Here is a 121,896-nt window from a genome sequence, read left to right as displayed (position 1 = left end):
GCCAGCTCCAGGACTGACCCCACGGCCCCTTCTATGTCAACCTCGGGTCTTTGTCTCAACAGGAAAACCTTTTTTGGTGGCTTCTATGGCTGCTCATTCACGTGTTCCAGCTCAGGCACTCGCCCCGGCTGTGCGTTACCTCGTTGGATTAAATTTGCTCGTATCCTTTTTTTTTTTCCTGTGTATTAAAATATTCTATAAAATCAAGTGACCAAAAATCTATAGCTCTAAGAATACCTGGTTATCTTCTTTTTTTTTTTTTTTTTTTTCCTTGCTGTTTTTCACTTTGTTTCTAAGCACGGTTAAACCTAAACAAAAAGAAATGGAGGAAAATAAAAAGAAAAAAGCAGGAGCGGCGCTGGGGGTGGGGTGGGGGGGAAAGAAAGGAAAAAATCTCTCGGTGAACTCGTCAGGAACCGAAGCTCAGAGCTGGCAGGAGCAGCTCCTGCAGGAGTCCTCACAAATTGGAGGGCAGTTTGGACCTGACGGGCTCCAGATCCCCCGTGAGCACGAGGGACTCTTTCCGCCCGCCCGCAGCCAGGGCGGCCCCGAAGAGCAGCGGGTGAGGCAGAGAACCTGAGGACATCTGGCGCGGCAGCGTCACCCGCCCGGGGATGGAGCTGCAAGGCTTCCCCAGGAGTCCGCTCCCGCCGCCAGGGAAAGGGGAGAAGCTGGAAACAGATTCTCTAGAGGAATGAGGAGAGCTGTGGTGGCCCAGCGTCTGAGCCAGCTCTTGGGGCAGAGAGGGTTGGGACGCAGAAATCAGCTTGATGTCCTGGTTGAGGCGTCCCGGTGGCGCCGTGCCGCGCCCGGGCAGCGGCTGGGCCGGAGGGCTGGCGGGCTGCGGCAGCAGCAGCGAGCCGTGAGAGCCCGAGGCGCCCGCCGGGCCGCTCTGGAAAGTTCTGCTGGCCACCGGGCTCTGACTGGGAGGGCTAAGGCCAGAAGGGGTGTAACAGGGAGAGGCGACGCCGGGCTGCTGCAGCGAGGACGCGGAGGCGAAGGGAGGCCGCTCTTGGTGGAGCTGGGCTATCGTTCCAGTCAGAGATCCTAAAGCACTTGGATGTGTTTGGCACAGCCCCGCGGACGGCCCGCCCGAGGCCTGCGCCAGCTGGCTTAGGCTGGAGGATGGAGAGTTGGAAGAAGGAGGGTGTTGGAAGTGGTTCATTCCCCCCAGGGTCCCGCTGCCCGAGAGCTGCTGGGACTGTCCCCCCTGCAGTGGTCTCGTGGTGGGCTGGAACTGGTTCAGGAGACTGGGGGGGGAGTTTGATGAGAGCTGGGTGAGGGATGTCGATGGGGAGCTGGCTGTGGCTTGCTGGAAGTGCCCAAATCCACCGCTGGAGAGGGCTGGCTGTTGCTGTTGCTGTTGCTGTTGCTGTTGCTGCTGCTGCTGCTGCTGCTGTTGCTGCTGTTGCTGCTGCTGCTGCAGGGGCTGAGCTGCACCTAAGGGTGACCCCGAGGGCGCATTCTGCAGCTGGCTCAGCCCCACCGAGGAGGTGCTGCTCAGCCCCGGCTGGCCAGAGCCCCCCAGAGGGGATCCCACCTGGAACTGGCCCAGGCCGGCGGCGGCCGAGAAGCCGGCGAGCTGCTGGATGTGGAAGGACGAGGACGAGGGGGTCTCTGCGCCCGGCGTGTGCAGCTGGGAGGGGGTGCTGGACGGGGAGCCCACGGCGGAGGGGCCGGCGGACGGGATGAGCGACTGGAATCTCTTCAGCTGCCTGGGGGTCTGGTTGGGCTGCTGGCCCAGGGAGCCCAGCACGGACACGGGGGGCCGGAATATGGCCGTGGGCAGGCGCGGGTGGTGGGTCAGGGCGATGGCCACCGAGGTGGTGGCGGCGGCGGCCTGCAGCGGCGCCTGGATCAGCGGTGTCCAGATGACCGGCGTGGGAGTGGAGGCGGCGGCGGCGGCGGCCTGCACGTTGTGGGCACAGTGAGCCATCTCCCGGTCGTGCTGCACGATCTGCTGGATGATCTCGTTCTCCTGGTAGTTGAACACCCCCGAGTTGAGGTCGTGCTGCACTTTATGCAGTAGGATGGAGTTCTTCTTGCCTGTGGAGAAGGGAGGGAGGGAGGGAGGAGAGAAAGGGTCACTGTGGGGTGGCAGAGCACGGGGGCTTCCAAGGAGCTTCCTGCCCCACTTCCCTTTTCCAACCTGAATGGTTCTGTGGTTCTGTTCTGTGACTTGGTGAGCTCAGCTGGGCCAGGTAAGACCCTCAGGCATTCCTGCAGCTCCTATCCAAACCCGGCTGTGCCCTTGGAGCACCAGCTGGATTCCCAGCCTGCATCCAGGCCTTAACTCAGCTCTTTGCCCTTGCAATGGGCTGGAAAAAGCGGTGGAATGATTTGTCCAGCCTGGGAATGCACCTGGCCCCAGAGGGATGCACTCCTGGGCTGAGGGGACAGAGCCAGCCAGGGCAGGGCAGGGCCTGGCACCAGAGCAATTTCCTTTTGATCCCACCCAGCCAACTCTCAGATCTTTATGATCTGAGGCACATCTAGATGACATCCAGATGGCTATTCGTTTTTTTAGTGCATGATGTAGCTTTTAAATGTGCAGCAGATAAAAGAGCAAGAGTTTAAGGACATGCTTCTTACTCCAGCCAAATGGAAAATCAAACATCTGGCAGGAGAGAGCTGGAATAACACTGGAGAGCAAAGGTGGCACCCCGGTCTCCTAAAAAGCCACTCTGAAACAGCAGAGTCTTGGATAGAACTCGCTGAGCTCCAAATCCACCACCAGAACAAGGTGAAACAGTTCTTGCACACCAATAGAGAGGAAACTGTAAAATAGGAGGGAGATCCCCGTCACTCCCACCATGAGGCTGGGAAGGTAAAACATGTTTAGTTCTTGCTGCAAGGCATGGAAAGCACAGAAAACACCCCCATGAGGAACATCGGTAAGGACAGCACATTCCGAATAGAGGTGATTTCACAGCAGCTCAGGAGGCAGCTCAGGGACAAAGGAAGCTGTTCCCAAGTGTTCCCTTCCCTCACAGGAGGAACAGCAGACAGGGATTTGAGCCGAGCCCGTAAAAGAGGAAGGCACAATCTGACTGTAACTGCAAGAACGTGCTGAAGGTTTTTCCTTCCCTTCCCTGTCTCAAATGAAGGCTTTGTCACCCCACAAAGGACAGAGGGTGGCTCTGAGGGCTCTGGAAATGTTGCCAGAGTTCTGACCCTGGATGTGCAGCCAGGACATGGCTGCTGTGGGGAATAGGATGGGATGCTCAATGCTTTGCTGTTTGATTTGCTAGTACAAATCACTCCCTGCAAAAAAGAAAAAGGCAGAAAGGCTTTTTTTCCCCACTCAGAGCAAGATCCTAGCCTGGAAGGATGCGATCCTGAAGGCAGGGTTTGCAGGCAGGAAAGGCAAGGAAGGCAGGGAAGCAGAGTTTGGAGCTGCTGAAGCCATTCAAGGGGCTGGAAGCGCACGTGTAGGAATTCTCCAATGGTGGTTTGTTGTATGCTGGACTGGAATAGCTCTGGATTCCCCTAAAGGGACAGATCCCAGTCCTTCCCACAGCCAGCCCCAGGGTCACCTTCCAACAGGGTCTGGCAGTGGCTGGCACAGGAGGTCACTGAACATCCTCACAGAGTCATTCCCACCCAGATGTGCTAAAACCACGGGGAATGAGCTCCCACAGAGCTCAGAGACACACAGAGTGAGCAGAGAGGAGAGGAGAGGCTCCAGCCGGCAGGTGAGGGCTCCGGAATTCCGCAGGGATTCAGCTGCAGCGTTCCCAGAGGGACTCGTTCTGCTGCCCTTGTGCAGCTGAAGGGACAAATCCCAGCATGGGCCATGTGCAGCTCCTGCAGCACTGCAAGGTCAGGCTGTGCCTGGGGACACACGCTGGCCTCACAGCAGCGGGCAGAGGTGAAGGGCTGGAGCAGGCAGCGAGGAACAGCTTCCCAGAGCTCCAGAGCAGCCTCACCACACCTCATCCCACTCCTCCAGTGGCCTGGCTGTGCCTCTGGGGTGATCCCTGGGCTGATTCCCAGGAGAAACCAGCCCGGATGGCTCCCAGCCCCAGCTTCCCTGGCACAGACCGTGCTGAGGCTTTCCAAACGTGCCCAACATTTACTGGAAATGGTTTGATCAAAGCTCCTTGGGCTCGTGTTGAGCTGATGAAGTAATACCAGTAAAAAACCTTGAAATGATCCTTTTTGTTGTTTTTTAAACCAGAACACTCCGTTTTCCCTTTGAAATCACACTACACTTCACTGTTTTCCTGAGCCCAGCTTGCCTCTATTAACTGTTTCATTAGGTCACATTTTTCTCTTCTGCTTTGCCAAGAAAATATCAAATTTCTCCTCCAGAACACTGCAGAAGATTACTGAAAATGTTCTTCCAGCCATGGAAGGGGAGAGGAATTTTTCAAAACCATTTTTCAAAATCATAACTGGTTGGCAAACTGAAAAATTAATTGACTTCCCCATTTGAATGATCTGCCTCATTTACATGGTGTTTCCACACGCCAACAGAAACCCTGTGGGTTGCTTCTGGAGAAAACCCTGCTTCCCACCAGCCCCAGACAGGAACAGGCCCTGAATCTTGCTGGGACAAACATTCCCTGGCAGGGCTGCCCGAGACAGACACCGGCATGAGGAGTGGGCCAAGATTGGTGCTGAGATTATTCCTCCTCCTCATGGGATTGAGGAACCAGCTCCCAAGCCCTTTTCCTGCTCTGGATTCCCAGTCCCAGCCCCTGGCCAGGAGGAGGGGGATGCAGCTGATGGGTTTGGCTCATCTGGAAGCTGAGGTGAGGTTCCTGAGCCTTGAAGGTGTTCAGAGCAAAGCTCCTGGTGCTTTGGAGTGGGGTATGTAAAATTATGGAAACGAAGCAAACAGATGTTGCTCCCCTAATTAAGAACTGCAAAGTCAGATTTTCCTCAATTCTAGATAGCACACAAAAGAACAGGGAGAAATGCTCATGTGATTTCATAAAAGGAGCCAGCACTCAACAATAATTCTTCTATCAAACAATCAAAATTAGCTTTCTGTTGTTAAAATTCTGCCCGGACACAGGGGAAATTAGCTGTGACTTTCTGTTCCTTTCTCCTTTCAGTTCTCTCTGAGCCCACTGGCTGCACTTTAAGAATTCAGGTCATTAAACTGCTTTCCGAATTTGCATGCATTTGAAATAATCTCATTTTATTAGGCTGCCTTCTGCCCTGCTGTCAGCATGGCTGCTCCCACCACACGGGCGCTTTTCTCAGGTCTCCACCGATTATTCCCGGCAGCCAGGGCTGGTTTTGGGTCCTGGCTGCACATCCCAGCCCTGCCCTGGGGCTGTGCCTCCCTCGCCAGTGGTTCCTGAGCTGTCTCCTGCAGGAATTCAGCCCCCAGGGGAGGAGCTGCTCCAGCTCCTGCAGTGGTCTCAGGGTCAGTGTGCCCATGGAAATGAGCTGGAACAGGGAATTCAAAATGATTCTTAAGCTCCCGAGTATGGGCTTCTCCCTCTTGGGAAGATGCAGGTGGAGCCCGCTGAGCTGCGTTCCCTGCTGTAGGAAGGTTTCTGCTCAGAATTAAGGAGCCCTTGGCAAAGAGCTCAGCAAAGCCAGCTGGATCAGCTCGAAGAGCATCCTCAGAACACTTCCAAGCCTGCTCTGGAAACTCGGAGTGACATCCCTGAGAGGTTGGCTGTGAAAATCCATGGATGTGTGAGCTTTGACACCTGCCAGGGCAGCTCTCCCTGCATCCCGTCCTTCCCTTTCTCCCTTGCTGGATCCTCTTCACTCTGGGGCTACCTTTGAAATGCACAATTCCTCTCTTCCCTAGGGGAAGTTTTCCCTCCCTGTACAGCTCAGGCCTCTCTCTGACTGCTCCCCCTCTTCCATAACCTGAATTATCCCCCAGAAGGGTGGGATCCCTGTGCACAGCCAGAGCACAGCCCCGCTGCTGCAGGTCCAGCACACACGGAATAATGATAGCTGATCAGTCTCAGCACAGCTACACTCCAGATAAATGAAGCTCTTCCCTCCCACTCCTCACACAGAGCTTTGCAGAATGAAAATTTTTAAAAAAATAATTTTAAAAAATGGAATATCTAGAGCTGGGGAAGCTGTGACTCTCCATGGAGGGGTGAGTGGCATTCCCAAGGCTGGGACACCCTCGGGGCTCCTGGCTCTCACTCATCACTGCAGACTGAAGCCAGAGGTGCCCTCTCCTCGAGTGGGACCAGTGCCAAGGTCCCTGCAGGCCCCCAAAGCCCTGCTGGAGCTGACAGCTGTGACAGGACCTGCTCTGGGACACTCTGAACACGTTGGCACTGTCAGCTCTGAAGTCTGCAGACAGCTCCTGGAGTGCCTTCAAGGCAGGGAGAAGCCCCCAAGAGGAGAGGTGTCACTGGTGAGCAGCTCCTTCTTCATATGATTAAAAAGAGGGCTGAAAATGATTTCTAAAGGTGCTGGAAGGGTAAAATGTTACTTGAGCAGGTGTTTTATCTGGATGCAGACAGCAAAGAGCTTTGGGGACAGCAAAGAGCAAGGTCATGGTCAGAGATGGGGCTCCTGAGAGCTCCTCAGCACCCCACACTGCTCCTCCTGGGGGGGCTGGGCTGTCCCCCTCTGGAGTGACAGGAGAAATGGCACTTTGTGCAGGTGAGCAGGGCTGCCAGGGCCCCTGCACTAAGCTGAACTGACATTCCCCCATGGCTGCTGAGTTACTGACCCCTTTCCTCAGGCTAAACACAAGATGCCCTGAGTCTGGGCCTTGGCCAGAAGGAAAATTCAGATACTCAGTTCCTGCTCAAGTCCAAGCTGCCACCCTGGGCTAGGTGTGACTCACCTGAGCCATCTCAGGAGAAACAAACCACACAAAAAGGAGAGACAAACCACACAAAAAGGAGAGCCTTTTTCTCTCTGCTGAGCAAACCCAGATCCCCATGCTGTGCTGCTGAAGGGAGAGGGTTTCCAGCCACAGAAATGCACAAGTGGCACTTGAACTTTGATTCCTCATGGACTGTGGGAAATGGAGAAATAGAAACTTCCACAAATGCTGAAGGGTTCAAGCTGCAGCCTTGGAAAGAGCTTGGGTTAATGTAATTATAAAGGTACACGGACACTAAGTACAAAAATTATAAACTTACATTCCTATAGTTGTAAGAATATGCCTTAAGTAAGTAAGAAATTAAAATAGTGAGAAGTTTAAACTCTAATAATGTGACTTATAGGGTAGGTTAAGGATCCAGAAGCCATAATAGAAGTGTGTGTGGGTACATGAGCTGTCAGTTTATTAGCTAAGAGACAGAGGCAGTATGGCAGAATTAGTCAAAGGTGAGAGGTTATGAAGTAGAAACAAGTTTTGTGTCAATTGTCTGTTGGAACAAAATGTTATATATTGGTGTGTGAGGAAGAAACCCGTGACTACCTTGAGCTATGGCTGACTTGTTGCTCCTCTCCAAATCTCACACCTTCAGACTGATCTTATTATCTTATCTGGCTACTTGAGCAATAAATCAATGACAAGAGCAAGCTGGTCCCATCCCTCGTGTTTCATCTTGACAACAGGCAGCTCCATTTGTGGTTATTCATGTGATGACAGTGGACACCACACAAGGAGCACCTGTGTTTCCTCTCAGGATTTGGGTGAGAAACCCCACCTGTGCCAAGGGCTGGGAATTTGAAGGGAAGCTGTGTCCCAAATCCCACACGCTCTGCACGCCTGGGCCACAGGCACTTGTCTCCTGGCACCACTGGGTCAGCAGCCTCCAATAAGAACTGCTTCTGTATCTCTGTATTTACCTCCTGATGGCCAGCCCATCCTGCTCCTCTCAGCTGTGCAGATCTGTGGGGTTACTCTGTCCATTGAACAAACCTGGCCCTCCATTTGGTTCAAGTGTAAAGCTGAGCATGCCTTGCTGGAGTTATTTGTTCAGTGTCATCTATTCCCAAGGGAGCAGCCCCAGAACATCCACGCTCCCCCTTTGTGAGTGTCACTGTCCCTGTGGAAGGGATGAGGATCTGAGGCTGGGAGCAAAGGCAGCACAAGGACGAGCAGGGGATCCATGGCAGAGCTTGGCACCGCTCCCAGCCGCTCTCCTCCCTGCCTCACCTGGCCCAGCACAGCCCAGCCCAAGGGATCACTCAGGACTACACAAGCAGGGCTGCAAACCCAGCAGCTTCTCAGCAGCACAAGGGTGGTCACGAGAAGTTTGGGAACAGCTATTTTTGTGGCTTGTTTATAGACAAAGCTTTTAAAATGTCCACTGCTGTAGTATGTTGAACAGACACTCTCATACTGCAATAATATCATAAATTACATTTAGAGGCTGGAATTGTGTTGTTTTGGCTTTTCTTTGTTTTTTTTAGCATCTGCAGTGCCTGGAGGAAACTCAAGGCATCTTTAATCCTCTACTTTACTGGGATCCCTGTATCAAAACATGTGCAAGTGGCATTCAAAGGAAACGCATTTCAAACCATGCGGCAAAAAATTCCTGAAGAAAATGAAAACAAGAAAAAAGAAAAGAAGAAACAAGAAAAAAACTCTGGCTCCTAGGAGGCTTTCAGCTCTCAGCAGTGACCTTGCTGTGGGTGGGGAGGACCTGGTGGCAGGCATTTCTGGGATGTATCAGAGCACATGGAGCAGTGGAACAGCATCATCCCCGCTGCTCCTGGGCCCTGGTCTGACAGCATTCACCACCTGTGCTGGGCTGACTTTCAATGAGCATTTAAGTGGTGGTGTTTTACAAGTGAAAATACTTGTGGAAATCTAATTTTAAGCTCCAGTGGTCACTGAAAGAAGCCAGTTTCAAAGGCAGGCAGGAAGAGAATGGTGTGACTTATGTAACGGGGCACGGCAAACTGGGGCGCTTCCAGACAGAGAATTACTCACTGCAGAAAGCACAGCACCACTGCAACTCACAAACACCACACACAGCTTCACAGCCTGGGCAGGAGCAAGCAAGAGGGCTGATTTCATCAGGGTGAAAATGATCATTAATCTGTGATCAGCCCAGTTTCTTTGAGTGGCAACCTTCCAACGAGCCTGCGGAGTGTCACGTGTGTGATATTCTGCAGGTTAAGGAGTTCTCAGAGCCAGGCAGGGCCACAGATCTTTGTAGCATCCCAGCCTCTGTCAAGTGATGGAGATGAACCCTTTCCTGCCTAATCCAGGCAGGACACCAGCATCAATTCCCAGGAAGAGAAGTTCAAGGATAGCCTTCAGCTCTTTGCCTGACAGCTCTGTGCACAGCCCACGTTTCTGCAGGAAGCCACGGGAGCACAGGCTGGGGGGCTCTGGCTCCTCTCCTCCCCTCCCCTGTGCCCACCCACTGCTTCCAAACTGCTCAGCTCTGCCGTGGGAGTGCCCATCAAGCCTCCATCAACCAATCCTGCTCCTGTCATTGCATGGGCTGAGCCCCTTCCTGCTTGTTTTGTTACCCACAACTCTTAGACCACGCTTTCCAAGTGCCCCAGTGGCCAGAAATCCCATAAACATCTCTCTCCATGGGGCTGGATGGGCTGAGAGTCTCCTCCCTGCTCCCTCAATGAACAGGGGGAATACTGGATGGATCTTATCCTGGTCCCAGAAGAGTGGCAGGGCCCTCTGAACCATCTCCTGTCCTTGCTGTGGCAGCGAGCGGCACAAGGACAGAAGTGAGTGGCACCTGGGCAGAAGGGAGCCAGTGAATGCACCAGTGACTTGGAAAGAGGCTTCCATTTCCTTCCTCCTTGTGCACAGATCCAGAACTGGATGGGACAGGAGCAAAAATGGTCCAGCTTCTGTTCATCCCTGTTTTTCAAGAACTGCTGCTGCTCAACTTCAGTCCTCCAGATCTGATTCCTGCACTTCCAGAGAGTCTCAGCAGAATGTAGGAACCTTGAATTCCTTCAGAAGTCACAGGCTGGTACACAACTACTGCACTGCTCCTTCTGTGTTGTGCACATTCCAGAGGAAGGGAAGAAATGCCTTATTTACAAACAGGGAATTCCATGGGATCTGCCAGCTCCAGCAGGGGCTCTGTGGGGCAGTTCCAGCCGAGGAGAGCTGGGCACCACAAAGGGCTGTGGAGGAGCCATTTCCCGACAGCTGAGGTGCAGGGTTAAGGGAACAGGCAGCTCTCGAGGGGCATTGCCAGGGCAAGCAGGGCACAGCAGATGGGAGCCGGGGCTGTGGCAGAGCCCTGCAGCAAAGGGCCTGTTGTTCCACTTGCTCTGTGTCACCTTGTGACCTTATGCTGACATTTGCAGCTGTCTGTGGAAGGCGAGTTCTCCCTGGGGAAGAAGCACGTGAGGTTCTCTGTGCTGGCTCAGAATTTTCCATGGATTTCAGTTCTGTGTGCAGGGGCACGGAGCACAGGACAGGAAGCACAGGATGCTCTGCCCACCTGATCCCACAGTCCCAGAGAGCACCAGGCTGGAAAGCTGAGTAGCACTGAGCACCCAGACCTGCAGAACTTTAGATAAAGCCAAGCTGGCCCATCCCTGCACTGATTTTACATTTTCTCTGTGGTTTCTACAGCCTCATTGAAATAACCCAAGTGTTGGGCCTACTGCCACTTCCACCAGGGCCTCACTAGCCTGGGCTTTGCTAAACTGTGTCCTCAGCCCAGAGCCTTTTTCTCAGGGGTTGCACTCCTGATTTTCAGCAGGTAATGAGATGACAGAATCAAATGCTCCTGGCAGAAGAAGCCCCAGAGGCACTGCACCTCTTGCTGGGATGCCAGCTTAGTCCCTACCCCCCTCACCTCATCATCCTCCTGGCCCTCTGCACTGTGCTCAGAGCTCCACTGAGCTTTCCATGTGGAAAGCAGTGGGAATGCAAGCACTGTGAAGGGATGGATAAGGAGCTAAAGGAGTTAGACTGGGACCCCAAAATGCTCCTCAGCTCTGCAGCCTTCTTGGATGACCTTGCACAAGTCACTTCATCCCTCTCTGTTCAACACCTCTGGCTGTGACCAAGGAATGTTATGCTGGTCTTTAGCTGGGGAGGAGACTCCTGGACAAGGATCTTTGCAGCACAGGTTGTGTCTCTCACAGGACTGGGATGGGTCGACATGAGCTGTTACAATCACAGGATCCCAGAACAGTTTGGGTCGGAATGGAGCCCAAAGCTGATCTAGTCCAGGCCCCTTGCCATGGTCAAGGACACTTTCCAATATCCCAGGGTGCTCCAAGCCCCAATGTCCAACCTGGCCTTGGGCACTGCCAGGGATCCAGGGGCAGCAACAGCTGCTCTGGGCACCTGTGCCAGGGCCTCACCTCCCTCACAGGGAAGGATTTCTCCCTAATATTCAACCTCAACTTACTTACCTCCAGTAGGTTTAGATTGGGGTCCTTGAGGGAGCTGAAGCTGGAAAGGAGGGCCAGGCTGGGATCTCCTTCACTTCCCAACTCCAGCACAGAACTGAGCACCAAGCCTGGGCAAGAGCTGCCAAGGCAGCGGCCAAGGAAGGAAACTCCCCCCTGTACTCACCAATCCTGTCCAGCCTGTCCAGAGCCACGGTCTCAAAGGCTCTCCTCATCATGGGGTACTCCTCCAGAACCTCGTTGAAGTTGTCCACGGACAGGGAGTAGAGGCGGCAGTAGGTGTCGGCGCGCACGCTGGCCGTGCGCCGGCCGCGCGTCAGCAGGCAGATCTCTGCAAACAGAGAGAGGCTGAGACAGCCCATGGACACCACCAGCACCCTGCAGCCCTCCCTGCACTGCCCTCCCACAGAAACCCAGCCACAGTCAATGTTCCAACATTTCAAAGTACCAGGGGCTCGCTTGGGGCAGCTGCCACTCACGGCTGCCCTCGGAGCTCTGCGGGTCCAGCCAGGCAGCCAAGGCTTGTTCTGGGGGTTATCAAAGGCAGCACTGTGTGCTCACACTGGAGGAGTTGTGTTTCTCCAGCTCCTTGTGGGCACTGTGGAGCAGAAGGTCGAGCCGTGCTCTCATTGAAGCCAATTCTCTCTAGATTTGTAGAGAGGCTCTGTGCTGATGTGTGCCTTTGGTGCCCGGCTGTAATTTTGATCCCTGTACCTGGGACATTTGTCTTTCCACAGTTTGCAAAGGTTTCCATGTCAGTGCCACAAGCACTGTCAGTGGCACCTCCCAGCTCTGGGTGTATTTACAGAGCTGTCATGGAGCTCAGCTGGCTACACAACACAAAGCCCTGCATTCAACCACAGCTCCCTCAACACTCAGCAGAGAGCTCCCAAATCCTGCTTTTGCACTGCTTATGGAGTCTGGGCAGCAGAAACAAGCACTTCAGGACAGATGGTGTGAGCTGCAGAGCGACAGCACTCTGCTCCCTGGGTGTGCTGGGTGCCAATTCTCCTGCACCATTCCCTGGATTCATGCTGAGCCTACCCAAAGCCCTGGTACAGCAGCAGCACAAGGTCACGAGCGCGCTCCTAGGCAGCTTTCCCAAGGAAATGCTGCTTGGGAGACAGTGCTGGTGTGTGAGGAGTTGTGATGGAATGTCATGGGCAAGTTCAATCCCATCTGTCAGTCAGGGTATCCTGACTCCAACCCTCCAACTGCAAACACCAGGCTGCAAAATCCTTGTACCCAGGCGAGGTGCACGTGAACCGGGAGTGACAGGAGTGTGGGAAATGCAGAGGAGGAATTTTTTAGAGGAAAGGGGGGAAGGCAAGGCAGGTTTTGCTCTGTCTCAGCACATCCTCAAAGGTGCTGCAGTCAGAGCTTGTCCTGCAACCTGCCTGTCTGGCAGAGCTCTGCACGGGCTCTGACAGGAGAGGGGGCTTTGTGCTTCTTGTGAGAGCAATGTCCTAAATCCCTCCCAGCCTCCTGCTGGTCCCACTGCTCCAGAGCTCTGCTGCTCATACATTCTGCCTGCTGACCCCCAGGACACTTTGTTGAGCCACAGGCAGGGCAGAGGAGGGACTGATTTTCCCTCTGTGTTTATCCAGCCCCTCATGGGGGAGATGCCAGACAGCAGAGGCAGGAATGTGCCTGCAGAAGTGAGAACAGGCTGTTTTTACCTTTAGGTTCTCAGCTTCACCCATCTGTCAGAAAGAAATGAACCTGCAAGAACCAAGTTCCCCCGCTGTGTTTTGCTGTTATTTATCACCTAGGTTCTGCAGTGCCCACCAGTCACCTCCCAGAGATGGAGGAGGAGGTGCTGGGGGTCAGTCCCACGTGGATCCAGGAATGCCCGAGCGCACGCACCTCCGAAGTAGGAGCCATCAGCCAGCTTGGTCTCCTTGTTGCCCTTGGTGAGCACGCTGACCACGCCGTGCTGGATGAAGTACATCTTCTTGCCGATGGTGCCCTCCCGGATGATGTAGTCCCCGGGCTGGAACACCTCGAACTTGAGCTTGGTCAGCATGGACGTCACAAAGTTGGGGTCTGCGTTGGCAAACAGGGGCATGGAGGCCACCAGCTTGCGGCAGTTGAAGTTGATGATTTCCTGACCACGTGTGGTGTAAAGGAGAGAGAGGCAGAGGAAGAGGAAGGGACAGGGAGCGCAGAGGACACACACAGGGTTAGTCAGCACCTGGGAAGATCCCCCACCTGAGCCGTGCATTTAAACTGTTTGTGCCCTGGGCTGGCTGCCCTGGCGCAGGCTGCAGGGGCTCCGGATTCTCAGAGCACGGAGCAGGGCTGGAGCCAGCACCTTCAGCCCTCTGCCTCCCCTGAGCAGGGACAGCACTCAAACCTCGGAATACACACAGCATTCCTGTTTCTGCAGGAAACCTTGGGCTGTGAGGGAGCACAGCAGCGGTGAAATGCCATCTGACAAAGCCCAGGGCTCCTCTCTGAGCAGGTGTCAGAACTCACCTCGGCAGCCCCTCGTTCTCTGCTGCCCTCGCTTGTCAATGAACTGATAAACAGCACAGATGTGCCCAGGAGGAGAGTGAGGGCAGGAGAGGAGGGAGAGGCACTCAGCAGGCACTGGGCAGAGTTTGGATGGCCAAGCCTGGCTGAAGAAAGCCCAGCTCGGGTGCTCAGCTGCCAGCACAGCCGGGCTGTGCCCCCTCAGGGCTCTGTGTCACTCTGAGGGTGACAGCTCAGGAGCTGCTCTGTGCCCCCTCAGGGCTCTGTGTCACTCTGAGGGTGACAGCTCAGGAGCTGCTCTGTGCCCCCTCAGGGCTCTGTGTCACTCGCAGGGTGACAGCTCAGGAGCTGCTCTGTGCCCCAGCAGCTCCCGCTCAGGAGGTGCTGCTGAGCCCATCACCCCAGCACAGCGCTCCATGGGAACAGGGAGAACTGGAGCGGGAAGAAAGAGAGCTGGGGAAGCATCTGTTTCCCCCTATGGGTGTTTTCAGAGGGGTGCCCTTTGAGACTTCAGTAAAACTAGTTTTAAATTCTGGCTGGCACTTGCTCAGCTCTTCTCTCTCCTGTGGAGAGAGAACATTGCTGGGGGCCAAAGACAGAAGGCAGGCCCCTTCTGCAGCTGGTGGGTGACACACTGGTGACATAGCAGGGACAACCTGCATTGCCAGGCTTCAGCTGGGAAGGAAAGGGGGCTTCTCTGAAAGCTCCTTCTTCCTGTGACTCCCCCACTTAGAGCTGGTGGATGGGGCACAGGTGAAGCCAGCACTCCATGCTGAGTTTTAGCCAAATACACAAGGTGGGAGCTTCCTGAGCTCTTTCCCCAGGAGCTGCACAGCTGCCAGGAACGTGCCCTGCCCGTTCCCTGCCCTCTTACCTCGCGCAGGGGCTCGCTCAGCTCTCCCAGGATGCTCTCCTCATCAAACATCTTGCCCTGGTAGCGGTGCTCGTAGTAGTCGTGGATGCGCTGCCGCATGTCGGCGGGCAGCTTGTGGAAGGACATGTACTGCTCCACCTGTTTGTACTGAGCAGGGAGACACGAGGGGCAGCAGTTATAACCCAGGATGTGCCACAAACGGGGCTGCTGACGGGCAGCAGGTGCTGGCCCTGCTTCCTTCTCCTCAAGCGGGGCCATCTGGAGCAGGAGGGAGGGCCCGTCCGATCCACAGCCCACCCTGCTGTGTTCCCCGTGGTTTAACTTCATCCTCATCCTCATCCTCAGCCCTGTGGAGACAGCTGCTCATTCCCTGGCTGCTGAGCAGCCTGAGCTGCCCTCCACACAGCCCCAGCTGGGAGCAAGGAAGGAGTGCCTGGCTGGGAGGACACTCAGCAGTGCTGGGTGAGGAGTGTGCAGGATGGGAGCAGGAGAATCCACGTGCCCCCAAGGAAGGTTTTCCACAGCACATGGCAGGACAGTGGCCAGCTGGGCTCCAGAGGTGTCCCAGAAGTGCAGCCCCAGGGCCTGTCCCAGGGGAAGCACAGCTCCTGCCCTGGATGTGTGCTCACAGCAGAACAGAGGGGCACACCCAGGATCAGCATCCTGAGTTTGGCTGAAGCTGCAGTACCCAGCCTGCTGCTTCTCCCCTCTGTGCTCCTGCCAGCCTTGCCACGATGGAACCTCTGCTTTCCCATGACTTTCCTCCCCTCTTCTTCGTTCCTGTTCCCCAAGCACTCACCCAAACCCATCCACATTTTTACCTGATGGTAAATTCCCATTTAAATTCCCATTTTCCCGATTCCCATTTCCATGGTGTCAGTTTGAACGCAATACAAGGGCACACTCTGAGTGCTGGCAGAGCAGCTTTGGGGGTGAATGGTGCTTTCTGTGAGCCCCCCAAGGGCTGCACCAGGGTCCTGTTGCCCTGCAGGTGCTGCAGGACAAGGTGTGTGCAGGGAATGGTCACTCTCCTTTTGCTGGTGGCAGTACAGGACACTGCACTAATTGCTGACAAAAGGACTGTGCTGCTCCTTTCTCAGCCCCATTTCCCCTCTTCTCCCTGCTAAATGTGTCCCTGAATGTCCCCTTAGAGCAGCTTGAGCTGGAGAGCTTGATTAGCGATGCTGTGCTGGTTACAGCCCTGCTGCTGCCCCGGGGACAGCCCGTGCTGGCACTGCCAGCTCCACCTGCACCACGCACGAGAGGGCAGCCCCCCAAGGAGCCAAGGTGGCAGAGGGCACACTCGGGGCTTCCTGGCATTCCCAAAGCACGGGAGCTGCCTGGAAATATTTCTGATCCCTCCAGCCTGACCAAAGGCAGGGGAGGCACCGACCCCTGCCCTTCATCACCAGGCTCTGTAGGGCCTGGCTGTGGCAGGACAGGATGTGCTGGGAGCCCAGAGGAAATGAGAGAGGCAAAGGAAGTGGAAAGCTGCAGATCCTTTGTGGGGAGCTCACCCAAAGAGAATTTTGGAGGTTATGGTCTTGCAAGCAGAAATTGAAGGGGTTTTGGCTCATCTAACCATAGATGTCTCTCCACTGGAGAGGCCCTGCAGCCTGAGAGAGCCATGGGACCTGGCAAACCAGGCACAGGGTATGTGGGACTCTGGAATAGGAAATCATCAGCCATGAGCTTCTGCTGACTCAGGTTTATTAAATTAATCTAAAATCCACAAAGAGCTCTGCTTGCTTTAATGCTGCATTTTTCTTGAATAAATGATTTGCCAAAAATATCCCCCTGATGCTCTCAGCTTTAGTGCAGTGATTGAGCTGAAGCAGTGACCAGTTGTCACCAGGTGCCTCCCCTCACCTGCTGCAGCCACCTGGCCCTGTCCTCTCCTCCACTGCCACTTGCTGTCCATCTTCAGCTGCCCTTTTCTCCCTGGGAAAAACATTCCCACGCTCCAAAAATCCATCAGCACGGGCTGGATGGGGTGACTGGGGCTCTGCTTATCCACCACTGAACGTGGATTTATGGCTTTGCAACAAAGAGCAATAAATTACTGCTCTGCAGTGTCCCCAGGCCTTGCCAGAGTCCCCCTGCCACTGCTGTCCCCAGATAAGGCTCCCAGGGAAAACAGGACAAATTTACTTCCCCACGAATAAAGGTGCTGCTTCCGACTGCAAATGAAAATCAGGGTTTTAGAAGTGAACTGTGAAATAAGGAGCCATCATTCTCTGTCATGGTTAAGGACATTCTCTTGTCTCTCCTGCCTCTGCTGCTGCTCCCTCCTCTCACCCATGAGGGTTTTGGGGCCCTCAGCTCTCCCCTGGGCAGAGATGCAGTCGGAAATGAAAGCATCAACTCCTTCTTTCCATGTCTGAGAAACTGAAGATTCACTGGGGTTTTCCCCCTTCCCTTGGAGCTGCTGAAGGCCCCACTCTTGTGGGGTCAGGCAGATGATGCCACGCTCAGCTGGCCCTTTCTAAAGCCACTTGGTGTCCCTTTGCTGCCTTCCAGCCATGGCTAGGCTCCCCTGACAGCCCTTTCCCCTCCTCCCTCCTCCTCCTCGGCTGCTCAGCCTCCCACTTGTCTCCCTGTCCCCAGCCTGACCTGTGCTCAGAGCTCAGTGGCCTCTCTGAGTTCAACTGAAAACACTCATTTAGGAATTATTTAAATCTCTCTGAAGACAATCGAGCCCATTTAAATCCCAGCTCATTTTCTTAAGTCTGTTTTTCCTCAAATAGCCCTTGAAGGAGGTATTAATATATCAAAAGGAAACCATTTAGCTGAGTATTTTTGCTTCTATAGCTGGCCACTTTCCCTCCTCTCTCACCACTTCCCTCCTACCAAAGCTCCAATCACTCACAGTCCAAAGTGAACGAAATATTTTTAACTCCTTCCACACCCTCAGTATCCATCAGGAACCCTCCTCTCCCTGGCAGAGATAAATTGCTGAACAGGCTCAACCCTTTCCTTGCCCCAGTTCTGAAGATGAAAACCACCAGGCACGGGGAGGGGGGGATTGTTGGGGTGTCCCGTGCAGGGCTCCACGATCCCTGAGGCTCCTTCCAACCCAGCACATCCCAGCACATCCCAGCACATCCCAGCACATCCCATGGCTCTGGCACTGCTTGGATCCCTCCAGGATTAGGCTGAGATCACTGTGACACCGGCTTCAAGTCCAGTCACAAATATCTCCGTATCTGGAGCCCATGGAAGTCACCAGAGGCACCTGTGGAAGGAGAAGGAGGCTCCAGGGGAGGATTGTGGTGCTCTGGCAGCGGGATGTCCCTGGAGGCTGGGTAAGAGCCACCCTGTCCAGTGCTGGGGCACTCCAGTGCTCCACAGGGGAAAGATCAGCTCATGGGATTCTCTACCTGGATGCTCCTGACAGCACTCACTGGAATCTTTGTTTTATTTTCTCTGATTAAGAGTCAAAGAGTGCAGCTCCCCAGCATTCAGGAACCTTAAAAAAAAATAATCAAAAAACCCCAAACTGACTTCTGGGGTTTATTTCTCTCTTAAGCCATTCATATTCCCACCCTCAGGATTTATTCTATCCCACCTCTCACTCCACACAGTCACTCTCATGGAGTCATGGGGCTGCAGGAAGGGTTTAAGGGAAGAACAGAAGTTCTGTGACAAAAATCTGGGAGCTGCCTCCATTCTGCAAGAGCTTTATGTGATGTCCTGCTTGTGAGCCTTTCCAAAGGCTGGATTAATTGATTCCATGGCCCTCACTCATTTTGCCAGCAGAAAATGAGTTTGAAGTGTCACCTCCTGGAAAACCTGGAACACTTTTTCCCTTACTGCAGGGTACCTTGGGGAGTTGCCCAGAGTCAGGCTCCTGATCTGTGGTACAGACAATTCCTGGAGCTTTTCTTCTGCTTTCTGTCGCACATTCCTTGCACGGGGGATGGCTGTGCATCAGCTCCTGCTCAGGCAGGGATTTTGGACAATCCCATTGCTGGGCTGGGAGGTGGCATGGGACTGGGGAGATCAGTGATGAGTCTGATGATACCCTTGTCTGCCTCTGACCATCTCTGCTGCTCGGGGCTCTGAGATCCAGGAGCCATGGGACAAATCCTTCTGCATGGAATGGTGTGGGTGCTGAGCCCCAAGGTCTAATCCTGTGCATCCCACGGGGAATGCTCAGCATGGCTATGGGAACAGCCTGTTTTCTCTGGGAATGGCCCCTGAAGGGAATGCCTGCCTGGGCTGGAGGAGCCTTACACATCCTGCTGTAAGGCACCAGGCCAGCACAGGGAGCTTTTGGCCAGGGTCAGTCCATCTTGAGAAATACCACAGGATGTTGTGGAGATGCCAGGTTCACATCTGGAATGGGATGGGGAAAAGTACCAGCAGTGCTCTGCACAGAAGAGCAGGATGGGGGAGATAAGGTGAAATGTGCCCCCAGAGGCTGGAGATGGGGACAGGGGAGCAGGGAGTGTGTGCAGTGAGGGACCAGCACTGCTGGCTCTGGGCGAGGCTCCATGCTGCAGCATCAGCTCTTTGTTTATTTAACTGTTTACTTCTGTACAGCTGGAGTGCCAGCATGAGCTCCCAGACTGATACTGAAGTTTGAAACCCCTCCCTGGCATGGGAAGAGCTGCCCAGGCAGGGACATTCCCTTGCTGGGACAAGGCTGGCAGCTCCAGCTTGCAGCGGGTGTCACCGTGGTGGCCACAGGGCAGAACCCCCTGTTCTTCCCAGCCCAGGATGGAGATGGTGAATCTGAGTGTAACCCCACTGTTTCTGACATGTTTCACAGCTTCAGAGTGGGCCTTCTCTCAAGTTTAAGTCCACCAAGGACATATTCTCTTGCATGAACAGGAGCTACCTGACCCCAGTCTGTTAAGGCAGTTTGCACCGCAAGACATTCCAAGGAGAAAACATCAGGTTTTCATTAAACAAACATTTCTGTTTCATAACCAACCCAGGATTTTTTTGCAGGAAAAGGATTAAATAAGCCTAAAACAACTGACACAATTCCTGAATTTCTGGCTGAGATGAACACCTCATTACCCGTTTCTTACATTCTTCTGACTCTGTAAAGCAGCCAGACCCCCTGATTGCAGAAAAGGCAGTGCTGGGACCCCAGGCCCTGACACAATTCCATATCATTTCTCAGCCTTGTTACCAGCCCTGGGTGTTCTGACTGACAGTAACGTGGGACACAACGGTGCTCAGGCCATCTCTCCACAGAGGGAACAAAACCAGTGCTGGCATGACAGGATAAAGCCAGGCTCTCCAAACTTTTTCCAATTAGGAAATTTGATTACATTTTGCAGCTGATTAAGTGCTGCAAACACCTTTAATTTCTGGAGTGCTGCACTCCCTGCCCTCTCCTTCACACACATTACCCAAGGAGTGAGTGAGCTCTGCAGCTTCCCTGACCTCCACCCTGGGTGCTGGCTCAGGAGGAGAATTCTCCAGAAAGCCTGTGAGCTCCAGGAATGTGGGAATGATCCCTGAGAACCTACTGGTGACCAGTTCTCTCGGGAATGTCACTTCCAGTCCTGCCCAGACTGGTGAAGGATGTGAAGTTTCCCCCAGCAGTGGGAGCTGTGGCTCCCAGAGTGTGGCTGAGCCATCCCCAGAGCTCCAGCACAGGGCTCAGTAGCTCTTTGGGCAGGGGTGATCATCAGCACTGGGCTGGTGGGATTATCCAGGAGCCCAGGTAGGATCTGTGCTCCCAATTACCTGCACAAGCTCACAGGGAGGCAGCTCTGAGCAGCCCAAACCCACAGAGCTCAGTGAGGGCTCCTCTGCCCCTTGCTGGGGCTGCTCCAGGTGCCTGGGGCAGGTGAAGGATTCCAGCTCCTGCCCACTGACAAAGCAGATCTGGGATTCCCACTGCCAGGGGCTGGATCTCCATCTGGGCACTCAGCAACGCCTGAAAGGTTTTCCTCAAGTCAATTTATCTAAATATTCTGAGGTTAATGAGACTCTGCAGCACCCTGGAGGTGTGAATTCCACAGTTTCCTCATGGTTTTCCTCATAAAAAAGCCCAAATCACCCTTTAAACTCTTTGCTAATAAAACTCTGGTCTCCAGGAAGGACCCAGGACAGGCCCCCAGCTCTCAGAGCAGTGGGCAGACCAAGGGCACTGTCTGGATTTCCCTTCAACAACAGACAGAACCTTCCAGTTGTTTTATTTCAGCCTTTCCCCTGACTAAACCTTCCCCAGTTTCTCTTTGCTGAATTCAGGGTGCTGACAGAAGGGCTGAAATGTTAAAGCTGCAGCAAGAAGTGCTTGTCCAGGCAGAGCAGGGGATAAGCAGAAGGGTGAGGAGCTGGGGGGTGATGCCAGTGCTCTGCAGGGTTTCTGGAGTGATTCAGTGCTGCCTGCCTGTCCCCCTGCAATGCTGCTGCTCCAGGATAGCCACATGGGAAAGGGCAAGTCCCTACCCAGAGTCAAGAGGTGTTTTGAGAACAAGAGGCACTGGGTAGACTGCTCAGGGAGGAGGAAGAGGAGCGAGGAAGGAGTGTGGAGAGCAGATCCTGAGGGGATCAGGGCTTCACTGGGCTCTCACAGCAGCAATCCCTGCCCCTCAGCAGCCCCTCCTCTGGGGTACCTGGGCAGCTGAGCCTCCCTGCATCCCTGGGATGGGAGAGGGAGTGTCCCTGCCCTGCTCCAAGGAGCTGCAGCCAGCTGCACCATCACCCTCCCCCAGCCCTCAAGGTTACAGAGAGCTGGGGAGGAGGAGAGGGTGTGCGTGGTGACTTGACAGAAATACTAATCCAGCTGAGCTGCAGGATTAGGGAAAGAAATTAATAGGAGAACCTGGAAAAAGCATGAAAATAACGGGTATATCTGGCTAGTTTATTCCTCTCCTGGGCAGGGAACAGCCTTCCTCTGATGTGAGGCACAGTTACACAGGCTGGGGGGTAATTCTGCAGGCAGTGATCAAGTTAAGGCTTGAGCTGATTCATGAACAGCTGCAGAGGGTCCTGTAGGCCTGCTCCTGTCCTTGCCCCCCTCCACCAGCACCTGCACCAGCTCTGCCACTCACCAGGCTCAAAAGTAATCTCCTTCAAGCCACTGATGTGTCCAAGAATGAATGTGGGAGAAGAAATGAGCTCAGTGAGGGTGTGGGAAGCCAGCAAGGCGTGCCCAGCTGAGACAGCGGCAGGAGCTCCGGGTGAGAAGGGGCGTGCTCTTGGTCAGAGCTGTCACATCCATTCAGGCCCAGCAGCACTCGGGGGAAACGTGGCTGTCAGAATCCCTCAGGAAGGAGCTGTGGTGCTGCTGGCTCATGTGCAGCAAGCAGATGCCAGTCTTGGGTGGCAGGACACTGTGGGGTTAAACTCCAGACTGAGGTTAAGAGAGAAGATCAGCTCCTGACCCTGCCGCTGACTCTCTGTGAGCACGGGAAACTCGGATGGGACAGAGAGGTCCCTTCTCACTTTGCCTCTGGGGCTGGAGGTCCAACAGTCCCCCCAGAGAGCCCCACACATCCAAAGAGCTGTTCCCATCTGAAGGGAGGCCAGGGCTCAGCAATCTCAGCACCTTGGAGGGGGGCATTCCCTCTGAATCCTCCATGGCTCCTGCCACCACATGGATCCCACCCAGCTTCCCTGCCTTGCACAACCCAGCCCAGCACAAAGTGAGGGGCTGCAGGAGGAGATTTTGGCAGGACAGGGATTGAATGTCCCAGTGTTCAGAGAATCCAAGGTGGAGTGAGACAAGCCTGCTCCTGAAGCCAACAGACAGCATAGCTTGGCTTTTACTCCTCTTTTCCAAAGCCCTGCTTGTCCAAGGGAAGAACCAGTGCCTTGGCAGAGGTCTGGACAATCTGAAACCTCCCCAAAAACCCGCTCCTGAACCTTGTCCTGAGAGTCCCACACAGCAGAACCTCCTGGGACAGCTCTGGCTATAACTTCTCTCCTGTTTGTGTTTGTGCTGCTCCTGTCCCTCTCCACTGGGTCCCTTTCCTTGGCCACTCCCAGCACAGCGGCTCCCGAGACCCTGCAGGCTGAGCTGTGCTGAGGGACAGGCAGAGCCCACAGGGTGCTCAGCAGAGCAATTGCTGCTGGCCTCTACCAATCGACCTCCAAACTTGTTGAGATTCTCTCTCTAATCTGCTTCACCAGACATTTTGTCCCAGGAGGATTGAACTAAATTGAGTTGCTGGGCTGCAAATCACACAGCAGCCTCATTTTAATCATGGCTATTCAAGTGCTAAGGAATGCAGAAAGTAAATACATATTTGTTTTTAGGCCATCACTTGTCCCATTTGCAAGGGGAAAATGAACGATCTCAATCCCTGAGGCTTTGATCCTCGGAGGATAACTTGAGAAATGGACCTGCCAGAGGAAATGCTTCAATCCCCTCCCCACTGCCTTTGTCCTGTCCTGGGTCTGTAACCCTCTCACATCCCCACGTTCTAACAAGGCTTTGACACGTCCCACTGTCCCTGCTGCCCCCTGTGCAGTCCCTGGGGGCTGATTTCCCTGAGATGATTTCCCTGATTTCCCTGAGCACTGAGTGGAATCCAAGTGCCAGGGTGAGGCAGTGCCCTTGTGTGGAGCTCAGGCTGGAGCCAGAGCCCGGAGTGCCCAGTGCTGCAGGTGCAGTGTGGCTGTGCCAGGCTGGCCAGGTGGCTGCCTTTGCAGATCGCTTCTTGACTTCTATGCTACTTCAAACACATTTGAATAAATCCTCTGCATCCTGAGATTTGATCAGCCTGCATTCCCAGTGCTGCAGTGTCCTTTTCTCTGGCGTGCCCTGCTCTCCATCGGGATCAGCCTGGCTCAGCTGTGACACAGAGCTGAAACTCTGGATGCTCTGGATGCATCCCAGGCCTCCACGCTCTTCTCCTGGGCATTCCCCCTCCTTTAGCTCTAGCTGTGGTTTGGGATCTTCCCTATGCTCCAAACATGAGTCAGCCTCTGGTCTTTGCTCTCCTCTCTGCCCTGCTCTCCTCCCACTGTAATCCCCGTGTCTCAAACCCCTTCCAAGGTCATTCCACCTCCTCCCTCAACTTAAAATTCACCTGATCAGTGCCTGCTGCTCACAGTTCCCCCACTTGAATCACAGCCCCCTCTCACCTAAACTGTACCTGGCAGGGTCAGAATAGGAGCAGTTCTTCATCTACAGATCAAATGTACCCACAAGACCCTGGCCATAAAACCTCCCCAGCCCCACCAACTGAGGGCAGCTGCTTTTTTTGGATGCCCTGCCTAGCTCACAAATTCAGTGACTGTGGCAGTGGCAACCTGATCAGATGTGACATTTCTGGCAGTGCCCTCCATTCTGCAATCCAACAATGGTGCCATTAATTCCACAGCTACCTGGGGAACCTGCTCCGAGCTCCCAAGCCTTGATCTGGGCTTTGGGGGTTGTTCTGCAGCTTCACTCAGGAGCACTGGAGCGAATAATCTGGATACTTTTAAAGAGAGCACTTGCTAAACAAAAGCTGCACATTCTGGAACGTTCACCTGGGGTTTGAAACAAGATGTGGGAAAGGAAGAAGTGACTTACAATTGTAGGTACCAGTGACATTGATAACGTTGGTGTCCAAAGACAGGCAGGGACAACAATGATCATCTCCCTGCCCTGCTCTTAACTCCTGCTGTTTCTTCCTGAGGGGTGTTGGAGTGGATGGATGGGATTGAATGGCCAAGGAACAGCATCCTTGGTCTCTCACACTGACAGCCCAGGCTCTCTCTGGACAGCAGGGAAACCACCCCAGCTCCCCCTGCACAGCACAGAGACCACCCTGGGCTCCCCTGCACAGCACAGAGACCACCCTGTGCTCCCTTGCACAGCACAGAGACCACCCTGGGCTCCTTCTGCACAGCACAGAGACCACCCTGTGCTCCCCCTGCACAGCACAGAGACCACCCTGTGCTCCCCCTGCACAGCACAGACCGCCCTGTGCTCCCCCTGCACAGCACAGAGACCACCCTGGGCTCCTTCTGCACAGCACAGAGACCACCCTGGGCTCCCCTGCACAGCACAGAGACCACCCTGTGCTCCCCCTGCACAGCACAGAGACCACCCTGGGCTCCCCCTGCACAGCACAGAGACCACCCTGTGCTCCCCCTGCACAGCACAGAGACCACCCTGGGCTCCCCCTGCACAGCACAGAGACCACCCTGTGCTCCTTCTGCACAGCACAGAGACCACCCTGTGCTCCCCCTGCACAGCACAGAGACCACCCTGTGCTCCTTCTGCACAGCACAGACCGCCCTGGGCTCCTTCTGCACAGCACAGACCACCCTGGGCTCCTTCTGCACAGCACAGACCACCCCAGTTCCCCCTGCACAGCACAGAGACCACCCTGGGCTCCTTCTGCACAGCACAGAGACCACCCTGGGCTCCTTCTGCACAGCACAGACCACCCCAGCTCCCCCTGCACAGCACAGAGACCACCCTGTGCTCCCCCTGCACAGCACAGAGACCACCCTGTGCTCCTTTTGCACAGCACAGACCACCCTGGGCTCCCCTGCACAGCACAGAGACCACCCTGGGCTCCCCTGCACAGCACAGACCACCCTGGGCTCCTTTTGCACAGCACAGAGACCACCCTGGGCTCCTTTTGCACAGCACAGAGACCACCCTGGGCTCCCTTGCACAGCACAGAGACCACCCTGGGCTCCCCCTGCACAGCACAGAGACCACCCTGGGCTCCTTCTGCACAGCACAGAGACCACCCTGTGCTCCCCCTGCACAGCACAGACCGCCCTGTGCTCCCCCTGCACAGCACAGAGACCACCCCAGCTCCCTCTGCACAGCACAGAGACCACCCCTGGCTCCCTCTGCACAGCACAGAGACCACCCCTGGCTCCCTTGCACAGCACAGAGACCACCCTGTGCTCCCCCTGCACAGCACAGACCACCCTGTGCTCCCCCTGCACAGCACAGAGCCCAGCCCAGCCCCAGCAGGGCTGTCCTTACCTTCTCCTGGTACTGGCGGCGTGAGGAGTCCAGGGACTGGATGAGGGCGGTGGCGTGGCCGATGAACATGGCGTAGCAGGTGGCCCCCACGATCATGCTGAGCATGGTGAGCCACACGTCCGACATGCCCACGGGTGCCTGCTGCCCGTAGCCGATGCACAGCATGTGGCTCATGGCCTTGAACAGGGCGTACGAGTACTGCTTCCCCCACGAGTCGTTCTGCAGGGACACAGGGAGGGCACGGCCTCAGCACGGGCACATGGCATTCCAGACACGGATATGGGGTGGGAAAGCAGCCCTGGCACTGCAGCCAGAAATCCCTGGTGGAGGCACCTTGACATGGTACACAAGAAATTTCATTCTTTGCTGGCTTGGAGGGATGGGGGGTCTTTGAAAGATAGGAGGGATAAGGAGTCTCAATGCCCCCATAGCCCCATAACTCCTGTATCCCTTATAGGGCCCCTACACCTCAGTGCCCCCATAACTCCTGTATCTCTCATTGGGTCCCTACACCTCAATGCCCCCATAACTCCTGTATCTCTCATTGGGTCCCTACACCTCAATGCCCCCATAACTCCTGTATCCCTCACAGGGCCCCTACACCTCAATGCCCCCATAGCCCCATAACTTCTGTATCCCTCACAGGACCCCTACACCTCAATGCCCCCATAACTCCTGTATCTCTCATTGGGTCCCTACACCTCAATGCCCCCATAGCCCCATAACTCCTGTATCCCTCATTGGGCCCCTACACCTCAATGTGCTCAGAGCCCTCACCACCCCACAAGCCCAGCTCACTCCATTTGGAAAACAAGCCCAGATTCTGTGATCTGAGATCAGCACTTTGGCCCTGGTTTTTAGAGACTCCATGTGCTTTTTCCAGCAGGGAGGGCAGCCAGTCTGCCCCACTGGTAACCTGGGATAAACTGAGATGATGCACTGGGAGATTTTCACAATGACCCACGTGTGGGAGAGGGAACTGAAGCAAATAATTTCCTCCCCTGGGAAATGGACTCCCAGAACTGTAATAGAAAGCCTGAGCAAGGCTGCCAGCAGCAGGATCTGAAAGTGGGGAAAATCACTGCCCAGCAATTTAGGAAATGGCCAGGGTCTCTGGTCATTACGTGGAGAGATGAGAAGGGCAGAAAATGAAGTTGATAATGTCTGGACAGCAAGTTCTTCTCAGTGCAAAACTGGGCTCTTTCCAGAGAGCTGAAGAATTAGAAATGGTCTCATTTGAGAGCAGCAGCCTCCTGCCAGGGGAGGTGTGCTGAGACACCTTGTGCTCTCCACTGCAGCTCACACAGGCAGCACCTCAGCAGTGACATCATGGCACAGGCAGAAAAACCAGCACAAGTTTCCTGATGATTCTGATTAGCCTGAGCTCATGGAACAGCTCAAGGTGCATTTGCCATCCTGTAGGTATTATCTGCCAGCAAGTTCTTGCTGTGAAACCTCCATGAGTGCCTGCTCTGTCACCACACATGGCTCTTGGGAGGATGTGAAAATGCCTCTGCTGGGTGACACTCGTGGCAATGCTGGGCATTCCTCAGCTGCTCCCTGGTCCTGGGACAGGCCAAGGTTATGGATGGAGCTCTGCAGACACATGTGCCACCTTGGGAGGTCACTGCACAGACCTGCTGGCAGCTCATCAATGAACGAAGAATTCTCCTGTGGCCTTTATCCAGAGGACCAGTGGCCAGCAGTGCTGGGAGCTCTGGAGTTCACTGGGCACCTTCTGGAGGTATCTCCTCACGCTCAGGGGGGTGGCTGATGACCTCTCTGCAAGCAGCTTTCAGTGCCACTGATGCCCATGGAAACTCTTCACTGATCTTAGGGGCAGCAAACAGTGACAAAGCTGGCTGGGAGCTGTGGCACAGGGCTGGAACCTCTGCCCATGCTCGGTTAGGAGATAAGGATGTGGACAAAGCCAGCTGATAGCATTACCTGGCCAGATTCAGTTTCATTATGCAAGACAGGCCGGATTCCCATTGCAACAAGAAGAGCAAAGCCACACCAGTGACAGCAGAGCCCACACAGGAGCAGTGGCACAGCCACAGCCCAGCATGGACTGCTCCTCCTCCCTGCAGGCGCCAGCCGGTCTGGGCTCCCCTCCCAGCAGAGCAGGAACCTGGGAAAAACCACCCTGGAGCCAAGAGAGAGGAGCAAGGGACAAAGTGGCCATTGGTGAGTGCTGTGGCCTTGGCTCGTGTGTGAGGAGCTGCAGCCCAAAGGAGCAAAGGACAGGAGGGACAGGGCACAGGGAGTTTGTCCCCTGGTCAGGGCCAGCATGGCTCTGGCCACGGGAGCTGCTGGAGGTGTGAGGCCAGAGGAGTGACCCCTCCTGCTCCTCTGCCTCCATGCCTGTGCTGTGGCTCGGGGGCCTGGCTGGGTGCATTTCTTACCCGCAGCTTTTGTGGTGTTTCACAGAGCCCCTCGTGCTCCGTGCGGGCAGCGAGCCTCACACGAGGCATCCTGCGCTTCCAGGAGCCAGCACAGGGGCACAGTGCAGCTCTCCTGCCCCACTCCTGCTGAATGAATTCCTTCCCCACTCCTGCTGAATGAATTCCTGCCCCACTCCTGCTGAATGAATTCCTTCCCCACTCCTTGCTGAATGAATTCCTGCCCCACTCCTGCTGAATGAATTCCTGCCCCACTCCTGCTGAATGAATTCCTGCCCCACTCCTTGCTGAATGAATTCCTTCCCCACTCCTTGCTGAATGAATTCCTTCCCCACTCCTGCTGAATGAATTCCTTCCCCACTCCTTGCTGAATGAATTCCTTCCCCACTCCTGCTGAATGAATTCCTTCCCCACTCCTTGCTGAATGAATTCCTTTCCCACTCCTCACCGTGTGCTGCAGGAGTGCTGCTGCCCTCCGAGGTCGGAGCACAACTCCACTACAGACAAGGAGCCAAGCTGAAATTCCAGAGGGAATCTGGGCAGGCAGAGCAGTAATAGCTGAGCTAGAAAACTGGCTGCCAGGCTCCTCAGTGCTGTGAACATCTGGGTACCAGGCAGGCTCGAGGTTTAAAAGCCATTCTTCCAGCAACTTGCTGCTCAGGAGTGCTGTTTACAAGGAAGCTTGCCACTGTTTTGTAGGAATTAGTCATCCCAAAGTCTAACATCCAACATGCCGAGCCCCTGCAGCCTGCACAAACACTGCTGGCTCCCTGGGAATTGCACAGCTCAAGTGCCAGCCCAATTTCCAGCACCAGGGCTCTGTGAGGACAGGCTGCAGGTGCCAGACTGAGACTGAGGGTGAGGGATGACAGTCTGGGGGGGCGAGAGAAAAACACAGAGCTTTCCAAACAAACCCTGAGCACCGAGCTCTGCTGGGAGAGCACGTCAAGGACTGCTCAGAGAGAGGCACTTGTGTGAAGGGGAAGCCTTTCAGAGCAATTACCTTTAGGATACCGAGTGTGAAGAGCGCTGGATGCTCTGTGCTTTGGTTTTGTTTGCCACAGGATGAGCAGACAGGTCAAGCCCACAGTAGTTTAGGCCAGCCTGGAAGAGGCTGCACATGCGGTGTGGACGGGGCTTTATCAGCAGCAGGTGCCTCACGCTGCCACAGCTCGTTGTTCCTGTAAGAGCCATACCCAATCTAACACCCAGCCACAGCAGTTCCCAGGGCAGCACCGCTCCACAGATACTGGAGTGGCTGAAATGGCCCAGTAGCCTTAAACTGCGGGGAGAAAATGACTCCTTGTTAAGCAAATCCCCAAGCAAGCAAAAGCAGAGCTACAGATCTGTGCCCGTTCACAGTCGGGGTTATCTCAGAGGCACACAGAGACTTTGCAGAAGGGAGTGAAATGACTTTGAAGCAGTTTCTCAGGTTTGTTTTTAACATCCACACTGGCAGTGCTGGAAGGGCTTCTCTGGCATTAGAGCCTGGCCTGCTCAGATCCACCTTTGAGTACTTGGAGACACTTCCCTGGAACACTTCAAAAGCACTGCTGGGTTCTGTAGTACCTTACAGAAACACCTGGAGGCAAACTGTGGTGTCTGACAGGGTATTTTGGTTCTGATGTACATGGGAGTGTGGCTGTGGATTGTGAGTGTGATTCTGGTTGAATCCTCACTGGACAGGAGGAGTGAGACAAGGAAAGACACGGAAAGTACCGGAAGTTCTTGGGCTAGGGGCATAGTCCTGGGGAACAGTGTTATGCCTGACTTACACCATTAACACTTGGAGAACTCAGGAGCTGTCTCTGCCCATCCCTGGAACTGCTGGGCTGGGAAAACACACCTCCAGATCCAGTTTAAAGGATGGGAATAGTGGGGGAACACATGGAGATGACAGGTCAAACTTCACCTTGGACAGAACCTGCCTGTTCTGGGCTTGTTTCCAAGGGAAGCTCCACACGGCCTGCACTTGGCAGCAGGATCTTCTCAGGGCTGAGTGTCCCTGTCCCAGCTGTCCCAGGCAGCCTTTCCTGGGAGCCTTCCCTGCTGTGCCAGCCTCCCTGGACAGCCCCTGGAGGTGCCTGTCACCTGCCTGCCCTGGAAAGATCAGTGTTACCGGTTATGGGCCGTTCTGCCCTGCCCACCCTGGTTTGGACTGGGTTTGGCCCCAGCTGGGGAAGGCAGTGTCACCCTCAGCTCCATGTTCCCGTGCTGCTGGGGCAGCCTTGCTCCTTGCAGCCTTGCTGGCACACTTCACAGGACATGGAATGCCCTGCTGAGGGAGGGCAGGAGGGGTGTGCTGGCCCAGAGGCTCAGGGGCAGTTGGGAATCACAGATCCATGCAGGGTTGCTGTCAGCACATGCTCCCAGCAGCTCCCAGGGCTCAGCAGAGCTCGGATCTCTGCGAGAGGAGAGGATCTCTCCCGCATCTCTGGGAGAGGAGCTGCCCGGCCGGCTCTGGGGGAGCAGCACACTCTGCAGCTGACTCACCAGAGAGTCCAGGTTTTAATAAAGTGCACTGCAGGAAAGCCAATGCTGAAGCCCCTGGGATCAGGGCTCAGCAATTAATTCTGCAAACACCCTGCCCTGCTGTTTCAGGAGTCAGCCAGACACCCACTGCTTCCACGGCTGCCGAAGATGGAACACGAGGCATGTGGAAAACACCGAGATGAACCAGACTCGGGGATTTATCGAGGCCCTGAGATGATTTTGGCAACACCAGGCCCTTCACAAATCCCCTGGATGAGGATCAAACCTTTAGGAAGCAGATGGGAGGTGATGAATCTTCTTTCCCTGCAGCATGGAAATCAGGGCTGGTTCTATGGAGCGCTAAGTGGTGGGAAACCCCGGAGCAGAGGAAGAGCAGCACCAGCTCGCTCATGGACAAAGCCTCCAAAGCATCTGGACCTCACTCCCAGCTCCCCTTGGCTGTAGCAGCTTCAGAAGACTTCCTTTTTCCCAGATTTCTGCCTCCTGTGTGTAATCAGGGCAGCTGTGCACCAAGGATATTTATTTATCTCTTCAGAGCTCTGACCAGGCTGGTACAGAACGTCCCAAAATCCCGGCTCCCTGGCACCTCTCCCCTCCCAGCCATGTCCATCACACAGAGCCATGCTGGAACCTTCCTTCCACATCCTGCCACCAGAGCCTGAGAAGAGCCTGGAGCTCCAGTTTCTTCTTTCCTGACTCCCTGGCCTCTCTCAATAGTCCCCTCCAAATCAGATGTAAATGATTTCACTGCTAATGCCATCCACATCCACCACTGCTCCCGGTGACACACCGGGAAATGTTCTTGGGAGATCAGGGGACATTTCTGGGAGAAAACAACTATCTGCTTCCTGAAGAACTACTGCACTCTTTGTTAAATATTCTAACCCCAGGCCATTTTGGGGCTGGCATTTTCCTGCACAGCTTCTGGAGTGGAAGCCCCTTGAACTACAGGTGGGGCATCTCTCCAGTTCTCCATCCCACTTTCCTGAGGCTCCATTTTCAGAGATAATCTTTTTTTTTTTCACTTCTTTTAAGTGGAACAAAAAAAAAAAAAAAAAAAAAAAAAAAAAAAAAAAAAAAAAGGTGATTTATCTGAGGGAAGAAGCAGAAAAAAAATCCCCCAAGGCGAGTTTAATTCCCAGCTTCAGAGGCTCTCAAGGCTGGGAAGACAAGGCTGCAGCATGAGGAAAGCTCTGCTCTGGATAGGAGTTCCCTCCCCTGCCCTCCTGGAGCCCTCTGAGCCTTCCTGCCTCTGGAATGCATCCTCCCCCCTCTCCCCAGCCCTGCTGCTAAGATTTGCCTTGGCTAAATCTTTTCTTCCTCTGTCCCGTGTCCTGCCACTTGTGCAGACCTGTCCCCCTGGCTACAGCTGCCAGCTTCACCCCCAGCTTGCACCTCTTCCCCGAGGGATAGATGGGAGAGCCAGGAGCTGCTGCTGCCATCAGCAGCCAGATGTTGGCATGAGGGAATCGTGGGCTGAATGTGCTCTCTGAAGCCATCCTGCAAATCAGCCCTGGGATGGGGACGAGGCCACCTGCACCTCTGAGCTCCCTGGCACGAGGAGCTGAGCATCCTCCTGGCCCTGAGCAGCACAATGGGGCCCCCATCTCTGACTGCTCCTGGCACAGAATGATAAAAAGGCAGCATGGGGAAGCCCAGGCAGCTGCTGCACGGGTTGTTGTTCTGCTGGAGATAAGCAGAGGGTTCCAGGCTCCAGACCTGGCTGTCTGGCACCTTGCAGCAGCAGGAAGCGAACCATTATTGCAGAGAGGAGAAATGAATAAATAAACAGCAAACAGATGACTTTTCCATGGATGCTCACTCCTCCAGGCACGGGCAGCCTGTGCCCACAGCCCTGCATGTGGGAGGCACGGCAGGCTGGCACATCTTTGATACATTTTTCCATTTGTTCTGTTCTGCCCCAGTGCCTGATTATTTCCTTTATTCAAGAAGAAATTGGCTGGGGGAATCTGGAGGTTAAGAACTGCAATAAGAGGCAATTTTTTAAGCTTTGTCAGTTTTTGCTGCTTAATCAACTGGACATTGTCCCTTTGAATAAAAGCTCCTGAATTCTCAGCAAGATATTTGAAAGGTACCATGAATTCACCGTGCCTTTGCCATATGGTGTCAAACTCCCTCCCAGCAAGAGAGGGGCACAGCTTTGGATGGCAGCAGCTGGCTCCTCATCCCCTGACCACGGCTCACTCCGGAGTGGGTGGGTGTCACACCGACCCTCCCGGGGCTATGGGGCAAAGGCACCAGCAATGGCAATCAGGGATCAGCCCCAGCTCTATCTCTGGGATTCCATTTACTCAGATTCCAGCGAGAAGCAGTTTCCATGCCTGCTCCTTGCTGCTCGGTGCCAGGAGAGGGAGCCTGGCTCCTGCCTTCTGCGGCTCTGCCGGGGCGGGATCTGCCTCCCTGTCCCGGGTGTGTGTCCCTGCAGGATCTGTGTCCCTGTCCCAGCTCTGTGTCCCTGCAGGATCTGCCTCCCTGTCCCAGCTCTGTGTCCCTGCAGGATCTGTGTCCCTGTCCCGGGTGTGTGTCCTGCAGGATCTGTGTCCCTGTCTCGGGTGTGTGTCCCTGCAGGATCTGCCTCCCTGTCCCAGCTCTGTGTCCCTGCAGGATCTGCCTCCCTGTCCCAGCTCTGTGTCCCTGCAGGACCTGCCTCCCTGTCCCGGGTGTGTGTCCTGCAGGATCTGTGTCCCTGTCCCAGCTCTGTGTCCCTGCAGGACCTGCCTCCCTGTCCCCGGTGTGTGTCCTGCAGGATCTGTGTCCCTGTCCCGGGTGTGTGTCCCTGCAGGATCTGTGTCCCTGTCCCAGCTCTGTGTCCCTGCAGGATCTGCCTCCCTGTCCCAGCTCTGTGTCCCTGCAGGACCTGCCTCCCTGTCCCAGGCTGGCCCGGGGGATGTAGGGAGGAATGGGAAGCTGGGGGATGGCTGTGGCTGCTGCAGGGGGGTCATCCAGGGGATGAGTTGAGGGCTGAGAGGTGGGATGGGGAGCAGGGCACATGGGATGCTCCAGAGGGGAAACCCCACCCACCATCTCTGAGCTGGTTATTTATAATTATTATTTATTATTATTATTTATTATGAGTGAACAAGGGGATGAAAAATACACCACCTCTGCTCATCAGCCTCACTCTTTGGGAAGAGACAGCGGCAAGAGAGCAGAAACAGGGGGAAAAGACGAAACAGGGAAGTGAGGAGGGAAAGCAAGCAGGTCCAGGTGTGTCGGGGACTCACCACCATGCGGTTGAGGGACACCCAGCAGTCGTCAGGGAAGTCCTGCAGCATGGGCACCAGGAACTGCAGGCAGCCGTCCCAGTGGCACAGCAGCAGCATCATGCCGATGAGGTTGACGATCCTCACCACGGCGCTGGCCAGGTCGTAGGTCATGTGGAAGATCTGCGGGCCCACAGGAGCGGGTTAGATGGCAGCTCCCCCAAACACCCCCCCTGTGTCACCACACACGGTGTCAGCGTCCAGGACCCTGCTGAGGGCACAGAAAAGCTGCACCAGGCACAGTGTGCAACCAGAACCAGCTGAAAAACAGCTGAAAAACCAAAATACAAAATCATCATTTACCCCTCCTGCCCTGCGACTTTGCCTTCTAATTTACCATTAAAAGCTCCATAGCTCCTTCTCTAAAATAAGCTCATTGCAAATATTTCTGGACCATCAGCCACTCCTCAGGAATCAACTCTATCTTTCCATCTTTTAGCTGCAATGCCCCTCTTTGATTTCTGTTCTTGCTGGGTGTGTGTTCCACAGTGACCCATGGCAGCAGCTGCCTTTGTACTGATGTCAGCTGCAGTCTCTGCACGTATCAAATGCAACAAGGAACGGCCTCTAACTCAGCAGAGGCTTCTGCAAGAGGATCTGATGAAGCTCTTTTCTTGTGTTCCTTGTGTTCTGCTGCTACACCCCTGCCCAGGTGGGTAAGGGAAAGAGAACCAAGGCACAGAGGGCTGGTTTTCCTCATCTGTCACTTCTCCAGGTGGAAAATAAAGCTGCAAACACAACTTTCTTACATTGTTTCACGTTGCAGTTACACTTAGAGAAGCGACACAGCCCCAGATCTAGGGGGGGGTTCAAGTGCCTCCCTCACCTGGGCATCACCTTCCAAGGGAGTGAGTGTCAGGGAGATTTGTGACACGGGGGACAGGCTGTGATGTGTGGCCAAATCCAAACACCTCCTGGCGGCTCCAGCAGGGATAATCCTGCTCCTCCCACATCACGGCACAAAGGTGTGCCTGCCACCTTTGCCCACACCACAGACTGGCCTCTCATCCCGCAGGAAGGCAGCCCAAAGGATGCTGCAATCCAGAGGGATGAATGATTTGGAAAGCTGCTGCTAACTCCTTTATTTCCCTGCATCCAGGCTGGAGCCCACACTGCCAGTGTAAGAAAGGCCATTTCAGTGATCTTTCAGGGCTGAAAAGAAGAATATTTCCAAAATCCAGCATGAAAGGCTGTTCTAGGAAATCCAGCTCTCGCTGCTGACTCAATAGGTCAGTAAGAAAGCTGAGCACATAATTCATACAGAATAATTCCTCCTGGTTTCCTCTTTTTTCCTCCCCCTGCAGAAATGATCATTCTCATTTAGATAACCCAGAGCGAATCCATCCTGTTGGAATGAGAGCCCGGGGCTGTGCTTTTTTTAATGAAGCTGGAGCAGCAGTTTGCAGAAGGATCTTTTCGTGCCACCAGGGTTTTTCTGTGCTAATGACTTTTCCTCTCACACCTCCGGGTGTTTTTCAAAGAGCTCCAGCCCTGCTGTAAGGCAGGGAACTCCAGCCAGGGGCAGGGAGAAGCCCTGTCAGGCTGAGGAAGTGCCTGCCTTCCTCTGATAGATGAAAAGCAGGCAGCGAAGAGCCCGAGGGCATGGATGGCTCAGGGAGCAGGTGATGGATATGGAGCTCCTGAGAGCAGGGTTGGGATCTATCCCAGTCAGGGTAGAGCCTTTCTTTGGTGCATGCAAAGACAGAAGGTGGATTCAGCTCCTACTCTGCCCCTTGGGATCTGGGCTGTAACACCGGAGCCAGCGGATGGGAACAGAGCCCCTACCTGGGCTGGGGCACCTGCCAAGGAGCTGCACCACAGCTCAGGGATTCCCAGAGTAATTGTCTTTATGAACTGCAGATGTGTGAGCTGCAGGTGGGACAGCTCCACTTCCAAATGTCTCAGGAGCTCCCAGCTCCTGCCCACTCCTTGGAATACACCTGCATTTCCATGCAGCAGAAAAGCAGGGAGCGCTCCTGGAGCACACAGGAACAACTGTGAGGGCTGGGAACAAACACCTTCCACACTGAGAAGCTCCTGCTTCGAAGAGCTGCTGGTGTCACAGGGAATTCTGATCCAGTGCCCTCCATCACCTCCTTGGCTCACCTGGGAGAGGAGGGCCAGGAACATTCCAGAAGAGCTGGTCCGTGCACGAGCACAGGAGGGTGAATGGTAACTGCAACTTCTCTGCTTTCCACCAGCAACACTCGGGACTTTGTGTCCTGTTGTAACATAACCCAGGCTGGGGCCCAGAGCATCACAGCTCCTTCCACCCCAGCACTGCCTGTGCTTCCTGACTTTCTGCTGCTTGCACTGGGAAAAAAGGGAGCCAGGAGAAGAGCCGAGCATGGATTCACATTTAAAGAATATTCTTGGATAGAGTTAATATCCCTGGCTTCAGAATCCCTGCTGTCCTTCCAACCAAAGGACACCTTGCAATTCTTGTGGAAAGGACAGCTTGGCAAAGTGGGAGGACCAAAACTTCCCTCAAAAAGTCATTTCTGGTTATGTAAGAGCTCCATCTTGGAAACTCCACTTACACAGAACGAGCTATCGGGATCCTATCAGGAGGAATCTGAAATCCTGTCAGCCCCAAATAACTGCAGCTCTGCTCCATCCTGGGCTGCAGCAACATTCCTCCAACCCCAGGACCTGAGCTGGAAGGAATCAAGGACACCTTGGAGAAGTGGGGCCTGGCTCCAGCAGTGTCTCCAATCAAGGCTGTGTGTTTAATTAGGCGTGCTGCTCTGTGCTGGCACAAGGCTCGGGTGCTGTGCTGGGGCCCTGGGGCTGTCCTGCCCATGGGGACATCCTGGGGCAGCGCTGGGCAGGGCAGCAGCTGCTCTGAGCCCACGCTGCCAGGCCCTGCCCTCGGCACAGCCCCTGTCCCCAGCTCTGCCTGCACATCTGGGCTGGGATCTGCCTGCACATCTGGGCTGGGATCTGCCTGCACATCTGGGCTGGGATCTGCCTGCACATCTGGGCTGGGATGTGCTGGCACATCCCTGCTGGCTTTTCATGCTCTGGAGGTGCTGTGCCTGGAACCAGGGGGCTTTCCTGGGCCTTTGGGGCTCTGATGCAGAGGCACCCCGATGGCTCCGGCAGGACTCGCTGCCATCCATGGGGCTCCTGAACACATTCTGCTCCCCAGGAAAGCACTGAAACTGCTTCACTACTGCACTGCCAGCGTGGCAGGAATTCTGGAGCTCCACATCCTGCTGGTCCCCAGCCAGTGCTGGTGTCTGTGCCCACACTGTGGTTAATACACAACTGTGATAAATCCCCTGGGGATAATCAAGGAGCTGTGACACTGCTCCAGCTTAATAGAAAGCAAAGAATTTACTCTTCATTTCTGGCTTAAAAAACCCACAGACCTGAGGAGGAAATACAAATCTCAAAAGAGAATCAAAACAGTCTCATATGCTGTTGTGAGTGCTCCAGGGTCAGAGTTAAGGTTGTTTTGCTGAGAGGAAAAATGTGTTTACTTATATTTAAGAAGAGTATTTGTGGGCTGTGGGGAAGAAAGTTGACATGTCTTTCAGTCTGCCTTTCTCTCCTTGGCTTTTGAAGATAACAGAGGTAAAGATCCATTTTCCTCACAGAAGCATTAGCTGCCTTTTCAAACCTCAGTGTTAATCTCCCGATAGACTGGGGATAGGTGGGTGCTGCAAAGAGCTTTTCTGAGCCTAAAATCCAGTTTAGCCAGATTACTGTGGCTGTGCTGAGTCCCTGCAGCAGCAGCTGCTGTGGCTCTGGATCACCCAAAACCACTCATCCTCTTTAGTCCCAAGACCAGCCTGGACAACGAGCTCATTGCAGCCAATTTGCAGACTGAAGGCAGCTAACTGAGAAAACAGTGGTTGGGGTGATTTGGGGATCTGTGCCAGTTCTCATGGCAAATGTCACCTTCTCCACAGCCAGGGTGAGCCCTGACTGACACAGCCCACAGGAGGGAAGGGTTTGGGAGCCCTGACGTGCAGACCCATCCTGGGAGGCTGCAGTGAGGGAGAGACAAAGAGCACTGAAGTGGCAGGGTGGGCTTCCCCTGGAGGACAAACCTGCCTGGGCACACACAGAGCACTGAGGCACGGGACTACTGAGCATGGCATGGGCACACAGAGCAGCCCTGGGCATGGCCAGGGCACACAGAGCAGCCCTGGGCACACTGAACAGCCCTGAGCACAGCCAGAGCACACAGAGCAGCTCTGGGCACACCAGGGGCACACAGAAACAGCTCTGGGCACAGCCAGGGGCACACAAAACCAGCCCTGGGCACACCAGGGGCACACAGAACCAGCCCTGGGCACAGCCAGGGGCACACAGAACCAGCCCTGGGCACAGCCCTGGGCACACCAGGGGCACACAGAACCAGCCCTGAGCCACTCTGAGCACACACAGCAATCAGGGCTGGCAGGGAAAGCTCTCCCAGGAATTCCACCTGTGGAGTGAACCCAGCCTGCTGGCACACTTGGTGTCTCAGCAAGGCAAAGCAACATCTCAGCTGCTCTGTTCCCTCTCCTGATGCTGCTGCTGCTGTGGGATGTGCATCATTCCCTGCACCTTGCTCCTTCCTCACCCTCCCCAACTTCCTATTTATTCTCCCAGCGATGTCACGCTTAAGCAGCTCAAAATATAATGCAATTTGACTCCAAGAGGTTTCCTGTCCTGAGCAACTTCTCAGGTTTTGGTCTTTACGAAGAATGGACACGTTTACAATTTCTTTTCTTCGGAAGAACGGACAAAACGCTGTTGTAGCCACTGAAATATACAAAATAGAAACTCCAAATTTCCAAGGCACGGACTGGGGCTGCGAGCTCGCCTGCCTTCTGCTGCACCAGCACTGACAGCCAGAGCCACGAGATCAAGTTCTGGATGAAGGCAAGAGTTTGGGGTTGATTCTCTTTTTCTGCTTGCTTTGCAGCGAGTGACAGGAGCAATGTCAGCGGAGCTGCTGCTGACGCTGCCCCGGGGCAGGGCTGTGGCTCAGCCTGCAGCAGCCACGGGGGCAGCGCTGCCAGCCCCAGCTGCTCGCAGAGATAGCCAAGCACATTTTACACTCCAAATACAATAATCCTTTGTGCTGCCGCGGCACTTCTCCTCTGCGGGTCCCGGGGGGCTGTGCTGACATCCATCTGCTGTGTTCCCAATCTCTGCTCCTCCGGAGGGAGGCCAGCCTCCCTCTTGTGCTGGGAGCTGAGAGCAAAGTTTCCAGGCAGAGCCCGGGCTGGCAGAGCTGATCTGCTGCTGTTGGACTGCGGGTGAGACAGCCCCAGGGATGCCTGAGTGCCCAGGGCTGCACAGCTCGGTTCGAGCCTCCAGCTCCTGAGTGATTTAACCCTTCCCACACAGCTCATTCCTGGCCACTGCAAGTTCTTCCCCAGGCAGGAGCTCAGGGAATACAGAGAAAGGGGGAAAAATGGCATTTTCTTGCCTTCTCCCTCTGAGGTTTGTGTCTACTGGAAAATATTTACAGCAGAGAAAGGTGAACTAGCAGGACTAATGAGCACTGAGAAGGCTGGCATAGCTGGCAGATGTTTATGGATATATATAAACCCCAAAGATCCTGCCACCACCGTGTGTTTTGCCTCTTGCACTCTCGGAGTTGAGGTTGTCATGACAGCAGCCCCCCTTCCTCTCCCCATGCCACCATTCCCAGCCTAGACTTTAATCTTCATCATTTTAAGAACTTTTGTCACCACGGCAACGTGACACAGACTTTTAAAAATATTTTCTAGCACAACTCAAACGACTGTCTTTCCTGCACGGTTCCCTTTAAACTTTCTGGAAAAACCACTTGGGGTTGGGCTGTGCCACCACGGCACCGGGGGTGAGACGGCACCTCCAGGAACAGCAACGCAAGGATTGGGGCCAGGCCTTTTCCCAGAAGCTCTGGGACTTTGGAAGAAGCTCTCCTTTGCTTTTCCATGGGGTTTATGTTGCCCCCAGCTCAGGTTTTCCACAGGATGTCTCAGTACAGTGAGGTGCCTTTGGAAAAGGGAAGGAAAACAAGCCCCCAGAGCTGTAAATAGGCTGGGTGTCTCATTCTCAAGGAGAATTAGACATCTTACCTGCTGAGGCTAACTCTAATCTCTCGGGGCCCTTATCTGCATCTTTGGGAATTGTAGTCCTTCTGGGAGCCTTGCAATGAATCACTGCTGGAAATAGGTCACAGGCTTTTTTGGACGTTTAAGAATGACCACAGTCATCAGACAAAAGGTCTGCCTTGCTCAGGAGCTATAGATAGCTGTGCCCAGGGAAAGGAAAATCTGGGATGCTCAGGGGAAAGGAGGCTTAAATCCCTGGCAAAGGGACAAGTGGTTGGGAACTGGGGTCTGGAACTGGCTGCAGCAGGGGCACTGAGAGGGGCACTGAGAGGGGCAGGGTGGTGCCAGGGCCGCTGCAGGATCCTCCTGGAGCAGCAGCAAGGGGAGGGGATGAGGGCCTGGCCCAGGTGGGGTGGGTGAGGCTGCAGCCAGGAGGGCTGGACTGTGCCCTGAGCAAACCCTGCCTGGGCTCAGAGAACACTGGCATGTACTGAGTGCACTGCAGTGCCCACTCAGTGCCAGCCCTGCCCCACTGGGCTGTGCCAGTGCCCAGTCAGTGCCAGCCCTGCCCCACTGCACCCACTCAGTGCCAGCCCTGCCCCACTGTGCCCACTCAGTGCCAGCCCTGCCCCACTGCACCCACTCAGTGCCAGCCCTGCCCCACTGCACCCACTCAGTGCCAGCCCTGCCCCACTGCACCCACTCAGTGCCAGCCCTGCCCCACTGTGCCCACTCAGTGCCAGCCCTGCCCCACTGGGCTGTGCCAGTGCCCAGTCAGTGCCAGTTGCCCCACTGGGCTGTGCCAGTGCCCAGTCAGTGCCAGTTGCCCCACTGGGCTGTGCCAGTGCCCAGTCAGTGCCAGTTGCCCCACTGGGCTGTGTCAGTGCCCACTCAGTGCCAGTTGCCCCACTGGGCTGTGCCAGTGCCCACTCAGTGCCAGTTGCCCCACTGGGCTGTGCCAGTGCCCAGTCAGTGCCAGTTGCCCCACTGGGCTGTGTCAGTGCCCAGTCAGTGCCAGCCCTGCCCCACTGGGCTGTGCCAGAGCCCACTCAGTGCCAGTTGCCCCACTGGGCTGTACCAGAGCCCAGTCAGTGCCAGTTGCCCCCAGAGCTGTTTGCAGCAGGACATTTTGAAGCTGTGCTAAGGAAGGGGATCCCAACCCTTCTCCCAGGGCTCTCTGGAAGCTGCTGGGCTTCCACAGGTGCCACAGTCTGAAGGTCCCTGCTCAGGAGGTGCAAGTTAAACACCAATAAATGAAATCACTTCTTGTTTTAGAGCTGTTGCCCTGGAGCTCATCTGGTGCTCCCTGTGAGGCATTCAGTGAAGGGCTGCTGTGCCACAGGTGCCTCCCTGTCCCCATCCCAGAGCCTGACCTGGCAAGCAGGGGCTGCCAGCCCTGTTTGTATCCATAAACACACCTCCAGGACACGGCACAAACACAGCCACAAACACAGCCACATCACGAGAACAGGCTCCAAAATGAGAATTTTCTCTGCCTGTACAACAGATCTCATTCCCGATTTGAGAAACTAATCAGCAGTGACCTTTGTTTTCTTCTTCCTTTCAGTCCCACCTGAGTTTTTTTGTTTAAAATTCAGAAGAGATTTTTTAAAATCCAAGCTGGATCCCTAGGGATCCATTCAATTAGCAGCTGAGATTGAATATGAACTCATTAGGCCCCGCCCTGGAACTGCAAACTTGCTGAAGAACCCAAGAACTCCTGCAGTTTGCTCTTCATCAATTAACATTATTTTTTTGTGCTACCTGCACTTCAATTGAGACAGCAAAGCACACACTCATCCCTCTGCTAACCCAGTTTGGGTTTCTGCAGGAGCACAGGAGAAGAGAGCCAAAAATGCACTCCCCAAAAGGAGCCTGTGCCCGTCAGTGTGTCACAGGTTGTGCTGGGCACAGGGCACTGAGGCCCTGGCACAGCCCTCGGGTTATTGGGGATTATTTTCGGTGCCAAAGCAGGACCTGTGCCTGCTCCAGCCTGTCCCAGCCTGCCAGGATGCTCCATAGGGACACTCACCTAACTCAATCCTGTGCTCTAATTCCATTCCAACCACGGCAACCGGGCACAGCTTCCAGCTGGGATGCTCTCAGGGGCTGCAACATCCGGGCAGGAAGCTCCTGGCACGCCTGGAGCTGGGAATGTTTCCCATGGCACGGGGCAGAGGGTGGGCACAGCTCACGGGAGCAGAGGATGCTCAGCACCACGGCCTGGCTGTCACAGGGGCTGAGCCCTCGCCTGCAGAGGGATCTTTGGGAATTCTTTGCTTTTTCTGCATTTCAGGGAGGGCAGAAGAAAGGGGCAGTTCCCAGCCCAGGGTCAGAATCCTCGGCTGCAGCCCTGGAGAGATTGGGAAGAGCTGTGCCAGGCCGTGAGCACCGGCAGCACCAGCTCCAATGGCTCTGTCAGTGCTGGCTTCTTCCTAAATTGCTCTGACCCAGCAAGGACTGAACCCTCTTCTGGGGAACCTCAGCAGGAACAATTTCCCTGCCCAGATGGACACAAATGTCCTCCCACTCTGCTGGGGCAACAACAGCAATGTCACCTTTTCCTGCTGCACCTGAGAGGGGACAAATCCCACGGGAACAGCTCTGGGAAAGGGAATCCTGAGAAACTGCACCTCCCATAACCTTGTACACCCAATCCCAGCAGGAGAGCAAAAGGGGAAGTGCTGGGTGAATTCTTTATTTCCTTGAAGAATCTAGGGCAGGGAAAACTGGTTTTTAACTGAGAAGCAGCCTAGATTATATTAATGAGGGATTAATTCCTACTGTGGTTGTATATAGATTTCATAGATTATACAAAAAATGTACTTGGGCAGAACAAAGATGTTGAAAAGCAGTATTTAAACTCTACCTAAAATATCCTAACTCCTCCATTAATATATGCTGGGCAGGAAGAGAGTCCCCAAAGGCTGCCATTTTAATTAGAAATCCAGCAGGAAATGCTGCCTGATGAATCCCAGGAGCCAGAGCCAGGGAAAAGGAGATGGGCAGAGCTCTTTGAGGGGTGTAACACTCCAGGATCCCAGCAATCACAGAAACAGCAACAGGAACACCAAGGCAGGGGGGCTGTAGGGTCAGGCAAAAGTCAGGGGTTAGAAACCACCCCTGTGTTTGCAGCTGTGCCTCAGAGCCAGGACTGGGACAGGACAGAGCCCCCTCCAAATTCGTGAGATTTCTGGCCTTGAGCTCATCCACCAGCTGGGCTACCTTGTCCTAGTAGTAAACCTACAGCTCCATCCCAAACCTACAGCTCCATCCCAAACCTACAGCATCCTCCCAAACCTACAGCATCTTCCCAAACCTACAGCTCCATCCCAAACCTACAGCTCCATCCCAAACCTACAGCTCCATCCCAAACCTACAGCATCTTCCCAAACCTACAGCTCCATCCCAAACCTACAGCTCCATCCCAAACCTACAGCATCCTCCCAAACCTACATCTCCATCCCAAACCTACAGCTCCATCCCAAACCTACAGCTCCATCCCAAACCTACAGCATCCTCCCAAACCTACAGCATCCTCCCAAACCTACAGCATCCTCCCAAACCTACATCTCCATCCCAAACCTACATCTCCATCCCAAACCTACAGCTCCATCCCAAACCTACAGCTCCATCCCAAACCTACAGCTCCATCCCAAACCTACAGCTCCATCCCAAACCTACAGCATCCTCCCAAACCTACAGCTCTATCCCAAACCTACAGCTCCATCCCAAACCTACAGCTCCATCCCAAACCTACAGCTCCATCCCAAACCTACAGCTCCATCCCAAACCTACAGCTCCATGCCAAACCTACAGCTCCATCCCAAACCTACATCTCCATCCCAAACCTACAGCTCCATCCCAAACCTACAGCTCCATCCCAAACCTACAGCTCCATCCCAAACCTACAGCTCCATCCCAAACCTACAGCTCCATCCCAAACCTACAGCTCCATCCCAAACCTACAGCTCCATCCCAAACCTACAGCTCCATCCCAAACCTACAGCTCCATCCCAAACCTACAGCATCCTCCCAAACCTACAGCATCCTCCCAAACCTACAGCTCCATCCCAAACCTAGAGCTTCCCGCTCCCCAGAATCCAAAGCTGCAGGCAGTGCTTTGGGAAGGCCCCACCCTTCCCCAGGGAGGTTTTCTCCATTTTCCCCGAGGAAACAGGAATTCTCTAGCAGGTCTGTGCTCGCTGGAAGCATGGTAAGATGTTCCCACAAACGGTAATGAAATCCTAATCCAGCCTTGTCTTCCGGCTGCACCACGTGAGCAGAAAGCATTTTATCGGTGTTTCTGTCCAGAAAGCACATTGTGGGATAGAATTACTGACACAAAGCTGCTCCCTTCCACACAATCTTTGCTGTTTTCCTTCTGAAATGCCTTTGCTGCTGCATCTCTTGGAATTTTCCTTTTAATCCTGCTGGGAGTGGGATCCTGATTCACTCCTCTCCTGGACTGACCTCCCTCAACCAGTGCAGCCATGGAATAATTTCTTTTGTCTATCTGATAGCCTTGATACCTCCCAGGATCCCCCAAAGTGCCTTTGGAAGGGGTTCCCCACTCCCAGGAACCCCCAGAGTTTCCTTGGAAGGGGTTTCATGGCTGTAGAGTTGCTGTCTCAAGGAGCATTTCCTGGACTGCTTTTGGAATTTGCTGCCTTTTCAATTTCATTGGCTGCCCCTATCTTTGCTGAATATAGCAGGAGAAATTAATACAGAATTCATCTTTTTCTAGCTGACTTATTACTTTGCAGGGTTTGTTGTTTGGTTTTTTTTCTTTTTATCTCTTTGCCTTAAAGCAAAGAATGCCAAGCTTTTCTTTTCTTCCAGGTTGTTCTCATCAGATTTCTCTGAATTCACTTTACTCTCAGGTGTAGAAGTAGCCCAAGTAACTAAAATTGGAATATTTTTAGACTCAGGTAACCTACAATGACAATTTATATTATTTTTAGTGCCTGTCTCCACCCTGTGCTCCCTCAATCCCTGCTCTCTTTTCATCCCCTCCAGCAGAGGAGCAGAAAGGAAGAAGTTACAGAGAAGCAGCTTCTATAGAGAAGCTCCACTACAAAACACAAATGGAGCTGCTTTGTGTACTCGTGTTTACTCTGCTTGGTTCTTGTTTGGTGTAAAGGAAACTCAGTCCTGTGGGAATTCATGCTCACTGCACCCGTCCCGCCCTGCCCTCTGAAGTCTGGATCATTCTCCAACTTCAATCCCATTTAATGACACCTCATTGCTGTGAACCCCCAGGGCAGCAGCAGGAAGATCTGCCCCCATCAGAGAAAGAAAAAATGATGGCAGCAGTAGCGAGAAATGACCAGGGGGAATGAAGTCCCCAAGGATGGCAGCACTGATCATTCCTTCCTTCCACCCCCAGCAGCTGCCACGGCCCAGCCTTGCCCTGGCATTCTGAGGCTCATTCACAGCCCAGCCCCGGCACTCTGGGGCTCATTCACAGACATTCCATGGGGAGAGGCTGCTCCAGCTCTGGGCCTTGCAGAGCCACGCTGGCTGCACCTCCAGGGGCTCCAGGCCAGGCTCACACAGCTGCATCTGCCCTGGAATGCAGCAAAGGGCTCCACTGAGCCCGTCCCAGCCCCAGCACTGCCGGCAGCCCTGGCTCCCAGCAGCAGCAGCAGCAGCACATCTGGGAGGCTCAAAGTCTCACAAATCCCTCCTTGTAGGAGATGCTTTCTGGGGTGGATGGTCTGAGACACAGCAAAGACCTCTATAATCAAGTTAGGTGTTAGAAGTTTATTTCAGGGCATGGGGGAGAGAGAGTCTGTTATGAGCCAGCAGATAGAGCTCAAAGCAGGCTCGGGGAGAACAATACAAAAGGGAGTAAAATATGAATACATGAGCTCAAGACTTAAGATTGCTAAGAAAGAGAGTAACAGAACAGAAGTGAGAGCTGGGGAAAAAGGGAGAGAGAGCGTAGCAAGAGAGTCAAGAGAGCTAAGAGGGCTAAGAGAGCCAAGAGAACCAAGAGAACTAAGAGAGTGTAGCAAGAGAGAGAGTTCTCTTCTACAATTACTTGTATAATCTATACATTTGAATATTCTATTCCTTTACTAACCAATCTTTCTAAGTATACTAATACAGTGACATTCGTGTGCAACCTATAGAAATCGCTGCTTTTGCATATTTTTAGTTATCTCAGGGTCCTTCAGACCTTTCCTTATAACACTGGGGAGAGGGGTCTCAGCTTGGTTTTATTGCAGGAAAGAATGTGTTCTGCCATACCAGCCTGGTTTATTTGAATTATTCAAACTGTGCTATCATTTATATTTCTTCCTTAGCCTTTCTGGCTAAAGAGTCATATTTTTAATTCCTTTCTAATTCTACCTTCCCAACACCTCTGGTTGCAGCAGTGAGAGAGCTCAGGGTCCCAGGGAATCACCTCTGGCTGCAGCAGTGGATTTGGGAGGGCTCAGGGTCTCACAAATCCCTCCTGGCTGCTGGACCTCTCCAGACCTGTGAAGGAGAGCTGTGCCAAGGAAAGCATTCAGCCATTCACCATGGAAGTGCAGGAGGGCTGGAACTGGATGAGCCTTAAGATCCCATCCAACCCAAGCGTTCTGTGATTCCGTAATTCCATGAAGACTGTGGGCTGCTCCACGTCTGGGTTTGCACTGACACAGTGCAGATCCCACACAGGCTGGACTCCAGGAGAGGTTCAGACCCACAGCAGGAATTGAGGAAGGCTGACACTGACTCTTCTCTCCCAGAAAAGTCCTGCTGGCTCTGTGCCCTTGAGAGCAGGCCCTGCTGGAAGAGGGATGGAGAAAGCAGCAGTGCAGTGCTCCAGTGCTTTGCATTTCCCATCATGGGCCTCTTTCCCAAGGGTACTTCCAACCCAAGGTGCCAGAACTTCAGGGTTTCTCAGAGCCTGTGAAGGCTCTGAAGATCAAAATACCAAGGTTAAACTGAGCATGGGATGAGGCAAATGCAGAGCACTAAACCTGAGCTATTCAGATTTCCAGGCCTGGATGGGAGACCCAGATATGAGTCTGCCCTGACAGTTTAGGGCTCAGAACCCTGAGGTCCTGGCTCTGTGTCCCATACCCTTGAAATCTCACAGAATGTAAGAGTTTGCCTCCTCCCACTAAACCTGGATTCACAGCACCATCATATTCCAGAGTTTAGTGTCCATGGTGGGTGAGACCTGGGAATTCTGTGAAGTTTCTCTTCATGACCACTAGGAACTGGCAACTTCCTCCAGGGAATTTGCTCGGAAGCACAGGGATGGGTGTGGGCACTCCCAAGGGTGGTAAACAAAATAATCTGAGGGATGAAATTGCACAGCCCCCAGTGGGAAGAAGGAAAGGAGTCAGGAACAGATGTCTGATATCCCAGGTATTAGTCTGGATCTCCCTAAAGCACCAGGAACCTCAAGCTCTGGAAGGACTGGAGTGGTGTTTAATGAGTGATTGGTGTTTGAAGCTGAGCTTTGTAAGTCCCTAGCACAGAGACAAGAGCTGATCTGAACATCAGGATTTCATCATGGATTTCAGCTGGGCTCCAGATATCGTGGAGGATATCGTGGACTTCTGACAAGAATTTGGTGATTGTCTCTTCTTCAGATCTGCTGGATAGTGAAAGGGAGGTGAGGAGGGAAGTGTTGAGGAACATGAGGGATGAGGTGAAGGGGCTGGAGCAGAATGTATTAGGATGCAATCAGAGAAAACCCTAAACTGAACCTCAAGGGAAAAAACTGGCTGGAAGGGTCTTTGCCCCACCCCTGGCAGTGCCCAAGACCAGGCTGGACAGGGCTTGAAGCCACCTGGTTAGTGGGAGGTGTCCCTGCCCATGGCAGGGGTGGCACTGGATGAGCTCTGGATGAGTTACTTCTGGAACTCCACCATTCTATGACAAGCAGCATCACCTTGCCAAAGGAAAGGCAGGAGCTCACATATTTAGGGCATTGGGAGTCAGGGCTGATGGGGAGCACAGGAGGCTCCTGTGGGCAGCCGTGGCTGCACCTGGACCTGCCCAAGCCAGCACGTCCTGGCTGTGACCCAGTGCAGTCCCCAAGGGAAGGTCAGCAGTGACAGCAGGGCCAGCACACAGCTGAGGGTGGCCAGTCCGTGCTGTGCCCTGCACAGGGCCAGCAGGGCCGTGCTCAGGGCTCAGCCCAAGCTCCCCCATGGCAGGATGTCCTTGCTGTCAGCGGTGACCACAGCTCCAGGAAGCAGCAGGATGTCTCCTGGCCATCCCGGGGAGCGGTGGCCGTGTCCCTGCTGCGGGAGCCAAGCCTGGCACAGCTGGCTGCCAGTGCTGCCAACAGGAAGGGGGAGGGCACAGGAGGCTCCAAGGACTTGGCCACCTCTTGCAGGGTCACCTCGCAGGCACCACCTGGGCTGCCACGTTCCCAGGCTTCCAGCAGGAGCCAGGCACTGGCCACTCTCATGGGCTGTCCCAGGCTCTTCCCCAGCTTGTTCCTGGCCCCGTGTCCTGTCCCTTCTCTGATGCCAGTGCTGGCATCTGAAGCTGGCAGCTGCCTCCCATCCATCAGCACATCCCTGCTCCGTGCCAGCTGTCAATTAAGCTGGCACAGGGGTGCAGCCTTCCCACCTTCCTGGCTCCAGAGAGCACGGAAGCACTGGCCTCAGGCAAGGGGCTGGCTGCTGGCTGGGAGGCACAGCGAGCTCCACAGCAGCTGCAAAGCAGAGATGGCAGCAGGAAGAAACCCGTGTGTGGGGGGGGTGCTGGTGTCCAGCCCTCCTGAGGAGGAAATGCCTTGGTTGGGACAAAATATTCTCCAGCACTCGGAGCTTGAGCTTTCCACTTCAATCCCTGTGGAAATAGCCTCGCCCCAAAGAAAAGCTTCTTCCCAATTCCCAAACAGCAGAGGGAGTTCTGGAGTGGGATCCAACAGCTCACGTCTCCCCCAGGAAGGAAGGAGCACAAGGGAGCACAGACAGGCAAATTTTGTTCTCCAAATGACCAGAAAAATTGCTGGCTAATCAAAACAGGCACTGCTTCGCTGATTGTAGCAGCGGCTCCTCTCCCTCCCCAAAAGCCCATTAACTGATCAGGGTCAACTGCTGGGCTCTGAAGCTCTTCCCCTCTGCCTGGAGAGCCTGCAGAGGTGGGGAGGCTGAAGGAGCAGCACACCCTGGGCTGAACAGCTCCTCAGGAAGGAGGTGGCAGAGCCAGGGTGTGCTGGCACCCAGGAGCAGGAGGATGCAGGAGGCCCTGCAGGGTCTCACCTGCTCAGGTGTTTAAGCTCCGTGCTCTGTGATGTCACTGACACCCAAAGGCACAGAGATCAGTTCTGGGCTGGGAGCAGGGTCCAGTGAGCCCCCACTTGCCAGCAGCTGCAGGTGCCCAGTCAGCACTCTGTGCAGCACGGCCAGGCTGAAGGCTGCAGATAAGGGGAGAGTGCTCTCAGATAAGGCTCCTTCCAAAGGCACAGGCTCCTGGAGGAGTTTGATGCGTGCTGTGGCTCAGGGAGGGGAGGAGGGAGAGGCTAAAGGTCAGAGGAACATGTTCCAGCCTGGCTCCAGACCTCAGCGCCCACATTCCCAGCGCTCACAGGAAGCCAGGATGGAACTGAAGGGTTTTTTCTATCTTCCCAAAGTGGACTGTGCTCTTCCTTCCCTGCCAGCTGCTCAAATGACCTTGAAGAGGAAAAGGACAGGGGCAAAAACTCCATGCATGAGAATCATCATCCTCCTGTGCTTGTACCTCATGTCCAGTAATGTTACTGCCGTGGGACAGGAGAGGAGATCCAGGGAGGATGCCTCAAATTCCCTGGAGTGTAGCTGCACTCTTCCCACCACATTGTGGGGTGAACTGCTGGATGGACAGCCCAGAAAACATGACAAATATTGCTGCTTGGAATATCTGACACCACCTCCTAAAGATCAAACAATCCCATGCCAGGACAGACTGCAGGATGCCACAGGCCTTCCCCAGCTCTCCCTTCTCCTGTCTCCTCTTCTCTTTCCCCTGCTGCCCTCCCCTCCTGCATCTCTTTCCCATTCCAGAGCTGGACTGGCTCTGCCTTACACTCAACACAAAATACCAACGCGTCTTTCAAGTCTGGAGGGAAGAGAGCTAAAGTGGAAGCTCTTATCTGTCCTTCCCATGAGCCTGAGGTGATTTATCAGCTGAAGAGATTCCTGGTGGGATGTGTGTGACCTGGGGAGGGAGCTCAGAGTGCAGAGGGACAAGGTTCACCCCCATTCCTGCAGGGAGGAACGCTGGAGAAGGAACAGCCACCCTGGATTATGGATTTTTCACTTGAATCATGACTTTTTCTCCTCTCTCTGCCTGTATGCAAAGGACAGCCCTTGTCATCCTGCCTGTGCATGCAAGAGTAGATGGAAAGGGAGAGGAAGATGCTGGCTTCGCTTTTCACCTCCCATGGATGCTCCAGCAGAGGACAGGGGCACAGGGAGATCCAGGGAGAGGGAAGTGCTGGGTTCACACACACCCGAAGTTCAGCAGCGCATTCATCTGCTCCAAGCCACCAGAGGAACATCCCCTCCAGCTGGGCAGAGGGCCTGACAGAAGCCTCTGGACTTTGGCTGCCCCAAGTTTGTGTAATTAACTGCACAATTCCAGCCTAATTCCCTGCAGCCTCAGCAAGAGGCACACAGTTGGGATAAAGTGTGATTAGTGGCTGTTTGGGTGATGCACACTGGAGAGGAGGCTAATCAGCCCTATTCCAGGGACGGCCTCTCCAAACTGGGCTGCACTGAGCAAATCAAGAGGAATTAACACCCGGCACTTTGCTGGCTGAAAAAAATATATAAATGAAGAAAAAACAAACACAGCTGCTGTGTCTTAACTGCTTTCTGCCCTCTCCAGGGACTTGAGGAAAAGCAGGCCTGTCAGCTACTTTAAGGGACATTATCCTCACAGTTTCTCTCCAGTTTCTCTTCCTCCTTTACAAGGAAGCACCACTGCTGCTGCTTTGAGTGCATGTCAGCACAGAGATGCTCTCCTGAAGTTCACCCTCTGGAGCTCCTCTATGCTGGAGCAGAGCTCAGGTGATCCTAAGGGAGGGCAGACTCCAGCTGCTCCCTGCTCCCAGGCTCTGCTGTCTTCAGCCAGCTCCTGACTCACCCTGTACCTCAAGATCTCCCCTCAGGCCAGCCTCCTTCTGCTCCAAGTCCATTTACACACACACAGACCCCGATTCTTTCTCGATGGCCCATCCTGGCTGAATCTGAACCTCAGAAACACCCTCCTCAGGGTTCTGCCTCTCTCCAAAGCCGCAGGAATCACTCCCAGTGCGACTGTGATGCCCCCCTCACTGTGCACACTCTGAGGTGTGTGGGTGCCACAGCTCTCTGGGATGGCTCCTCAGGGGCTGAATGAACTGCAGCTGGTACCTGTGAGGGGCTTCTTGCCCTCATTCCACGGCAGGGAACACTCCAGACCTGCGGCTCAGCCCCAGCCCAGAAGGGAACCACGAGGATTATGGTGTTTCTGTTTCCAGATCACATCTCTCACTTTCTCTTTCCAGCTGTCACCAAGGGCAGAATGTGCTCCCTGACGAGGCCTTCCCTGACTCCTGGCTTCTCCCTCATAAATGCAGGATGAGCAAATGGCAGAGATGCCATCAGCAGCAGCTCGGGGGCCAGGGCTTTGTGTGTGTCACCGACACACTCGGTGCACGCTGCCACCCACGCCGGGCGGTGCCAGGCCTTGGACAGGGGACATCTTCATGAAAAACAGGGCAACCACCCTGATTCTCTTCAATTTTATGGCACAGCCTTGTTGGGGAGCTTCTGGACAGGTATTACCCAGATCAGCTGCTGTTCTGCAGGACTTCTGGCTTGGGAAGGGAAGGAGACACAAGGGAGGAGCAGGAACCAAAATATCATGAGGGAGAAGAGAGGGTGAGAGGCATTGGCATAACAGAGAGCAGGGGCCATGCTCTGCTTGAAATGAAAAGCTGGGAGGAAGATCAGCACCATTAGAATCCTTCCTGGATGAAGTGGTGCTTGGATGAAATTAATGAAAAAGTGCTTTTATTGAAGTTCTAAATGCGCTTCCAAGTTCTTTTCCAAGAAGGAAAAATTTCCCATGCATTGCAAAGAGATTTCAGAAACATTTTCCATTCTAATGTGACTCTGGGAATCTGGAAATTGCCTCACTCTTTCCTCTAACCCTTAGAGTATTCCTGCTTAAGCAAAAGTGGGAGAGGGAGGAGTTACAGCAGAAAATGAAGCTTAAAAATATGCCTCCTTATGAGAGAAGCAAGAATAAAATGTCATCTCTTAGCCCTGAAAAAGTTACCACATTGATTTCTGCTTCATAAAAATGAGGTTAAGTTGAATGCATTAAGCTGGCAAACTGGATAATTACATGTCCTGAAACTGTCTTCCAAACAGCTCTTTTCACAGCAGGGCTCAGAAAATAACTTCATCAATGAGGCTGCTGCCCATTAAACCTTCACACACCTCCCTGGGTCGGGCTCTTGTCCTTCCCAAGAAAGATTTCTCCTTCCTTCACCTCAGCCTGGTGAGGAAAGCAAGGCTGTTTTCTTCCATTGCCATATTTCTGGCAAGGAGAAAAGTGGGTCAAAGCCAGCCCTGTGCTCAGGGCTGCAGGTTTCCAGCTCCCCACATGCACACAGAGGCAGACTGGAGCAGATTGGAGAGCTGCTGCAAGGCAGGGGTGAGGCTCAGAGGGGATTTGGTGCCCTTCCCTTTCTGGGTGAGGAACCCAGACCTTTCTGCAGGGCTGGCCCTGCCCCGTGCCCTGCCCCATGCTCGGAGGGGAGAGGAAGGAACTGATTTCAAGCTCTCCCCACTGCCACACTTCTCAAAATCCCTTTCTCCTCCACCAGCCAACTTGATTTTTGTCCACGGTGCTATTTGGGCCAAGCTCCTGCCTCATTCCCACAACTTACAGATCTGGCACGATCCTCTCCAGCCCTGCCTTGCTGAACACAACAAGTGAGGCAGGGAAATGCTGTTCTCTCTGACTGGATCATTAAAGTTTCCCACCTGATATGGATGCAATCAATAGTGCCTTCCTGGAAGAGGCTTTGAAGAGGAGCCATTAATTTGCACTCCCTTGCCAGGGCTAATGTGCCTTAGACTAACTGGCCTCCAAGTCTGGCCTGAGGCTGGCAGAACACGACTCTGTGGGACAGAAGCAGACCTGGCATTGGATCGGGAGCCCAAGTGGGAACAGGAATCTCCCCGTGGAAGGTTCAAAAGCTGCCTCAGCACCAGCGCTGTCTGTGCGGTTTGGGGGGCACAGGCACACCCTGGGGTGCTCACTTCCAGCTCCAGGGAGGGAGCAGCACTTCCAGAGGCCTTCACAGTGCTCTTTGTATGGAGCACAGCCCATCTGAGGCCTTCACAGTGCTCTTTGTAAGGAGCACGACCCTTCTGAGGGGTTAACCTGTGCTCCCACATATTTCAGGGAATGGGCACTGCCCTTGTTGCTTCCTGAGCTCACAGCACTTGGATGTGATTTAGAAGTCCTCTTGAACTCTGCCTTTGGAACACAGGGACCCCTGTCCCTGTTAAAAACACAGCTGCTGCCCCTCTGCTCAGCTGTGTCCAGCTCTGGGCTCCTCAGGACAAGAGGGACACAGAGCTCCAGGGGCTTTGGAGATAAGGAAGGGTCTGGAAAACTTCCCTGCTGAGGAGAGGCTGAGGGGGCTGGGGCTGTTCAGCCTGGAGAGGAGCCCCAGCTGAGAGGGGCCCTCAGCCCTGGCTGTCCCTGGCTGTCCCTGGCTGTCCCTGGGTGTCCCTGGGTGCAGGAAGGGGCAGAGCAGGGCCTGGTCTCTGCTCCAGGCCCAGCAATGGCACCAGAGCCACAGGCAGGGGGTAATCCCAGGAATCCCCCCTGGGCAGGAGGCACAACTTGTGCCCTGGGCAGTGAGCAGAGAGCAGACAGGCCGTGGGGTCTCCTCCCTGGGGATATTGCAGAAGCCTCTGGAAACACTGCTGTGCCTGGGTGGTGCCTTCCAGGCTGACCCACGCTGTGGCTCTGGGGTTGGTGACACCTCCTGTGTGCCAGCCCCAGGGCAGGGCTGCAGCTGGAACAAATCCCATGGGTAAAGCTGCATCAAACCTTGGCAGGTGGTGGCAACAAGAGTGTCCCTGCCAGGCTGCAGCAGTTATTGTGACACAGCAGCAAGAAGGAAGCCTCCAAACACCATGGCCTGAGGTAAATGCCAGGCAGCTGGCACCACTGGGCACGGGGCTGAGGCAGCTGCTGCTGGCAGGGCACAGGGGATGTGAGCTCCCCGAGAGATGGACACCCTACAGAGGCCAGGGCCCGGCTCTGCTGGGGTTAGGGATCATCAGGAGAGCAGCCTGTAGCTGTAGGAAACCTCCATAACCCCAGCACAGCAGCAGCCTGTCACTGCACTGCTGACCCCTGCTCAGTGCAGAGGGGAGAGTTTAACCCCACTGCTGCTGCCCGGGGCAGTGCCCAGCTGCTTCTGCCACACTTTGGATGCTGGGAACACAGCAGGGCAAAACCATCCCTGAGAGAGCAAACAGTGAGCTTTCACTGCCACTGCCTCTGAGCTCCTGCCCTACAGACAGCCTGCCTAATCCCAAACCAGCTGTTCCTACAGTCTGTGCCCTAATCCCAAACCAGCTGTTCCTACAGACAGTCTGTGCCCTAATCCCAAACCAGCTGTTCCTACAGTCTGTGCCCTAATCCCAAACCAGCTGTTCCTACAGTCTGCCTAATCCCAAACCAGCTGTTCCTACAGTCTGTGCCTTAATCCCAAACCAGCTATTCCTACAGACAGTCTGTGCCCTAATCCCAAACCAGCTGTTCCTACAGTCTGCCTAATCCCAAACCAGCTGTTCCTACAGTCTGTGCCCTAATCCCAAACCAGCTATTCCTACAGTCTGTGCCCTAATCCCAAACCAGCTATTCCTACAGTCTGTGCCCTAATCCCAAACCAGCTGTTCCTACAGTCTGTGCCTTAATCCCAAACCAGCTATTCCTACAGACAGTCTGTGCCCTAATCCCAAACCAGCTGTTCCTACAGTCTGCCTAATCCCAAACCAGCTGTTCCTACAGTCTGCCTAATCCCAAACCAGCTGTTCCTACAGTCTGTGCCCTAATCCCAAACCAGCTATTCCTACAGTCTGTGCCCTAATCCCAAACCAGCTGTTCCTACAGTCTGTGCCCTAATCCCAAACCAGCTGTTCCTACAGTCTGTGCCTTAATCCCAAACCAGCTGTTCCTACAGACAGTCTGTGCCCTAATCCCAAACCAGCTGTTCCTACAGTCTGTGCCCTAATCCCAAACCAGCTGTTCCTACAGTCTGTGCCTTAATCCCAAACCAGCTGTTCCTACAGACAGTCTGTGCCCTAATCCCAAACCAGCTGTTCCTACAGTCTGTGTCCTAATCCCAACCCCAAACCAGGTATTCCCTGCTCAAACCCTGCTGTTGACACAAGACACATTAAGCACTGCCAGAAGGTGACTATAGAAAAAAGAAAAGCTTTTTTCCTTTTCATGGCTACCTCTGTGGCTGCACAGCTATTCAAATATTTACCTGGCTCCTTATAATTCATTAGAAGCCATTTTTGATGATATTCTCTTTGAAACTGTATTCCCAGTGCCCGGGTGGGGAGCTGAATTTGCATTACAGCAGTAGAACTTCCTGCCTAAGACCAACTCCTTAAAAAAAACCTTTTCTGGGTGTCTTTCTCCTGGCACGGGGCAGGGGATGGAGCACTGGGGATGCCCGTGGGCAGGAGAGGGAAAATCCAATGTACAGGAATAAAGAACATCTGTCTCCTTGTGTTGTCTGCTCTAGCCCCACAAGGATGTCGTGTACACCACTGACAACAGTTCCCTGTGAAAGGCTGTGGTAAAATCTTGAAAAACCTCTGACTAATATTCCAACAAGAGGGTTTTGGCATTTGTTTCAGGGCAGCCAGGATTTTCTCAGAGAGGAAAAGCTGTCTCAAATTTGGGCTCACTTTGTGCAGCAAGAATGATAATTCCTGTATGGATTTAGTAAGATACTGCAAGCATATTAAAGACCAGTGCTTAATAAGGCCTCAAAAATGAGGTAATGCAAATTTGGGAGGAAGCCCAGCCCCCAATCCCCCTCCCAGCCCCATTTTTGGTGTTTGTTGAGTCTGATTTTACCCAAGGGTGGCCAGAGGTTTTAATGAGTTCCTCTCCTGGGCCTGCCTCGCTGTTTAACGGGGCAGAATTGCAAATCCTGTCGGTGAAGGATCTGTTCAGCCCCTTGGAAGTGCCTGTGCCAGGGGAGCCTGCTGTGCTGCCTGGAACAGTCACTCTGCCCTGCTCCTCCCCTCCTGGGATCCACTCATGGATTTGGCCTAACACTCCATCCCCTGGGCCACTAGCCATGTTATTTGAATTGAATTTGGGCAAGGCACAGATAGGTCAGCAGAAATGAAGGGAATTAGCAAATTAGGAGAATCAGTTGGGAGCTGCATTCTCATAGCCTCAGGAAGCTCATTCCTGGTCCTTCCACACAGGCCCTCCTGCTTTGGGTCCATTTTCTGAGTAGCTGAACCTTCTGAAAAGTGGCATCACTTTTCAGATGGTCTGGCCCAGCTGTTATGGGAACTTGTTACTGGGACCTGAGAGGATGCATTCCCTCCCTCCTAAAGCTTTTCTGTAATATGGAAACTCCAGAGAAGAAAAGGACAGCACTCAGGCAAGTATGCAAGGTTTCAATAGCATAATAGCCTGAAAATCAGAAAATTGTTCTTTGCTTCAGGTTCCAGCTGCAAAAACCAAAAGATGTATTTTTCTTCCTGAAAAAAAATCTGAAAAAATCCTCACTTATGATGGTATTATCATTGTGATATATATCAAACCCAAATAGTTCCTTTCCTTCCCATCATAATCCCTCCCACAGAGTCTGCAATCAAAACATTTTGGTTATCTTGGCCTATGTGCTATTTGGAAACCAATTTATAGGAGCAGGATTGTGCTGTTGTTCCAATGAATGTTCATAAATCAAAATAGTTTGATGTTAAATACAGGTTACTGCATCCCAGCACCAACCACAGGGTAGATGCAGTGCATACAACAGGGAAAGCTCAGAAAACTGAGGGGTTTTTGACTCCCAGTCTGACCTGGGTGGTTCATCCTGATTGGATCCATGGGTTCCATGGTGTTCCTGCTGTTTTTCTTTCTGCTGAGAGACCTTGGGATGTAGGATGCTCCTGTTTGGATCTCCTTTCCCTGGACACTCTTCAGCTCAGCAGTGGGGAGGCCCAACTCCCTAACCCTGGGACAGTGGGACAATGGGACAGTGGGACAATGTCCTGCAGGTCCTGGACCTGCCTCTGGCCTGGGGAACTCCCAGACACTGGGGCTGGTGATACGGATTTGAGGCAAGCAAGTGCAGCTGCCTACACTGCAATCAAGCTCCCAACTGCAGGGGAAACACGGCAGACACTTCAAAAAGACTCTATTTATATTCTGCCCTTCTGGTAAATTCATTTGTGGGACCACTCATGCAAAATGCATCATGCAAATGAAACCGCTACATTTGGAATTAAGCTTATTTTCGTACTCCAGTGAGCATGAGTGCATTAGATTGTTTTTCTTCCCTTTTGCCTTGCTTTTTTTCTCTTCAGGTTGTATCCCCAGAGCACCTCTCTGGGGTCCGGGGAGGATGGCAGAGGCTGCTGGGAGCCACGCCAGTGCAGGCGCTTGCAGCCCCAGCTCCAGAGCCCACAGACTCCTGAGCAGCGCTGATGTGGAACTGATGAGTGCCTGGCTGCTTTACAGCACTGCAGCCCTCGAGAAAGCTGCTCCCTGCTCTCTGCAGCCTCACTGATAGATTCGTGCAGAGCATGGACAATTGCAGGGGAACAAAGGGAGAGGCTGCTGGCAGCTCAGGAAGTGCCCCCCTAGCCCTGCCCTGGCTCCAACAGCATGAGGAGGCTGAGTGAGGAGGGCACTGAGTGTGCTGGGCCCCTTCCCATGGGAGCCCCAGCTCTGTGAGGGGATCTCTGCACACCCACAGTGGTGATCATATCCCTGCATCCCTGTTAACTCTGCACACCCACAGTGGTGATCCCTGTCTGTGCACCCCTGATAACTCTGCACACCCACAGTGGTGATCCCTGTCTGTGCACCCCTGATAACTCTGCACACACACAGTGGTGATCCTGTCCCTGCATCCCTGTTAACTCTGCACACACACAGTGGTGATCCCTGTCTGTGCTCCCTGGTTAACTCTGCACACACACAGTGGTGATCCCTGTCTGTGCACCCCTGTTAACTCTGCACACACACAGTGGTGATCCCTGTCTGTGCATCCTGGTTAACTCTGCACACACACAGTGGTGATCCCTGTCTGTGCATCCTGGTTAACTCTGCACACACACAGTGGTGATCCCTGTCTGTGCACTCTGGTTAACTCTGCACACACACAGTGGTGATCCTGTCCCTGCATCCTGGTTAACTCTGCACACACACAGTGGTGATCCCTGTCTGTGCTCCCCTGTTAACTCTGCACACCCACAGTGGTGATCCCTGTCTGTGCACTCCCCTGTTAACTCTGCACACCCACAGTGGTGATCCCTGTCTGTGCTCCCCTGTTAACTCTGCACACACACAGTGGTGATCCCTGTCTGTTCTCCCCTGTTAACTCTGCACACACACAGTGGTGATCCCTGTCTGTGCACCCCTGTTAACTCTGCACACACACAGTGGTGATCCCTGTCTGTGCTCCCTGGTTAACTCTGCACACACACAGTGGTGATCCCTGTCTGTGCTCCCCTGTTAACTCTGCACACACACAGTGGTGATCCCTGTCTGTGCTCCCCTGTTAACTCTGCACACACACAGTGGTGATCCCTGTCTGTGCTCCCTGGTTAACTCTGCACACACACAGTGGTGATCCCTGTCTGTGCACTCCTGTTAACTCTGCACACACACAGTGGTGATCCCTGTCTGTGCACCCCTGTTAACTCTGCACACACACAGTGGTGATCCTGTCCCTGCTCCCTGGTTAACTCTGCACACACACAGTGGTGATCCCTGTCTGTGCACTCCCCTGTTAACTCTGCACACACACAGTGGTGATCCCTGTCTGTGCACCCCTGTTAACTCTGCACACACACAGTGGTGATCCCTGTCTGTGCTCCCTGGTTAACTCTGCACACACACAGTGGTGATCCCTGTCTGTGCTCCCCTGTTAACTCTGCACACACACAGTGGTGATCCCTGTCCCTGCTCCCTGGTTAACTCTGCACACCCACAGTGGTGATCCTGTCCCTGCTCCCTGGTTAACTCTGCACACCCACAGTGGTGATTGATCCTTCTGTCCCTGCACCCCTGTTAACTCTGCACACACACAGTGGTGATCCCTGTCTGTGCACTCCCCTGTTAACTCTGCACACACACAGTGGTGATCCCTGTATGTGCTCCCCTGTTAACTCTGCACACACACAGTGGTGATCCCTGTCTGTGTGCTCCCCTGTTAACTCTGCACACACACAGTGGTGATTGATCCTTCTGTCCCTGCACCCCTGTTAACTCTGCACACACTCCCCTGTGCACTCTCCAGAGGCCCAGTGTGCCCTGCTCACATCTCCTGTCCAGCTGATCTGGTCATAAGCAAAGAGCTAAAGAGACACTGCCAGCTGAGGAGGCACAGAGTGGGACGGGGGGAGCACAGAGAGCAGACCTGCAGCACCCCCAATCCCAAGTCCTGCTTTAGCTACAACCTCTTGCACATCCAGAGTAAGTTTGCTCCAGCACTGCTCTGTCCTGGCACTCCCAGATCAGCACTGATGGGTGCAGGGATGAAAGATGAATGTGACCTTTCAGACAGGGATCATCTGTAGGCACTTCAGAGGAAGAGAGAGCTGCCAGTGTGGCTGCAGGGAGCACATCTCCCACGCGAGGATGAAGCAGCACTCCCCTGTCTCCCCGCTGCTCTGTGGCAGGCACGGCACCAGAGATGGGGGATCCTGCCTTCCCTCTGCCTCCTTCCCCGGTGTGGAAGGTGGAGAAGCTCCCAGGGTCAAACTCTCTCCAGGAACTGCAGCTGGGGCCGAGCCCTGTTGGACACAGGCGGTGGTGTTTGGTGTCCGGGCTCTGCAGTGCACAGCAGAGTCTGCATTGCAGTCCCAAACTGCAACCTGCATCCCTGCCCTGCCCTGGCAGCACTGCCTCGCCCTGGGGAGCCTGTGCCCCAGAGGGCACCCAGCTGTGCTGCCCCAGGGCCAGCAGCACGAGGGAACAGCATCCCAGGAACTGCATTAGGAGACAGGAGCTAGGAATGGCTGCTCAGTCAAACTACGAGAAGTGAGGGAGGGAAAAACACTGATCTGCTTCCATCTCATCGTTTTTGGAACAAATTCAGTACAATCAACAGCAAATATACTTCAGCCCTCTTCAAGCACCTCCTGGAAGGGAAGTCAAGGAGCAGGGAAAAGAAACAAGCAGGGAGCTGGGCACTGCTGTGGGTGAAGAGCCTGAACCACCGCCTTGCGTTTGCTGAGCCACTCGGATTAGAGGAGAGGGAAGCAAAGCAACCACAGGCCAGGCCAATACACCTGGAGAGGTTTCAGTGCTCTGCTCACTCTCTGACTCACTGAGTCACCTCAGAAGGACACTTCTGCTTTATTCATCTCCACCTCTCCGTGCACTCCTGCCTGCGCCATCAAGCGAATGAGCACAGCGGTGAGTTCTGAGCACTGGGGCTGCCTTTCTCAGCACCTCTCCCAGTGTCATCCCAGACCTTAACAAGGATCTGCTCTGCTCTAGGTCCTTACAAATGATAACAGCACCAGGATGAAGCCTGAGATTTGTGAAGCATGCCCCAGTGCTCTCCCTGTGAGTGTGGGCTGCTTGAAGGAGGGAAGGGCCTCAGCTCTGTCATGAATTAGTGTTGTGACAGCTCGCTGCAATCGAGCCATGACTTGCATGGCTGCTTCCCCTTCACATTCCCAGGAGCACGCTCCGCATTAGATCATGCTCTGTAGCAGGCTCTGCTCCAAAGCTCAACACAAAGCATGGGGACAAAGATGAAATTGCCCTGACCAGCTTTCCTTGTCCTGAAAATAGGCTCTTGTCATGTGGAGAGAGATGTGGGGAGCTTTCTCTCTGCTTTGGAGAGCACGGAGACAGGAGAAAAATAACTGATTTTTAAGCTACTTGTAAGGTTGTGGCTTCACCCACATTATTCCTGACAACTCACCCTGCACCCTAGAATTCTTCCTGGGAGCAGCACAGGGTCCTGGGCTCGTGGGGATCTCGCTGTTCAGCAGACCTTTGCCTGCAGATTGCTCCTCCTTCCTTTTTCCCTTAGCACAGTGTCAGAGAATACAGAAAGCAAGAGGCTCCTAGCACATGCCCATGCTTATCTCTTTATTCAAGAGATAAGCACAGAGAAGCAGCAGATGGCAAACAGATGCCACAGGTTCTGCAAATCAGCTGTCTCCAGCCCTTTCCTCAGAGCTGTTCCTGGACCTTTGGGGGCTCTGAGAGGGCAAGCCCTCGCTGTCTGGCTGATTGCTCTGTTCACCAGCTACACAATTCCTGCAAGGGCCCCACCTGTACTCGCCCCGCTGCCAGCCCGTGCAGCATCTCCACACATCACAGGGATGCTGATCCCGGAGCCCACAGCCCAACAACCTGCAGAATTCCCTTGGGAAACTGCAACAAAGCACTAGGCCCCCACACGAGGGGCAGGAAGGAGAAGGGGCATTCAAGGAAAGCAGCTGGCAGGCAGAGCCCGGGGCTGTCTCACCTCCTCCCACTGGTGGATGTAGCGGATGAGGCGGGAGAGGCGCAGCAGCCGCAGCAGGCTCAGGATCTTGGTGAAGCGCACGATGCGCAGGGCCCGCGCCGTCTTGTACACCTCGGAGTCGATGCGCGTCTCCACGATCAGGAAGATGTAGTCCACGGGGATGGAGGAGATAAAATCCACCACAAACCAGCTCTTCAGGTACTTCATCTTGATCCTCTGTGGGTCCAGGATGATCTCGGTGTTGTCCTCCACCACGATGCCTGTCCGGAAGTTGAGGACAAGGTCGATGAGGAAGAACGTGTCCGAAACCACGTTGAAGACAATCCACGGGGTGGTGTTTTCATCCTTGAAGAAAGTGATGCCCACAGGGATGATGATCAGGTTCCCTACCATCAGCAGCAGCATGGTCAGATCCCAGTAAAACCTGGACAGCAAGACAGAGACATGTGAGATCAGCCCCAGAGCAGGAGGTCGGGGTGCCCAGGTCAGCTGCACTGATGAACTCATCCATCTCTGCTGTCAGTCATCCCCTGGGCTCTGCTGCTCTGCCTGAGCACGCACACTGCACTAGCTGCTAATTGACTAATTAATATCAGAGGAACACTCCTGCTCTGCCTTCGAGGGCTCACAAAGGAGCTGAGCCAGGGCTGGGCATGCCCACTTGAACACTTCCCTGGGAGCTGCCCAGGGACAGACTGAAAAACCTGTGGCTACTACAGGGCCCGCTGGGTAAGGACAGAACAAGGATTTGGGAGGCCAGAGTCTGTGTGTCAATAAAGCCATTTGGGGTTTAACCATCAGGCTTTGCTCCTGCTGTCTGATCCTTCAGAAGCAAGCCAGCACTGACCAGCCTTCAGGTCAGGTTCCTGCCGAGCCTGGACTCCAGGAGTTTAGCCCACACTCTACAGGCTCCCATGTTGTACAGAAACAATCAATAAAGCTTCGAGTCACATGCCTGGAAACACCTATTCCATTTCTAAGGAGAGTAACACCAACATTTAACTCCTGTTCCCTGAAGCACAGTCTCCAGGGAGCTTTTCTTCACTCCAGTGGCAGCTCTGTTATCCAGTGGACCCTGCCAAAACACTCAGTTTTGTTTTGAAGGTGCACACAGTCTGAGTAGAACCCCTAATTTATTTGTTTGGGATTTTTTAAAAGATTTTCAAGACAGTGTGGTCACAAGTCCCCCAGAGTGAGGACTAAAACCCTTCCCAGTATCAGAGCTTGTTGAGGAGCCTCACTCGTGCTCCAGTCCCCTCCAAATGTGTCACTTGTAGATGCTGATGTGCTGTGGGCTCACACTGCCAAGGTTCCAGCAGCCCCACACGGTGTACTGTGGGTCAGCCACTCCAATATCATTATTAATACATAATTAAATCACCACTTTGTCACAGGAGATGAGCAAACACCTCAACAGCACAGAGAGCATCAGTGTGACCCTGGATTGGCACTGATTTGCCAGAGGGAAGTGTTGGAATGCTGAAGGACATGCAAATGCTGCCCATCTAACTCTTTACAGCCAAAATCCCTGTAATGTTTCTGGAGAGCTGGATTTGCTTTAAAGACCCTCAAGCTCCACCTTGGTTAGTGGCTGTTTGGCTGGAACCTGGAGCAGGCTGAGCTGCTGCAGATCAGGATTTCCAAAGCAAGAGAGCTATGTGGTTTGTTAAACTCTTGGCAGGGAAACCAAAAGGGCAGAATATGCCTTAAAATCCTTCTCTGTCTGTAGCTTCTCTCCCTGCTAAGAACACTTTAAAGCACCTAAAAGCATCTTTAAGATTCCAGCCCTTGCCCATGTACAGACAGGGTCAGCAGCCAGCAGCACCCCACAATCATTCAGCAGAGGCTGATGGGAACTGAATTCAGAATAAGCAAAGTTATTCACTAACGAGCTTTCTAAAAATGACCTCAGCTCTCTCTCCCTGGCTCTCAAGGTGCCGTGAGGGGAGGTGCCAGGAATCCTCCCCTCAGTCTGCAGGTACAGGGATGCTGGCAGCATTCAGCAGTGGGATTTGTCCATCTGCCTCCAAGAGCAAGGCTGTGGCACGCAGCAATATGCATTAATATAAATCTGTGTTGTGAGCTTCCTTAATAAGGGCCTGAGATGATGCTGCAGCTTTCTCAGGCAATTAATCTGGATAATCGCACAATAGCAGGAAGTCTGGAAGCAGTGTGTGCATTATTAGTGAAAATAAATAACCTCCCAGCCATCTTTCATTTGCCTTAGGGAATACACAAGGAGATAGGCACAAAGAAAATGAGTTTTCCCAAGTTTCAAATTAATGGCATGAGCCTGGCATGGCCAGGTTTGCAGTGCTGGGAAGGTAAGCACCTTTCTTCTGAGATCTTTGCATTTTGGGGTCTCTTTTTTAGGCTGGGTGGTGATTTCTACACCACTGGAGTAACTGGAGTGGCAGTGGTAGGAAGGCTCCCAGTTCAAGGAAGGTGTTTTGGACACACAAGGCCAGTGAAAGCTTTCCCCTGACTGCAGCAGCCCCTGCTAGCCCGGCCTCTCCCTGTCCAGTGTGGTCAGCTGTCCTGCATCCTGACTTGCAGCAATTCCTGCGCTTCCAGCCCTGAGTCCCTCCAGCTCCTCCCTCTCAACTGCTCCTGAGCTGCCCCTGGAGGAGAAGCAGGGTGTGCTGTGGGCAGGAGAGGCAAGTGCTGAACCCACTGCCACGTGTCCCTTAGAGCACAGCTCTCCTCAGGGCTGCACTGCTGACTCCAGATCATTGTCATGGCTCTCAGCTCTGACCTTTAAAGCCATCACTTAAAACCACGGAAGGGAAACTTCTGTACCCAGTGATCCCTCTAACAAAGGTGTCACGGAGGAGATGACCTTGGGGCTCTAGGAAGGAGGCAGAAAAAGCTGAGGCACACCAAGAATTTGGCCCACACACCAACTGCAGCACCTGCCTTTCCAATGCGAGCTGCCTGGCAGTTAAAATTCCCCTGTGAAGATCTGCAGAGCTCCTGCACATTTTCATTTCACCCACATAGGAAGCAGGATCTGCTCAGGGTGGCATCAGTGCATTTAGACTTAATTAGACTCTCCAGGCCCGCAACACCTCAGAGGTCTGATACCATCCAAGTGTCATTTTGCATTTGCTCCGAGGAACATCTTTTCCCTCCCTGTAAATTACTGGCCACAATGACTAACGGTGCATGTGATGTATGTAAGGGCAAGCACCAGCTATTAATAACCCATGTTTTCTGGATTTCTGTTGTTCCTTTCACCCAGGGATTCCACGGAGCTGACAGTGATGAAATTGGCTCCGCTGCACCCAGGAGAGGCAGTTATTATCCCTGCCTTGCACACAGAGGAGTCACATAGCAAAGTGAAGAGCGTGGGATTTGTCCACAGAAGGCTGAGGCTCAGCAAGAGTTAGGACCTGAATCTCATTTTTGAGTCTAACCAGAACTGAAGCCATTCACATGGTTTGCAAAAGAGCCTAACAGAGATGCATCTCTGGGACATCTCCCTCTGATATCTTGCCTTCTTCTCACTTCTCTTCCTGTTTCCAAAAGCCTACATAAAAAATTAATAAATATGAATGTATTGTTTTATTACAGTTGACTCAGTGCAACTGAACAGCTCAGAGCACAGGGAACAGGCAGCACTATATAAACCAGATGTCTTGTTCAAACACCCTTGGTTTTTATACTCCATCCTACTCTCTGCACACTCCTTGGATCTGAAAATCACATTTTAACATGCACCACTACCTCGGATCTCTTAATTCCCGATGTATTATTTAAACAGAACGTATCTGAGAATTATTGTGGCACAGACACTTCAGGAATATGTGCTCCTTAAGCACTGCTGTGTCACTCAGCTGATGTGACAGCCTGCACACTCGGCAGGTATTCGTTTGTGGGTCTGGAATGCAGGACCATCTTTCTGCTCTGCCTAGAGCACACTGTGATAGCAGGCTGGGAATATTGCTTTTGGAAGTCATTTCTTACAATTAAATGAAATTTCCTTTCTCAAGACCATTCCGTGGTGCAGTGTGGGCAATTCTAGAGCATGAGCTCAGGAAGTGAGGGATTGGAAAGAAAGCATTGAATCCCAGAGGTGAGAGGCTCAGCAGCATTGCTGGGTCACAGCAGCACTGACACCCTGAGCATTTGTGGCTCCTGAACTTCTGTTCTGGCTTTGCAGCGCTTCCACAGTCCAGAGAAGACGGACTTGAGCGGCCTCACCTCTGAATTAACAAGGCTTGCTGTGTTTTTCAGCTCTGGGCTGAAGCACAAATAACAAAGCACCTGCCTGGCAGTGCCAGGGGCCAAGAGATTCTCCCCAGCAGTGGAACTGCGCTCCCACCCTGCAGCCAGCCCTTCTGACTGCCCAAGAACGGCTCTTTAATGAGCGCAGCTTGTTCAAAGCAAGCCCAAAGCCAAAGCCAGCTGCTGTCCCAAGGCTCGGTGCTGACTCCAGAAACAGAGTGCCACCTACTGAGTCCCACACGGAATCTCCATCCCCTGCCTGGTGGGGAGGAACTGCTCCTTAACTCCTGAGCTGATGGAAACCTGCGCTGCTCTCCGGAGCGGCGGCTGCCTTTCCTCTGGACTGCACGCTGCATCGGGTGGCCTGGCAGGAAAAGACATCGTGCTGCAATTCCCAGGAGTGCTGTGGGGCTGGAAATAGAAATCTCATTTTGGAAAGAGCATTAGCAGAGCTCAGGGTGGCTGGAGCCACAGTGGGAGCAAAGTTTACTCCAGAAACAGCCATTCACAGAGACAGCTGAACACAGACAGAGCAAGAGAAAAATAACAACAAAAAGATGCTTCCCTGCCTCTGGAAGCATTACTTCTCCCAGATAGGGGCAGGCTGTTTCTACTGGAGAGTTACAGCCTTTGCTCTGCCCCAGAGATAACGGGGGGAACACGGTGATTCACTGCTCCTAAACACACTAAAGGACATTTAACCAGCTCTGAGTCCAGCAATTCCCTTGTGGGAAGAACTCATTTATTTACAGGGAGTTTACTCAAAGACCTGTGCTCTTGGAAATCTCTTTGCCATGAACACTCACCAGAAAAAGAGTCAAACGAGTTACAAAAATATTCTGAGTGCTGTGTAATGGAAAAGGACCCGGCTAAAGGAAAAGACAAACACTTTTAATTCCTCCTGACCGATCTATGCAAATACTCTGCCATCCTGACTAAAGCCCCTGGGAGCACTGCTAATGAACCATGCATTCTGACAGCACAGGAGAGCCTGCTGGGTCCCAGCCTCCTGCAGAATTCCCTGGATGCTGCATCTCCTGCAGCCCCGCTGGCTCCCAGCTGCTCCTGGACTCAGGGACACCAAATCCAGCAGCACTGCCAGGAATGGAAAACCAACAGTGGGGACCCAGGTGGCTGGGAAAGGGCTGCACACACAGCTCCACCCCTGGGACAGCAGGAGCTTCCCTTGGTCACTGCAGAACTCAGGTTGGTGGGATGGGATGGGATGGGATGGGATGGGATGGGATGGGATGGGATGGGATGGGATGGGATGGGATGGGATGGGATGGGATGGGATGGGATGGGATGGGATGGGATGGGATGGGATGGGATGGGATGGGATGGGATGGGATCCCCCTGAAATCCAGTGTCCTGGCAGGAGCACAAGGCTGTGACAGTGCTGACACAAGCAGGTGGGTGATGGGGAGAGCTCCCAGCACAAAGGAGCTGTGAGCCTGGCAGCACTTTGCATCTGGATTCCTTAAAGCTCTTGTGCTGTCCCTGACAGAATTCCCATTGAATTCCACTGGCAGTTTTACCCGAGGCAAGATATTCTCCAAGGTCTGCACTTAGCCTTTGACTTAGATTATCTTCAATCTACATAATTGCTCACCTAATCTCCTCTGAGCAGTGCCCAATTCCAAACCATGCTTCAAGTTTAGAACATATGCTCATATTATTACCTTAAAATATAATTACATGGATTTCGCTAAGTGGAAAATTAAGGAAGCTATTGCTTATGTAATACTTGGAGATGGCATTTGCAGTCCAAGCAAGGAAGTATTTTCACTGCTTCTCTATCATTAATATTTAAATCTAACACTACATTATTAAACAATAATCAACACCTTACATTTTTCAAAGTAATGTCCAAACATTAATTAAATCCCAGCAGATATAATTAGGAAGGTATTATCATCCTATATTACAGGTAGACTATGACATACTAAAGATTAAAGAAACTTATTCAGAGCTAGAAGTACCACCCTGCAAATGTGGTTGTCTAGACTCAGGAGAGGTTTCCAGCCATCTTATAATCTATAATTTGATCAGTAGCAGCAAAGAGGAAATTTCTTCTCTTTTCTACTGTAAAAATATAAACATACACATTACTTAGAGGTATTTTTATTCCAGCAGTAATAGCTGACAATTTGCAAATGCCAGGTTTGAGGCACTGATGGATTTAAGCAATTATAAGTGGGTACATTGTGAATGGTGCCCTCTCTTTAAGTCACAAAGCACAGGGCACTGTATCAATGTGAGGCAGCTGAGCTGCTGCCTCCCTGCTCTGCACCCCTGCTGCCAGCCTTCCTGCAGGGATGGAGGCCTGGCTGACACCCAGGGGACCTGCACAGGCTGCACAGGTGGCTCCCTGTGGAAACCCAGCAAGTTTGCCAAGTGCTGCTGCTGCACCTGGGTCAGGACAAGCCCTGGGATAAATCCAGGCTGGGGATGAAGGGATCAAGAGCAGCCCTGGGAAAAAGGGACCTGGGGGTGCTGAGGGGTGAGAGCTGGAAATGGGTGAGAGCCCTGAATCCCCCTGTGAGCCCTGTGGGCAGCAGGGGAGGGCAGGACTCTGCCCCTCAGGTGAGACCCCACCTGCAGAGCTGCCCCAGCACAGGGAGGAGCTGGAGCTGCTGCAGAGAGTCCAGAGGAGCCACGGAGCTGCTCCAGGGCTGGAGCCCCTCTGCTCTGGAGCCAGGCTGGGAGAGCTGGGGGTGCTCACCTGGAGAGGAGAAGGCTCCAGGGAGAGCTCAGAGCCCCTTCCAGGGGCTGAAGGGGCTCCAGGAGAGCTGGAGAAGGAATGGGGACAAGGAATGGAGGGACAGGACACAGGGAATGGCTCCCACTGCCAGAGGGCAGGGATGGATGGGATATTGGGAAGGAATTCCTGGCTGTGAGGGAGGTGAGGCCCTGGCACAGGGTGCCCAGAGCAGCTGGGGCTGCCCCTGGATCCCTGGCAGTGCCCAAGGCCAGGTTGGACACTGGGGCTTGGAGCAACCTGGGACAGTGGAAAGTGTTCCTGCTCATGGCAGGGGTGGCACTGGATGGGCTTTAAGGTCCCTTCCAGCCCAAGCCGTTCTATGGATCCACGTGGCAGTGAATTTTGCTGGAGAATTCTGAAGAAGTGAGGACCAGGAAGGCAGAGCTGATGTCGAAAGCAATCCACCAAGCAGTGGGTTTGGCTGCAGGAGGGACCAGCTCAGTGCTCAGTGCCTTTTTCACCAAGCATTGCCTCAGGAGAGATGGTAACGCCTTCCCCTGGTGCGAGCTCTGCAGGGAGGGAGGACAGGCCACACGTGGGACACTCAGCACTGCCCAGGGGAGCTGCCAGAGGAGCCCCCAGAAGTTGCTGGTGACTCTCTCACAGAAACTCCAGTCACCGACACACAGCCACTCCCTGGCCTCCATCTCAGTTTGAAGGAGGCTTTATGAATCAGCCGAGACGGACAGTCCTGACCTCCTGCGACTTTGCTGGAACATCTTGGTTGTGTTTGCTGCCTCAGGAAACCCAGCACTTTGCATTACCTTTGTGCTCAAGCACCAGTCACGAACCACGCCCATGAAGTGTTCCAGCAGGTGAAAAACACAGCGCAAGGGATGCTGCCAGCCCTGCTCACAAGTGGGAAGTGAGGACGGGATTGAAGTGTGGTGGCCAGGACAGCAACAATCCAACTGCGAGATGGATCCTGCAAGGGTGAGAGAACTCAAATCCTCAGCTCGGTTTCAAGGATTGAGCAAGCCACATTTGCAGAAAGGCTCCTGGAGGCTGGAGTGCTGCTGCCTGCCTTGTGTCTGTCCCTGGATAATGAGGGTCCATCCAATCTGTGAGCTGCAAGGGGCTCCACAGGACCTGGATAAGCATTTCCCAAGGATTTATGTTCTACGTGATGAACACCTGCTCCCAGTCCTGGCTCTGCAGACAAACTGGAGCACCCAGAACCAAATCCTCCTGCACTTTTATTCCCAATCACACTGAACCATACCCATGGCACAAGGCTCAGGAAAATCCCGGTGGATTTGGCCTCACGGAGTCACTGCCCGCTGCCCTCGGCTCCCGCTGCCTTCCTGCCTGCAGATACCAGCCTAACCAATTAAAGCCTATCTTAAATCTATACTTAGAACCCAATCTTCCCAGAAAGGTAAAAATAAACAAGATTTCATTTCTCTCACAGAACCAGAGATAGCCACAAGAGACTCGGTTTGTTCCGGCTCTAAATTTGGAGCATGGAGGCCAATAGAGCACACATCCCATTTCCGACTAAAGCAGCATTATTAATATTTTCTCACTTGCTTGGACACAGCTATTAATATCTCATGGAGAATTCCCCTGCAATGAGCTGCAGAAGCAGTGCAATTTTTATGGTACTACTCCTAGGAAAGCTTATCCCCTCTCTGTCTGAAGGCCCAAAGGAGCAGCATTTACACACTGAACCCAGATAATTTACTGCTGTTCTCACAGCACCACCCAGGTGAGCACAGCCATAAACTGTCCTGCAGCAGGAATTCACTGCAGCAAGGGCTGGAGACAGCATGTGAGGGTGGAACGGTGCAGATTCCCTGGGAGGTTTGCAGGATTCCTTGGGAAGGGAAGCAGGACAGTGCAGCCCCATGTCTGGAGGACTCCTGTCCCCAGGGAAAGTCAGACCATTTTGGGATCCCTGCTGAGGGAAGGTTCCCTCCTCACCCACACCATTGCACATGGTTTCACTCCATGGCTGGCTCACCAAACCCCAGCAGAGGGAACCTCCCACCCCACACCCTCCATGGGTAGAGAACTCAGCAGCACATTCTGTTTGCAGCATAGAGCCAAGGCTGCACAGACAGGAAAGCTGAGTTAGCCTCTCTTCATGTCCCACCCTTCTGCACTCATAAACATTTGTGGATTCCCCTCTCCCTGCCCACCTGCAGCTGAATCCCAGGGGTCTCCAAGGTGCTGGATGTGTATTGATTGCAGAGTTCCCAGAATACATTATGCATGAGCTGCCATGCTCAGGGCCCGGCAATTCCGCACCGTTTGATCTCCTGAAATCTCCTGCTTGTATGAATATGGAAAAGTTCCTCTTTGTTTGCTGCCCATTGATCCAGACATTGACCCTTCTCCTGTGTGCATTTATCTCTGATGATTTAATAATGAAAAAGACCAATAAAGTGAGGAAGGGAAGGAAGCCCCTTCAAGGGGACCTATTGCCATGGAAACGTGCCATATGTTGCTGTTGTAGAGAAGGGATGGATCAATAGGGGCTGCAGCCTCCAAGCCATCAGGAACATGCTGTGGAATGTGAAGGATTAAAACCCAAAGACATGCATAAGTTGTGACATGATGAAGTTCAGGCCCTGGCCCACGTCCACCATCGGTGAGTCAAAGCCCAGCGCTCGGCAGGTGGGCAGGGAGGAGCTGCACCAGGCAGCTCTGAGCTGCCTCAGAGAGCAGCAGGACTGGGGAAGGACTTGGTTTCTACACAGGGATAGGAAGGAAAATGATTCTCTGTAGATGTTGTAGATGTATATCATATATGATATCTATCATATCTGTCATTTAATCACAGAATCAGAGTGGTTTGGGTTGAAGGGACTTTAAATCCCATCCAGTGCTATCCCCTGCCATGGGCAGGGACACCTTCCACTGTCCCAGGGTCCTTCAAGCTGGCCTTGGACACTGCCGGAGATCCAGGGGCAGCCAGAGCTGCTGTGAGCACCCTGTGCCAGGGCCTCACCTCCCTCGCAGAGAGGAATTCCTTCCCACTATCCCATCCATCCCTGCCCTCTGCCAGTGGGAGCCATTCCCTGTGTCCCTTCACCCCTTGTCAATTGTCTCTCTCCATCTCTCTTGTCACCTCCTTCAGGCCCTGCAAGGCCACACTGAGCTCACCCCAAAGCTTCTCCTCTCCAGGTGAACAATCCCAGCTGTGCCAGCCTTTCCTCCCAGCAGAGCTGCTCCATCCCTCTGCTCATCCTGGAGCCTCCTCTGGCCTGGCCCCAGCAGCTCCAGGCGCTCCCTGTGCTGGGCCTGGGGCAGCTCTGCAGGTGGGGTTTCACCTGAGCACAGGGCCAGAGTTCTGCTCTGCCCTGCTGCCCACAGTGGGGCTCAGCCCAGGACAGGGGGCTCTGGGGATGTCTCTTAGTTCAGAGCTGCTCCAAGTGTGGCACAGGACACATGACACACCAGGGACCCTCCACACTCATCTCCTCGGGAAATCACATGGATGACAGGCTGGCTTCTAAAGTATTTTGTGTTGACGTGTATGTCTTGATATAATATGGGTTTGTGTGAGCTGAGGATGTCACTCTCATCACTAGGAAGCCAAATGTACTAAAATTATACACCAAAATAAGGCAGAGAAATGACATGAGTCACACAACTAGGTAAGAATCACAGTTTGGGGAGTGGGGGGTGTGGAGGGGATGGACACTGCAGTGCTTGCTGTGAGCTGTTGGTTTGTCTTGCACTGACATATTTATGCCCTCATGCTCTGCAGCTGTCCCCAAGGAAGTGACAAACCCTGCCAAAGTCATCTGCCAGCTGAGAACAAGACTTCCCACCACCCAAGATGCTAAAAACATTCCTCCTGGGCATTGCTGTATCCCAGCTCCTGAGGGTTGGGACTCACAGCTCCAGGGCCCCCAAAGGAAAGTCTCCTAATGGCTTCCCACTGGCAGAGGGCAGGGATGGATGGGATATTGGGAAGGAATTCCTGGCTGTGAGGGTGGGCAGGCCCTGGCACGGGGTGCCCAGAGCAGCTGGGGCTGCCCCTGGATCCCTGGCAGTGCCCAAGGCCAGGCTGGACAGAGCCTGGAGCAGGCTGGGATGGTGGAAGGTGGCCCCCAAACCATCCTGGAATTCTGTGATCATTCCAACATCCAGGCTCTCCTTAAGACTCCAGAGCCCAGGTCTGGGATATCTGCCATGACCTCTGAACCATCCCCACAGGTAAGTGACCCAGGTAACATCTGTGTGTGTGCCCAGCTCAGCACTGGGTCACTCCCATCAGCCACCCCAAAAGGAAAGCCCAAAAAGCACCCGGAGCACTCCCTGTGCCTGAGGATGGATCCATCCATTTATTCCACCTCTGCTCCCAGGCACACACACTTTCTCAGTCTCTCTCCAGCTTCCACAGTTCCCATGATTTATGTCTGGGACAAGCTACAGCATCTGCCAGACCTCAGCAGCGTGCACACATTGCTGCTGTGTGAGCCCTGGGTACGCCAGATGGGGCAGGGAGAACAGTCAGACCTCTTTCCTGGGCCATGGCAGCACGGGAATGCTCAAAGCTGCCACAAAGAGGTGACAGAAAGCAGGCTGGGGTATTCCAGTGGTCTCCTGGAATGATCATATTCAAAGCTGCCTCTCTCTAAAGGCTCCTAACCTCCTAAAGCACATGTTCAGTGAGGACAGGGAAAGCCAGAGTGACAGAAGGTGTTGGCTGCATGTGGCTGTCACCCCAGCAAGGACAGCTCACCCTGAGGGCTACACAAGAACTCCTGGAGGACAGGGGTCACTCCCAGTCAAACCCCTTCTTTCCCGAGTGTGGCTTTGGAGTTAAACACACTCTGGCCAGCAGGGATGGGCAGATTTTGAGTGTGGATTTTCTGCACACACTGAATGTGGCTCAAGCCTTGGAGGCAGTGCCAAAGGATCAATGTTTAAGGAGCGTGGATTGAGATGGATGGATGGATGGATGGATGATGGATGATGGATGGATGATGGATGGATGATGGATGGATGATGGACGATGGATGATGGATGGATAATGGATGGATGGATGGATGGATGGATGGATGATGGATGGATGATGGATGATGGATGGATGATGGATGGATGATGGATGGATGATGGATGATGGATGGATGGATGATGGATGGATGATGGATGGATGATGGATGATGGATGGATGATGGATGGATGATGGATGGATGGATGGATGGATGGATGGATGGATGATGGATGGATGATGGATGGATGGATGGATGGATGGATGGATGATGGATGGATGGATGATGGATGATGGATGGATGATGGATGATGGATGGATGATAGATGGATGATGGATGGATGATGGATGATGGATGGATGATGGATGGATGATGGATGGATGATGGATGATGGATGGATGATGGATGGATGGATGGATGATGGATGGATGGATGATGGATGGATGGATGATGGATGGATGATGGATGGATGGATGGATGGATGGATGGATGGATGGATGGATGGATGATGGATGATGGATGATGGATGGATGGATGATGGATGGATGGATGGATGGATGGATGATGGATGGATGATGGATGGATGGATGGATGGATGGATGGATGGATGGATGATGGATGGATGATGGATGATGGATGGATGATGGATGGATGATGGATGGATGATGGATGGATGATGGATGGAGGATGGATGGATGGATGATGGATGATGGATGATGGACAGATGGATGGATGGATGATGGACGGATGGATGGATGGATGATGGATGGATGATGGATGGATGATGGATGGATGGATGATGGATGGATGGATGATGGATGGATGGATGGATGGATGGATGGATGATGGATGGATGATGGATGGATGGATGGATGGATGGATGGATGGATGATGGATGGATGGATGATGGATGGATGATGGATGGATGATGGATGATGGATGGATGATGGATGGATGGATGGATGGATGGATGATGGATGGATGGATGGATGGATGGATGGATGATGGATGGATGATGGATGGATGATGGATGATGGATGGATGATGGATGATGGATGGATGATGGATGGATGATGGATGGATGATGGATGATGGATGGATGATGGATGATGGATGGATGATGGATGGATGATGGATGGATGATGGATGATGGATGATGGATGATGGATGGATGGATGGATGGATGGATGGATGGATGATGGATGGATGGATGGATGGATGGATGGATGATGGATGGATGATGGATGGATGATGGATGATGGATGGATGATGGATGATGGATGGATGATGGATGGATGATGGATGGATGATGGATGATGGATGGATGATGGATGATGGATGGATGATGGATGGATGATGGATGGATGATGGATGATGGATGATGGATGATGGATGGATGGATGGATGGATGGATGGATGGATGGATGGATGATGGATGATGGATGGATGATGGATGGATGGATGGATGATGGATGGATGGATGGATGGATGGATGATGGATGGATGGATGGATGGATGGATGGATGGATGGATGGATGGATGATGGATGATGGATGGATGGATGATGGATGATGGATGGATGGATGGATGGATGGATGGATGGATGGATGGATGGATGGATGATGGATGATGGATGATGGATGATGGATGATGGATGATGGATGGATGGATGGATGATGGATGGATGGATGATGGATGGATGGATGGATGGATGGATGATGGATGGATGGATGGAGCATATGCCATGTTGTGTTTTGGACCTTCAGCTCCTTGTGATTACTTTCTGGGAATCGTCACAGGTTTACATCCTTGTTTTAGCCCTGGTGGGAAATGTCCATGCTGGCACCACTGCTCTGGACAAAGTTCACACCCAGTGATGCCAGAGCCTCTTTCCATGGGGAAGGAGTGGGGTGGAGGGAGTAAGGCACCTGAAAAGGGAACGAGGCACTGCCTGTGTGTACTTCACCTTCCAAAGCACAAAATGCTTCTCCTGCCCAGCTCTCCTGCTGCTCACATCAGACTCTTGTTTGTAATGAGTTATGCAGGCTGCAATGGAGCCTCAAATGACTACAATGAATTCTCAAAAAGACTAATGCTGCTGGGATCTTGGGGCTATTCAGGTAGCCCAGACCCCAGACAAGAGATGAATCACCTTCTAAAAATGCAGCAGTTAAGAAAAAAAAAAAAAAAAAAAAGTCCAATTGCTTCTGATTATTTTCAGTCTCAGAAGAAACATACTGTACAGGCTGTGCTTACCTAAGGCATCCACGTGAATCCACTATCCCTCCCCCTGGAATGGCTGCTGAATTAATCACTGCCTGTACTGAAACACTGAGGAGCTCCCCAGAGACTGGCTCCCTTCTGACCTCAAAGCTTTTTAGGGCAGGTGGCTGAGTCTCCCCCCAGTGGCATCTACCAGCTGGGGAAACTGAGGCACAGAGGGGCGGATATTCCAGAGGGCCTCACTCCCTCAACAGATCGGAGAGACCAGGAATTCTGCCATCCAGTCCGGTGTCTTAAGGGCACTCAGCTCTGAGCTTCACATCCTCCAAAGCCCCTTCTGGCTCCTGAGGAACTGTCACTGTCCCTCCAAATGTTCCTGCGCTGGGCTGAAATGAGGAGACCCAGCAGGAGCTGAGGGAAAAGGAGCAGGGCTTGGTGCACACTCTGGGACAGCAGAATGAAAAATTCAGACAGTGGACATGTAAAATACATTCTCCCCAGAAAGGACAGACATCCACTGCCCACAGAGGATGCTTTGAACACCAGTTAGATGCAATATTAAGAATTCAGGGGCCACATTCGGGACATTTAAGGTCTTTTGCCTCCTGTCAGGCTGGCAGGAGGAAATTGGGCTTTTCACCTGCCTGTGTGGCATGGAATGTGCTCCACACACTCCTGGAAAGGAGCATGGGAGCATGTGCTGGGGATCCAGGCACTTCCAGCCCCTCCCTGCCCTTTGCCAAGGCCTGGGATGCTGCTGCATCTCTCCTGCTTTTTCCAGGACTCGCTACAAATTTTCTGACCTGTGGTGTGGTGGGGGTTCTCCTTTATCAAAAGTTGCAGGGTCTGTGACCCACAGAGTCCTCTCCAGCCATTTGTTCCCAACAAGAAACACTCCAGAGCAAGCTGGAGCTGCAGCCTCTCCTCAGTATCCCAAATCCCCATCAGGACACACGGGGTTCTGCAAACTTGTTGTGACTCTGCTGTGCAGCGCTGCTCCTCCAACACACACAGTGCCAGGGACAGGCAGACAAACAGTGATGGGCACCAAGAAAAATGCTCAGATAAATCTTTTCCACTGTGGGCTGGACTTGCCCTGCTCTATTTAAGTCAATGGAACAAAGCCATTGAGCCCTGGGGGAGCAAGTGCCAGCCCTAAATCATTTCTTTGATTAATTGTTCTTGGGAAGGAAGAATTCATTAAGCATTCCGCTCAGCAATTAGAAATAAATATATTTTTAGAATGAACCACCTGCCAGAAACAAGTTGTTTCAGAAATATATTCAGCTTGATGCATTTTCCATCAATACAGAAGGAGGAGGCTCCAGCCTGCCGGAGGGACAGGCTGGGAAAGGGACACTGCAGGGACAGGCAGGACAGGGCTGTCGCTGAGGAGCTCCTTGTGATGTCTGCACCACTCAGCTTCAGTCTGCATGAGCAACCCGAGAGGAAACAAAGGAGTTTTTCTCTATATTCCTATTCCAGCCATAAGCTGGGAATAGATCTCCCTGCTATTTCACAGGAATATGACAAAGCCATTCTTACACACAGCTGGGGCAGAGCAGATAGGAGAGTCATGAAAGCCCAATAAATAACAACACCCCCGTAGTATTTCCACTTTGGCATCAGGCTCAGACAAGCTACAAGGGCAATGGGAAATAACAACCTCTGTAAAGAGTTTGGGACACGTAATTGCCACAGCCTTTAGAGGTGAGACACGCTGACACAGTAAATGGTTACCACAGGGACAGCAGGACACGAGCCTGCTCCAAGGCAGTGACAGCCAAACCCTTCCCTGGCCACTGAAGGTGCCACTAAATGAGGTGCAAGGGTGTATTTGCAGTTTTAAATCCACATGTCAAGGCAGGAACTCGGCACGGGCTCTGTTCATGCCTGAGCCCAGAGGACCACATGGAATTGTGAGATGGGCACTTTGCCCTCCCCAGCAGCCTAGAAAAATCTACTTCTGGTCCTGAGTGCAGAAGAGGAAACCCTAAAAGAACCTAAACATGCTCTGGGATCTGAGAGTCACAGCCACAAAAGACTATTCCAGGCTTTTAAGTTTTGTGCCTTAAAAGAAAAGACAAGTCTTATCCTTTGGTTGTGGTGCCTAGAGGCAAGTCTGTTTTGGGAATGTAGGATGGCAGCAGTGTCTCAATGAATTCCAGCTTTTCCAAGAACACACTCTCAAAGGGCTCTCTTGCCTAAAACATGAAACATCCTTGTAGTTTTTCCTTCTGCACACACAGGACCCACTTTTAAGGCCACTGCAGCAGGCACTGGCTCAGCCTTTGATTTCAGCAGGGATGTGCTGGGATATCACAAAAATTGCCTGGGAAGTTGTGCACTTCCACCATGATTACATGACTTCTGTGGTTTTCTTCCCTTAGTTAATCCAGGCCTTCTGCTTAAGATCAGAGTAAGGCAAGAGCCAAGGTTTTGTTCTTGTTCTTTCACGCCAGCAGAAATGTCTGTGCTGTGCCTCGGCCCAGCTGGGAGCCCCAGCACTGGGAGACTAGGGAGGCTGAAGAAGAGGAGGAGGAAGATGGGTCAGTGGTGAGAGCACCTGGGAAAGCTCTCAAATCACTGCAGTGACTCTAGTGGAGAACAGCAGAGGGTCTTTGACTGGAGGCCAGGGAAAGCTGGGAGATCAGCTCTGCTCTAAAATGTATCCAAACCCAGATTAGCTCATTAGATATGCAGATAGTAAATTAGGGATCTCCTTCAGGAAAGGCACCCTTGAATCAGAAATAGCTGTTTTTTTGTGGACAAAGAGCAGAAAATTCAGGGCTCTGAACCACTTCCACTGTAGCAAGAGAGCCCCAGGCTGCCCAAATCCTGCCTTGAAGAGCCACTGTACAAACACCAAGTTGGGAGTGGAATCTGGGATGAGTGACAGCAGTGCAGCACCAGCAGGTCCCCTCTAGTGCCAGCACAGGGCCTGGATGGAATGTGGTGTTCCTGTCCAAGACACACAGCCTGAGGTGCCTTCAAGGAAGGAAACTCATTCCCAGGGCCATTCTCACCTGGGAATTTGGCTCTGTTTGTCTACTGATGAACCTTATTTCACAGGAATGATGATCAGCCCTCCTGCATCCACAAGAACCCCGGTGTGTGGAGGGATGATCTCACCCAGCCCTGCAGCCAGGCTGAGCTGAGGGAAATGCAGCAGGAACCACTGCAACTCCAGGGAGTTCCAGGGCTGAGCAAAGCTGGAGTGTCTGCACTGCACTGCCCTTACTCACAGTGGCACCTGCCTGCCTGCAAAGGCCACAAGCTGCTCTGCCAAAGCCATGGGTGTTTATCATCTGGGTAGTTTATATTACTACAAAACTCCTTTATTGGAATCCCCTCCCTTCCTCTCCCTGAGCCAGCCAAGGCCATACCTTGCCTAGGAAAAGCAAGTTTGCCAAGAGCTTGTGAAGAATTCTCTGTCCTCCTCTTGTGCCCAGCTGTAGGAAAACTGTGCTCCTCTCTGAACTGCATCACTAGAGGAACAGCCAAGCCTATTCTTTTTCCCTAACTGGGCTGCAGATCTTAAGATCCCAGTTTGGGGCAGGAACAAGTTTCCACTGACCTGTCCCAACTTCAAAGATGTGCCCTTTCCCCAGAAAAATCTTGGGTGTGGGGGTGTGGAGAGAAAGCAAGGCTGGAAGCTTTGGGCCAGGCTGAGGAGATGGGAAGGCCGAACTCCTGGCACCGTTCACAGCCTGTCCCTGCACCTCTTATCTGGGAGACTGGGCAGAAATGCTGCTGGCCTGCCGTTCCTGAGGGGGTGTGTGTGATGATTGCACTGGAGGAAGTGGCTGAGAACAGCTCAGCCCTGTGAGAGCAATACCCCAGAACAAGCTGCCAAGTCCCAGAGGGGTTTCATCCCTGACTTCATCCAGCTGCCACAGCCACACTCCTGGATCGCACTGTCTCCCATCCCCACGGACACGCTAGCACCTCTGGCATTTCCTCTTCACCTGCAGAGATGGTTGTGCTGAAGTGGGGACTGAGGTTTGGAGAAATTACACTGCTTTTCATCCTGCTATGGGAAACACAGGGCTGGAAACACTTCTGAGGGGTTTAGGGTGAGAGGAAGAGCAAAGAAGAGGTGGTGGTGGTGGTGGTCTGCAAGTGGGAATGCCCATGCTGTGGTAGCAGGCAGAGAGATTCCTGTGCAGCTGTCTGAGGGGCTCAGCTCTGGCTTACGCTGCTCCCAGCCCCAGCATTCCCATTTATTATCAGCTGCACCCCCGATGTTACGCACTGATTTCCACAGCAGACTCATTCACACACACACACACACACACACAACACCCACCCACATGCAGCAATGGCTAGACAGACACAAAGCATGCAGCAGCAGATTATTTGGGGTGGGAACAGCTTGCATGAGCTCATGATGAAGCTTAGCCTTAATTCTGCTGAGCTGGAGAGGCTGGAGTTGTGCTCTGCTCTCCTGACTGACTGCGGAGTGCAGAGCAGGGCAGATGATGTCAAGGCAAATCTTTTTTTGTCTGCAGTGCAGATTTGGCTGTGTGAATTTACTTGCAAATGAGGCTTCCAGATCCCCTATTGGAAAGCAGGAGTCCTAGGCCATACCCAGAGTGCCACTGCTAGCCCAAATTCCTGCTTGTGCTGCAAAAGAGGTGGCCTTGGTTTGGAAGGACTTGGGCCCAACTTCCCAGCAGGAGCTGCAGGCAATGAGAAACCAGTGGGATTGACAGTGGGATGGGGAAGAGTGCCTGTGCTGCAGACACAGCAGAGGAGCCCACCACAATGGGAACAAAGGAGGGGAGACCCCAACAGTGCAACTTTCCCTCTGGTTTCACAAACTGAGCCCCAAAATCTGTCCAGGGTTCATGGACACATCTGGAGTTTAGTGAAGCACGTCTGTAAGCGAGGTTTTTGTTCCATTCCCAGCTATGGGAGAGGCCTGGATGTTCCAGCCACGGCACACAAAGGGAACTGCCCTGACCCAGGCTGGCATGGAGCACACTTGTGTTTGCACTAAAAGCTAAGGGTCACAACACATCACCCAAAGATCCACCAGCCACCCAGCCCTGGGGATGTTTTCTGTCACACTGCAGCAGGGACAGAAACCTCGCAGCTCCCGTGCCAGACCTGTTATTTAGGAGTGTTTACTGAAGTCCAGAGTCACATATTCTCAAAGAAAAGGGTAACACACCCTGCAGTACACATGACTGGTGAGGGAAAGATGGAACATCTTATTCTTAGAGCATCTCCAAACACCATGCAGAGGGCTGCACAGTTCTCATTTATGGACATAAAAGGCAAAATCCATCTTGTCTGCTTTTCCATGCAGGCTTTTTTCCCATCTTTTCCCAGCCTAGTTCTACACCTGCCAGACAACAGAGCACCATATATGGAACTGAAGAGTATTGGTAACCTCTTCCCTCATCAAGACAAAGGAACCAATGATTCAGAAATCCCCTATCAGTCCACCGATCCACTGCTTTTTGGGGTCCTAATAGAAGATGGACAATAGGTGAGACCTTATCTACAGCACTACACAGAAAAGGACAATCCCAAAGAAATCCTCATGGAACTTCCTGCTAGAGACCAACCCCACCCTTGCTGGTATCTCCTCTGGCATCTGCTATTACATTAAAATATCATAGAGTCCCCCAGCATCTTCCATGGCCCCTGGCAGCACCATCACCCCTGTTTTTAAAGCTGGAGATGTCAAGGCATGGAGAGTTCAGCTCAGGATGGCTCACGGGTCCAACCTGTATGCCTGACACCCCTTCCAGCTTGTCCTTCTGTCTGCTAGGCACTGCTTGTCATTCCAAGTGCATCCACAGCTAAATGAGCACGATACGAGTGCTTTGTATGGGCATCAAGGAGAACAGACCATCATCTGCAGTCTAGACTGGTCCCTCCTCCTGCCCTCCCCACAATTCACAGGAAAATAGGGATGGAAAAATATATTCCTCTTGTTATTAATAGAAGTGTAACTTGTACATGCATTAGTACCTTTGAAGTGAAGGGGGAAAGGTCAAGCATCGAGAATTTGTGCTTAATGAAAGTGGGTTTGCTATTGTTAAAAAAGCTGCACGGAGCCAGGCATCATTTTCTTTTATCTCCTGGGCCGTGGGGAGAGCTGGCTGGGCCATGGCAGGAGTGAGATGGGCACAGCTCCTGCTGCTCTGCAGAGCTGGGCTGTCCCTGCGGTGGACACGAGGGGCACAGGGAGGGCTCCCCTGCCCACAGTGCCCCTGAGAGGCACCACTGCCCTGCTGAGAGGGCTGAGTGAGCCCCTGGCCCTAACATCCCTGGGAAGGAAAGGATTTGTGGAGTCCCCCGGTCTCTGGAATGCAGCTGTTATCTCCTCCCAAGAGCTGGTAACTGCCAGATGTTGCTTTCCCACACTCAGCACATCCAAATGCATCTCCTTGGGTTTTCCGGGGTTTTCCATGCCTTCCTCGTGCTCAGGTAGGACGAGGATCACACTGTAACAGTGCCCAGATTCTGATCAGGAGCAGAAGTGACTCCAGCAGAGTTCCTGTGCTCTCAGTCCCACTGGAGCTGAGCTCCCTGCACAGCTCCCGATTGCCTGGCACTCACAAACACCCCGAGCACAGCTGCCACAAGGGAAAAACAGGAGTTAGAGCTCCTGCACTGGAGTCAGCTGGCAACCTGCAGCTCCTCTCCTGCCTCTGAGCTCTGCCACAATGGATGCACACACACACACACACACACAACCTCTCCATCCAAAGAGGCTGCAAGTTAAATCCTTAATTGGCACATTTGGACAAGTCACCACAAATGAGATTAGCTCTCCTGCATCGCTGGGGAAGCTGCTGTGCCCCTGGAACGTGGAAGTGATGGGCCCTCAAGCTGACCTTGGAATTCCCCCTTGGATGCTCATCTGCTTTGCTCTCACGGCACCGTCTTCCCCTGCTGCCTGCAGCATCTCCTTGGGAGATAAGAGCCTGGTTTTCCTCCAGCCTGGTGCTAACACCAGGCACGGGGTGACCACACTTGATACTGCACGCAATGAATAATTCCAGTTTGGAAAGGGCCTTCCCAGCTAGCAAAGCATTCAGCATGGAAATGGAGCAGGAAAAGGTCTCTCTAAGAGCACCTTGCTAGCCCAGGACACATCTGCTCCCCCTGCCGTGTTTCTGGAGTCCTGAGTGCTGTGTCTGCTGACAGACCCAGGGCTGGTGCTGTCGGCACTGCAGAGCTGCAGGGAGCCACGCTGCGTCCTGCTCTGCCCTGCACCTCATCAGACCCCAGCCCACTCTGGGGGACCTGAGCACTCCTCACCAGAGTCCTTGCTCTTACATCTCAGTCCACTGCTCTTGTCCTGGACAGCAGCTTGGATTTTGAGCGTGCAGTGCTGCTCAGGAAGAGCCCTTGTCCTGCCCAGCAGGCTCAGCAGTGACAGCTTTACAGCCAAGGAGTGCAGCTCAGCTCCGTGGAGATCAGCTCTGCAGTGCTGCTGGGGAGAGAGGTCCTGCAAATATTTCAGGAAGGAACTTAAATCAACCCTGTCACCATAATGACTCTGATTCTTCTGCAAGGGAAGCGAGGGAATCTCGTGAATCTCCAGACATTCCAAAGGCAATGATGTCACCAGCTGGGGGCTGCCTGCATGGAAAGATGTTTGTGGACACTGCACAGCCACAGGAAAGCGTGTGGGACACACACCTGTGAAGGAGGAGGACAGCACCTGGATCCTTCCAAGTGGAAATTAGCCCATGCTTCGTTACACAGCCAGCAAGGGATACAAGAGATCTGTCAGAGCTGGTGATGTTCTTAATTCTTCCTCCTGGCCTCCAGTTCTGGGAATGGTCTTATCCCTCCTCACAGCCTGGCCTGTGTTCAGCCACAGAGCTCCTGGCACAAACGTTCTGGGGGCAAATCTCAAGTAGCCACTTCCCTGCAGCCTGACCTTTCCCTCACACTCAGCAGTGGAAATGGGCTTTTTGAAGTTCTCAAAAGGAGCTGGCACCTTGCTTTTTGAGTGACATTCATCTGTAGGTAAATTGATTTAATAGCTTGTTAGAGTGCCAATTAGAACCAACAATAACTCAATTGACCTATAACTGCCTTGGCACCAACACAGCTTTCAAAAATAAGAGAAAGGAGGAAATCTCTGCTCTGGCAAAGATGAGAGCTCAGATAGTTGGTTTTGAGAGCAAACTGAGGGATTCATGGGCTTCCTAATGAGATGCTCATAACACATCAGAAACAAAGACAAATTTCAATGGTTTCAAGCTAAAATGACACTATGTTATCTCCAGACAAAGATCACTCTTTTATCTGTATAATAAATGGATTTCAGTGCAGCAGCAGTGACTCCAGAGCAGAAAAAAACCTCAGTGCCACAGAAAGCACTAGCACAGTTACCTAACCGGAATAACACTGGATTGAAACCCCAAGTTTACCTCCTTAAAATAGTGCTGCAAAGTCCTACACCGACTCTGTGGGTTTTACCCTCAGAAACCACATTTTTCCTTCAAATAAAATCTGTTTCATTTCTCCTGCAGTGGAAACTGTGCTTCCAGACAAATTCATCATGTTAAATGCTCAGGTCTGAGGATTGAGATCTTTCAAGTTTAAAAAATAGAAACTGAGTAGCTTTTGTCTAAACATTGGCAGTGTCCAAGGATAAGGAGAAGGATAATGTGTAAGGGTTTAGAATTACTGGGAAAAATGATCCATTCTTAAGTTAGGAAGGGGATGGAGAAAACTGAGATTGTTGGAAGAGTCGGAAGGACAACGGCAACTAAGAATATGTAGGAGGAGAAGGAGCTGATTCGGAGAGACCCAGCCAGAGAAAAAGCTGAAGGATAAGGATGGAGACTGGAACTGGACTGTAAATGCCAACCCAACACACTGCAACATGGCAAGGGGTGAGGGGGAGAGGCATTACTGAAAACAAGGTGGAAATCAGCGATCAGATGAGCAAGAAGCTGGATATTGGCATCTAGGACTGGCTGGACAGGACACCTGCCACGAGGAGCCCAGAAAAAGGAGATGACACTGGTGGGATGAGAAACACCAAGGGAGAGAACAGGTTGGAGAGAGTGGGGCTAAAGGTGAGAAGGAGAAAACAAGCAGGGAGTTTGTAACAGGCAGACTGTGTTTCCTTTGGAGCCTGGAGTAGCCCTGGAACGTGGTGCAGCATCTTTCCTTGGCTATAGCTCCCTGCCACAGCCACTGCTTCATTCAGAGCAGAGGGCAGTGCCTTGAGCAGCTCCACACCTGCTAATGAACCCAGATATATTATTGTGCCAAGAGGAGGGACTGAGTTGTTTTTAAAACCCTAACAACTGTACAAACCACTGCATTAAAAATCAGACTGCAAAGTCAAAAGCTCGGGGTAGGAAACAGCAGACAGGAGCTTGGCTGTGCTATGTTCCTGTCACCACACGGATCAAACCTGTGCTTCCCAGAGAATTCCTGCCATCTCCAAGGTGGGAGGACGGGCTTGGGTCAGGCGTGTGCAGGAGGGGATGTTCTGTAGGAGCCCATTCCTTGCCCAGCCCGGCAGGTTTGCAGTGCAAGAGGGAAGGAACTGCAGGTGGGATGTGATGGCCAGGGCAGGTGAGCAGAGCCCCGGAGCCGCCCCTCTGCCAGAAAGCTCCTGCAGGAGTGTCAGGCAAGGAGCCCAATCCCAAATGGAACTGCAATAATACTCTGGGATGATGATGGGAGAGAACACGATGTCATTGTTTACAGCAGTGATTATTTTTTGCTATAACAACAGACAAACCAACAAGCAGCAGAGGCTTAGGAAGCGGGTGGGAGGGATGGGCCCATTTCCCAGTCTGGCTGCTCACAGAGCCAGCCTAAGGAATGGTCCAGAGCAGAATGTGCCCCATCCTCTCAAGGCACCCACGGCTCCCCAGACAGGTCCTCATTAGCCCTTCTGAGTGCCAGGGATGGCCTGGTCCCTGCAGAGCCCCCAGGGCAGAGCTCTCACCAAGGGGATGCTGTGAGAGGCCTCCTGCCCTGCACAGCTGGGCCTCAGTTCCACCACTGCCAGGTCAGAGATGGTTTTACCTCCATCTCCTCCAGTCCGTGCCACCTCGCTGTAACCTGGCAATGATATTTCCAATTTCCTCGCTCTCAGGAAGTGAACATTCATTGTGAGCACAGTGAATATTTTGTAAAGCCATGAAAAATTTTTTTTTTCCTTCACATCAGGATTTGAATAAGATATAATAAATAAGATATGTTATCTTACAAGAAGAGATGAAGAAAACATTAAATTGTTTTTCCCAAAGGAGCCATTCCTGAGTGTGCTGAGGGAGGGACAGATAATGTCTTCATCTGTTGGCAAAGATTGGTATGAAGGGCCTGGCTTAAATTGATGCAAAAATCTTAACCACAGCTCTTTGTTAAATCTCAATGCTTGCTTTACTATTTATTTATGTTATTTTATCTCATTTTCTCCACATAAAAATACCGTAATATATTAGTCCTAAAATATTTTACCATGGTGACCCACTGAGGTGTTGCCTTTACTGAGGCCTTCCTGTTTTCCAGCTCAGGCATGTGAACATATTTCCTACAAAAAGCTGTGCTCCTGCACAGACTGTCTGTTGTGGGATTATTTATCCCCTGCCTCCTGACCAGGGAGCTGGGGCATGAAGCCTGACTTGCCTATGGATGTGGGAAGTATGGATGCAGGAGTTTCACTCCCTTAGGTCACGGTCACAAAGCCATGGTTCTTCAGCAGCCTGACTGAAAGTCCACTGAAGATAACAGAGACCCAATCATGTGTTCAGCAGAATTTGGATTATCCTACGTATGATTCCTGTTGGGATCCCCTCGTTCTGCTCCAGAAAAATGCCTTGGGAATTGGCTGGGAAGTTCTCTGCAGCAAAGGGAGCGGGATCTGTCTCCCTGCTACCCCAGGGACACCCCATCACCACAAAGAGGAGAAGAGAGCCAAGCCTGGGAGCTGCCCCCTCCAAACCCAGCCTGTTGGCATTCCCCATTGGATTCCAATGCCAGGCACAGTCCTGCCATCAAAGCCACTGCCCCCTGCCCTTTCCCTGAGCCAGAATTCCCAGTGCTGCACATCCTGCTCTGTGGCTTGGAGCAAAGGGCGAGTCATGGACTCAGGAACGGAGGGAGGGCAGCACAAGGAGCAGCACCTTGTCCAGGAGATGGAGGAAAAATGGGCATTATTGCCTGAGGGCAGAGAGCAACCCCCACCCAAGGAAGCTGCCAAAGTCAGTCAGCACTGCTGGACTCTCCACAAATTGTTTACCCTTGGAAAGCACGGGGGAAAGCTTCCCAGTGAGAACAGTGTGCACAGGCAGAGCAGCACCCAGAGAGGCACTGGAAATCAGGCCTGCTCAGGAGGGTGGGAAAGGTAAGCACACATCCCTCCCATTCCTGCTCCATCCCACAGTGCTATTGGGTTCAGCTGTTAGGACTATAATTAGTAAATCCCACCGATCCCCCAGTGAAGGGAGGCTGAGGGACACTGCAGCAAGAAGGGAAGCAGTGATTTTGTTGTTTTCCCTTATACCTCACACCTGAGCACCTGGATTTTGCTGCCACAGAAACCCCCCCAGGGTCCCAGCAGGCAGGGAGCACTGGCAGAGGAAGCAAAGGAAAGAAAGGATCTGTTTGCACACAAGTATTACAAGTAATGGAGACCAGTGAAAAGAAGAATTCTAAAATCTGTAGTTGGGTCTGCTATCGAGCGGAATGTTTGCCATTGTTTTCAAAGAGACAGCAGCTTCTCTTCACTGTGAGGAAGTTAATAGATTACTGGGCAGTGAATAATGTGCAGTTCTATTTACATCCACTGCTGGGACTATTTTGGGCCCTCTGATAGTGTATCTGTTCTCAGGTCTTTCTAAAAGCAGCATGCTACGCTTCTTTTGCAAGCAATTCTGGGCAGCAGCTACAACCCATATGCTTCAGTCAGCTACAAACTAGACAGATCATTGTTTGTCTGGAATTTTTTTATTAAACCAATTGTACTGGATCAATGCTTCCTCTAAGCAATAAAATACAATTCTGTCTACCCAGTGGAAGAGCTTTCAAAGTCACAGATAAATCTTGATCTAGGAAATACAGTGTGGCTCTGCACTGATGTGCAATCAACCACAGATGCAAATGAACTCCAGCTGCCAGCACACACATCTGCACCTCAGAATGGGAGCCAGGACTCTTAATTTTCATTAGAAATTGCTAAAACACCTTTTAAGTGCTTCTAGAACCAGCCCACTGCATTAGTCAGGAGTACTCAGGGGCACCAAGCTTGATTTTTATAAAGGTCATTTGATGTCTTTTCCCCTCACAATGGACTAAAAGCAGAGATCAACAGAGCCTGAATCTATATTAATTTGTTTTACTCTTGGAGGGTCATAGATTTGCCACTGGAATTAGCCCTATTAGATGCTAAAATGATAATTTAATGAGACAATGATGAAAGCCTCTGTTCTATTCTAAATCAGGAACTCCTCTGGAAGCAGAGAGCGAAGGAGCAGCGACTCCGTGGAGTCAGAGAATCGCACCAATGTCATTTCACAGCAGTGCATCGGCCTGGAGTGTTCCATGCAAACTTCCCAGCTCCAGCTGCTCGGAGCCGGGAGTCACGAGGGCTGGAGCCCCAGCAGAACCTGCCTGGAGATGCGCCTCGCTCGAGAGGGGAGGCAGCTTCCTCCAAAGGCAAACTCTTGACCAGCAAACGCTGCTGCACAGCCCGGGTGCCAGCAAAGGGCAGGATGATGGAACCTCCAAGATCCCGAGGTTCCGGAATCCGCAGCCGGCTGGAACAGGGAGCAGGCAGGAATTGCACTGCGTAATTCCCCTAGCACACAACACCTTCCTTTGGGGCACCGACACAGCTCTTGCAAATATTTTGGTAAGATCTGCTCTTTGGTGCAATCTGCTGCATTTCAGAGGTCAAAACACGTTAGCCATATTCACGGGAGTTGTTTCCAAGAGAGAAGCTTTAGCAGAGGGCAAGAGGGAACACAAAGCCCCAAGAGAAGGTGGGAGGGCTCCCGCTCTTCCCCTTCAAAGCAGCCATTGTCCACAGGTCACTTTCCATGGAAGCCCAGGCACATTCTCTAAGCAGCGTTCCTACCCAAACAGATCTGCTGCAGGTGACCTAGAAACAGGGGTGAACAAAGCCTCCCTGGAAATATCCCCCTTGAGCAGGCAGTGGTGCACCCAGCTCCTCCTGGCCTCGGCACATGGCTCCAGACTCTCACCCCACTGCCCCAGCCCAGGGGGACAGCAGGGACACAGCCCATGCTGCTGGGCTGGGCTGCTACACCAGTTCAGAAGGGAACCAGCACACCTGGAATGTGCCCCAGGTACAGACACGCAGCTCCCTGTGCCTTCCCTGCATGGACTGCAAGCTTTGTCAGGTTCTGTTATTAACACCAGGAGTCACCCACACACCCACGGACAGCTCAGCGCCCGCAGCTCCGTGGCATCATCCAGCTCAGGGAGCCAGGGTTTGCCAGCAGACTCCATTCCTTAGGAGAGGCCCCATAACCAAGTGCCTCAGGAATGAAAAGTTACTTCATCGTCTCGTGGAATAAGCTCTGGTTCTGTAGAAACCTTAAAATCCCAAACTCTTGGGACCATCTCACCTTGGGCAAGGTGGTTACCTCAGCTCCTGCTGCTCAAGTTTGCCAGGCTGGTTCTGTGCTGAAAACAGGCACAGATATAGAAGGGAATAAACCCACTACAGAGACAGAAGGACATGGAAGCTGAACACTGCTTTTGCCTAACTCAAGATACAACACAGAGACTAAACCCCAAATTTCCTGAGGGCACGACACGCAGAGCACGCCTTGCTGGAATAACCCAAGAAAACACAGCAGGTAAACTCCAGACTCACGGCAAATGCTGCAAATCTAGCCAAGAGTATGGAACTGGTATTGTTCTTTTGAAAGGTGCTCATTCTCCCATTTCTGTGTTTGGGAGCTATTATTTGGTCAGTCTCACTGGGAGGCAATTTTCCCCTGCTTCCAGCATGGGATTGGGTAAGGCTGTGCTCACAAGGACTCTGCATCATGCTGGAGCTGCTGGAAACCCTCCTAAGCTCAGTCAGCTGTGTGCTTGGGACAGTTGAATGCACTGAATGTAAATGACAGTGCAGTCCTCCAACTCACAGAGCCTTCTAATAACATTTGTTAATCCAAGCAAATATCAAGGAATCTGGTCAGTGCCAGCGCTGAATCCGCTAAGCATGTGGGCTGCTCGCTAAATCCCTAATAGGTGGTGTCAAGACATTTGTCATTCCTGCCTTTGGGAGACCAAATCCACCCCGAAACTCCTTCCTGCAATTATCTCACTAACTGTATTTTCAGGAATCATGCATGGTTCCTTGCACAATCCACAAATTCAATAAAATCACGTAGTGTGACAAAGATATGTTTAAATAATATTCTTCTCCTGTGTGCTTTTAAATGTGAGCTGTAAGCCTGTTGTAATTAAAGTTGAAGCAATAAACCTTAGCCATTGATTGTACTCAGTAACTAATTATTGAATGCAGTGCTTTACATACATATTGCAGAGGACAGTTCACCTGTGCAGCAGATGACACTCTGCTCAGAAATACCCAAACATAGCCCCTCTGCTATGCAGGACTTTACAAAAACTGGCTCTAGGGTTTCCAAGTTCATTCCTTATTAACCTCCACGGAGATGTTGCTGTGGAGTGAGAGCAAGCCAATACTTTGGCAAAGTCAGTGTTAACTATTCCCAATCCAAACTAATTTTGCAAATGAGATGTACAGATGCAAAAGACGCTCTTCCTCTGTTAAGAACCTTGTTAATGCACACTGCCATCCCCTGCACATCCCAATTCCTGACAAGCCATGCTGCAGTAAGACACCTACACAGCAGCAACAGTAGCAACATCCCTGCCTAACTCTTGGGAAGGAGCAGGGAGAGGACTCGGAGGTGTGAAAATGGGAAGCATCAATCAGGCAGAGCATCCATGGAGATGCAGGACTAGTTAAGACCAGACACCACGCTTTTAGTCTAGAGTTATGCATCAGGTGGGAACAGTTTTCCCCAATTACAATGAACTTAAAGAGAACCTTTCCATCATAAAAAGCCAAAGCCAACTGGTTTAAAAACGATTTAAAATTACTAAGAGTATGGGGACACTAAAATGAGGGTGCAATGTAAATGAAACCTGCAGCTTGTTTGAGTGGAGCAGATCTTGGCTGTGTCCTCTGGCTAGGAAATGACCCAGGAAAGTTCTGCCGGGGTGGGTGCCCTGTGCGGGAGGTGACATGGGAAGGGGCAGGCCAGCTAGTTTGGAGTGGGCCGGAAAAGGGGGGGTTGTACCTGAAGTCGCTGTAGGGATGGATGATCCAGAACCCGGCAGACTTAACTCTTTCCTGCTCCCTCTCCACGGCCTTCTGGCTCCCAAACATCCTCAAGGAGAATTTGTTGACCCCCGGCTGGAGCATGGCCCCGAACTGCCTCTGCATGAAACCGGCCTGGCCGAGCCTCTGCTCCTCATCTGGGGTGATCTGGTCGCACCCTCCACCTCCCTCCACTTTGATGGAGGTCGAGGAGCAGGCCCGGGGGGGCGGCTGCTGGGGCTCCGGGGGGGAGGCGGGCGCTGGGGGCACAGGCAGCCCCTGCTCCAGCTCCCCGCTGCCGGGGGGGCTCTTGTCCTCCCCGGGAGAGGCCGGCTCCCCCTCGCCGCCGATGAGCCGCTTCTCCTCGGCCGAGTCGTGGAGGTGCCTGCTGGTGAGCGAGGACAGGCTCCCTTTGAAGCGGCGGCAGTCCCCGTTGGTGCTGGTCTTGGCGCCCTTGCCGCCGGCCTCCGTCTCCAGCAGGCCGGGGTCCCCGCCTCGGCCGGGGTCCCCCCCGAGGGCCCGGGTGCTCCCAGCAGAGGGCGAAGGCAGTGGTTTGAGCCTGATGCTTTTCCTGCGGGTGTCCTTGTCGCTGTCATCCTCCTCGTCCATGATCGACGCCTTGGGTCCGATCTGCTGGGGCAGGCTGTAGAGCCTCTTGCGCATGGAGGGGGGCAGCTTGTCCATGGCCGCTGCTGCTGCTGCTGCTGCTCAGGGACAGGGAGACACCCCCCCGCTCTGCCCAGCGAGGGGAACCGGCACTGCCCCCAGGCCCCTGCCCCCGGCTCACGGGGCACAGGGGACCAGAGACTGGCGTGTCATCTCCTTACCAGGCTGTGGCATCCACAGGCTCTGCATCAAAACACAGCCTCTGCATCCAGAAAGGAAGGGAAGGCGGAGGGAGAAAAAAAAAAAAAAAAAAAAAAAGAAAATAAAAGAAAAAAATAGAGGGAAGGCAAAAAACAGCCCCCCCCCTTCTCCTCCGTTGTCCCGATTTGGCTACTTGCTGCTTGTCTCCCCTTGGTGAGTGTTACTGCAATCCCTGTCTGCTCAGATGCTGAGCACTAGGCAAGAAGTCTAGAGGAGAGCCACACACTTCTGGCTGGAAGGCGAGGGAGGGCGGCAGCGGCGGCAGCAGCCGCCTTGCCATGTTGGCTTCGAGATGCAAATGTGCCGTGGCTCCCGGCGGGCAGACATCATCCAGAAAGCGAAGCTCAAGCCGCAAACTCCTCAACCTGCCGGCCAATAACACAATGAACTGCAACCTGCAGCGGCCACTGCTTGCTTACATCACTGTCATCACTTATTCCTCATGCAGCCCCTGCTCCTGGGAATATTCATGAAGCCATCCCATTCTATTGGGTTGCCATAGGAGCGACTACAGCGCACAGGCTCTGCCTACCTGAGACAGCACCCGGGCTTCTTAAAGGGGCAACGCCCGGCAACCGCGGGGCTCGGCCGGCGCCGCGGGCACCGCGCCCCGGGCGCTGCGGGCACCGCGCTGCGGGCACCGGGCAGCGCCGGGCCCGCCCCGCTCAGCGGCCACGGCCGCCGGGCCGCCGCCAGCTTATCGACAGCGGCATCGTAAACACCACAAAGTAAATAAATACGAGCGAGAATATTCCTTTTTCTCTTGGATGCGGGCACCTGCTCCGCCCGGAGGTGTGGCTGCTGGGGGCAGGTTTGCTCGCGATGGCACGGGGGGTTTTGTGGGAAGGGGCGAAGCCAAATTTAAAGGAAAACCAGCGGTTCACCTTGAAAATCTCACTTGCATGCAAAGCAGGGGCTCGGGGAGCGCCCGTGTTCCCTAGCAGAAGTTTGCCTGCCGGGAACACGCTGCCTTTGCCCCCGGCTGCAGGAAGGTTTGCAAGGACCCCCTCTCCGTGGCTGTTTGACTATTGCTCTCCTGCGGGGTTGGATGTGGAGAAGTCATTCCAAAGCGAATAAATGCAAGCAGCTGCATATGGGCCTGCGGGAGGCTGGGCTGGCAGTGCGGGCTGCGGGGGCTCTCCCCGCGGCGGGGGAACCCCACTTCCCCCGGGGCTCCTGAGTCAGCACTGCCCGCCCAGCCTGCTCCGGGAACCAGCCTGGGAATCCTGCTGCCCCTCACTGCTGCCCACGAGGCACTTCCTGGAACGGAGGCCAAAGCACTGGGGAAAACCGGCTACGATTAGGCAATACACCTTTTGATGTTTGAGAGGGTTTTTCTGGAGAAAAAAAGGGAAAGAGGTGGCAATCAGCCCTGCCTGTGCTTCTTTGGGAATGGCTGCTTATTCTGTTTAAAAAGCTCCTAGATTGATAAAGTGGTTCAAAACGTTCCTAGTGCCAAGCCTTTGAAACCAGTGGAGTAAAATCAACAATCTGTTTAGCCACATGAGAGATTTTGATGTGTATTTTTGCAGAGATTCAGCATCTGAGGCTTTCTAGAACGTTTGTTGTTTCAGACATTGCAAATCCTACCTGCTAGGAGAAGGAAACCACGTGAACTGCGCAGGGAGGGAGGCTGAGCACAGGCAAGGAATGCCCAGGGCAGGCAGGGAGGAAATCCCCACCTCACCTCCGTGCTCCTGCTCTTAGGAACAAATCTTTTTCCCTTTTTCCATTTTCCCTTGCAGGAGCCGGTGGCCAGAGGTGACTGTGCCATGTAGAGCAGCAGGATGCTCCTGCAGCTCCACGGCAAGGAAATGCTGCTCAGCAGTTACTTCAGCAAGCACACACACACACACAGCACATGCTTCCTCATCTTTGTTTGCCTCTCCCTCGCTCTCTCCCGAATCCTTTCTCCCATGTGTTCTACCTGCTCCGCTTCTCCTCCCACCTCCTGGCACAGCCAGACTGCCTGTGACTCATTCCAAATACTCTACAGTGCAAATATCATTTAATATTATTATTTTCATCACATTGCTTTTCTGGGGAAATAAATTTCATTTTTTCCAGTGCTCCTGTAGATTAGATAATGTGAAATAAGCCAGGGAGAGCACTAAAGGTCTTTTCCCTGTGTTTCTTCCCTCCTCCAGGCACTAGGGATGCTGAGGTGTAAGCACTTCTGTGCCTCAGCTGCAATCAGCTGCCTTCCAAAAGGATGTGTTTTGATTAATGAGGTGCACAACATCTGAAATTGATGCAGCTTCTTAAGCGTAGTCCCTCGTGTTCCCAGGGAATGACAGAGCAGGAAAGGACGTGCTCAAGGAACCAAGCTGTTTGTCCTCCCTCAGCTAGAGGTGTTCTGGCTGGCACTCGGAAAATGTCCCACCATTCCCTGGCCTGGCTGGGATGGTTGTGACCCATTTGGTGACAGGGATCAGGCTGTGCCCCATTTGGTGACAGGGATCAGGCTGTGCCTGGTTTGGTGACAGGGATCAGGCTGTGCCTGGTTTGGTGACAGGGATCAGGCTGTGCCCCATTTGGTGACAGGGATCAGGCTGTGCCCCATTTGGTGACAGGGATCAGGCTGTGACCCATTTGGTGACAGGGATCAGGCTGTGCATGGTTTGGTGACAGGGATCAGGCTGTGCCCCATTTGCTGACAGGGATCAGGCTGTTCCTGGTTTGGTGACAGGGATCAGGCTGTTCCTGGTTTGGTGACAGGGATCAGGTTGTTCCTGGTTTGGTGACAGGGATCAGGCTGTGCCCCATTTGGTGACAGGGATCAGGCTGTGCCCCATTTGGTGACAGGGATCAGGCTGTGCATGGTTTGGTGACAGGGATCAGGCTGTGCCTGGTTTGGTGACAGGGATCAGGCTGTGCCTGGTTTGGTGACGGGGATCAGGCTGTGCCTGGTTTGGTGACAGGGATCAGGCTGTGCCTGGTTTGGTGACAGGGATCAGGCTGTGCCTGGTTTGGTGACAGGGATCAGGCTGTGCCCCATTTGGTGACAGGGATCAGGCTGTGCCTGGTTTGGTGACGGGGATCAGGCTGTGCCTGGTTTGGTGACGGGGATCAGGCTGTGCCCCATTTGGTGACAGGGATCAGGCTGTTCCTGGTTTGGTGATGGGGATCAGGCTGTGCCTGGTTTGGTGACGGGGATCAGGCTGTGCCTGGTTTGGTGACGGGGATCAGGCTGTTCCTGGTTTGGTGACGGGGATCAGGCTGTGCCTGGTTTGGTGACGGGGATCAGGCTCTCTCCCAGCCCTGAGGAGGGGGAGAACAGCACAGGGCACCCAGCAGCAGGACTCTGCTCCATGCCTTGTGCAGGAGGACAGAAATGCTGGGGAGCAGCGGCTGAGCCGGGCTCTGGGCACACACTGCACCATTCCAGAGGGATGGATCTATCCCTGTGCCCGGGAGCCCGGCACTGCCCAGCCCCCACTGTACCCACCTACACCACACGTGGAATTCTTCATCTACAGCCCACAGCTACCTTTACACCTCTCTGTAATAAAGATGAATGTAAGGAAGCTCTCAGGGCTCGTGGAATCATCCAAAGTGCTAAATCCAGAAGGTGCCTCCTCTGCCTCCAAGTGTGTGTTCCTAAACACTTCTAAAAACTTGGCTCCAGCAGTTCCAGGTAACCAAACTCAGAGGAATTTCTCGACTCTTTAAAATGTAGTGACAATTCTGGGTTGAGAGAACTTCAAAGTAATGGTATTTTATTTGAGTACCTTCCAAGAACTAAGTGTAGAGGATGGGAATTATCCTTGTCTAATGGTATGAAACCACAGTCAAAGATGGAATTTATTGCCAGCATTGTGGCACTGCTTTCCATGGCAGCAAATACACCTTTAGAAGCAGATTTTTAGAATATTTCACTGTCTTGCATATCACTGGCACCACAGTACTTTCAAAGAGGGGATGGAGAAGTCACGTGTCAGAAAAAGGCAGAACTGGTTGTGAGGGCAATTATCTCCTTTTTAACAATATTTGTCAATATTGCTCCATGGGACTTGGCATAGATATGATGGGAATGAATTTAGTGGGGAGAATTCAGGTGAAGCAGCCAATGATTCGTTTGTTTCTTAAGGAATTTTGCCAGCTCATATTTTTATATATATATTTATTTATATATATTTATGTATATTTATATACATATATGGTATTTTGATTAAAATCTGGTGCTACACTGCAGATGTGAAAAATCCCATTCCAAATGAGCTCCGGAATACATAAAAGACTGGGAGCCATAAGAACTGATATCCTGTAGCTCAGGGTACAGAAACAGCAGTGCAAGCTGGTCTTTTAGGCCCACCTTTGCTTGGGTGAGAGTTCCCATCATCACCCTGGAGCCTCTAGATTCTCAGGTGAAAAAGAAGTCACTAAATATGTGGCTTGGAAGAATGGGAGCAAATCCTTTCAAAGCTGCCTATTGTTGCTAGCAGGCAGCAAGTAACTCATAATTGGCATCTGAAACTCATGAAATATTCAACACTACAAACCAGGGAAATTCTACCTTGGGGTTTTGGTGGGAGAGGCTGCACTCGCTGCCTCTGCAGCTTCTGTCACATCTCGGAGATAATGAAGAAATAATCGTGATAAATACACAAATGCTCGCTCACCCTTGGCCCTATTCATTACCCAGGTGTGCTGTCACACTGCACTCATTGAAATTCAGCCTGGGCTCTCCTCCTGCTCTCTGTGTTCCTTACAGGAGCTGCAGGGTGGGGACTGGAACGTGCACCCAGGCTGGTTTAAGGCCCAGGGGGCACCAGGATAAAGGAACCAGCTGAGCAATGGGAAGGGAGATCCATGCTTGGACGCTGGGATGGGCAGGGGGACAGCCAGGGAGGATCCCCCAGAGCTGCTGGGAGTTTTGAGACAGAAGGGTTCAAAGTCCATCAGTGGGAGCACAGAGACACTGAACAGATCCCCAGTGACGGCAGATTGCGGAGCCTGGCACGGGAGGCAGCAGTCGCAGCCGAGATACACAACAGGATGGGAAAGCTGCTACCAGGAAGTGCTTGGAAAGCAATATCAACTCCAGCTTCCAGGGGTCAATAAACCCAGAGCAAGCCTCTCCTCACCCTCGTAACCAAGATCAAAATGGGAGTTCTTGTCCAGGGTGTGAGGGGTTGCTGGGAATGTGTGGACAAACCAAGAAATAGCTTTGCCACCCGACTGCAAAAAGGACACATTATCCAGAATTCATGTTGGTGCCTATGGAAAGAATTCCCAAACTGCAGCAAATAAGCCCCTGAGATTTTCAGGATGTTTTGCAAAAGCTGGTAATCCTTATTGGAGCAAGCAGCTGAAAATCCCAGCTAGGAACTGAGTGATTAGCATGAGCATCTTGCCACATGACCTTTAATATTCCCCTTGGAGAATAGGAACCTTCCTAGAAATAGGAAAACAGAGACAGGTAACCATGGATGGAGCTGTAAGGAAGAAAAATGACAGAGCTCAGAGGAGCTGCTGAGATTTGAGCAGCTGCATGATTTAGTCACAATTAGCTTTCAAAGTTCCTGTCTAAACTCTACCAATGAATTCTCCAATATTCACAGTGAAATGCTCATATTCAGCTCGTATCTTGGACTTCAACAAAATTTGCCTTCCAAATATATATTCCACCGAATTTCCATTTAAAAACCAAGCACTAGCTTATTTTTCTGCCCTGATCTGGAGTTATTCAGGAGAGGGTTCAGACAGCATGGATTGCTCCAACAGGATCAGCTCAGTGCTTATCAAACAAGTCCTTCTCAAAATAGTGCCTTTCAGCAGCGTTTAATGAGCTGCAGTGTCCCAGATAATAATGGACCCCTCTCTGGAGCCTGTCCTGCTGATGTATCTCCTGTCTACATGCACTGTGCTATCCTGGATGGTCAGGCAGTGCTGGATTGGATGGCAAATGTGCTACTGCTCCCACAGCAGTCATGGCAGCCTCCAGCTTTGGCAAGTCCAGATTCTGCTCTTGGTGAGCTGCATTCTGTCTGGGCTCACTTTAAACCTCTGTTTTTTCCCAGAAGAAGTTAATCAAACTCAACATCACATTTCCAACCCAAAGTTTCACAGCCATACTGCCCCCATCAGACACTTGGTACACCTCAGATTTAGGAACTCGTAATCCTCAGGGATGTGTCTCAGCATTACCTCCCTGCCTCCATTTGCTGAAGACAGACAGAAGACTGAAAAATTTGAAACAGGAGACTAATTAGAAACAAGATGCTCTGCAAGCAAAATGGCCATAAAAGAAATTCCTTGTGAGTGGAGTCTGCCTTGTCCAATGTGCAGGATTCAACACAAACCTTCTCTCTGTAATTCACAGCACATGGATCCTCCAGTGTCTGCTCATTTATTGATGCTGATGCCATGAGCAGCAGCTTTGAGCAGAAGATTCTCAGAGATCCCTTCCAATCTAAATTACCCTCTAATTCTATAATGCTGTGACTCAGGAGGAACTCTCTTCACTCCAGCCACCTACTTCCATAAATATGTAGGAAGATACTCACTTTGAGACAAAATCCCTCTGTCAAATTTGTTTTAAATTATCAAACAGCTTGAAATATTTCTAGGGGGAAAACTGACACAGTGATGGATACCAAGCATGACTCTGCAAGATTCACTTCTTCAGGCAGGCAGCAAGAAGTCAGGATTTGGGAGAACAACCTTAAGGTATTTCCATTCTGACTCAATATCCCTGGACTTGTGAAAACAGCCAAACTACTAAACCCAAGCTTGCTCAGCACATCTGAAGTGGAAAAGCTTCGAGCAGATGCTGTTGATCACTGCCTCTCCCAGACACCCCATGATGGTGCCCACAGAGGGATTTTCAGGAGTTATCCCATGCAAACACCCCATGATGGTACCACAGAGGAATGGCTCAGGAATTATCCTTCCCACTCCCTAACTTCAGTGGAATACAGCTTCACTGCCATGAAAATATGGCCATGGGACACAGAGTATCTTTTTCTGCCTGCATTTTGTTCTTACTGGCACAAGCACATCCTCTACAAACAAGCAAACAGGTTAGGCCAGCCTGAGTCCTCCAGCAATCCCCACTATCCAGCAGGAAAAGGAGGATTTGTGCCACCACCATGTGTGTGGCTCAGCAGCAGTGTCAGCAGTGTCCAGCGCCTCGGGAGCCAGGAGATAAGGACAGGAAAGGGAAAAGGCTTCACTTGATAAGGCTGCAAATAATTCTGAGATTAAAATAAAAGCCTGCTCTGCCTGGATTTTGCTGTAGAACCCCACCCTTGGGTGGCACTGCCTGTAGCCTACTCAGCACCTCCAAGGTTATCCTAAACCCAAGGTTATTCCCTGCAGTTTGCTCCTGCCTGTGTCTACACATGCACATCTGTGCTTGTGCTGAGCAAGCTTTGCTTCAAATCTGGATCCAAAATGTCCAGCCTGGGCCTCTGTCATTTGTTGCTGTTGTTTAATCAGAGGTGTTACAGAAAATCCTGCTGAAGTCAAAAGCCAGCAGAGAACAGAACATGACAGCAGAGGAAACAAACTCCTGCTCTCCAAATGACAGCTGAGAGCTGTCTCCTTTTTCCCTGTTTAGGTTCAGAGAAAGCTTTGGTGAGAGGAGCTGAGCAGGAAAAAGACAGAGAAGAGGGGATCCAAACCAGAAGAGGAGGGCAGAGCTCCACGAGAACATGGGAAGAGGGCAGGGGGGGAATTGTCTGCACTGCATGATGAAGCTGTGCTGCAATGCCACCATTAAGGGCAAGCTGAACTCCCATTATAAGCTGCTTTGTGGTCATTCTTCATCTCAACTATCTAAGCTGACATTCTGAAAACCTTATCTTTGCCAAAAAGGGAATTTCCTTCTTTTGAAAGATAAAGCAAAACCTGCTGGCTTTGTAAACAAGAAGGTCGTATGTGAAGAAGAGGGGAAAAAAAGAGATAATGTGGTTCTTTTTTGAATGGTAGTTTAGGAGGCAATGGATTACTCAAGTGGTTAATAATGAAATGAGATCTGAACTTCTTAAAGAAAGAAAGTGGTGGTGCTGTACACTTGACAAAAGTGAAATACTCAGCAAAGCCAGGAGGAAGGAGGCAGAAGGCTCATTCCATGTTTCCTTACCTGTGCCTGCCCTTCCTGGATGCCCCTCACCTTGTGCTAATTAATTCTATCCTGCAGGCCCCTCCCTGGTTCTCAGGCCAAGGACAAACTAAGATTTCCTCCTCCCCAGTGCCACCCTGGTTAAACAATCCCGAATTCTGGGATGCTCCTGGAGCTGAGCAGATGGAGCAGAGCGCCCAGCCCTGCCCCCTGACACGTTCCCAGAGCCCACCCAGGGACTCCCCACGGATTGATTTTCACAGCCTGTGCTTTCATTTGCTTTCAACACTCTGCTGACCTTTGTGTGAGGTTTAAACAAAGCTCTGCAGACCCTCGAGGCTGTTGCCTTGATCGTATCAGTTCATCACTGCAATAAATTTTCCTGGGTGGATGGTAGCCTTGTGTGTGTGTTTTTGTGAGGGGGAGGGATCCCCTCACCTGGCTCCTCTGTGGGTACTGAAGGTGGTTTTGGTGATAGCAGTGAGAAACTGCAGCTGTTACAGCTCAGTGCTGCTGAGAGCAGGGCAACACCCAGCAGTTCTAGACGCTGCTTCCTGGCTGTCTTCAGACAAGGCTGTGTCCCATGTGAATTGCAGAGACATTCCTGGGAGCAGGACAGAAGACAGGCCTTCCTGATTTCCCCCTGAACCATTAGCTGACAGAATCGTTCTCTCCTGTGCTCTCCCTACTGCCCGATGGTGTCTTAAATCTTCTGTTCAATGGAGCAGCTTCAGCGAGATGCTTCCTGTGGGACACCAGGCAAACAGGGAAGGGCCGTTTGCTTCTCCAGCTGCAATTTAGAAGAACGAAAACACTTCTGTTTTTTGGGGTTTTTTAGGAAAAAAGCAGAAATCTTTCTGGCAGAGTTCTGGATGATGTGACAGCACATGCAGCCCCACGCGTGGCCGATCTGTGGTGGGACAATGGGGAGCATTTTGTGATTTGTGATAATTTGTGGTTACCTGATTTTGGCAGCACTTCCCTCACGGCTCAGCTGCTCCCTGCTTGGCACACAGGCCAGCCATGCTCCTGGAGAGCCACCAGTGCAGAGTGGTGTCACAGAGTGTCCCGCTCTGGCTGGCCCCCAGGACACACACACTGCACTTCCACCCCTCCCTGGGGCTGGGTAAAACCTTGCCTGAGGCGGCACAGCCCATGTCTCCCATGCAGTTTCCCAGGTGATCTGTGTTCCCACAGTGCCTGGCACCAAACACCGATTTCTGCTGGCTCTTCACATCCACAGACACAGAGAGCAGCTGAGTAAAGCACACCCAGACACTGCCAGCATCTTCTCCTGCTCCCATGGAGGGACTGGAGAGCACTCTGGAGTGGGGACATTCCAGGGCACACTCCAGCCCAGAGGAAGCACTTCAGGGTGAACAACAACAAAGCCACTGCTGTCCCCCTTCAGAGCAACCTCGTATCACAGCAGACACTTGACAAGCTGTGATCAAAGTCTGTTCCAAGAGTAATTGTGTATGTATGTAGCCACTTCTGGGCTTGTAATTCTTTGTTTTTCACCTTTCTGCAAAAGCTTTTGCAAATCCTCGTTTCAGTGAAGCAACCAACTTCCACTTCCTTGGATTTGCAGGCTCCGCTTAACAGGATTAGGTGACAGGATTTCTTTGGAAATGTGTGGTGATGGAAACCACAACACATTCATGAGAATGGGGGGCAAGCTCCCAATTGTGGTGCTGCTTCTATAAATTCAAACTTCTCAGGAGGGGAAAGGGTTCAGAGCAGGGGTTTGCCCTTTCAGTACTAGGAAATGCTTCACTTTTCCTAGCAGAGACAAGACTGGAGCGGGATGGACAGAGAATGATCCTGCCCTTCCCTTTGGTTGGAAGGGTCTCCAGGTGCAGAAGACCCTCACAAAGGTGGTGAAACTCTACCCAACACTCATGGGAGCAGGTGTTTGCACCAAATTCAAGATGAAGATCCTGCTCAGCGGAAAAGAACTGGAAGACAGACTTTAATAGGAAAGATCCTGGGAGTGTAATCTTTTCTGGTTAAGCAAAAGGAAGTGTAAGTAATTATTTGATAATCATCTGTAAGTACCCACATGGAGAGGTGGAGACCTGAACACGGAGGACTCCTCACACCAGCAGATGGAGTTGCAAAAGAGATGCTGCCTGGAAGCTCCACGCCTCCAGGCCAGAATTAAGTTAATAATTTTTCATGTTGAGGGCAACTAACCTCTAGATTGACATGATGAAATTCTCGTAGATTCTCTGTCACAGGAAATTTTAAGATGAAGATTAGATTTTTTTTTCATAAAAGGTCTGCCTTAGCTCAATCCCAGATACTAGATTTGAATCTGCAATCAATTTGGGTTTGTCCCAGCTCATGTCGCAAAGGAAGCCAGAGTAAATGTTAATAATGTTTCTTCCTCGATTAAATCCTGGAAAACGGAAAGGCAAATGAACAGGAATAGTGACTGGAACGCTCACACCCTTTTCTGAGTCACTTGTGAATATGCTCTACTGCTTACATCCAGCACAAATCCCTAAGGAGCTCCTCTGGCACTATTGTGGGGCTCCATCACTTACTTTTACCATCTCTTTCTTTACCCATGTTAGGACCTTCCCTTGCCCTCTTGGGCTGCTTAGTTTCCTCAAAAAATTGATCTGCCAAAGCCTTTTGAAAATTCCGATGGACAGTATAAATCAATCTCATTCCATTTATTGATGACCCCTCAAAGATGTCCAAGAGGTTTGTGAACTCTCAGGATTCCTTTTGACCCTTCCCAAGTGGACTGAAGTAGACCTTTTTAATCCAAGTTCCTGTCCTGTAGGTTTGTGGTGCTCAGAATTCAGGATTCTGGCTTTGGTTACAGTGATCTATTTGACCACTCTTTGGGTCTGCTTCAAAGGAAGATTCCAAATGAATTCTTGGCAATTCTGTCTTTGCTTTTTGCAAGTATCTTGCTGGGAGCATGGCAGTGTGACTGAATGGTGAATCCAAACTGAAACCCACTAATAGTAAATTCTGTTGGTGCAAAATGTTTGTTTTCCTGGAGAAATTGAAAGCAAAATAATGAGATTTCCAGGCCTGGGTGATTATATTGCATGGATTTCCAAGTGCAGTGAAGTCAGCTTCAGCCTTCATGTTTTATTAATGCCTCGCAGCTCAGTAAAATGAGTAATAAACTGGCACTTTGGAGAACTGATGGAGCCATTCCCAAGGCTGGATGACAAGTAACCATTCACTTACTGACTTTCCTCCAGAAGTTTTGCAAGATACATACAAAGAAAATCAAGGAGCCACTGAAATAACTACTTTGCACCAAAGGTGCTGCTTAGAGTGGGTGCACAAATTCACTTCAGCACCTTGTGTCTGGTTTCTATGTAGGGAAAATGAGGCACAATAATTACTTTGGCCAGATCACCACAATGAAATCAATGTTTGGCTCAGGATTAAAAACCTGCAACAGTCTTGCTGTCACTTTCAAGTCATTCCTCACCATTCTGTAGCAAAAATCCCAATTAGTTTGAGGGGTTCTTTCCTCATAAAGCCACTCTTTTATTCTAATTCCTCTTTATAAAGGGACAAAGGAGAGAGGATCTGAAATAGGAGAAAACAAACAGAAATACTCTTAGATCTGTGTTTTCCTTCAGTGAGAACAGGAAATTCATAGATATTATCACTCCTATGTGTACTCCTGGGACAATTTTCCTCTCTACTAAAAATTAAACCAGGGAAACCATATGCCCTGCCTAAATTTTCTAAGCAAGGCTCATTTATAGCGTGTCAAGCTGCCAGCCTTTGTGACTGTTCACTGAAGCAAATTTCATTGCTACAGGAGGTGAAATAAGGAAGATGCTCACTAGAGAGAATCTAAAAGATTTCACCAAGGCCTCTCAGCAAAGCAGTGGTAGGAACTAAAATGCAGGATTTCCTAATTCCTCATGCCATAATCAGCCCACTGGAACAAGCTATTCCTCTCCACTTGTGCTTGTTCAATGCTGCCTCTCAAAACCAGAATCCAGCTGCTGGCACTGAGCTGAAAGCAGCTTTAGTTAAGCATTTCCCTAAATGTGTTCCAAGGCAGGTTTGTTTGCTCTAAACCTGATGAGCCAGCTGCCACAACTGCTGCCACTGGAAGGAGTCACTTCAATCCCCAGCTGACAGCAATGTCCTGAGTAGGTGTCCCTGGCTGGAAAGGCAAGCCCAGGCTGCAGTTTCATCACTTGACAGCCTCACATGTTTTGCTGTGGTGGGTAAGGAAAGGGATAATGGTGCAGCATGCAAGAGCTGCCACTGCATTATTCAGAGGACCTCCTGTACCTTCCATTCCAGTGCTGCAGATGCCATGCACTGGCCAGGAGATCATTAGGAACTGGAAGTTTTCATAAGGCAAACGCAGCAAGCGGGATTAACAAGGGCTCTGAGCCTCCAGCAGGTTTCCCTGCCCCATCCATCTGTGTGCCCATGAGCCTGAGGTAAGGAAATGGGATCTTACCAGCCTGGGGAGCCTCTGGAAACTGAAACTCACTGCAGTCCATGGGAATCATTGTGTTGGGAGAGAGTCCTTATCCTCCTGCCCTTGGCAGAGGTCAGTCTGGAAATGCTGGAGGTGAGCATGTGCTTCCCAGAAGGAATAGCAGCACATGCATGCCATGGATTTATGCTTGCAATTCAGTAAGTCTGCCTGCTTGAATCCAACCCTAATTGTAGTATGTCTCACTGATAATTTAGAGCATTTGATTTACTGATCTGATTTTACTCTTCCTGCAATTTCACCTCTTTGAGCAGATCTCGCCAGCAGGTTTTCATTACCAAATAGGTGGGTTTTTTAAACAGCACAATTGCAAGTCATAATCATAAATATCAATCTTCATAACTCATCTAAGCACTCCATGTTCTTGTAATGTCATGTGTCAGGATTCTGCTGCAGAGATAAAGCCCCATCCACACAGCTGCCAGCCTCTCATTCTTTTATTGATTCTGCCCTAGTTGCTGTAATTGAGTTTTTATACTCACCTTGCTCTTCAGTGTATAAATGCCCATCACAGAGAGGAAAAGAGACAGTCCAGGGAGTTCCACGGCTCAGCTCCTCTCAGCAGAAGAGGGTGCTGTGCAGCTCTGATTAAAATGGATACTTCAGCAACTGAGGCAGCTAAGCCGAGGACTGCCTGTCCAGGTATCAAGCCATGTTACTCACACGTCAGCAGATCACTAGGGAAAAGTTTCTATCCCTTATTTTCCACTGGATGGGATGAAGAGAATAATCTGCAATTTTCCAGCACTGACTCATCTGTTCTGAGTTGCCTGTGTTAAAGCAAGCCTAAAAGGGAACTTTTTATTTAGTTTATAATCCCGGACATGCCACTGTTTTGAAATGTTTGCATGTTTAAAATTCAGCTTCACCCCTCATTTAGTTTGGCCTCAACTCTATTTATAGGTGTGTTTGCAGGTGTGAGTTTAAGGACTGTGTCCTCAGCTGCCAAGGAGCCTCTGCAGTTACCACTTTTACTGCAATTGAACAGTCACTTACCCACCTCAGCACGAAAGGCAGCGAGCTGGACAAGCACTTTACTCTTCCTTCAAAGCTTCAAGAATGCAGCACAACAATTGCTCTGACATTCTCAAGGAACACCATGTATACAGATATCTACTGCACTGAGCTATTCCAGCTTGGAACTGGGAACCATTCCTGGGGCTGTGCAGCAACAACGAGACGTGAATGAGTGAGCTGGCCAGGAAGAAGCAGAACAGTTTTGGCCTTTTTGTGCTTCCACCACTAGAGAGCAGGAGAAGGTTCTCCAGGGTGAATATGGAGCATGAGAGAACAGCCCATATCCAGAGTTACAGGTGGAAGTTCTGACAGCAGTACACCACACCCTATGTTCCACTGGGACAAGCTAATTCTTTTTTTTTTCTAGCCTAGACACCACCCAAGGAACAGAATATTCACTATTAAGGGTTGCACTCTGCCAAAATGTACCTAGAATGAAGGACACTATATGCCTTGTGGTCTGTGATAATGATCCTGTAGGTATTTTTGCATCATTAGGAGAGACCTCTCTGAACCATAAAAATTGGTTTCGTGTTTTCAGCTTTTCAGTTTTTCCCGATGTTTTAGAGAATACAGGGTGAAACTACAGCTGAAACTACAACTTTCCCAGCTGGCAGATGCTGAAAGTGGTCTTCACCCTACAGTTCTGCTTTCCCGTCCCTTTTCTTCGCACTCACAAAACTTTCACAATCCAGAAAATGTAAGAGTGTTTTGTTTTGCTTCCTTAGTTGCCTGACAGATTGGGAGACTCTGTCAGTTTTTAAAGCCCTGCTGAGAGCCAGAGGCAGTAAAAGCAGCAGAGTGTAGGAGGTGGCTGGGGAAATGCAGCTCCCCTCTTTCAGCAGCAGTAAGCTTTGGCTCATTGTGACACACAGAATAGCAAGGTGATGTAGAGACACCAGGAAGGCACTCCTTGCCAGGAAAGCTGTTGGGATGTTTTGAGAAAGAAGGGCTGGAAGCCCTGCAGAAGAACACTGTGTCCTGGGCTCTACCTGGGCAGTATCAGATGGTACCTTCAGGGGAGGCTCAGGACTCTGCTTTCAGCTGTACACATAACTGCAGGAAAAAAGCACGGAGCATCTGCGACCTGCCTTCATCTCATCACGGGACAAAGGACAAAGCAGCGAAGACACAATGAAGGAAGATCCCAAACAGAAACAATGGATGCAGAGTGTATTTCCCAATCCACATCCTGTGCAGGGATTATTCTGCCTGCCAGTCACGTGGTCCTGCAAAACCTCCTGGAAAAGGATGCTGCCAAGCTCTTACAAGGAAGTGTTGCCTGGGCCTGGAGGTTATGATTGGATGTTTGCATCCAGCAGCCCTGTCAAAGCCATGCCACTGGCACAGGAGTGACATTGACCCATTCAGGCAGAATTCCTGGCATTTTACACTCCAAGGAGCTTGTTCTGCTCTGCATTTCAGAGCACAGGCACAAGTAAGGACAGGGGGACAAAGGCAGGCAGGTACCAAGTGAAGTTTCTCAGCTACTCTAAAGTCCATTCAAATTCCCTTCTGCTTTGTTCCTTCACAAAAGTAGTTTTTTCCACTGAAGTAATTTTCCCCACAGGTTGGATCAGCAGCTCGTGCTGAAACCCAAGCCAGCACTTTTCTTGAGGGCGATACCCAGCTAAGGTTCCACTTTCCATATTGACTGACCTAGTTAAGACACAGGCCCAGCCTGCAGAGCTGCAGAAACCGAAGGTGGCAGGCAGGGGAGCACAGCCTGCCTTCCTGCTGCTGGGGAAGAAGGTGCATTTGCTTGCACACTTCAGCTGCAAATTTCCTTAAGTGGACTGCTGCAATCAAGGAACAAATTATCTCCATTATGGTAATGTGGTTCAGACAAAAATCCTGTTAGAGGTCCTCGCTAAGAAGCCACAGTTCCTCAGGTTTAGAACGGATAGGTAGAACTCTCTGATCTGACCTCAGCTTGGCTTACAAACTTGTTTTAGACTCTTTCAGGTTAACTAAAGGAAATTATTGGTAGGAATTAAAGCTAGAAAATAACAAAGGAAATGAACATCTGTCATGGCTTTGAGAAAGGAAGATGGGGAGTAGGACTCTCCCTAAACTTCATTAGTTTCCCATGTTTTAAAGTTAAAAGGGCGTTCATAGTTAGTACAAAATATTATGTCATCTGTTTCCAACTTCCTTAGGGGGAAATTCTTTCAGAACATACCTGGCTTGATGCTTAGAAAGTTCTTCAACTTTTCAGCCTAAACTTATTTGTGGTGCACTCATGGCCACGTACTCCTGTCCCAGTGTGCGTTAGCTCACACACAGAACCATGGAATGGTTTGGGTTGGGAGGGACCTTAAAGCCACCCCCTCTCATGGGCAGGGACACCTTCCACTATCCCAGGGTGCTCCAAGCCTGATCCAACCTGGGGCACTTCCAGGCATCCAGGGAAAGCCACAGCTGCTCTGGGCACCCTGTGCCAGGACCCCAGGCTGACCACACCCCACACATCCCTCACACCCCAAACAGTTTGGTGTCTAGGCAAACCTGCTGGGGGTTCATAGGACACCACTGGTCACTTGGACACTGAGCCACTGACCACAACTCCTTGGGTGTGACCATCCAGCCAATTCCTTACCCACCCTGTGATCCACCCACAAAATCCATGTCTCTCCAGTTCAGAGACTGGGATCATGCAGGACAGTGTCTGATGCTTTGCACAAGTCCAGGCAGATGATTCAGCTGTCCTTCCCTCACCCCTCAACACTATAATCCTGTCATAGAAGGTCACCAAATTTGTCACGCAGGATTTGCCCCTAGTGAAGCCATGCTGGCTGTCAGCAATCACCTCCTTATTTCGCATCTACCGTAGCGCAGGTCTGCTCCATCTTGCTGGGTCCTGAGGTGACACTGCCTGGCCTGTAGCTCCCCAGACATTTCTTACTTCCCTGTTTAAAAATACATGCATTACATTACTGAAATTCCCTTGCTGCCAGCCTTGTCTTTAGCAGATTGAGTGGGATTTAGTCCTGCTGCAATTCTAATAACTTAGTGAGGGGTTATCACTCTGCTCTGCTTTTGTTCTGTTGTGATGGGCTTCATTAGAGTGATTGAGAGAATCTAAACCCAGCTAAACCCAGCCCCTGCTGTTTAGGCACCACATAAAAAAAGTCTCAAAGCTGCTGTTTGAGAGGGCTGATGTTCTAGATGAAGGCTCAGGGAGCAAAGAGAGGCCAAGGCTGGGAAGGGGCTTCAATCATGCTCACAATCATTCAGTGATGAAGGCAGGTGTAGGGCAGGGTGTCCTGAGCACCAAGCCAGGTCAAGGTACCCACACCGAGTCTTTGCTGTGACACTGTGAGACGTCAACTCATCTTCCATTTCACAGCTTCCCCCTGTCACTGCCTTTGGAGCAGCTCACACCTAAACCAGCTCCAGTCTGAAAGATCATTTTGCACAGCACAGTGTGGAACGTGTGTGGCTGTGTTTGAGAGGAAGCCCGCTGTCCCTGCAGGGCTGCAGCTGCCCCGCTGGGCTGTGCCTGCACAGACACAGCAGGGTGCAAGTGCTGCTGCTCAGGCTGCCACAGCAGCTCAGAGCACACACTCCACACAGGGGCCGCTCCCCACACCTGTGGGTCTGGGGGTGAGGGCAAAGGTTGATGCAGAAAATAGAAACCAGGGTTATGTCCTGTGTTCTCAGCTCTGGCTGTGAGTCATTACCTGAATTCTGTTTAAACTGCTGTGCCTCTGCACACCTCTCTCCATCCTCATCAATAAGCCTACCATCCTCCTTGAGTGTCCCGAATTTAATAGCTTCCCCACATCTTGTGTACTATATGTGACCCTGGGCAAGACCTGGGGCCTTAGGAGAAACTGCCACTAAGTTTTCACTAAAATACATCAGCAAAAGGGAAGAGAAAGCAAAGGAATTCTGAGGGAGAATCTGCAGTGGCACTGCATTAAGGAAGAAGGAAACAGTAAAATTTCTGCATTGCCACTGTGGTGAAATTGCATCTACAACATGGTGCTCTGTCATGGGCTCCTTACTGACAGTTTGTAGGTGGTTCAAAAAAAAAATGACACAAGTGATGAGAGAGCTGAAAGGACTGACTTGTGAAGAAAGATGAACACAATTAAATATATACAGCTTGGCTCAGCAATGACAGGAGGTCCTGAAAACCACCTGCCAATAACTGAAGGGTTTGAATACAGGAAGGGCAAGGCAGTTTGTTATGGAGTACTGTTGGGAGAAGGGAAAGGGAATGGAGTAAAGGCAGCAAGGCTAAAGCCCAGGAGTCTCCTGCCAGTGATGTATTGATGCTACAGCTGGGAAGAGAGACATGTCCAAGACTTGTGGAGCACAAATGCTGGAACAGCTCTGCTATGCAGGACTGGAACAGTGAAAGGGAAAATGCTCTGAAGCCAGTGTAGAAGTCACTTCACCTACTGCAGGCTCTTGGACAAGTGTTGTGAGTCCTGAGGTGCAAAGAGGAACCAAGAGAAAGGAAGCAGCAGCCCCTGTGAACCCAGGCAGTGTCACAGCAGCCCTGTGGGGCAGAGCTCGAGGTGCCACTGAGGAGAAGGAGAAGGAGAAGGAGAAGGAGAAGGAGAAGGAGAAGGAGAAGGAGAAGGAGAAGGAGAAGGAGAAGGAGAAGGAGAAGGAGAAGGAGAAGGAGAAGGAGAAGGAGAAGGAGAAGGAGAAGGAGAAGGAGAAGGAGAAGGAGAAGGAGAAGGAGAAGGAGAAGGAGAAGGAGAAGGAGAAGGACACTTGGATGAGTCCCACTGTGCTGAGTTTCCATGAGCCTGTTCCTGAATGCAGCCGAGGAGCAGAGTCAAAACAGAGGGAGGCAACTTCTCTACAAGTGCAGCTTTCAGCCTCACCCCTCAGTTTCCTTTTGCACACAGATTTTCAGTCTCAGAGCAAACTGAAACTGGTCCCACACTTGCTAATTGCCTGGTATCCCACAGAGCCCTCACAAAACCAGGCACTAATCAGAGACCCAGGCAGGGGAGTGTGTGTGTGTGAAGCACAGGAACCTGTTAAGTTCCTGCAGGCAGCCTTCATAACTCTGCAAGAAAGCACAATGTTGCCCGAATGCAGGAGAGAATTTCACCTCATATCTGTAAAATCGGGAGCATTACAATCCCCTATTTCCTCACAATTTTATGAACTTGATAATCTATTTGCAAAAAAACCCACAACTCTCTGGATGAAAGAGCAAAGGGCTGATGCTTATGCAGGTTTCCTGGTCATTACCAGCTCTGCAGATAATCAGCATTGTTATGGACAAAGAGAAAAAAACCTCATCTTTCTACAAATTATCCCACTGCCATGAACTGTTACCTCCCAAACCAAGAACAATCAGCCCAGTTATTCCCAAATCCAGATATTTATTCTTAGGTAGTAAAGGTCTATATTCAGCCATCCTGTACAACCTGTAGACACCCCAAAACGGCCCAAGGATCAGGGACAACTTTTTCCCCAGAATCTCCTCAGACAGTCCTTTCCAGCAGATCTGACAAGCTGCTGGAAGATCAGCTCAGGGTATCTTTGGAAATTTCAAAGTATTGAGTGCACACCTTGGAGAAAAAGCAGCACAGATAAGATCAGGATATCAGTTTCAGCTAAAACATTGGGACTGTGCTTGAAAGAAATCAAATGCTTTCAAATTACCGAGCTTATCTCTTTGCCTTGTGTTTTTCCTGTGCCTTGAAGACGTCTGTGCTCAAAGCTTCTCCCTTTCTCTGGACAATGGGGGCTGCAAAGGAGCCTTTTCAGTGTGTCAGGTCAATAGTCCAAAGACTGAGAAGGATTTGTGCTATAGATAGTAACAGCATCAAAGAAGCCATTACATCTTCAGCACCAGTAATCCCCATTTTAAAAACTCCATTATCTGACTGGTTCTTCATTTGCTTGTCACGTAATCCTTGTTGTTGTGGTAACTCAGGAACGAGTGCTGGGAGCTTAACAGAGACAATGATGGAATTGCCTGACCCTGGATTTAGTCAGGATGGTTATGGGCAAGACAGAAAGAAATCAGCGACTAATGGAGAGTTCAAAGATGATAACTGAGCCAGGAATAGTCTGGGAAGGTGCTGCTGCAGTTCTGAAATACTTATCAGACTTTCTTGAGGACTGACCTTTTTTCTGATTTCCATGAATCATTCAAGATCAAATCCCTGACTCTATTTTTTAGAAAACCATTCATTGCAAGTCATAAATAGTGAACAGGTCTGTTCCCTGGATCAGAGATTGCTGAATTTCTACAGAAATCAATGTCTGCTCCTGGGATGATGGAAAATGGGCTCTTTTATTAAGCAGAACAGCAATTATTTGTTAATATTTATATCTTCTTCTAGAAAATTAGATGTCTTGTGAGAACAAAAAGATGCAGCACCTCTCTGCTCCTGGGCTGCCAGCTGTAGTTCAGTTCAAACTGGTACAAAACTCAATGTACTGACCTCCACAGGAGTGTTTGACTTCTTTTGGAGGACATGGGCTGTAACTGCCTTCTCTTTGATCACTGAATTGAAGGCAGAAGTGGGACTCATTTCTCATCAAAACCAAAAAGGAAGCCAAAGAGGTTCGTAAACCCATCATGACTTAGCTGGGGAAGAATCCCTTGCTTTCAAAGACACTTCTCAGTAACCAAAATGAGTCACAAAGAAGAGGCTGAGAATCAGTGATGACCCCTCTGATCTGGAAGAGTCCATCAGGTGTAAGAAAGACCATGGTGCCAAGTGCTTCTATATCCCAAATGCAACCTCTCCTCACCAGAGCCCTCAGCAGCCCAGGAAAAACCAGGTTTCTGCAGGATTAGGGAGAGATTATCACAAAGCTATCTTCCTAAGAACCTGCTAAAATAGGGAGCACAAAGAAGAACAGTAATGGCACTAAACATTGCCAGATCACCTTTAACTCTCAGGAATCTGATGCAAAGTCTGTTTTAAAACAGCTTTTGTAGAGACAAGCCTCAGGCAGCCCCAAGGCACAGGACCCATGACTAAACAGTACCAAATGAGAAAATGTGGCTTCTCCCTTAACAAGCAACCTCTGTAGTGCTTCTCCTGTGTGGGACTGAAAGGGCTCAGCACTCAATTGAAATATGGACTTTTGGAGAAAAGCCTAATATTTAGCCTTGAACTGGAGCAAAGTATCCTGTGGAGCAGAAGCCAAGCTGCCATGTCTAAAAGGATAGCTCAGGAGCTGTCCATGGAAGAGCCTGTAAAATACGAAGATGTTGAAAGTGGTTAGGAAATAAGGCAGCTATTGGGTTGCCTCAAAATTAAATAGCTAGGAATTAAGGAACAAAAGATATCCCCACATCAAGCTGCTGTACGTGTGAAGGAGGGCAGAAACAAGATGTTTCCTTTAGAAAAGGCTCCCAGAGTTTGGTCAGTAAATCAGATGTGCTGGGGATGGATGCAAATTCTCCAGTGCTGCTTAATGAATGGCAGCTGGCACACATCAGGGGCTGAAGAGATCCGATAGCTGGAATCTCCTGCCTGGCGCTGAGGGAGGGGGAAGCATCATCCTTCACCGCCTCCACTGTCACCACAGCAAAGGTGTGACATCTCTTTCTGGCTGCAGTGTTCGGACAGCAAGCAGCCTCAACAAGAGTGATTTATTACTGTGTGCTCTTCATTTATTCAGTGCTGTGAATTTGCAGGAAACAGCAGTTAAAGAAATGGGAAGATAAAGCCGGATTTCAAATTGCCTTGGTGTGACACTTTAGCAAACAAGAGAACTGCCTTCCCATAAATTGCTTGTGATGGTCAGACTGTGACTGGTTTTAGGAGATTCATGTCACTGGAATGAAGGGAAAAGCAGCCCAGCATTCCCAGTGCCAGGCAGGCTGCAGGAGGAGACAGGAAATGGAGCACTCATCTTTTAATGACAGATCTCTCTTCAAGCTGAGGAGTTGGGATCCTCAGTCCTGCACCCAGTCCTGCCCTGAGCTCTGTTGTTTCCATGTTTGTTCCTGAGTTCTCTGACTTTCCTGGACCTGCAATGGTCACCAGCCCTGTCCTGCTTTCCCAGCTGAGGTGCTGTAGGGCTCTGCCCCTGCCTGTGCCTGGGCTCCCTCAGCTGCTGACCTGCCTTTCCCTGTGGGACAGCCCTGCTCTTCCTGCTCCTTCAGCAATTCCACCTCTTCATGAGGGCAAGGGGCTGTGCGTGAGAGGGGTGGGATGCTTGGGGGCTGGAGTGGAAGAAGCAGTTCTTCCATGATCACCTTCTCATTTGTAGTTCTCTCCTTTTGCATACATTCATCATGGAATTCACTGTCAGTAACAAAATTAAATGATGGTCTCAGGACTAACTAGGGTGGGGGATATGCTGAGGAGCGTTTCATGAATTTGGGACAGGGTTCAGAAAAAGCCACTGGAGAATGGCAATGGCAACCAGAGCCTCAAGAACAAAGCCAGCTCACACTGCTCCACCTGCAGAGAGCCAGAACCAATGTCTGTACCTGATAACTGCACTGAGAGCACTAAATGATGTCAGGTCGGCTCCCAGACTAAAACTGCCTTGCCTATTAAGAACTGAATGAGCCATGGAAAGCAAACTTTCTCCCTTTTCAGAGCAGCGCATGCAAGGATAGGACAAGGTTTTCTGCTTGAATCGTTTGATAAATATGCAGAAGTCTGGAATTCTTCAGGGCTGTTAAATATTTATTGTTATGAAAACCATACATTTTCAGTGGGAGTGTAATCTGAAAAGAAGGCACAAGCTTTTGGACAGGTGAATAATCTGAAGGATGCATGCCTCAGTTTCCCAGATTAAGCTTTTCACAACATAAGCACAAACTCCTTCCAGTGGGATGTGCCCCTGTCTAAAGATATAAAAGCATGAGTGGATGCACTGAAGTATGCTTCTATTCCATAGATGGATTTGCCTTCATGTCCTATTCAATTTAAAGTAATGAAATTATAAAATCTCAGTACAACAGAATGAAGAAAATGCTGCTCATGCTGCAGAGCTCACAGCAAATTGTACTCATGTCTCACTCAAGCATGTGAATTGCAATGATGCTCATTTCCCAGCAGTCTGCCTCCTAAGGAACTTAATAGACTTCTTCTTGCCCTTCTTCAAGAAGAGGATTTTAATATCCCAAACTTGCAAATAGGGTTATATGCAATTCCATGACTCCCCCAAGGTTACACCATCTCGGTTTCCAATCCAAGCACTAGACAGTTACTAAGCAAAGTAAATTTCAAGTGTAGCTCCCACACCGGGGAAGATGTCCAGGAACAAACCTGCCTTAAAGCCAGAGCGTATCTGTGAGGATGATTTGTCACACACTTAGGGGCCCTTTGCCTGTCTTGCTCTTAAGTTTATCCAGAGGAAACAAAGGTCAGGATTTGTGCACTGAATTCCAGGAACTTCCAGCTTCTAGAACTATTAGATGGACAACAAACCTCAGCTGTTCAAACACCCACCAAAAACACAGAGCCCCCTAGAGCAGGATTGCCTGGAGCTCTGGTGCAGGGATTACACTGATGGGATTGCGGCCCTTGGGGCTATTATTTAGAAATAAACAGCTTTTCCTGGCACTTCAGAACAGCACGAACTCTGAGCATCTCTGTTCCTCAGCAGTTGTCATGCCTCCCTGCTGCCAGTGGCAGCACTTTACAGCAGAGGGACCCCGCGGCCCCGCAGCTCTGCTGGCTCCTTGTGTCACATCCCGGGAATGTGGTGAGGTTGGAACTGGGGCAGGGACTGACATGGAAAGAGCCTTTCGAGCTCACTCACCCAACGCCCATTAAACAGCAGCAAGACACGCACATCTGTCCAAAGGCTTTCTGCCTGCATTGTTACAGGTTTCTGAGAGGTAGATGGATGGATGGATGAGAGCACTGAATAAGTGGGACAGTGGGAATGCTTCAAAAATAGCATCCCTCCCACTAATAGATCCTCTGCTCTGTACCTGAAGGGGAAACGGCCTGTTTGCTGAGCCTTTCTTCTTGTTGTTGTTGCTACTACACAGAGCTCTGAAAATAGATCAGTAAACAGCTCTGGGGGAAAAGGTATAATTGATGATGTCTTGGACAGAGGCACCCTGTTGATAATCAGACTGGGATAAAAAGGCATTTTCTACACCATGTATTTTCACTTTCTTCCCCCACCGAAGTGACGCTTTTGAGGCTGAGTTTGTCTGAGGTATATATTAGCCAGATGTGAGACAGTACCACCCAGCCCTGACAATATTTTCTGTACCCCCCGGCCAATGTCTGATACACATTTCCTTTTGTGATCCTTTACTAGCAAATACTGATTTCTCTAACTTGGTCTTTTAGCCCACACTGAACTTAGTAATGGTGGTCCAATGTTTTATCTTGTCAAGACCAAAATGGGGATATGGAAGCAGAACTCTCAAAGAGTCTAAAGTGTGATGTTCGTTAAACAGCAAACACATGAAAGACACAAAACCTTTTAATTAATGTCTGCCTAACAATTCACTCACTGTTTTTCAACATCTACAAATGTTATCTTTCACTACCACCCCACAAAATAATAACATGAATCTGTGATGTTAGCCTTGTACTCTCAATCTGGAAGATGGCACACTCAAGAAGGATCAAATACTTGTCCTTTTCAAAAGAAAGAAAAAATGGGGATGTAACTACATTGTTGGAGGAACTGTATTTAAACTGCCACAGCTGACAAACTCAGCCAGAGAGGCAAACCTCAAATACATCCAATTTCTCCAAGTGTGCTGTTGCTTACATGGGAGAAATGGTGCAGGCGTCCTCTCCAGATGGCACAGGCAACTGGAATTCCAATCCACAGCATGTGGATCAATGAATTCTTCAAAATCTGATTTAATGTAAGCTACTGTGGAGTATCTGCACTGATGACACTGCCATGGATTCCTGGCTGTTTGCTCAGCGAGCCTGAGAGCAGAGCTAAGCCCATGAACCCAAAGCTGAGCACACTTTGGAAAAGAAGCCTCACACAAATGGCTCTCACCATCGCTGAGAGCAGGAAAAGAATCCCATCCAATTCCAGATTCCACAATGACATTAATATAGCAAAAGCACTGATTAATTAAGCTGTAAAGCTTCCACCCCAGACCTCAGAGGCAGAAGGAACGATATAACCAATTAATATACAAAAGCAGAAATAAATAGAGCAGGCAGCTGCCTGGAATCCCATTAAATTCTAAAATAAGCATAACGTTGAAAATAACATTTAATTTTATGAACTTTTTACTTGGAAAAATCTTACTTGATCAGTAAGATCTATCCAAGTAAAAGGATGATTCTAGGATTTCACACTAACAACACAAATAATAACAAAGTTGATTTATGCATTCACGGGGTTTAATTAGTGGCTATTGAATAATTAGTGACCTGTAGGTTATATCCAGCACTTACATATATGAAATATTCAGAAGTATTTGAAATTCAACCCCCCCAGCCTAACTCTTGAGTACTGGAGGACAGAAAAATTTCTGAACTAGTTCCTCTCCAGTGGCTCTATACACTGAGTTTTTTTATGTGTACTAACAGTTAATAATTCTTAATCTTAGTATCATTCTTCTACTAACTTCCACTAGCATCCAGTATCTTAATGGATATTCTCCTAAGGTGCTTGATGCTTCTAGAAAGCAGCAGCAGGGACTCAGGGTGCTGATCAATAAATTCCCAGACCTATCACATACCTGAAACTTCTTATGGAAAGAAAATGTACAGGATCTCTCAATCCTTCACAGAATCCTCTTTATGTTCTAGTTAGAAGGTGTCCAATCTATGCATGAGATGGCAGAAATAACCAATTTGTTTTTCTTACTTGAGGCTAGTGCTCTATCAAGCACCTTTTGAATTATGACCGTGATAAGCTGCTTCCAAGGGAATGATATGGAGATTCCAAGGGAATAAAGCAGGCAGTCAAAAGGGTCCTGCAGTGACACAATCCTGCTGCAGGACCCTGTGCTGGTGTCCCTGGCTCTCTTGTGGCACCAGGACAGTGTCCCAGGCATGCCCGGCTGTCCCTGCCCTCCTCAAAGACACACTGCTCCCTCTACCACAATGGCCCTGCCAGAACAGGAATAAAAGAGAAGCCTTTGTGAGTCATGGGCAGAGCTTTCCAGTTGCTCCAGAAGCATTTCTGAACTTCACAGAGAGGTAACAATTACTCTCCTTGGTTTTTAATAGCTGCAAATCTTTCCACTGCCTGCAGTGTGCTGAATGCAGCAACAGCAAGGTGAGTGCTGCTGAGGGGAGCTGTGTCAGTGCAGCATTCATGCACATTTAAATCTTAGGGAATTCAGTGGGAATGCTGCATCCATTACCATGCACCAAAATACCTTTCAGACTGCTTGGAGCACCATGAGTAATACCTGTCACTGGCTCTTACATCCTGTCAGCGGGGGGAAAGCATATGCAGGTCAGCTGGAGGCAGCTCCACCTCTCAGATTTGGTGTCAAATGTCAGGATGTTGTGCACCTCGCACTGAGGAGCCAGACGTGTCAAGGTCCTTGGCTCCTTTCCAGAGGGTAACCGTGATGAATGCATTGCTCATGAGTGATTTGTTTGACCAGACCTGGGTGCCTGCAGTCAGATCTAAGTCATTGACTCATCTCTCTCCACAGTCAATGCAGGCACAGCTCCACTGCTGCTGAAAACACAGGGGCTGAGGAGACTCAGGGAGGCTGCAGAGTCAATATTTTCCTTCAGTAAATAAGTCTTCAGATTGTTTTTAGTATGAAATGCACAAGTTTGCAGATTCTTCTCTGCAGCTTTTAATTGCAAACACCCTGAGCTGGTTTTATGCACCCTTGGGGTGGGTGTTCAGAATACAACAGGAGTGTTGTGTTTGACATCTCTGTAATGGTTTTTTTCTGGGAATGGATGTGCCATTCAGGAGGAAATCCTATTCAATAACCTTCTTGTGTCAGCACAGTCAGAATTAATCACGTCCTCCATTACACAGGGGGGAAGTATCCATATCCCACAGGAATATGCTGCAGCCTGTGTAGAAATCCTCTCCCTGAGTTACTGATTGTTTTGACAAGCAGGGTCAAAGTGTGTCCCACAATTACCCCGGGTTCTGAGCAGCTGCAGTGTTGTTGAGCTGAGGTGTGTATATATTTTTTTATATGAGCAGCTCTGTACTTCAGCAGCAATGAAGTGCCTCCCAGTCCTTGTTTTCTGGAACACACACACACAGTTCCACAAAAAGCCCGAGACCAAACACACCAGCATTCTGCTGATTTCCTCACCTTGCTACTGCTGCAGAGAAGAATTACAGAAGAACACTCCTCCAGTCAGCTCCAATTGCTGGATAATACATTGGTCTGACAGCCTTCCCAACAGAAAGCTAAGCGGAAATCATTTTAAACTCCATGAATGCATGTTTTCAGAGGCAGGGCATGGACTCCTGAGATTCTGACAGTGTTTCAAAGCAAGGAAAGGCTGCTGCAAATTGACTGAGTGAAATCAAAGTACCCCCTTGCCCACAGTTTAATAAAAACCAGCACCTGAACTGCAAACATTTGTACAAGTAATACATACACAGGAGCCTGTAGGTGCTTCTGCTTTCCTGGGAATGCACAGGGATTCCGTTTGGCAAAGTTTCACCACTGGCTTCTTGTAGTACTAGAATATGGGGCAGCAATTACACTTCTCTATTCTCAAAACACAGCAAAAACAAACAGGAAATCAGATTTCCAAGCAAATCCGTAGAGTTGTTGTCAAAGTTGATCTGGGAAAAAGGAACCAAAATTCCCAGCACTTAATGGTAAGAAAGCAAACAGAAATGTCCACCTGCACCCACAGAGAAACACACAGAGAAAGTAATTCAAATTAACTTCCTGAGGATCCACAGATAGGAAAGCTTTGCCAATTCCTTGTGGGAATGAAACAAAGATTGGCAAAGTGATAAATAAGGATTTATCTGTCAGCACAAGAGAGTGTGATTTAATACAGCAATATTCAAAGACAAACATATAGAAAGAAAATACAGAAATGTCTGAAGATTAGGGGATTGTACCCTAACAGTGGCCTTGAAAAGAACTGCCTGTGTGAGGTCGTGGGGCTTCGGTGTCCGTGGACTATAAATAGCAGGGGAGTGAGGAAGAAGTGTGAAGATCTGAGAAAAATATGTCTTAATTAAGAAAGAAAAATCAAACTCTGTAAAATGTTAACCAAAACCTCATCCCTTCCACATACAGCTCAGGCCTCAGCAGTGTCCTCCAGGCCACAGGTGCTTGGGTGTGCCAGGCTGAACTCTGCCCACGCAGCTCAGAGGTGTTCAAATCCTTCTCCCCTCTTTGAGCTCAAGGACTGACTTCTTCAGGCCGCTCAGCTCCGGCTGCTGAAAGCCAGGCCTGTGCTAGTTAAACCTGTGTGCTTGCTTTCCCGCTTGGAAAAAGCAAACTGGCTCTTGCCAAGCCCCTGTTGCCAGTGCTGCTAACAATCAGTGGCTTGCATGGCTCCAGACATATTCCTGCCTCGTGTGCCGTGCTTTTGGCTAACAATATGTCAATTCAAGTTACGACTGCTCCAAGGAAAGAGCCTAAAAATAGAGGCCTTCCAGGTGGCTCAGCAGACGGATAATTTGCTATACATGGCAGAACAAGTTAGCCTTTTCAGACTGTGCTTTTAGAGTAAAAATACCCCAGTACATTACGGCAGCAGTCAGTGCTAGTCTCAGACAAGAGGACCTCACTCAGGCACCTGGCTGCAAGCAAACACTAGAGCCCCTCTCCTTCCTGCCATCTCCTCCAGGAATTCTCTAGCATGGGCTTGGGCTTGGATACAGGCAATAGCAATGTCCACCACACACACAGATATTCCTCACAACATGGACAATGATTTCACCACCTTTCTCCAGCAGCCAACATAAAGAATCATTCCTACCCACCCCTAATTCAAAGCAGCTTTGAGACACTGCAGTTTTTTCCTTGAATTCCTGTTAGACTCACATCTTTCTGCTTCAAGCCCAGCAGCTGCCATGAAACCCGGCAGGAAGAGCTGTCCCAGGCCACAGCACTGCCTGACGAAGAAACTGCTCCCCCTGTCCTACTCTGGCCATCAGCCAGGGCTTCCCCTGGTTCATGATTTCATTCAAGAACCTCAACATCATCTTCAAATCAGGATGCACGTTCCCAACACAGCTCTGAATCCTCAGGAACCTGCCTCCTGAACTGTACTCTTCCTTAGCGCAGTCCTTTTTTCCTGGAGCCCTGAACTCTGGTGTATGAATAAAAGCACTGACCAACAACAGCATCTTAGTACAGAGAGAAGATTCCAACTGAACTCTGAGAGCATCCACAAAGTATCTCAACACAATTGTAAAAATAAATTGTGCCCTGTCACTGTGCAAAAGGAAGAAGAGAAATTAATATTAAACAGCCACCGATCCAGCCAGACATAGCTCCTGTCTCCCAGCCAAATTTATAATTACTTTTGCTATTTTATCAAGTTTCAAGCAATGCACTTCAATGGAAGAAGGTAACCAGAACAATTCTGAAGTTAACATGAGCGTAATGGAATTTGTAAACTCTCGTATAAGAAAAATCAGCTGGAACCTGAGTACCCTGACTTATTCCCTTTAACCAGCAGTGATTTCCAGTGTCTTCTGGATCCTCACAGCTTCAGGGAGTGGTTTGAAGTGCTTAGACAGAGGAGCATTTTGTCTTCTGTCTACTTAACTCCTTTTTGGACATTTCTTTCTGGAATGTTCTTCTCACCCTCGCCATAATATATCCATGTACTTCAATAACAGTAAGTATCATGGCCACTATGGCACAAGACTCAGATTAAATTTTAAAGCTATAACATTTGCTGAGGTCTTCAGTTCTTGGTGTCACATCACTAACAGATATTCTCATATTCTCACCTTTGTAAAAAAAAAAAAAAAAAAAAATTGTATTTCTAACCCTCAGACTCACAAACTGGAGTTTGGAAAATGTTATGCACACACTAAGAGTGTCCAAGCTTGTGCCATCCTAGAACTGAAAAGGGGAAGAAGTGAGCTAATGCTGATATGAAAACTGTCCATCAGTGCATGTAAAATGCAAGGTGGTCTTAGGGGAGCAAGGGAGCTGCCTCCTGGTGCCAGTTCCAGAGGAACCTTGGGAAGGCTGAGGCTTTACATCATCTTATTGCCACTTCACAACTCCTAGTTATCCTGCAGTGCTCACAGAATGAAAGAACACATGACTCTGCTCAGGGATTACCAGTTGTAGAGGTCATGGCAGGAGGATGAACCTTTAACACTCACCTGCCAACTCTCAATTGTTATTTTTTTCAGAGACCTTGGTCAGGAGAAAAATATTATTAATTTCCATATTTATGAGCATATGATACTTGGATGCTGTGACATGCAAACATTGTTTTTTATGTGTTTCAATGGGAGAAAGTTCACAACATCTGTTGCAGGCTTTTTCCCCAAGCATTGTCCCTGACCCTCTGATTCTGAAGGTCATTTTCACAAATTTACAACCATTTTAAGACAAAATTCAGGATTCAAAACATGTGACAGAGTGACCCGAATGGTTGTCCCCTGGCATATTTCAGGTAGCTGAGGATTTACCCAGTTTTA

The 121,896-nt window shown here is 51.5% G+C and overlaps 1 protein-coding gene across 1 annotated transcript; it reads right to left on the bottom strand.

Moving 5' to 3' along the window:
• Nucleotides 1-457: 457 nt before the first annotated feature.
• On the bottom strand, nucleotides 458-91,612 carry HCN4 (hyperpolarization activated cyclic nucleotide gated potassium channel 4). Its single transcript, XM_058847054.1, has 8 exons — nucleotides 90,909-91,612; nucleotides 61,444-61,867; nucleotides 33,646-33,807; nucleotides 25,506-25,724; nucleotides 14,597-14,743; nucleotides 13,114-13,354; nucleotides 11,414-11,578; nucleotides 458-2,046 (listed from the first exon to the last, which is right to left on the bottom strand). The coding sequence occupies exons 1-8, from the start codon at nucleotides 91,610-91,612 to the stop codon at nucleotides 458-460; spliced, it is 3,651 nt and encodes a 1,216-aa protein (XP_058703037.1).
• Nucleotides 91,613-121,896: the final 30,284 nt, after the last annotated feature.

This window comes from Poecile atricapillus, chromosome 11, assembly GCF_030490865.1.
Source record: "Poecile atricapillus isolate bPoeAtr1 chromosome 11, bPoeAtr1.hap1, whole genome shotgun sequence".
NCBI classification, from domain to species: domain Eukaryota; kingdom Metazoa; phylum Chordata; class Aves; order Passeriformes; family Paridae; genus Poecile; species Poecile atricapillus.
The sequence above is the reverse complement of the archived record's forward strand: the minus strand, read 5'-3'. Positions and strand labels throughout refer to the sequence as shown.

Bases quoted from the DNA above. Each gene is read 5' to 3' on its own strand.
- HCN4 (XM_058847054.1), bottom strand. From the start codon at position 91,612: ATGGACAAGCTGCCCCCCTCCATGCGCAAGAGGCTCTACAGCCTGCCC. The intron at 61,868-90,908 runs GTACAACCCCCC...CTTGCTGTCCAG, and splicing joins CATCCCTACAGCGACTTCAG to GTTTTACTGGGATCTGACCA. The intron at 33,808-61,443 runs GTGAGACAGCCC...GTGGGCCCGCAG, and splicing joins ACATCCACCAGTGGGAGGAG to ATCTTCCACATGACCTACGA.